At 34.3% G+C, this 144,179-nt stretch overlaps 1 pseudogene; it reads left to right on the top strand.

Moving 5' to 3' along the window:
• Window positions 1-62,074: 62,074 nt before the first annotated feature.
• On the top strand, window positions 62,075-133,923 carry LOC141540675 (TBC1 domain family member 1-like; annotated as a pseudogene).
• Window positions 133,924-144,179: the final 10,256 nt, after the last annotated feature.

Here is a 144,179-nt window from a genome sequence, read left to right as displayed (position 1 = left end):
AGGAATGGATGTTGGATTTTGTCAAATGCTTTTTCTGCATCTATTGAGATGATCATATGGTTCTTATTAATTTGATTATTAATATGGTCAATTATATTAATAGTTTTCCTAATATTAAACCAGCCCTGCATTCCTGGAATAAATCCTACTTGATCATAGTGTATTATCTTGGAGATGATTTTCTGAAGTCTTTTTGCTAATATCTTATTTAAGATTTTAGCATCAATATTCATTAAGGAGATTGGTCTATAATTTTCTTTCTCAGTTTTCGATCTACCAGGTTTAGGTATCAGTACCATGTCTGTGTCATAAAAGGAATTTGGTAGGACTCCTTCATCCCCTATTTTTTCAAATAATTTATATAACATTGGGGCTAATTGTTCTTTAAATGTTTGGTAGAATTCACATGTGAATCCATCTGGCCCTGGGGATTTTTTCCTGGGGAGTTGATTAATAGCTTGTTCTATTTCTTTTTCTGAAATGGGACTATTTAAGCAATTTATCTCCTCCTCTGTTAATCTAGGGAGCCTATATTTTTGGAGGAAGTCATCCATTTCACTTAAGTTATCAAATTTATTGGCATAAAGTTGGGCAAAGTAACTCCTTATTATTTCTCTAATTCCCTCTTCATTGGTGGAAAGATCCCCCTTTTCATTTGTAAGACTATCAATTTGATTTTCCTCTTTCTTTTTTTTGATCAAATTTACCAAAGGTTTATCTATTTTATTGGCTTTTTCATAAAACCAACTCTTGGTTTTATTTATTAATTCAATAGTTTTTTTACTTTCAATTTTATTGATTTCTCCTTTTAATTTTTGTATTTCGAGTTTAATTTTTGGTTGGGGGTTTATAATTTGGTCTTTTTCTAGCCTTTTAAGTTGTAAGCCCAATTCGTTAATCTTCTCTTTCTCAATTTTCTTCAAATAAGCCTCTAAAGATATAAAATTTCCCCTTATTACCGCTTTAGCTGCATCCCAAAGATTTTGTTATGATGTCTCATCATTGTCATTATCTTGGGTGAAATTGTTAATTGTTTCTATAATTTGCTCTTTCACCCAGTCATTCTTTAAGATGAGATTATTCAGTTTCCAATTACTTTTTGGTCTATTTACCCCTAACTTTTTACTGAATGTAGCTTTTATTGCATTATGATCTGAGAAGAAGGCATTTATTATTTCTGCCTTCCTACATTTAATTTTGAGATCTTTATGTCCTAGTATATGGTCAATTTTTGTATAGGATCCATGAACTGCTGAGAAGAAAGTATATTCCTTCCTATTGCCATTCAGTTTTCTCCAAAGGTCTATCATACCTAGGTTTTCTAATGTTCTATTTACTTTTTTAATTTCTTTCTTGTTTGTTTTGTGGTTTGATTTGTCTAAATCTGAGAGTGCAAGGTTGAGATCTCCCACTATTATAGTTTTACTGTCTATTTCTTCTTGCAGTTCTCTTAACTTTTCCTTTAGAAAGTTAGATGCTATACCACTTGGTGCATATATGTTTAGTATTGATATGGCTTCATTATTTATGCTACCTTTCAGCAGGATATAGTTTCCTTCCTTATCTTTTTTAACAAGATCTACTTCTGCTTTTGCTTGATCTGAGATAAGGATAGCTACCCCTGCTTTTTTGGCTTTACCTGAAGCATAATAGGCTCTGTTCCAACCTTTTACCTTTACTCTGTATGTATCTCCCTGCTTTAAGTGTGTTTCCTGTAGGCAACATATTGTAGGGTTCTGCTTTTTGATCCAATCTACTATCCGTCTCCGTTTGATGGGATCGTTCATCCCATTTACATTTACAGTTAAAATTACTAATTCTGTATTTCCTGCCATCGTATTATCCCCAGATTATGCTTTTTTCCCTTGACCCCCCTGATCCCCCTCCCCGATATTTAATTTACAGACCCCCCTTGTGACACGCAACCCTCCCTCTTTTTTTTTTTTTTTTTTTTTTTATTAGGATCCCTCCCCCCTCCCTCCAAGTCCCTTCACTTATTCCCCTTTTCCTTTTCCCTTTTCCTCTCCCCCCTTTTAATGAGGTGAGAGAAAATTCTCTGAAAAACAAATATGTTAATTATTTACTCTTTGAGCCTCTTCTGATGAGAGTAAGATTCACACAATGATTCTCCCCCTCACTAAGTTCCCTCAGATATGGTGTATTTTCTATGTCTCTTCCTGGGATGTAGTTTCCCTCTTTTTATCACTCCTTCCCCTTTTTCTGAACCGACCTCCTTCCCTTTACTACACCCCCCTTTTTTTCTTTTATATCAGTAAAATCAAATTATCCTTGAGTATTTTTTATATACCCACAACAGAGTTACAGTTCTCAAGGGTTCTGTGTACCTTTTTCTGTTTCTCTTCAGTCTTGTGGATGTAGATCAAATTTTTTGTTTAAGTCTGGTTTTTTTCTTAGAAACATATAGAATTCCTCTGTTTCATTGAATGACCATCTTCTTCCGTGGAAAAAGATGCTAAACTTAGCTGGGTAGTTCATTCTTGGTTGCAGTCCTTGATCTTTTGCCTTACGGAATATCAGGTTCCAGGCCCTTCTATCTTTTAATGTGGAGGCAGCCAGATCTTGGGTGACCCTTATTGTGGCACCTTGGTATTTAAATTGTTTTTTTCTAGCTGCTTGCAGGATTTTCTCCTTTGTGTGGTAATTCTGCAGCTTAGCCACAATATTCCGTGGTGTTCTTTTTTTAGGGTCTATTTCAGAAGGAGTTCGATGAATTCTTTCCACATCTACTTTCCCTTCTGTTTCTATTATCTCTGGACAGTTCTCTTTGATAATTTCCTGTAAAATAGAATCTAGGCTCTTTTTTTGGTCATAGTTTTCTGGAAGTCCAATAATCCGCAGATTATCTCTCCTAGATCTATTTTCCAGGTCTATAGATTTTCCCAGTAAGTATTTGACGTTGTTCTCCAGCTTCTCATTTTTTTTGTTTTGTTTGACTGATTCTTGGGTTCTCTGTGAATCATTCATTTCTATTTGTTCCATCCTGACTTTTAAGGAGTTATTTTCTTCTTTCACAGTTTTTAGTTCTTTTTGTAAATGCCCAATTTCGTTTTTAAATGAATTATTTTGCTCTATTGAATTTTTTTCCATTTCCCTAATTTTTTTTTTTGAGAATTATTTTCTTTTTCCAATTCAGAAATTCTATTTTCTTGAGACTTTTTTATCTTTTCCAATTCAGAAATCCTACTTTCCTGTGTTTTTTTAACCTTTTCTAATTCACTAATTTTGTTTCCCTGCATCTCCTGTGAATTCTTTATTTTTTCCAACTCCAATTTCAGGACGTTGTTATTCTCTATCATAACTTCCCTTTCCTTGCCCCATTTTTCTTCGATCTCCCTCAATTTCTTAAGAGCTTCTTCTAGGAGAGAGTTATGTGATGGGGGGCAGGAATCGTTCCCCTTTAGGTTGTTATCTTCTGAATCTTTGCTGTTAACTTCCTCGGGGTTGGGTACCCGCTCTTTCTCTGTATAGAAGGAATCTATAGTTTTTCTAGCTTTTTTGCTCATACTTAAAAAATGTTTTGGGGTCTGTCCCTGGGGTAGGAAATTATTTACTTCTTTACCAGCTTCCTCCCAGACCGGATGGATGCAGCGGCCCCTGCGCCCGCACTAAGAGAGAGCTCTGGGAGAGAGTTCCCCACCCCCTCCCTGGAAGTGCCTCAGAGGTGATTAGCACTGCTGTGCTTTGAGGGCGTAGAATAGTGAAGACAGCAAGAAGCTCAGCCTATGTGTCCGGGTGGGGAGTGGATGTCTGCAGCAGGTGACGTGAGAAGCCCCTGCGCTCAAACTGGAAGTGTCTGCCAGAAACCGCGGTCCCTAGTTCAAAGGTTCCGCTTCTCTGGGACTTCCTGGAGCTGAGTTCCACTCCCTCCAGCTAAGCTAGGCCGTGTGTGTTGCCTTGGGCCGTATCCACCCACTTGTCAGTCTCTTAACTATTCTCAGGAGGTAGCTGAGGCCACACCCCCTGGTGCCGAGTCTGCCGAGTCACCCCCAGGGTGGGTGGGGGGGGGAAATCTAATCTGAGTTTTAAAATATTTTGGCTTTCTCTTCTGAACTGCTAAATAATTAGCAGAGAAGAGCTAACAGCCTGTGCCAGATTCCTTTACCTCAGTGGCTTCTCTGATCCCAGAGCCCCTCCCAGCGCAATGGGCGCAGCGTGCTCCTACCCCACCGTCTGTGCTGGTCTTTCTTATTCCTCCCCTGAGAACTGACCTTTCCTGTTGAAACTCCAGATTCTCTTCAGCTGGTAAGTCGTGCTTCCAGTCCTTGTGGTATCTATCAGTCCTGAGCTAATTTTGAGACTTAATTTATCTAATTGGTTGTGAGGGAGTGAGGACGTTCACTGAGTAGTGTGTTTCTTCTCCGCCATCTTGGCTCCGCCCCCCCTAAGGCAGCTTTTAATCCACATAGTGTGGGGCTCAGTCTCAGGCAGTGGAATTCTAGCAATAGAGAAATTCCAACAGCAGCAGAACACCCAGAACAGAAGAACCTTCAAAGCAGGGACTGTGGTTTCTGGGCAGACACTTCTGGTTTTAGCACAGGGGATTTTTGTGTCAGCTGCTAATATCCACAGCCCCACAAGAGGCTTTGGCTGGGGATTGTGACACTTTCGCTGTTCAGTCGCTAGGTCACACAGCGGAGTTCCTCAATGGGCACTACTTGCAACTCAGCAGTGCTAACCATCTCTGAGGCAATTCTGGGGAAGAGGGAGGGGAACTCTTTCCCAGAGCTCTATATGTGCCCAGTCACAGGATTGCTGCATCCATCCAGTCTGGGAGGAAGCTGATGAAATTCTTACTCAAGAGAAGACCCACCACAGAATGTTAACAAGGACTAAGGAGCTGAAGAGAATGATTGACACTTTCTATACAGAGAAAGAATGGGTATCTAATCCCGAGGAGGCTAACAGCAGAGAGTCTCCACATAACACCCTAAAGGGGAATGATACTTGCCCCCATCACATGACTCTCTCCTAGAAGAGACTATTAAAAAGTTAAGAGAGTTTGAAAAAAATGGGGAAAGGAAAGAGAAGCTATAATAGAGAATAACAACATCCTGAAATTTGAGTTGGAAAAATTAAAGAATTCACAGAAGGTGCAGGGAAACAAAATTTGTGAATTAGAAAAGGTTAAAAATAAACAGGAAAGTAGGATTTCTGAAATGGAAAAGATAAAATATTCCCAAAAAAGTAGGATTTGTGATGTGGAACAAGAAAATAACTCAGTAAAAAAAATTGTGAAATGAAAAAAATTCAACAGAGCAAAATAATTCATTTGAAAACTCAATTGGACAGATACAATAAGAACTAAAAAATGTGAATGAAGAAAATGACTCATTAAAAATCAGGACTGAACAAATAAAAATTAATGATTCATTGAGAAACCAAGAATCAGTCAAACAAAACAAAACAAAACAAACAAAAAAAATGTAAAGCTGGAGAATAACATAAAATATTTACTGGGAAAATCTATAGACCTGGAAAATAGATCTAGGAGAGATAATCTGAGGATCATTGGACTTCCTGAAAATTGTGAAGGAAAAAAAAGCCTAGATTCTATTTTTCAGGAAATCATCAAAGAGAATTGTCCAGAGATAATAGAAACAAAAGTGAAAATGTGTTGAAAGAATTGATCCAACACCTTCTGAAAAAGACCCTAAAAAAAGACTTCCACGGAACATAGTGGCTAAGCTGCAGAACTACCAAACTAAGGAAAAAAAATTGAAAGCTGCTAGGAAAAACAATTCAAATATCAAGGTACCATAATAAGGGTCACACAAGATCTGGCTGCTTCCACATTAAAGGAGCAAAGAGCCTGGAACCTGATATTCTGAAAGGCAAAAGAATTAGGATTACAACCAAGAAAAAACAACCCAGTTAAGTTTAGCATGTTCTTCCAAGATGGTCATTTAATGAAACAGAGGAATTCCATTTGTTTCTAAGAAAAAAACCAGAATTAAACAAAACAAAAAATAAAAAATAAAAAAAAATTGATCTACATGCACAAGACTCAAGAGAAGCAGAAAAAGGTAAAAAAGAACTCTTGAGAACTGTATCTCTGTTGTGGATATATTGAAAGTCCACATGGATAATTTGATTTTACTGATATAACATAAAAATTGAAGTAGTCAAGGGAAGGGCATAGTATCAGAAAAAGGGAAAGGACAGACAAAAACAGGGAAACTACATTCCAGGAAGAGGCATAGAAAATCTACCACTGCTGAGGGAATGTAAAGAGGAGGAGAAACATTGTGTGAATCTACTCATCAGAGTAGGCTCAAAGAGTAAATAAATGACATATTTGTTTTTCAGAGAATTCTCTCTCACCTCATTATAAGGGGGGAGAGGAAAAGGGAAAAGGAAAAGAGGAATAAGGGAAGGGTGCAAGAAAGGGTAAGGGACTTAAAATGAGGGGGGAGTGTAGCGAGCTGTCGTCTCCAGAAGCTGCTGGATCGCTCTCTGGGAAGAGATCTGCTGTGTCTTCTACTCAAATCTCTCCGACAGATTCTTCTTCCTGTAACGAACCGTTGTCTCCAGGCAGTTGCTGTTAACTCTTGTCCTTAGAAGTGACTTCCCTTCCTGCAGAGAACCCCGTCAGGCCTGATGTAATGCAGAGACCCTCTTCTTGAATCCTGGCTCTGAATCTCCTCCAGCTCTTATCCTTCTCCAGGCCGATCTGCTCTCTGCGCCCAGTGCTGTCTCTTTTATCCTCCCAGAGAATGGGTGTGGGATAATGCAAGCAAGGGCTTTTGGGAAGAACCACCCCAGCCAATGAGCTTGCCCCCTCTATCAAGTCAACCTGAGTTCTCACCTTGTAATTGTCCAGAAAACCTGAATTCTCACCTTGTCACTATCCAGACAACCTCAGTTCTCACTTAGTAATCCTAACATCTCCCCCTTTAATTTGATTTAGAACATAGGACAGTCATGACCTTGAAACATAAATCCATCAATATGGGAAGTATTACAGATAATTACATAAATGACCTTGAAACATAAATCCATCAATATGGGAAGTATTACAGATAATTACATAAATTACATAAGCACATAGTAACATAGTAATGTAACACATGCTAGAAGTATATAACATAATCATAATCAAATAATCATAAATTGAAAATTTATAAATGTCCATAAATCCATTGTCCATTAGTCTCATCTTGTGTGAGGAAGTCCAATGATTCCTGCTAGTTTTTAAAGTTCTTTAACAGTCTTCTTATTATCCATGCTCTTTCAGTGTCAGATGTTTCTTAGATCTTCTCCTTTATTTTGAGGTCTTTCTCTTTTTCTGTCTCTCTCTGATGGACAAGGCGAATATGACTCGTTTGCACCCATCTGATTCCTTCTTCATCTGTTTTCTTCTGTCTGTTAAAATACTAGCAAACCCTCTCTCCCAGGCAGTTAACCTATCTAATTTTCTTCTATTTACCACTTTCTAAATCTCTTCTCATCATCTGACAATTACATTGGAGTTGTTTGCACTGGGCACAGCCCTGTTGGTTTAAAAGGCCTGTATTCTCCCCAAGTGTAATCCATTTTTTCAATCTGATTGCCTTTTGGCTCACTTATCAGGTAATCCCTTTCTACCATGTGATTACTTTTCTACTGGTTGATCAAATCAGAGTCCTGACCTTCTAAAGGCTCTTTAGGTGTAACATCAGCTGCCATCATGCCCCAAGTCTTTTTTGCCTGGGGCCCTGGATCTGGGCCCCTCATCCTATTTCCCTGAATTGGTTTACACTCTGATGCCCAATGGAGTCCTCTGTTGCATTTTGGACATGGGGTTTTAGGTCTCCTCTCACCCTGTCTTCTCACTGTATCTCCATACCTACACTGAGCTCTTAGATGTCCAGTTTTTCCACATTGAAAACATCGCCGAGTTTCTCTAGAAGTCCCTTGCCAGGAGGGACCCTGTCTTTCCACATTCATCATTGTCCGGGTGTAAAAAGCATTTGTTCCCACTGTAGCACAGCGTCTTATGATCTCCTCTAAAGGAGCATCTTTGTCTAATCCCCATATAATTCTTTTGCAAATCTCATTGGCATTTTCCTTAGCCAGATGTCTGGTCATTATTTCTGTAGCTGAATTTTCTCCAATAGTTCTTTTGACAGCAGTTTGCAAACATCCCACAAAATCTGCAAAAGGTTCATTGGGACCTTGCTGTATTTTAGTGAAAGCCTCTCCACAATCTTTCTGTCCAGGAAGGACACCCCAAGCTTTTATTGCAGCCTTAGCAATTTGCTCATATATTGTCATGGTATAATTAATCTGTTCCGAATTCTCTCCATACTGACCTTCACCAGCTAAGTGCTCAAAAGTGAATTGTGTGTTAACTCCTATTTCCAAATTGCATCTGACTTGAATTTTACATAATTCATGAAATTCCGCAAGCCATAATAAATTTTCTCCAGGTTCCAGACATGTCCTTGCTATGGATTTCCAATCATTCGGGGTTAGGACTTCATAAGACAAACCATCTAGTAACATTTTGACATAAGCTGATGTAGCCCCATAAAGGGTACAACCTTTTTTCAAATCCTTAATTTTATTCAAATCTAAAGGTGCATATCTTCTCCTTTTTTTACCTACAGAATCAATCTCTTCAATCACAGGATATGCATGTATAAAATCACTTATATCCTGTCCTTCTCTCTTAGCTTTAACCAATGCTTTTTCTAATCTTGTCATAGGCTTAGGCTTCTTCATAGGCAATTCTGTTTGTGTTTCTGCCTCTTCCCCTCTTTCTTCCTCCATCTCTGAAGGTGGGGTTGATGCGGGCCTGTCAATAATCTGTTCTCTAGGCAGGGTTGAAGCTTCTTCAAGAGAATCATACCATAATTCCTCATTTAAATCCTCTTGCTCTAGGGAAAGATCTTGATTTTTCCTTTTTTCCTCACACTTCCTCCTCTGTTCATTTTTAGAACTTTTCCTTTTCCTACAACTTGCTTGATAGTTTAAGGCTAATTGAACTATGTTGTAGATATAAAATACTTCTGCAGAAATTGAACGAGGCCCATTTTTTGCTTGAAATTCTTTCATTTCATATCCCACTAGCTTCCATTTATCTACATCTATCTTTTCTTCCTCTAAGAACCAAGGGGATGTGCATCTTAATGCAGCCAAGAGTTTGGCAATCTGTACCCAGGTTACAAGTAAACTCTGCTCCTCAATTATCTTGATTATACTCTCTATAGTACCACTCCTGAATGGGGGTGGAGCTGAGGTTGCTTCTGGGGCTGGGGTTGAGTCGGCTGAGGTCCAGGGATTGAATTTAGCTAACATCTGCCCCATTTCAGCTATAAGAGATTCCTGGTTTAGCCCTTAATAAGTTAAGTTCCTTATTTATCTATTAGCATGCTCACTTAATCTTTAACAAAGTTTCCTCGTTACTCACGGTTCTGGGTCAGAGAGACTGAGATCTGGATGGGAGGCTTTTCCACTGGAATCAGGACCGTGTCTGTCCCTGTTCGGGCGCCAGATTGCGAAGGTCTGGTCTAGCTCCTCTTGTCAGGATAAGCAAAAGTCCTTGCCCCACATTGGGCGCCAAATGTAGCGAGCTGTCGTCTCCAGAAGCTGCTGGATCGCTCTCTGGGAAGAGATCTGCTGTGTCTTCTACTCAAATCTCTCCGACAGATTCTTCTTCCTGTAACGAACCGTTGTCTCCAGGCAGTTGCTGTTAACTCTTGTCCTTAGAAGTGACTTCCCTTCCTGCAGAGAACCCCGTTAGGCCTGATGTAATGCAGAGACCCTCTTCTTGAATCCTGGCTCTGAATCTCCTCCAGCTCTTATCCTTCTCCAGGCCGATCTGCTCTCTGCGCCCAGTGCTGTCTCTTTTATCCTCCCAGAGAATGGGTGTGGGATAATGCAAGGGCTTCTGGGAAGAACCACCCCAGCCAATGAGCTTGCCCCCTCTATCAAGTCAACCTGAGTTCTCACCTTGTAATTGTCCAGAAAACCTGAATTCTCACCTTGTCACTATCCAGACAACCTCAGTTCTCACTTAGTAATCCTAACAGGGGAGGGATACTAAAAATGGAGACAGCAGACTGGATCAACAGTCAGAACCCTACAATATGTTGTTTACAGGAAACACACTTAAAGCAGGGAGATACATACAGAGTAAAGGTAAAAGGTTGGAGCAGAATCTATTATGCTTCAGGTAAAGTCAAAAAAGCAGAGGTAGCCATCCTTATCTCAGATCAAGCAAAAGCAGAAATTGATCTAATCAAAAGAGATAAGGAAGGAAACTATATCCTGCTAAAAGGTAGTATAGACAATGAAGCCATATCAATACTAAACATATATGCACCAAATGGTATAGCATCTAAATTCCTAAAGGAAAAGTTAAGAGAGTTAGAAGAAGATATAGACAGCAAAACTATAATAAAGGGAGATCTCAACCTTGCACTCTCAGAATTAGACAAATCAAACCACAAAACACATACGAAAGAAATTAAAGAGGTAAATATGACATTAGAAAAACTAGGTATGATAGATCTTTGGAGAAAACTGAATGTTGATAGAAAGGAATATACTTTTGTCTCAGCAGTTCATGGAACCTATAAAAAATTGACCATATATTGGGACATAGAGATCTCACAATTAAATGCAGGAAGGCAGACATAATAAATGCCTCCTTCTCAGATTACAATGCAATAAAAACTACATTTAATAAAAAGTTAGGGATAAATAGACCAAAAAGTAATTGGAAACTAAATAATCTCATCTTAAAGAATTACTGGGTGAAACAGCAAATTATAGAAACAATTAATTCACCAAAGATAATGACAACAATGAGACATCATACCAAAATCTGTGGGATGCAGCTAACGTGGTAATAAGGGGAAATTTTATATCTTTAGAGGCTTACTTGAATAAAATAGAGAAAGAGAAGATTAGTGAATTGGGCCTGCAACTTAAAAAGTTAAAAAAAAAGACCAAATTAAAAAACCCCAACCAAAAACGAAACTTGAAAATCTAAAATTAAAAGGAGAAATCAATAATATTGAAAGTTAAAAAAACAACTATAGAATTAATAAATAAAACTAAGACTTGGTTTTATGAAAAAATCAATAAAATAGATAAACCTATGGTAAATCTGATCAGAAAAAGGAAAGAGGAAAATCAATTTGTTAGTCTTAAAAATGAAATGGGGGATCTTTCCACCAATGAAGAGGAAATTAAAACAATAGTTAGGAGCTACTTTGCTCAACTTTATGCCAATAAATTTGATAACTTAAATGAAATGGAAGAATACCTTCAAAAATATAGCTTGCCCAGATTAACAGAGGAAGAAGTAAATAGTCTAAATAGTCCCATTTCAGAAAAAGAAATAGAACAGGCTATTAATCAACTCCCCAGGAAAAAAAATCCCCAGGACCAGAGGGATTTACATATGAATTCTACCAAATATTTAAAGAACAATTAGCCCCAATGTTATATAAACTATTTGAATAAATAGGGGATGAAGGAGTTATACCAGACTCCTTTTATGACACAGACATGGTACTGATACCAACCTGCCATGGTGGGGGGAGGAGGGGAAAAATTAGAACAAATGGTTTGGCAATTGTCAATGTTGTGAAATTATCCATGCATATATTTGCTAAATGAAAACTATTAAAAAAGGCATTTGTGCCCACTGTGGCACAGCGTCTTATGATCTGCTGTAAAGGAGCATCCTTTCATAGTCCTAGTATAATTCTTCTGCAAACCTCATTACCATTTTCTTTAGCAAGTTGCCTTATCATAATGTCTGTTACTGCATTTTCACCATTAGTTCATATGAAAACTGTCAGCAAACGTCCCACAAAATCAGCAAAGTGTTCATTTGGTCCTTGTACAATTTTTTGTGAAGGTCTTGCCTTTGTCATTTTTACTGGGGAGAGAAGTCCATGCTTTAATAGCAGCAGCAGCAATTTGCTCATATGCTGCTATGGAGTAATTAATCTGTACTGAAATATCTGCATAAGAACCTATGCCTGTTAGTTGGTAACAGGTTATTGGAGAATTAGCTTCACTGTGACTATTTTGTTGGGCTTGTATCCTACAGAACTCACTATATTCAGAAAGGCACAACAAGTTTTGTCCACATTCTAAGCATACCATTGCTATAGATTTCTAGTCCCTAGGGGTTAAGACTTCATAAGCCGAATTCTATAATAAAATCTTGACATAATCTGATGTAGCCCCATAAAGAGTGCAAGCCTTTTTCAGGTCTTTGAGGATATCTATATCAAAAGGAGTGTATCTTCTACTCTTTTGACCTGAAGAGTTAAACTGTTAAATCACAGGATATATTTGGAGCTTCAGATCATCTATATCCTTCCCTTCCTCTGTGGCTTTAAGTACTGCCTTTTACAATCTAGTCATAGGAGGGGGTGATTGCTGGGGGGGAGATGCTGGTAGTGTCACTGCCTCTCCCACTACTCTTCCTCCCTCCCGGAAGGTGGAATTGATGGGGGCATGTCAATAATTTGCTCCTTAGATGGGGTTGAAGCTTCCTCAAGAGATCCAGAATCACCATGCCCTTGAACCTCATTTAAGCCCCCATGCCCTCTGGCAATATGGTCATTAGACTATGCTTTGTCTTCCTTTTTCCTCACACTTCCTCATCTGGCTGTTTCTAAAATTTTTCATTTTTCTATAACTTGCAAGATTCTTTAAGGCCCATTGAATTATGTTGTATATATAGAATACTTCTTCAGAAATTGAATGAGGATCTCTATCATTTTAGTATTCACAGAGTTGTTCTCCCACAAGTTTCCAATTATCTGCATTTATTTCTTCTTCCTCTAAGAACCAAAGGTTCATGTGTCCTAATGTACTCAAGAGTCTAGCAATCTGTTCCCAGGTTATAATTAAACCTTGACCTCAATTAACTTAAGCATGCTTTCTATAGCACCACTTTGGAATGGGGGTGGGGCTGGGGCTGGGGCTGGAGCTAGGGCTGGGGATGGGAGGGAATATTTTCCTAACATTTGCCCCATTTAGCTAGAAAAGCTTACTAGTTTAGCTCTTAACAAAGTTAGTTCCCTGTTTGTCTATTGAAATATTCACCTACTTTCCTGGTCACCAGGTTACTTCTTCAGTGAAAGTAGGGTGCTTGGTCCACACATTGGGCACCAAATGTAGTGACATCTTAGAATCAACCTGAGTCAGGAGTCTTTATTCTTGGTCTTTTGGGGTGGTGATCAGGGGATTAGATATAGGAATCTCCACACCTCCTTTCTCTCTCTCTCCACTGCCAAAGAATGCATCTGCTTCTCCTACTCAATCCTCTGATCTCTCTCACCCTTCTCTGTCCACACCCATCGAGCGGGTCGAGCACACAATAGTTGACCAGGATTATCCTCCAAGCATATGTTAATAGAGTATTGTCCAATTGGTAATTAGCCTCAAGTGCTAGGTTGTCCAAGTGCATCTGCTCAGAGTTTCACCCCTTTACAGAGGATAAGGAGAACCATTTTGAATTTGTATAAGTCATTGAAAAAAGCATTTATTTGAGTGGTACTTGTGACATGGTTGTGTGACCTCTGATAGCAAGGGTCCCAATATCATGGATTAGAAGTATGCCTGAGAGAATGAGGGATGAATTCGGTAATACTTTCAGAAAAGTAGCTATTACTGATCTTGTAAATAGATTCATAAGAATCAAATTCTACAAGGGTTCTCTGTACCCATGATTTGGGGAAGCTTATTACATGGTCTGATATATTTGGATTCTCTAGTGACATGCATAAGACAAGAATATCATTGCCCCACCCCCAGTAAATTATTTTCATCATTCTCTCCTTTTTGTTTTCTACCTCATACTTAACTCCATTTTCAATAGTAAACTAAATTACCAGGAATAAAATCCTGCTAAATGAACTGGGTGAGGAAGGGGGATGGGAGGGTCTCTTGGTTTCATAAGGCTATCAGTAATATGTGCTGACTCTATTCTCCTTCCTCCTTCCTCCTTCCTCTTTCAACTTCTACTCTTTGGTTCTAGTTTGTTTTCTGGAGCCAAAGAGAATTAACTTAATCTCTATTCTACAGTAGATGGAAACCCATCAAATATGGAAAAACATAAATCATGTCTCTTATAAAACATTTCTTTTAGGGTTAGATATTTATTCCCATTTCCTTATGTATCTTCAACACTTAGCATAATATCTGGCACATAATAAATGCTAAGTAATTGTTTGTTGATTGACTGATCTTTTTCAATTTATATACATATGGCATGTTCTTAAATCCCTTCACACACACACATACCCTTATCTTTATTTCAGAATGGTGTCCAGTTTATCAGTCTTCTTCTTTAAATGCAATGCCTAAAACTAAGCACATTAATTGTGAGTAGTGGAGGTACTATTCTATTAAAAAACGTAGAGTGATTCATTTAAAGCAAAGCCAAAACTAGTGCAAAGTAAGGAAGATTTTGCTTCAAGATATCAAAAAGTAAATGCTGATAGCACTCATTGTCTATCAGCAAAGTAAAAACAACTGGACTTAGTCCTAGCTAGCAAGAATGGGCTCAAATAAGAAGCTAGCAGATGGTGTGAGCATCCTGCCTATCTTTCCACCTATTTCTTTAGCCATTCCCCTAGACTACAACTTTTATGAGTTTTCTGCCAAGTATAACCTATTCTTATCCTTATCCTTATTTTTATGACTGCTTCCTTAGAAGTGGTGATCTGGAGTCTTTTTCATCACCCTGAGCTCAAGAGGCATTTCCTGATATTTGTGCAGACACATGCAAACATATACCTATATCATCCTTGTTCCAGGAAATATATATATATATATATATATATATATATATATATATATATATATATATATATATATATATATATGTATGTATGGATGGATGTATAACATATGTATATATATATATATATATATATATATATATACATATATGAATATATATGTATATATATATATATAAAACCAAGTATAACCTTTTCTTATCCTTATCCCTACTCTTATGCTTGCTTCCTTAGAAGTGATGTCCTGTAGTCTTTTCCATCACCCTGAGCTCGAGGCATTTCCTGATACTTGTGCAGACACATGCAAATATATTGTTATGCTATGTCCTTGCTCCAGGAAATATGCGTGTATGTATGTATGTATGTATACACACAGAGACATATAGTTATAAATCTGAAAGGAGAGATGGCTGGTCAATAGTGCTAAAGAAAAATTCCCATGAATTATTTGTTAAACATAAGAAATCCCAGGTCCAAAATGAAAACCTGGAGTGAATCATAATCTGATCACAGTTTACACAGATTGTAATTTTTTTTTCTTATTGTCTGAAAACAAAAGCTTACAAGCTGTAACAATGTCTTTTCTTATTGATTCAAAGCCCAATTTCAAACAATTTTAAAGAAAGAAAGGATAAAAGGAAGGTACTTGAGCAGATGGAAAAAAAAATCCCAGGAAACAAGGAAAATGAGGACTTCCAAGTGTTACAGTTGATATCCTTTGATATACAATTCAGATGATTGATTCATGGTGATAAATAGTCCATGGTTCAAAGCTTAGGAGATGTCTTTAAAAACAGGATAGTCTAAGAGCCCTATAACCAAATTTAGAGGAGTTTCTGGAGATAAGGTTGTCTCTAAAAACTATAAACAGATTGCATCAATGATTTCAAATAGAAAGGACATAGAAAGGAAATAGCCAGGAAAATGTTTGAAGATAGAGAAATCTCTTGTAGGCTCATAAACCACTAAAGGGCTGAGGGTATGCTTCAAAGCTGGTATGACCTTCCAGCTGAATTTTACTGAAAAGGACTATTGAAATATCAAGCAGCCTTAGGCATCAGAAGCCCTTTTGACTAAGTGGTAGTGTTATTTCATTATGTGATTTCCTTGTGAGATAGACATATTTAACATATTCAATGAGAAATTTAATTTAAATAGAACATTTAATTAATTAGTATAAGCATTATAGACCACAGATTAACATATCTAGATTGCAGTACCCTTGGTATTTTTTGAGAGTTTGTAGTTCTTGGGCAGCTAGATGATGCAGTGGAAAAAGCACCAGGCCTAAAGTCGAGAGGACCTGAATTCCAATCTGGTCTCAGACAATCAAACATTTAACACTTCCTAGCTATGTGACATTCTTTGAGTATACATACTTGAGTTTATTTCAGGTATGGAGCATGGTGTAAGCAAAGTTATCATTGTGTGTGTTTGTGTGTGTGTGTGTGTTTGTGTGTGTGTGTGTGTGTGTGTGTATGAGTAAAAGGAAGGCAGATGATTTCAGGGAAGAAGGGGATTAGAAGCAGGGAGGCTATTATTAAAAAACAAAACAAAACTGTCTTTTCAAAGTGATCTAAACAAATTTATCTTAGTGGTTTCTAGATGCATCACAAAAATACTCTTTCTCTATTACATCTGCCATGTAAGTATTGAGGGTGATAGGAGAGTTTCCTCAAGTATGTATACTCAAATTAAATATATTTACCTAGAGATTACATTGTTGTTCTACCTTACTTGGAAATAGAAGGTTGAAATTGTTAATGATAAAAAATAAAGAAAATAGAGAACGTTATCAGAAACCTTTGCCCCTTTAATGGGAATAAGTAAAATTCATCACCAAAATTTTAACATAGATATAAGTATCTATAATTTAGGACTTACTCTCAAGTTTAAGAGTGTAAGAGAGTTAACAGAAGAGCTAGAAGATCAACTGGTTTATTTTGATTCCCCACAGCAAGTATATACTAGAGCCAGAACTTCAGTTCAGATGTTCCTGTCTTCCCTTTTCAATATATTGCATACTTTTAGTTAAGAATAGAGAAAACTGAGAAACATTTTAAAAGATTCCAATAGAATTCTTCCTTCTCCACTCATAACTCATACACACACACACACAAACACACACACACACACACAAACACACACAAACACACACAATGATAACTTTGCTTACACCATGCTCCATACCTGAAATAAACTTTTTTTTCACAATTTCCCTTAAGAGTATAGGAATAAATGGAATATTCATTAAAATAATCAGGAGCATATATTTAAGACTGTCAGTAAACATTATATGTAATGGGGATAAACTGGAACCTTTCCCAGTAAGATCAGGAGTGAACCAAGGTTGCCCAGTATCACCATTACTATTCAATATTATATTAGAAATGCTAGACTCAGCAATAAGAGTCTAGAAAGAGATTAAATGAATAAGAGTAGGTAATGAGGAAATCAAACTATCACTCTTTGCAGATGATATCATGGTATACTTAGAGAATCCCAGAGATTCTAATAAAAAAGTTATTAGAAATAATTTAAAACATTAGCAAAGTTGCTGGATACAAAATAAATAAACATGAATCCTCAGCATTTTTATACATCACCAACAAACATCAAGAGATACAAAGAGAAATTCCATTCAAAACAACTGTCGACAGTATAAAATATTTGGGAATTCATCTACCAAAGAAAAGTCAGGAATTATATGAGCAAAACTACAAAACACTTGCCACAAAAATAAAGTCAGATTTAAATAATTGGAAAGACATTAAGTGCTTTTGGATAGGCTGAGCAAATATATTAAAGATGACAATACTCCTTAAACTAATCTAGGGGCAGTTAAGTGGTGCAGTGGATAGAACACCAGTCCTGAATTCAGGAGTATCTGAGTTCAAATCTGATCTCAGACATTTAACACTTCCTAGCTGTGTGACCCTGGGCAAATCACCTAACCCCAGCCTCAAAAAAAAAAAAAAAAAAAAAAAAAAAAAAAGAAACAAACAAACAAACAAACAAAAAAACCTAATCTATTTATTTACTGCTACACCAATCAGACTCCTAAGAAACTATTTTAATGATGTAGAAAAAATAACAACAAAATTCACATGGAAGAAAAAAAGGAGGGAAATATCAAGGGAATTAATGAAAAAAAAATCAGATGAAGAATGAGATCATAAATTAATTAGAGGAACAGAGGATAGTTTACCTCTCATACTTGTGGAGGAAGAAGGAATTTTTGACCAAAGGAGAACTAGAGATCATTATTGATCACAAAATAGAAAATTTTGATTACATCAAATTAAAAAGCTTTTGTACAAACAAAGCTAATGGAAACAAGATTAGAAGGGAAGTAACAAATTGGGGAAATATTTTTTTACGCATAAAGTTCTTATAAATATCTCATTTTCTAAATATATAGAGAACTGACTCTAACTTATAAGAAATCAAGCCATTCTTCAATTGATAAATGGTCAAAGGATATGAACAGACAATTCTCAGATGAAGAAATTGAAACTATATCCACTCATATGAAAGAGTGTTCCAAATCCCAACTGATCAGAGAAATGCAAATTAAGACAACTCTGAGATACCACTACACACCTGTCAGATTGGCTAAGATGACAGGAACAAATAATGATGAATGTTACAGGGGATGTGGGAAAACTGGACATTAATGCATTATTGGTGGAGTTGTGAAAGAATCCAGCCATTCTGGAGAGCAATCTGGAATTATGCCCAAAAAGTTATCAAACTGTGCATACCCATTGATCCAGCAGGGCTACTGGGCTTATATCCCAAGGAAATACTAAAGAAGGGAAAGGGAGCTGTATGTGCCAAAATGTTTGTGGCAGCCCTTTTTGTAGTGGCTAGAAACTGGAAAATGAATGGATGCCCACTAATTGGAGAATGGTTGGGTAAATTATGGTATATGAATGTCATGGAATATTATTGCTCTGTAAGAAATGACCAACAGGATGAATACAGAGAGGCTTGGAGAGACTTACATGAACTGTTGCTGAGTGAAAGGAGCAGAACCAGGAGACCACTATACAATTCAACAATGATACTGTATGAAGATATATTCTGATTGAATATATAAGAAGATCTAATTCACTTCCAGTTGATCAGTTGATGGACAGAAACAGCTACACCAGAGAAGGAACACTGGCTATTGAGTGTAAACTGTGTGCACTATTGTTTTTCTTCCCAGGTTACTTACACCTTCTGAATCCAATTCTTACAGTGCAACAAGAAATTTGGTTTTACACACATATGTTGTATCTAGGTTATACTGTAACACATTTAATATGTATGGGATTGCCTGTCATCTAGGGGAAGGAGTAGAGGGAGGGAGAGGAAAATTTGGAAAAATGAATACAATGGATAATGTTGTAAAAAAAATACCCATTCAGATGTACTGTCAAAAATATAATTATAAAATTAATAAAAAAAAGGAATGCCAAACCTTGATCCTGAACAACTATTAATAATGGATAAATAATGATTTGAAGAAGTTAAAATTAAAAATGCTCCATGACTAAGTGCTACTGATCTTTTGAAAAATATCTTCTGAGAGTTTCATAGGTAAATGATGGAAAAAAGTTAACCAAATAAAATATGCTTATAGTAAGCAATGCATCACATAAATTCCAAACAGCCTCCTATATATTGGCTTACTCTTCTCTTTATGGTACGATTATGGCTTAGATGCAAATCAATTTCATTTTTATAAAAGCAGAGCAATTAAAAATGAGGATGATGAAGAAAATATTGACCTTTGTAACAAGATGATTTTCATCTTGTACTTATGATTCCTCAGTTTTATTCCCTCCTAAATGATGATATTATAAAGACACAAGAATAATTTATTATTTTTATTATATGACATTTAGCATTATATAGAAGGGGCAGCTAGGTGGTGTAGTGGATAGAGAACCAACCTTGAATTCAGGAGGACCTGAGTTCAAATCTGGTCTCAGACACTTAACACTTTCTAGCTTTGTGACCCTGGGCAAGTCACTTAACCCTAGCCTCAGGGTAAATATATATATATATATATATATATATATATATATATATATATATATATATATATATATATATATATATATATATATATATATATATATATATATATATATATAAAGATTTTTGTTGAAAGGATGCTCTGTGCCCTCCAAGAATTATAGAAGAATATGACAGCATTGATGATGGTTGATGATGAACTTCTTGCTAACCAAAGGCCCACAGTTTATTCTGATAATGCTGAGATTCCATGTACCAAGCAAACTCCGTATTCAGATTCATTAATAGCAATCAGACAGCCATTAGATGTTTCTGTTTTCTGCCTTGACTCTAATCTATTATGTCATTCATAATTTCCAGAATAAATCGGTGCCCTGTTGCATTATTTACAATGACAGAATGGGATAGTTGATACATTCATTCCAAAGTTTATTGGAAGAAAGGGAAATGGATATCCACATCCTAAAGGAAATCCAAAAGTATCTATGGCTTTTCTAAGTTGTTCATATATAATATTTAAAATGACATTCATACCATCTAGAAACTAATTAGTAGAATCTTGGGCTTGGGTTTAGAAAATCTGAATTCAGATTTGCCCTCAGATTTGCACACAATAGTAACTGTGTGATCCTGGGCAAGTAACTAAGTCTCTGTCTGCCTCAGTTGTTTTTGTCTGTAAAATTGAAATAATAAAAAATATCTAACATCAAAGGGTATTGTGAAGTTAAAATAAGATAATATTTGTTTGTTTGTTTTTCTTTTATAATTTTTATTGCTTAGAAGGTAAAATGCATATTAATTCCTTTATTGTTTTTTTATTTTTTTATTAATTTTATAATTATAACATTTTTGACAGTACATATGCATAGGTAATTTTTTACAACATTATCCCTTGTATTCCATTCTGTTCCGAATTTTTCCCCTCCTTCCCTCCACCCCCTCCCCTAGATGGCAGGAAATCCCATACATATTAAATTTGTTATAGTATATCCTAGGTACAATATATATGTGTAGAACTGAATTTTGTTGTTGTTGTTGTTGCAAAGGAAGAATTGGATTCAGAAGGTAAAAATAATCTAGGGAGAAGAATAAAAAAGGCTAACAGTTTACATTCATTTCCCAGTGTTCCTTTTCTGGGTGTAGCTGATTCTGTCCATGATTGATCAATTGGAATTGAATTAGCTCTTCTCTATGTTGAAGATATCCACTTGCATCAGAATACAATTTCATGCTCTGATAATTGTCTGTTCATATCCTTTGACCATTTATCAATTGGAGAATGGCTTGATTTCTTATGAATTAGAGTCAATTCTCTGTATATTTTGGAGATGAGGCCTTTATCAGAACCTTTAATTGTAAAAATGTTTTCCCAATTTACTTCCTTTCTAATCTTGTTTGCATTAGTTTTGTTTGTACAAAAGCTTTTTAATTTAATGTAATCAAAATTTTCTATTTTGTGATCAATAATGATCTCTAGTTATCCTTTGGTCACAAATTCCTTCTTCCTCCACAAGTCTGAGAGGTAAACTATCCTATGTTCCTCTAATTTATTTATGATCTCATTCTTTATGCCTAAATCATGGACCCATTTTGATCTTATCTTAGTATGTGGTGTTAAGTGTGGGTCCATGCCTAGTTTCTGCCATAATAATTTCCAGTTTTCCCAGCAGTTTTTGTCAAATAATGAATACTTATCCCAAAAGTTAGGATCTTTGGGTATGTCAAACAATAAATTGCTATTTTTATAAACTATCTTGCCCTGTGAACCTAACCTATTCCACTGATCAATGAGTCTATTTTTTAGCCAATACCAAATGGTTTTGGTGACTTCTGCTTTATAATGTAGTTCTAGATCAGGTACAGCTAGGCCACCTTCATTTGATTTTTTTTTTCATTACTTCCCTTGAAATTCTCGACCTTTTTTGTTCTTCCATATGAATTTTGTTCTTTAAATGTTTGGTAGAATTCACATGTAAATCCATCTGTTCCTGGGGACTTTTTCTTAGGGAGCTGGTTAATAGTTATTGTATTTCTTTTTCTAAAATGGGACTATTTAGACTATTTACTTCTTCCTCTGTTAATCTGGGCAAGGTATATTTTTGAAGCTATTCTATCATTTCATTTAAGTTATCAAATTTATTGGCATAATGTTGGACAAAGTAGCTCCTAACTATTGTTCTACTTTCCTCTTCATTAGTTGTGAGTTCTCCCTTTCCTTTTTCAAGATTAACAATTTGCTTTTCTACTTTCCTTTTTAAAATCAGATTTACTAAGGGTTTGTCTATTTTGTTGGTTTTTTCATAGAACCCACTTTTAGTTTTATTAATTAATTCAATAGTGTTTTTTTTTATTTCAATTTTATTAATCGCTCCTTTTATTTTTAGAATTTCAAGTTTCATTTTCTCTGGTGGTTTTTAATTTGTTTCTTTTCTAGCATTTTTAGTTGTAAGTCCAATTCATTGAACTTCTCTTTCTTTATTTTATGCTAGGAGGTCTCTAGATATATAAAACTTCCCCTTATTACTGCTTTGGCTATATCCCACACATTTTGGTATGATGTCTCATTATTGTCATTTTCTTAGGTGAAGTTATTAATTTTGTCTATGATTTGCTGTTTTACCCAATCATTCTCTAGTATAAGATTATTTAGTTTCCAATTATTTTTGGTCTATTTTCCCCTGGCTTTCTATTAAATGTAATTTTAATTGCATTGTGGTCTGAACAGGATGCATTTACTATTTCTGCCTTACTACATTTGATTTTGAGGTTTTTATGTCCTAGTATATGATCAATTTTTGTATAGGTTCCATGAACTGCTGAGAAGAAAGTGTACTCCTTTCTGTCTCCATTTAGCTTTCGCCAAAGATCTATCATATCAAACTTTTCTAGTATCCTATTAACCTCTTTGACTTCTTTCTTATTTATTTTGTGGTTTGATTTATCTGATTCTGAGAATGCAAGGTTGAGATCTTGCACTATTATAGTTTTGCTTTCTATTTCTTCTTGCAACTCTCTTTAATTTCTCTTTTTAAGAATTTAGATGTTGTACCACTTGGTGCATATATGTTTAATATTGATACTGCTTCAATATCTATGCTACATTTTAGCAGGATATAATGCCCTTCCTTATCTCTTTTAATTAGATCAATTTTTGTTTTTTTGCTTGATCTGAGATGAGGATGGCTACCCCTGCTTTTTTGGCTTCACCTGAAGCATAGTAGATTCTGCTCTACCCTTTTACTTTTAGCTTGAATGTATCACTCTGTTTCAGGTGTGTTTCCAGTAAACAACATATAGTAGGATTTTGACTTTTATTCCAGTCTGGTAACTGCTTCCTCTTTATTAGGGAGTTTACCCCATTCACATTGCTTGCTATAACCCCTGCTTATGCTTTTCTCCTTTCCTTCCCTCTTACCCCCCTACCCAGTATTGAACTTATGAAAGCCACTTGCTTTTCACAGCCCTCCCTTTTTAGTATCCCTCCCCAACTTAAAGTTCCTCCCCCTATTTTACCCCTTTTTCTCACAATTTCTGTATTCCCTTTCCCTTAGCTTGCTCCTTCCCTCTCACTTTTCAATGAAGTGGAAGAAGTTTCACCATATGTCTATTGATACGCACTATGTTCATCCCCCTCCTTTCTTTCTCTCAGATATAATAGGGTACCTTTGCCTCTTCATGAGATGTAGTACCACCACTTTACCCTTTTTTATGCCATAATTTCCTTTCCACCTCTAGTTTCTAGGACAAATTATACATATGTTCTTTACATGTCTTTATGGCAGAAATATAGTTCTCAAGATTTTTTTTTTATCTTTTTAGAAACCTCTTGAGTTCTGTAGTTGAAGATCAAATGTTTTTTGTAGATCTGCTTTTTTTTTTTTTTCATCAAGAATAGATGGAATTCATTTATTTCATTAAATGTCCATCTTTTTCCCTGGAAAACGATGCTCATTTTTTCTGGGTAAGTTATTGGTTGCATACCAAGTTCCTTAGCCTTTTGGAATATTATATTCCAGGCCCTTCATTACTTTAATGTGAATGCTGGTAGATCCTTGATTATCCTTATTGTGGCTCCTCAATATCTGAATTGCTTTTTTTCTAGCAGCTTCCAATATGTTTCCTTTGTCTAATGGTTCTTGAACTTGGCCACTATATTTCTTGGTGTTGTGATTTTAGGGTCCCATTCAGTAAGTGATTGATGAATTTTTTTCAATGTTTATTTTATCCTCTGTTTCTAAAACATCTGGGCAATTCTCTTTTATAATTTCCAGGAAAATAATGTGCAGGCTCTTTTTTTCCTCACATTTTTCTCAGGGAGTCCAATTATTCTAAAATTGTCTCTCATGGATCTGTTTTCCATGTCTGTTGTCTTTCCAATAAGGTACTTGACATTCTTTTCAATTGTTTTATTTTTCTGGTTTTGCTTGACTACTTCTTGGTTTCTCCTTGAGTCATTCATTTCTACTTGTTTGAGTCTAATTTTCAATGACGTATTTTCTTCACTCACTTTTTTATATATTTTTGTAATTGTCCAATTGAATTTTTAAGTGAGTTTTTTTTTCTTCTATGGATTTTTTTTTCCATTTCATCCATTTTATTTTTTAGAGAGCTGTTTTCTTTTTCCAGCTCACTAATCTGGTTTTCCTTGGAGTTGTTTACCTTTTCTAATTCACTAATTTCATTTCTCAATGATTTGATCTCTTTATCCACTCTGGATAACTTCTCCAGACACTCTTGCCAAGCTTCTCTTTCCTTTTTCCATTTCTCTTCTAGCTCTCTTGTGAGAGCCTTTTTGATTTCTTCTATGAGAGTCTTATGTATTGAGGAGCAAATTATATCCCCCTTAGGGGATTCCTCGGGAGACAGTCTGCTTTTAGTCTCCTCAGTGTTTGAAGTCTGCTCTCTCTCCATACAGAAGCTGTCAATGGTTAGAGGCCTTTTAAATTTTTTGTTCATTTTGTCAGTGTGGGAATTGCAGAAAACAAATTGACAAGAGAAACAAATGGCCTGTTTTTTTGGGAAGATAGGGCTGGATGGTGTTTCTAGGCTTCCTCTACAGACTAACATTGATGGCTGTGCTGCATCTGGGCTCTGATGCTCTAAGAACATGGTGAGTCACTCTGGGTAGGAGTTGGGGTGGCCAGTCCCGAGAGACGCTAGATTTTCTGAGTTTTATTCTTCACCTCTGGTGTTTACACACTCTCTGCTGCTCCTGGCTTGCTGCCAAGACAGAACATCCACACTGGGGTAAAAGTCTTTTTGAAGAAACAGAAGAGATTGCACCCTTCCTCCCTTTGGTCTGAGCTGTGTAAGCTGCCTGTCTCACTCTCGCTGCCTGCCCTCAGTCTGCGCCCTGTCTGTTCGTCCCCTCTCTCGAGCAAACACAGACCTTCTCTAGTGAATTTCAAGGATGTCTTCTGTTGGTGATTATTTGTGGCTTTCTTTTCCATTCAAGCATTAATTCCGAGGCTTGTTATGAAGTACGTCCTGAGAGAAAATGTGGAGCTCAAGCAACTGTCTGCCTCCATGCTGCCATCTTGGCCAGAAGTCAAAATGAGATAATATTTGAAAAGAATCTGTAAAGCACTATACAAATTCTAGCTATTAATCATTTTATTGTTAAGCATGATCAGCTTTTATTAAGATAATGATGGTATACCTCTTTAGAAGAACCCTCAGAAATTTTGACATGCACAGTTTTAGAAATGTATGGTATTTCATTGGTATCAGCCATATTTTGCATAAATCTAATAGAGTTCTTGCTTAATCTTCAACAATAAGCTTAGACTTTTCATGATAATGGCAAAATTTGATGTGGAGAAAGCTCCAACCCTAGCCTGTCTATGTATTTATTATCTATTTGATTATGATTTTTCCTGGATTATTATTTATTTAATCTGTAATTATTTAATCTGTAAAATGGGGATGTCTTGAATTAGCAAACTTGCAGAACTACTACAAAATATTTTGAAATTTTTATGTTCTATATTTTGCAGAATGTAGAACAAATAATATACCATTGCCCATTCTCAAGAAGATCCAGAGACTTACCATTTGTTTCTAGGAACAAGTAAATATTCTCTTGTTGTCAATTAGAATTCTTCACAACTTGGCTCCAACCTATCTTTACAGTCACAGAATACATTATTCTATTTTCAGCATTATTCAGCCACATTAGCTTACTTTCACAGCAGCCTTTTTCCTATCTCTGTGACTTTGAATTGGCTGGCCTCAAAACCTGGAATGTATTATCTTTTTTAATTCTTAGTTTTCTTCAAAGTTTAGCTCAAATGTAACCTAATAAAAGAAACTCATTGATTTTTTTTCAGTTGTTAGTATCCTCTCCCCCCAAAATACAATATTTACTAAATTATGTATCTACATATGCATATATGTATATATAGTACATCTATTCTATATATTTATCTAATAAATCAAATAATCATTCAGCAAGAGGCTGAAGTCACAGAAATTCACAGCATTTGTCAGTCTTTATCCTTTATCCTATATAGATCATGCTAAGTTCATTGTTCTGGGGTTTTCTTTCTCCTCCATAAGAGAATTAATTGGGGTTCCTGTGCTCTATACATTCTCAATTCAGATTCTGAGAAATAATATGATACTCATTTTGCTGCTGCTGCTGTGCCTTCCTTCTTATTTTTTTCCTCTTTTCCCTCACCATCTTCCTTGTTATCTGCATTCTTCTTCTATTCTTCCAAAATTTCCTTCTCTATTTTATATTCTCTTTCACCTTATGTACCTGTAGCTCCTCTTCCCCCAGTTTCTCTTTCAGTTTGAAATATAAAGAGATTGAGAGATAAAAATGTGTGTGTGTGTGTGTGTGTGTGTGTGTGTGTGTGTTCCTTCTAGCCCAATAGATAATGAAAAAGTATCATCATAGTAAAAATAAAACAGGCAGAGGCTATCTGGGGATTTTTTTCAAGAGAAGGAAGGAAAGAGATTTTCATTAAGAATCCTCTACCAAGAGGGTGTTATACTCATGTCAATAATGTCATTTTCCTAATGGAAAGTAAGGTCCTTCTATAGCATTCATCATTTAATTTTTTTTTATCTTTGTAATATTTTCATTTAACAAAGTGCTTGGACCCCCATAGGTGCTTCACTAATAAGTTATCGCATTTATTGATAATAGGTATTATTAAATTATCCCATGCAATTCTAAATATATAGTAAATGACAGTGAGAAGTAAAAGCAATATAGGAATAGAAATTTGTAAATCTGTCTATCAACAAGGTATGGGGGGAAATAATCATTCAATCAATGATTTTTTTTTCTATCTTAGAGACATCATATGTTCCACTTTTTTTTTTCTTCATTGAAATGGCCAGAAGTTCAATACTCTAAGCCTACATAGAAATATACTACTTATTTTAAATTATCTAAATTCCTACTATGTATGGGACAATGAGCAATCTATTTTAACACTTTAGGCTATGACTTTTTAAATTTCCTTGGGATTTCTGGTAAATATCTAACAATCAGCTCTGCAAGGGGGAAAATGTATGTATGACACATTTTTGTATTTAATCTGTATTTTCCCCATCATTTTCTTTTAAGTTTTGACAATCAACAAATCAATAAATCAAATCATAATTTATGGCTTTTTGCCAGTTTGTGAGTTGAAAATGAAAATTTAATAATCTTCCTTTTGGGAGCAGTTTTGAGTTGACTCCAGATTACCACTGCTGTGTTATGTCTAAAATAAAATTATTGAACTAAATAATCTTTAGATATTTACATCCCTCCAACTCCCAATCTACAATATGATTTGGCACTAGTTCCTACATTTCTGAATGAGTGATTCTCAGATTCAAACACTGAATATTATCTAAATGGAACTGAAAGACAGAAGAATTAGTTAAACAGTGAAATGGTGAATTCTGCAGTTACCTGGATCACTGATTATTTGATTGTTGTTATAGTTGTATTGTTTCATGACAGCACTATCTATTTTAATATGGCACTACAGTCTTTTAATAAACCAACATTTGAGCAAAACAAGTTAAATTTTGAGGTAATTATCTTATCAATGATTTAAAGCATGACCTTTCTAATAAGGTGAAGGTATTACCAAGTTGTTACATGAGATCATATCTCAAATTTGACTTCTTTTAAATTTTTTCTATAGTATTTTATTTTTCCAATTACATGTAAAGATAATTTCCAATGTTCATCTTTGTAAGATTTTGAGTTCCATTTTTTCTCCTTCCTTCTCTTACCTCCCCCCTTCCCAAGAACGCAAGCAATCTGGTAAATGTTATACATTTATAATCATTGTAAGCATGTTTGTCATGTGAAAAAAATCAGAAGAAAAGAAAAAATACAAAAAAGACAATTACAAAAAATGAATATAGAATGCTTTGATCCACATTCAATCTCCATTGTTCTCATTCTGGATATTAATTGTATTTTTCATGTTTTGGAAGTCTATTGGAAGTGTCTTGGATTACTGCATTGCTGGGAAGAGCTGTCTATCATTCTTAATTATCACATAGTTTTGTTGTTATTACATAGTGTTCTCCTAGATTTGCTCACTTCACTAGCCATTAGTTCATATAAGTCTTTCAAGCTTTTCTGAAATCAGTCTGCCCATAATTTATTATACAATAATAAAATTCTATTACATTCATATAACATAACTTATTCAGCTATTCCCCAACTAGTAGGCATCTATCCAGTTTATAATTCCTTGCCATTTCAAAAAGAGTTATTGCAAACATCTTTGCATATGTGCAGTCTTTTCCTTAGTTTAAAAACTTTTTGGGATACAGACCCAATAGTGATACTGCTGCATCAAAGGGTATGCACAGTTTTATAGGACTTTGGACATAGACAAACTTGATTTCCAATATGTAAATAATTTTTAATTAGTTCATTTCACTAAATATTTATAGATCACCTTCCATATATATTTTTTCATTGAAGTCCTACTATAAAGTCTCCCTTTGCCAAGGGAATGACAAAGTGCACCATTAAGTTCTAATAACCTTCAAGAAAGTCTGGCAATATTGTAACTGGCCTGTATGGATGTTGACTAAAGAACAACATAGGCAAATTATGAGAGATATTACTAGTACATTGGCTTTTCCAAACTGAATCTCAATTTCCTCACTTTACTACTTAACCTGACAAAATAATTAAGATGAAAGTTTTCTTTTCTTAGTATGTTCCCATGGTCTCCAGTATATAGATAAATATTTGTGGATTGATTAAAATGTTTTATAATCTATAAAGAATTTTTCCTGATTTCTATCTGAATTCTCATTTTTTTTTCTTTCTCTGTCCCTTTCCCTCTTCCTCTTCATGTGCCTATCTTTTCTGCCTTTTCTTCTTTGGGTGTGCATTGCATCTGTCTAGTAGATTTTAAAATCTTTAAGGGAAAGAATTCTTGTCTTTGTACTCTCAGGTCTAGTACATTACCTTGCATATAGTAGGTATGCAATTATATCAAACAACTGACCAAGACCTTCATGTAAAACATAATGCGATTATGACAAAGATTACTGTAGAAGTAGTTATTCTGAGAAAATATGATATGCTTTGAGGACTAAAATAAGTGATATAAGGAATGTATTAATCTGTCTTTAAAGATTGAACATGTTATGTGTTTATATTCATTATATTTCCTGAGAAAAACATGAATGGGTCACAAAAACGTGGACAGGATTAAAACAACTCAACCACAACAACAATAGACCAATCAGAATTACTAAAAACAAAATTCAGCACTAAATTGAAATGTAAAATAATTATTTAATGTCACATAACCTGCTTCATGTTCTGCTGCTTTACTCTCATGCTTTCATCAAAATATAATATTGCTATTACTGTTTATTTTTTTCTGTCAATTCATTCTTATGATTCTCACATATCTCTTGGCATAGAGGAAACAACCTGATCTACATTGTAAAATAATTGTCTTTTAACCTCTCTTTTTGGTGAGCCCCTAGACATGAAAATAACTTAAGCTTTAAGTGTCTAAAGATCAGGAACCAACAAAATAAGTTTTCTAGTCCCATAAGCACAAAGAAGAGCTAATTTCCATATGTTTCAGAGACAAAAAGGTAGACAGTAAGCCAAAAACTGCTCATTTTTAAAACAAATTTAAATTGTTTCAACTGATTTTGTGTTTATGGGACCAGAACAGAGAGGGCTTTTTTATTGGAAAAGGAGAGATTAAGTACTTCATTTAATCTTTAGATGCTCACTTGCATAAAATAAAGAAAGAGAAGATCAATGAATTGGGCTTGCAAATAAAAAAAAATCTAGAAAAAAGAAAAAAAATTAAAAACCCCAATCAAAAACCAAATTTGAAATTCTAAAAATAAAAGGAGAGAGAAATAAAATTGAAAGTAAAAAACCTATTGATTTAGAAAATAAAACTAAGAGTTGTTTTTTACGAAAAAAGCAACAAAATAGATAAAATCTTAGTTAATTTGATTATAAACAGGAAAGAGGAAAATAAAATTGCTAGTTTCAAAAATGAAAAGAGAGAATTTTACACCAAATGAAGAGGAAATTAGAGCCATAATTAGGAATTATTTTTGTTCAACTTTATGTCAATAAATTTGATAACCTAGGTGAAAGGGAGGAATATCTACAACAGTATAGATTGCCCAGATTATCAGAAGAGAAAATAAATCACTTAAATGGTCCCATTTTAGAAAAAGAAGTAGAACAAACTATTAACTACCTAAGAAAAAATATCCAGGGCTAGATAGATTTACATTAAAAGAACAATTAACTCCAATACTATAAAAAATTTAAAAATATATATTTTAAATAGGGAAAGGATTCCTATGAAATTCATTTTATGACACAGACATGGTACTGATATGTAAACCAACTAGGATGGAAACAGAGAAAAAAATATAGACCAATCTCCCTAATGAATATTGATGCAAAAATCTTAAATAAAATATTACCAAGGAGATTACAGAAAGTCATCCCCAGGATAATACACCATGACCAAGAAGGATTTATACCAGGAATGCAGGGCTGATTCAGTATTATGAAAAATTAGCATAATTGACTATATCAATAATCAAACTAACAAAAACTGTATTATAATGTCTGAGCTAGTTCGCTGGAGGGTCTCAGGATCAGTCAGAGTCAGAAACAATCAAAGTTCTTGGTCTTTAGAGGGAGAAGTGAAGAAGGCAGGCAAGCTGCCATGTGGCTTGCCAAAGATGTATCCTGGATTCTGGAGTCCAGAGTTTCTAGTCTCTCTCCTCTTCATCCTTCCACCAAGTGACCCCAAATTCTTTCCCTCAGCCCTCCAATCCTTACCTATGATTACCTCACCACCAAGCATTCAGCAAGCACCAATGGTGAGAACCATCATATCATCATTTCATCTAAATATATGTATAGAGAGCCATTTATCTCATATCAAATAGGTAATTAGCCTTAAGTGCTCTGCTGTCTGATTCAAGCACACCTTTTCAGAGTTTCAGCCCTTTACATCTCCCACTTTCCTTTGTTTTAGAACACAGGTGGTCACACCCTCCCTGATTTCTCAGAGAGGTGAGAACCCCAAAAAGGAGGTGATCAGATCCTCCCTGACTTCTCAAGAAAGGATGTGAAAACACCAAAAAGGAGGTGATCACCCCCCCAGACTTCTCAGGAAGGGAGGTGAAAGCACTAAAAAGGAGATGATCATACACTCCTTCACTTACCAGGAAGAGAGATGAAAAATACCAAAGGGAAATGGGGAGTCAAGCCAGATATTGCTAGCAGGCTTCTGGGCTGAAGGGTCTTACTAGAAACAGGTATACACAAATTCATCAGCATGGGAGGTATTACACAAACACATAGCAATAAAGCATAGGCTAGTAGTGATGACTCTCCCCACAGATGTTGCAGGATCAATGTGGTGTAACAAACATGAATTGGACATGCAAGTAGTGATATAACAAACAATACGAATCACCATGGTGTTGTAAAATATTTCCAGACATCCTAGAAGGAGGGTATGTAAATAACAATCACACATACGTATCCTTCTGCAGCTGAGACCAATCGATTGTCCATTACTTCAGATGTCAGGGAACCCAATGATTCCTGCAGAGTTTAAAGTCCATCAATAGTCTTATCATGTCTCAGGGAATGCAATGAATCCTAAGGATTTTCAAGTCCTACAACAATTTTATCATGTCTCAGGGATTCCAGTGATTCCTGAGGACTTTGATGTCCTGAATCAGTCTCAACAAATTTTGATGTCCATGAATCAATTGCCATAACTGCCATACTCTGTCAGTGGTGGACACAATCAGCGATAGAACCACCCAATGTTTTTTGGGTCTTCTCCTTCATTTCAAGGATCTTCTCCATCTCTCTCCAATGGGCAAGATGATTACAGCACATTGACACCCATTTGATTCCTTCTCCATCTATAGAGATATCTATAGCAAGCACTCCCCCCAAAGCAATTAACCTATCTTGTCCCTTCCATTCATCACTTTCTGGATCTCTCCACATCATCTGGCGATTATCTAAACATAGTGAGGCTGCTTGCACTGGACACTTCCCTTCTGGTGGGTTATTAAAATCTGTCTGCTGGATCCAGTACATCTCTGTCAAAAATCAAGAAGTTAATTGTATAAAGAGATAGCTTAGAAGTTCTCTAGGGTTACCTGTGGGTCCCCTTTTCTTTTGTTTTTGGAAGAATGGCTTGATTTCTCCTCTCTATGTCTCTGTTTCTCCTCTCTACTGTTGCAAAATCTGATACTGTGCACAAAAGTGTTCAAAATGTTTAGAAGTATATGCAGGTCCATTATCTGTTTTTATTGTTTGTGGCACACCCATAATTGCAAATGCTTGTATAAGGAATTCACTGACCACTAGAGCTGTCTCTTTTGCTGCTGGTATTGCAAAAGTAAATTCTGAAAAAGTGTGTACTACAACATGGATAAAAGACAGACAGCCAACAGATTTATAATGGGTCACATCCATTTCTCAAATTTCATTAAGTCTCAAACCATGAATGTTCTTCCCTGGAGGGAGCATAGGAGTGTGGAAAAGAAGATAAGCTATACAGGCTTTTACTATGCTCCTAGCTTCCTCTCTTGTGATTCCAAATTGTAAACGTAAAGCTCAAGCAGCCTGATGATTTTAAGAATGAGATTTTTGTGCTTCCTGAAATAAAGGACTACTGGTTAACATGGTTAGAAGGCTATCTGCCTTTGAATTACCATCAAAAATAGGATCTGGAAGGCCATTATGTAAGTGGACATGCAAGATAAAAATCTTACTTGTACTCTTTCTCACTTGCTCTTGAAGTTCCTTAAAGAGATGATATATATATATATATATATATATATATATATATATATATATATATATATATATATATATATATTAGAAGCTACAAATTTTATTTGGACTGTGGAACTTCTTTATACCATATCTATTGAATAGGCCAAATCAGATATTATATTTATATATCCTGGATAATAAGTAAGAGCTACAATGATTGCATGCAATTCATTCTGCTAAGTGGACTGAAAAGGAGTTCTGACTACTCTTTTTATAGTTAAGCCATGATAGTATACAGCACAAATGTTAAGTTTGGATGCATTTGTAAAGATAATTGGTCCTTTAAAAGAAATCTTAGAAACCTTTTCTTCAAGAATCCCTCACCAATTATGTAACAGTCTGGTTATCTTTAATGGAGACCTCTGTGTAAAATTTGGAGCCATGGCCAGTAAAATTTGTCACTCTGGGATGGTTTCACAGCATACATTAATTTGTGCATTAGTATAAAAGGTATGTATCTTATCAGGTCTTATCCCAGATAATTGTACTACTCCCTTAATGGACTTTAATAAAAGTCTAGCCAGAAGCACTGGGTAAGGAGTAAGGCTTTGTTCTATTTGTGCTGAGAGGTTCACCCACTCTATCTCCTTGATGAAGGACTGCTATTGGTGCCTTTTTTGTAGCAAAAACTGGTATTTCCAAGGGTTTTTGAGTGACCATCAGTGGTGGGCACAATCAGCAATGGAACCACCCAATGTTTTTTGGGTCTTCTCCTTCGTTTCATCCACATTGGATACAGCCAGTTCAACTTTTTTAAAGCCTCTTGAGCTTCTTTTGTAAGCTGGCATGGTGAGTTGAAAGCACTGTCTCCCCTTAAAATGTTACATAATGGTTGCAATTGATAGGTATTCAAGCCTAACACTGGACACATCCATTGGATATCTCCTATCAATTTCTGAAAGTCATTTAAGGTGTTGAGCTTCTATATTCTTAAGGAAAGTTTTTGTATTGTAAGCACCTTTGTGTATATTTCATATCCTAAATATCGAAAAGGAGCATATTTTGAATTTTTTCTGGAGCTATATGCAAATTGTAGTTCCTTAGTGTTTCTATGGTCTTTTGTAGACATGCTTCCAACATTTGTTCCTCAGGTGCTCATCCCAATATATCATTCATATAATGTGACAATATAACTTTTGAAAATGCTTTTCTTACTGAAGTAAAAGCAGCAGCAACATATATTTGGCACATAGTAGGGCTATTTTTCATTCCCTGTGGCAAAGCTGCCCATTCATATCTTTTATAAGGCTCAGCTAAGTTAATTCTAGGCACTTAAAAGGCAAATCTTTTCATATCCTCCTTATCCAGAGTAATAGAAAAGAAACAATCCTTAATGTCTCTAACCCAAAGAGACTGTTCTCTAAGTAATTGAATAGAAGAATGAATTCTATAGTTCCATAGAGTTTTCCATAGAGTTTCCATAGTTTCCATCTGTTCATTTACCTTTCTTAAATCAGTCAACATCCTCCATTTTCCAGATTTCCTTCTTACAACAAATACAGTGGAATTCCAAGAGAAGGTTATAAGTGTCCTTGGCCAAATTGCTCCTGTGCTATATCTAATAAGGCCTGAATTTTATCACTAGCTAAGGGCCACTGTTCTATCCACACTGGTGCATTAGTTTTCCATTGAAACAGGTGAGAATGTTGGCAGGGCTTCAACAGCAGCCCTGCCTAAAAAACTGAAATACTCATTTGTAATCCTAACTGTTGTAAGATGTCTCTTCCCCAGAGATTGATGGGGATTTTTTCAACTATAAAAGGAGTAGAAATCCTGTTACACCTTCAAATGTCCATCTCAAAAGGATAGCACTAACTTCAGCTGTTATTGATTCTCCTGCATGAGACATATAGGTGTCTGCCTTAATCTTTGGCCACTGCCAGCTAGCATCTCTAATGACTGTACAATCTACATCTGTGTCTATTAGCCCTTTTAATGCTATGCCATTTATGTAGATAGTGAGTATAGTGAGTCACTTATGACAGTTGCAGTCCAGAATGTTCCTGGATTCTCTTGCTTGGAGTCAGAATCTAGGCAACTATCACCAGATTGCCTATTAGGAGTCTGTATTAGTAAACCTGATGTTACTATTTTTCCTGATTGATAAGTCACACATTGTCTACCTGTATTAGTGACTGGAATATTATGTACATATTCCCCAGTTTCCCACATCCGTGTATGGATGGACTTTGTAAGCACTCTCAGGAAATGAAATGGTCAAGTCAACTGTGCCTGGAGGCAAGGGATCAATAGGTTGGAGAGGAACAGATTTCACCTCTCTAGAGGGTATCTTAGTAGTCCCAGCTGTATATAACTCTATTCTTCCCAATTGTAATCCCTTTCTCCCAACAGATTGCTTCTTGGCTGATTGATCATGTCTGAGTACTTAACTTCTAAAGACTCTCTGGGTGTAGCATCAGCTGCCTTCATGCATCTAGTGTTTTTTGCCTAGAGCCCTGGAGCTGAGCCCTGCTTCTTGTTTCCCTGAATCAATCTACATTCTGATGCCCAATGGGATCATCTGTTGCATTTTGGTCATAGGGTTTGGGGTCTTGTCCTCCCACCCTGTTTTCTCACTCTGTCTTTATGCCAAAATTAAGCTTTCAAATGCCCAACTTTACCTCATTGAAAACATAGGATGTGTCTCTCTGGAAGTCCCTTGCCAAATGGGACCCTGTCTTCCCATGTTCAGATATTGGGAAGTCTGCATCATAGCCTGGCTATAAAAGTTTTTATGTCCACTGTGGCACAGAGTCTTATGATACCTTCTAAAGGAGCATCCTTGTGTAGTCATAATATAATTTTTATACAAACCTCATTAGCATTTTCTTTAGCAAGTTGTTTTATCATAATTTCTGTTGCTGCATTTTCACCAATAGTTCATATGGCAGCTATCTGCAGATGTCCCACAAAAACAAAGGCTTCATTTGGACTTCACTCTATTTTTGTGAAGGTTTCCCCTCTATCTTACTTACCTGGGAGAGTGCCCCATGCTTTCATAGCAGCAGAAGCAATTTGCTCCTATGCTGCTGTGGTATAATTAATCCATGCTGAAGTGACTATATAAGGACCCATACCTGTTAGTTGGTCTCAGGTGATTGGAGTATTAACTCCAGTTTGATTATTTTGTTGGATTTGTATCCTACCAAGTCCACTATATTCAGAAAGTCATGACAAGTTTTGTCTAGGTTCTAACCATCTCCTTGCTATAGATTTCCAATCACTAGGACTTAAAATTTCATAAGCCAAATTCTGTAGTAATATCTTAACATATGATGATGTAGCCCCATAAAGAGTGCAAGCCTTTTTCAGGTCTTTGATAATTTCTAAATTAAAAGGAGTGTATCTTCTCCTTTCTTGACCAGAAGAGTTAAGCTGTACAATTACAGGTTAAATTTCTATTCTCAAATAAACTGTTTTCTGCCCTTTCTCTTTGACTTTAAGTAGTACCTTTTGCAATCAAGTAATAGGGGTGGTGGTTGCTGGGAGGGAAGTGCTGATGGTATCACTGCCACTCCCACTCCTCCTCCCTCCACCCAGGAAGGTAAAGTTGATGGGAGAGAGTCAAAAGCCTGCTTGGGTGTAGGCAGAGGTAAAGCTGAGCTGTGAGAGTGAAAATCATTACAACATCTAAATTCACTCAACTCACCATGCCTTTCAGTGATTTTTTTCATTACCCTCCCACTTCTCTTCCTCTTTCTCCTCATGCTTCCTTGTCTGGCTATTTTTCTTTTTTCTAGAATTTGTGGAATTTTTTTAAAAATGTTTTTTAATTAATTTTATAAGTATAATTTTTTGACATTACATATGCATGGGTAATTTTTATTCAGCATTTTTTCTTGTACTCACTTCTTTTCGGAATTTTCCCCTCCCTTCCTCTATCCCCCCCCTTTAGATGACAGTCAGTCCCATATATGTTACATGTGTTACAGTATATCCTAGATACAATATATGTGTGTAAAACTGAGTTTCTTGTTGCATGGTAAGAATTGGATTCAGAAGGGAAAAGTAACCTGGGTAGAAAGGAAATAGGGCAAACATTTTATACACAATTCCCAGTGTTTCTTCTCTGGGTATAGCTGATTCTGTCCATCATTGATCAACTGGAACTGAATTAGATCTTCTCTATGTAGAACATATCCACTTCAATCAGAATACATCTTCATACAGTATCAATGTTGAAGTGTATAATGATCTTCTGGTTCTGCTCATTTCATTCAGCATCAGTTCATGTAAGTCTCTCCAAGCCTCTCTGTATTCATCCTGCTGGTTATTTCTTACAGAGCAATAATATTCCATAACATTCATATATCATAATTTTCCCAACCATTCTCCAATTGATGGACATCTAATCATTTTAGAATTTCTAGCCAAAACAAATAGGGCTGCCACAAACATTTTGGCACATACAGGTCACTTCGCTTCTTTAGTATTTCTTTTGTACTGTCAAAAAACTTATAATTATGAAATTAATTTAAAAAATAAATAAATGTTTGGTAGAATTCAGGTATAAATCCATGTGGTCCTGGGAGGGAGTTGATTAATAGCTTCTTCTATTTTTTTTTTTTTCTGAAATGGAACTATTTAAGAAATTTACATCCTCCTCTTTTAATCAGGGAAGCCTATATTTTTGGAGGTAGTTATCCATTTCACTTAAGTTATCAAATTTATTGGCATAAAGTTGGGCAAAGTAACTCCTTATTATTGCTCTAATGTCCTCTTCATTGGTGGAAAGTTCCCCCTTTTCATTTTTAAGACTAACAATTTAATTTTCTTCTTTCCTTTTTCTGATCAGATTTATCAAAGGTTTAGCTATTCTATTTTATTTTTTCATAAAACCAATTCTTAGTTTTATTTATTAATTCAATAGTTTTTTTTTTTTTACTTTCAATATTATTAATTTCTTCTTTTAATTTTAGAATTTTAAGTTAAGTATTTGGCTGCAGGTTTTTAATTTGGTCTTTTTCTAGTTTTTAAAGTTGCAGGCCCAATTCATTGATCTTCTCTTTCTCTATTTTATTCAAGTAAATCTCTAAAGATATAAAATTTCCCCTTATTACAGCTTTAGCTGCATCCCATAAATTTTGTTATGATGTCTCATCATTGTCATTATGTTGGGTGAAATTATTAATTGTTTCTACAATTTGCTATTTCACCCAATCATTCTTTAAGAAGAGATTCTTTAGTTTCCAATTATTTTAGGTCTATTTCCCCCTAACTTCTTGTTGAATGTAGTTTTTATTGCATAGTGATCTGAGAAGAAATCATTTACTATTTCTGCCTTTCTACATTTAATTTTGAGATCTTTATGTCCTAATATGTGGTCAATTTTTGTAAAGGTTCCATGAACTGCTAAGAAGAAATTATACTCCTTTCTATCACCATTCAGTTTTCTCCAATGATCTATCATACCTAATTTTTATAATATTCTTTTTACCTCTTTAATTTCTTTCTTATTTGTTTTGTGGTCTGATTTATCTAATTCTGAGAGTGCAAGGTTGAGATCTCCCACTATTATAGTTTTGCTGTCTATTTCTTCTTGCCACTCTCTTAACTTGTCCTTTAGGAAGTTAGACGCCATACCACTTGGTGCATATATGTTTATTATCATACCTAGTTTTCCTAATGCAGAACTTCAATTCTTGAGATATTTATTTACTCAGTACTTTTCTCTCAATAGCCTTTATTTTCTTTAAAGCATATGACTGACAAGTACTTTCCTCTACTAGAGAAAAAGTGCTGTCCCACCATACATTATAAATGTGTCACATTATTGCAACAAGCAGAAGACATTGGCTCTGCCCAGGAAACCTCATAGTTAGGAAGGACCCCTTTAAAGTGCCCATTACATCCCCTCCACTGTTTCAGCCCAGCTAGGGAATATAAGAATAAGACCCTGATTTGAATTCCAGTAAAGGATTGCCACATGTGGCACACTAGGTTTAAAGGAAGAGGAAATGAATCCAATCAAAATGGAATCTATCTGGTCAACCAGAAGCTGATTCTAGGAATTACTAAGACCAATGAAAAATAAATTTTCCACTTTGGGGAGAGACTGAGACAATTTTGCACGGCAACATCAGTATTGATCATATTGCTTTTTAAATCATGTTGAGAGAGAAAAATTAGAGCAAAAGGTAAAATCGATGAGAGAGTTAAAAAACAAGAAAAAAGTGAACATAGTCTGCATTTATTTACTTTCAGTTTCCATAGTTCTTTTTCTAGATGCAGATAGTATTTTCAGCCCAAAGTCTATTGAGATTGCTTTTAATCACTGAACCAACAAAAAGAAGTGGATCATCAAATGATCTTGCTATTTTTGTGTACAATGTATTTCTGGTTCTGATTGTATCTCTCAGTATCAATTCATATAAATCTTTCAGGCATTTATTAAATTATTTTGTTCATGACTTTCCATAGAACAATAATATTCCATTATCTTAATAACTCAAAACTTGTTCAGCCATTTCTTAATTATGGGCATCTACTCATTTTCCAGTTCTTGGGTACCATAAAAAGAGCTGTTACAAACATTCTTCCACATGTGGGTCCTTTTCCTTCCTTTATGATTTCTTTGGGATAAATCATAATGGACACAATAATGGCACTGTTGGGTCAAAGGGTATGCAAAGTTTTATAACCCCTTTGGCGTAGTTCCAAATTGCTGTCCAGAATAGTTGTATCATTTCACAACTCCCCCACTGTATTAGTGCTCCAGTTTTTCCCACACCCCCTTAGACATTTGTAATTATTTTTCCTGTAATTTTAGCCAATCTGAGAGGTTTGAGATGATACCTAAGAGCTGTTTTAATTTGCATTTTTCTAATCAGTAGAGATTTGGAGCATTTTTTTTTTTTGTATTAAAGATGGCTTTAATTTTGTCATCTGAAAACTGTTCATGTCCTTTGACTATTAATTAGTTGGGAAATGATTCATATTCTTTTACATTTGACACAGTTTTTTTTAACATATTTTAGAAATGAGATTTTGTCAAAAACATTGGCTATAAAGATTTTTAACCCAGCTTTGTGCTTCTCTTATAATCTTGTTTCTGTTGGTTTTGTTTATGCAAAATCTTTTTAATTTGATGTAATTAAAATTGTCCTCATTGCTTTTCATAATATTGTATGGTTCTTCTTTGGTCATAAATTCTCCCCTTCTCTAAAGATCTCATAGGTCAATTATCCCTTGTTCTCCTAATTTGTTTGTGGTATCAACCTTTATCCCCAAATCATGTACCTTATTTTGGTATGGGGTTTAAGATGTACATCTATGCCCAATTTCTGATATATTATTTTGCAGTTTTCCCAGGCAATTTTTTTCAAATAGTAAGTTCTTATTCCAAAAGCTGGAATTTGGGAGTTTATCAAATACTAGATTACTATAAGCCTTGATTATTGTCATGTGTATTTAATCTATTCCACTGATCCATCACTTTATTTCTTAGTACCAAATGGTTTTGATGACTCCTGCTTTATAATATAATTTTAGTTTTGGTAGTACTAAGCCACCAACCTTTGTATTTGTTTTCATTAATTTCCATGCTATTCTTGACTTTTTGTTCTTTCAGATGAATTTTGTTATTTTTTCTTGTTTTATAAAATAATGTTTTGGCAATTTAATTGGTATGATACTGAACAAGTAGACCAATTCAAGCAAGATTGTCATTTTTATTATATTAGCTCAACTTACTCATGAGTAAATCAATTTTTTTGATTTTTTTAGATCTGACTTTTTGGTATGAGAAGTGTTTTATAATTGGATCATATAATTCTTGGGTTTGTCTTAGCAGGTAGATCCCTAAGTATTTTATTTTGTTTAAGTTGATTTTAAATGGAATTTCTCTTTGTTTTATTGATAGACTTTTTCAGTAATATGATTATTTGGGTAGGTTTATTTTATATCCTGAAAAATTGTTAAAGCTTTTTATTATTTTTAGCTTTTAATTATTTCCAATATATTTTTGGATAATTTTCTAGGATTCCCAAAGTATATTATTTTACCAGCTGCAAAGAGTGATAATTTGATTTCCTCATTCCTTATTGTAACTACTTTATTTATTTTTTTCTTTTCTTAATGCTAAAGCCAACAATTTTAGTATAATGTTGAGTAATAGTGTTGATAAGGGCATTCTTATTTTGCCCCTCATCTTATTGGGAATGTGTCCATCTTCTCTCCATTACAAAATTATAAATAATGCTCACTGTTAGTTTTTGATAAATATTGCTTATTGTTTTGTGGAAAGTTCCCTTTATCCTTATGCTCTCTAGTGTTTTCAATAGGAATAGTTGTTTTATTTTGTCAAAAAAAATTCTGCATATATTGGTTTTAGCATATTTTTTTTTGGTTTTGTTATTGATATGGTCAATAAGTTTTATTTATTTTGAAACAGCCCTGCATTCCTGACATAAATCCTGCTGGGTCATAGCATATTATACTACTGATAAATTGCTGTAATTTCTTTGATAATATTTTATTTAAATCTTTGGTAACAATATCCATTAAAGAGATTGGTCTTCAAATTTCTTTCACTGTTTTGACTTTTTCTGGTTTAGGTATTAGTAACATAATTGTATCATAGAAGAATTTGGTAGTACTCCTTCTTTACCTGTTTTCTAAATAGTTTACATTGTATTGGAAGTAATTTGTCTTTAAATGTTTTGTAGAATGTACTTGTGAATCCATCTGGCCCTGGACATTTTTTTCTAGGAAGTTCATTAATGGCTTATTCAATTTCTTTTCCTAAAATGGGATTATTTAAGTAATTTATTTCCTCTTCTGTTTATCTGAATAGTTTATTTTTTTTTGTAAATATTCATCCATTTTGGTTAGATTGTCAGACATGCTGTCATACAGTTGGGCAAAATAACTGCTAAATTTAGCTTTAATTTCTTTTTCATTAATGGTAAGTTCACATTTCTCATTTTTGGCATTGGTGATTTAGTTGTGTTTTTTTTCTTTATTTTAATAAAATAAATCAAATGTTTTATCTATTTTGTTGTGGTTTTTTCATAAAACTAATCTTTAATTTTATTTATTAGTTCAATAGTTTTTTATTTCAATTTCATTAATCTCTCTTTTGACTTTCAGAATTTATAATTTGGATTCAATTGTTTTTTTTTTTAACTTGTTCTTTTTTTTCTAACTTTTTTAGTTTTATGTCTAATTCATTGATATCCTCTTTTTCAATTTTATTGAGATAGTTATTTAGAGATAAAAATTTATACTTAGAACTGCTTTGGGTGCATCCCATAGTTTTTGATATGTTGCCTGATTGTCATTCCCTGGGATGAAATTATGGATTGTATTTGACAATTATTTTTTAGAATTAGATTATTTAATTACCAATTAGTTTTTAGTCTAATTTCCCCTGCCAATTTATTGAATATTATTATTATTGTTTTGTGATATTAAAAGGAAGCATTTACTATTTCTGCTTTTCTGCATTTGATTGTGAAGTTTTTGTGCTCTGATACATGGTCAATTTTTGTACAGATATCATATACTTCCAAGAAAAAAAAGTGGATTATTTGGATTATTTTTTATCTCTATTCAGTTTTCTACCAAGATCAATCATATATAGGTTTTTTTTTTTTTTTTTTTTTTTTTTTTTTTAGTATTCTATTAATTTCCCTACTTTCTTTCTTGTTTATTTTATCATTAGATTTGTCTGATTTGAGAGGGAAAGGTTGAGGTCTCCCACTATATAGATTTGGTATCTATTTTTTCCTTTAATTGGCTTAAAGTTTTCTCTAAGAATTTGGCTATTCTGCCAATTTTTTTATGGTATCCTTTATCAAGATGTACTTTTCTTCCTTAACTCTTTTAATTACCTTTTTTTTTTTTTTTTTTACTTTTGTTTTATCTGAGTTACCTCTTCTTTTTTACTTCAGCTGAAGCATAATATATTCTGCTGCAGCCTTTTAAAATTATTCTGTATGTATCTCTCTATGTCAAATGTGTTTCTTGTAAACAACATATTGTAAGATGTTTGCTTTCTTTTTTTTAATCCACTCTGCTATTCACTTACATTTTAATGGTAGAGTTCATCCCATTCACATTCACAGTTATCATTACCAAGTCTCTGTTTCTCTCCATCCTATTTTCTCCCCTGTATATGCTTTTGCTCTTTCCTTCCACTCTGTCCTTGGTAATACCTTTTTATCCACCCCACCCACTATCTTATCTCCTATCACTTCTTCCCCCTTCTTTTAGTAGTATTATTCTAATTTAATTATCTCATCCCTTCCCATCTTCTCTTACCTTTCCCCCTAATGTTCCTTCCCTCTCTTCTATCCTGCCCCCTCCCTTTTTGCTCCTTTATCTCTTCATATTTCTTTATGTGTAGATAAATTTCTGTATCCAAATGAATGATTAAATTATTCTCTTAGAGCCAAAACTGATGAGATCAAATTTCTGACAATATGCATCCCCCTATTTTCTTTCCCTCAATTGTAAAATATTTTTTGCACATCTCCATGTGATCTAATTGTCTCATTATGCCTCCCCATTCCTCTTTTTCCAGTACAGACCTTTTTTTTTCCAGCCTTTAATGTCTTTTTCTTTGATATCACACCAGAGTCTATTCACAACCCTGCTCTCTGTCCATGTAATGTCCCCCTTCAGTCTGCCCATTGATAGATATACTGTCAAGAAGTACAGATCATCTTTTCCCATCTAGGGATGTAAAAATTTAACCTTTAAAGAATATATAGTTTACCTATTTCTATTTCTATTCTTCTCTTGAGTACGTTGTTTCTAGATTAAATTATTTCTTTAGTTGTTGTTGTTGTTGTTGTTGTTGTTGTTGTTGTTTTCAGTAGAAATGATTAAATGTCTCTTATTTCATTGAAGATCCATCACCTCTCCTGAATAATGAAGCTGTATTTCCCTGGATAGTTAATTCTTCTTTGTAATCCTAGGACCTTTACTCCTGAAATATAGTATTCCATGCCTCTGATCTTTTATTGTAGAAGCTGCCTGGTCCTGGGTTATCTTGACTGTTGCCCTTTGAGATTTAAGTTGTTTTGTCTAGTACCTTGTGGTATTTTCTTCCTTGAGGTTGTAGTTCTGGACTTTTGCAACAATGTTCCTTGGGGTTTTTCTTGTGAGTTTTCTTTCCAAAGTTGATAAATGGATTCTTTCAATGAATATTTTCCTGTTTCTAAAACATTGGGGCAAGTTTTTTATAATGATTTTTTTTTTGAAGAATACTACTCAGGCTCTTTTTTTTGGTCAGGCCAATAATTTTTAAATTTTCTCTTCTGGATCTATTTTCCAGGTAAGCTATTTTCTCAAAGAGGTTTTGTTTTTGTTTTTGTTTTTGTTTTTGTTTTTGTTTGTTTGTTTGTTTTTTTGTTGTTGTATTTTTTTTATTCTTTTTTAATTTGTTTGATTCTTACTGTCTCAAACAATCATTAACTTCCATTTGTTGCATTCTAGTATTTCATGTGTGATTTTCTTCAGTTAGCTTTTGTACCTTTTTTTTTTTTTTTTTCATTTGGTAAATTTTACTTTTTAAGGAGTTATTTTTTTCAGTCAATTGTTTTTCCTTCCTTTTCTATGCTATTAACTCTCTCATGTACACCTCTCATTCTTTTCTTTTCTTTCTTTTTTTCTTTTTTTTTTTCTATTATTTGCCTTTTAAAGTCTTTCTTCTTGGAAGGCTCTTTGGGCTTGAGACCAATTTATATCACTCTTTGAGATTTCTTCTGTGGACATTCTGTCTTTGTCTGAATTTGTGCTTTACTCATTTCTGACACCATAGTAACTTTCTATGTTCAAGCTGCTTTTCTGTTTCTTATTCATTTTCCTTCTTTTTCTTTTATTATTTCCTCTTTTTTGTTTGTTTGTTTTTGCTTTTGTTTTTTACTTTTAAGTTGGAGCTCTGGTCCTGAGGTAAAGGTGGCACTATCCCAAGCTTGTTGTGCAGGTCTGAGCTTTGGTTTTGAGCCCAGGGGCCCTTTGTGTTTTTATTGGGTAGTTTTGCCTGCTCTTTGCAGAAAACAACATGGTTTTCCAGAGTTTGTCTTCTGAGCTGAGACTGGAGGCTGATCCACAGATTTGCTCCTCTACTGAGCCAGGACTTAGGGTCTTAGTTGCTGATTTGCTGTGATTAAGACCCTCTTCCTGGCTTTCCCAGAATCTATCTGAGCTAGGCTGAATGCTCTTGTCATCCCAGTGAAACTGACCTTCCTTGATGCTTTTCTAATCTATATTGAGGGGAAGAGTAGTTTCATTGCTTCAGATTGTTCAGAGGCTTGGTTTCCTGTAGTTTTTAAGGGAAACTTTGAGAGCTCTAATAGCTTCTTGGATTTACTCCACCATCTTAAGAAAACTTTGGATATTAAATACAAACATATCAAAATGAAGAAGAATGTGGAAGAAAATTAAAGATAAGAATGCTGTAGGGTTGAACCTTCGTGATTGGAAGGTGAAACTGGTCATTATTTTTTAGAGTAATATTTTATATTCCATGGCAAGTCTTGCTTTGAATTTCTACTAGAGAAATTAACAAATGAAGTTTTTTATATAACCCTTTTATTATACTTTTCTATAAAACCAGGGTCTAATTTATTACTATGGTGTGATAGGAAAATAATATTTGTAATGTAAAAAACCAGATGTGATTTTTTTTCTAAGACTGGAGGAATAATTATATGTAGAAATAAAGTTTTGGAATCTTCTTTCCCTTAACAAACTTCAGTTATGCAATTTCATGAAATTTTATGTCTCAAAAGAATAACTAAAAGATCATCTTGAATAAGCGCCAGGAAACAACCAAATTGTGGATATAATTAAATTTTTCCAGCTCATTTTAAAGGAATCCTTCCTATCAGTTATAGCTAGCCAAAAATTCAGGGGACTTTCTTGAGGGAAGCATAGGGTTAAAACCTCAATGGAAGAATCACTCAATTGAAGGTACTGGTACTTACTGAAGATAACATTCTCATTCCAACAAAAAACAAGAATGCATTCATAATGATGCCTGACAATAACATTCCAATCCTGAAAAGATCTCACTTCCCCATTCTTGATTCTTGCACATTCTGAGATCTATAGTCTGCAAGTGATGGGCCTTTTTTTTTTTTTTTTTTTTTTTTTTTTTTAATACTTTAGTCAACTCTCAACAAACAACTGGAGGAACCTGACCATATATGTTGCTGTCATCTCAGATCTAATGCTCTTCACTATTCTTCCAGTCTGTAACTGACTGAATAATCTGAGAATGCTCTTATCTGTTTCCCCTTTTAATTAGTAGCAGTAGATTCTAAGGGAAGAATAAGTAGAGTGTCAGAGGTGAAAAAAGAAAGAGAGAGAAAGGGGGAGAGAGAGAGAGAGAGAGAGAGAGAGAGAGAGAGAGAGAGAGAGAGAGAGAGAGAGAGAGAGAGAGAGAGAGAGAGAGAGAGAGAGAGAGAGAGAGAGAGAGAGAGAGAGAGAGAGAGAGAGAGAGAGAGAGAGAGAGAGAGAGAGAGAGAGAGAGAGAGAGAGAGAGAGAGAGAAAGAGAGAGAGATCATATAGGACCACCCTAATTTAATATTCTGGGGTTATTTAGTAGTTCCCAAATCAAATTCTAAGCTTTTGCTTTGAACCATGATTGTATATTTGAATACTATATATACATACCTATTTGATATCTTTTCTTTTCATTGTAGACTCAATAAAAAGCAATTATTCCTTTTTGGACTATTACCAAAAGATCTACTCCTTTGCACAGATTTGTAAAGGAGAATGTCCATTACAGATTTATTCTTTCCTTAAGATTTTCTCCCAAGAAGATGCTGAAAGAGCAGCTAATCTTAAAGTATGCAAGATTTGAGGATATAGTCTCCCTCCAGACTTCAGAGGCACCAATGACTAGCTCAGATCAAAATTTTGAAGGAGTTATACATGGTTTCATCCTTAGGACCAGAGAAGATCATGCCTGAATTCCAGGTTCCTAGACCTTTGTTAGCCTCCAAATTTCAAATGATGCTGACGTAACCTCTTAGTATGAAATATGGCAATTATAGAGAAGATAATTCTGTAGTTCAAGGGGAATCCTGGAATTCAAAATTTCTGGAGGAATAGAGAGAGCTCCTGATGTGTGTGTATCTATCTATCTATCTATCTATCTATCTATCTATCTATCTATCTATCTATGCAATTTAATGCCATTGAAAATAGTCTTTTAGAGGGACAAAAGGAGTTTCTGGACAGATGCTATCATGAGTGTGCCACACTAGCATTGTTAAGTGCAATAACTGTAGAATCTATCTAGTTCTTTAGCTCTACAAGAAGAGTTTCTAGATATCACTAATGTTAAGTAGGGAAAATAATCCCCTAAATCTAGAGAGAAAACAAGGAACTAAGACCACAAAAGGAATAACACGATATTTGAACTTAATTCTGCCCCCCCCTTGCTATGAGTTTCTTTTGTTGTTGTTGTTGTTGTTGTTGTTGTTGTTGTTGTTGTTGTTGTTTTAGTATAGATCCACTGAGGAGAGTGCTGGATATCTATTAACTCCAAATGAATTTTCTTTCAAGTAGAAATTAGGTATGTATAACAAGTCTAGATATGTAATGTTGTAAGTTGAGAATTAATGTTATTTCTCATGCATACAAATCTCGAAATGCTAGTCACATTGGATCTTGAAGTCACCGGGGTCTCATAAAAAAGTAAATTATAGCTCAGAATAAATACAGTTACTTAAAACTACACAGCCAAAATCTCTAAAACAATTCTCAAGAATGCCAATCTTGGAGCAGCTAAGTGGTGCAGTGAATAGAGCACCAGCACTAAAGTCAGGAGGACCTGAGTTCAAATCTGGTCTCAGACATTTAACACTTTCTAGCTGTGTGACTCTGGGCAAGTCACTTAACCCCAATTGCTACAGCAAAAAAAAAAAAATGCCAATTTTGAAGACTGAGGATCTACTTTAAAATCTGATTCTGTTACTTAATAAATGTGTGATATTGGCCAAGTCATTTAACCTCTCTGATTTTCAGTTTTCTTATATTTAAAATGAGTAGATTTCACTAGATGAACTCTAAGATATCTCCTAGCTCTAAAATCTATGATCTTATGAAATAATGAAAAAATAGCACAGCAATTAAAATTATTTATGATAGGAGAGTCATCATGGAATAGCTGAAAAACTCCTGATATGGAAGTTGTAATTCCACTTTTACCAATAATTATATCTATATCTACCTATAATCTTTGGCAGATACATTTCTGAGTTTCAGTTGTTTCACCTCTATCTTGATAGAGTTGAGTCAGATGATGGTATTTAAGGTGAGAAATAGGATAATAATAAATAACTACATTGTAAGTCTGCTCTATAAAATCAGAAAACATTGAACTCTTCTATTTTGGTTCTTCAAATAAGTAAAGGGAAACCATTTGTTTAATGGACTCTTCTGGAATTTAATTATAAATCATTTCATCTAGAAATATTCATTTAGAATAAATTTAGCATTTAGATTGGAAATTTCATTTGACCTCTTTATGAAAAGGATGTCTGGGAAACTTTAAAGAAAAAAAAAAACAGCAAGAGGTTCAAACTTCATTTTAATCTTTTACATGCACACATATATGTACACAAATATGCACAAACACACGGAGATACAATCATCCAAGAAAGATTTTCATTGTATTTAAAATTAAAACTGTTAAAGTGATGAACAAAGGAAAACTATTGGGCGTTACAGTGATCCCACTGACTCTGGTTAGAAGCAGGAGTCTTTTGGTGTTTTAAAATGTATTCTTTCTCTTTTTATGTAATTCTTTATAATCGTTTTGGGGGGGTTAGTGTTATAGTGTATATATGTATTTTTTTAAGATATAAGCTCAAGTTGGTGAAGGTTTTTATTAAAACAATAGTTTCATTGTCTTTTTAGTTGAAACAAATTTTTAGTTAGGAAGTGCCAAGGCCTGAAGCAAATTTCAAGTTAGTTAATGGAGAAGAATGTTGATTTTCTTAGGAATGAGTAATTACAAGGTGCAATCCTTAAATTTCTTTTGAAAGTGTCCATACTGACAGATGGCTTCATAGTCAAAGCAGAGAAGCTAGTCAACAATTATTGCAGTATGTATTTCTCCTTAGCTGCTTAATTCTAGAGTGCTTAGCATTTCCAATATTATGAACTGCTTTTCCTGGAAATCTTATCTTGAGGTCATTAGGGATTCTGGCAATAGAGAAGAATATCTCTTTAATGTAACAGTATAAACAAAGTAAAGGTTCATACTGCCTGGGTAATTTCTCAGACTTTTTTTGAAGAAAAGTTTATTCATTCCCTCTAGAACATAAAAATATGCCATGTGCATACTCAAGGTTTTAAAGTCCTTTAGCCTCCTCCTCAAGTATTGGCAAAAAGAAAAATAGAAACTGCCTATTTGTTACTATATCATCTGACTTCTTAGGATCCTCAGGGCAACTTGCAAAAGCATCTGTAGGGTCAGTGCCTAGAAGATATGCTTTGTCTCTTCAGTTTGTGTCTGTTTATGTGCTGTGCACTAATTTCTTTCATTTAAAGGATCTCCTGATTGCAGCACCCCTCCCCTCACTCCCTGTTTGGATTCAATCTTTCCTGTGATGACTTCTCAAATGCCTGGAGGATTGTGTGCTGACAAATTCCAGGAAAACCTTTTTGAAAGGATTAGTGGGAACCAATATTTCACCAAATTTATTTCTGCCTCCCAGCTTGATTTGACACAATTAGCATCTGCTAGCAAAGAGTTTTCTACATTTTAATGTCCCAGGTGACTTGAAGTGGTTTGGAGGTTATTTTATACTTCTGAGTTCTGTGAATAGACTTTTTTTTTACTTGAATAGTTGAAATGAGTTCAGATCCTCTGAGACCCTGTCATCTTTATGAAGATGGTGAACAATTTGAGTTCATGGCACTCTATTAAAGAACAGCTGGGTTTTTAAAAATCTTTTTCCAACCTGGCTCTCCTTCTGCTTGACTTGTCATCAATAGCCAGCAGCACCACCAGCAAGCCCAGCAGCCTAATTCAAAACAGCATATATCTGGAATATGACTGTATATGCAATTTCTAACAAAATTTCTTTTTGGAGCACTGTATTGAATTCTGTTCTCAATGCTTAAGAAACAGATGAAGACTTTCATAAAGAGCTATTATATGAAAAAAGATAAATCTTCAGGTATTTGTTGGAAGATATGTCACAAGCTCTGCAGTGGTCTGTTTTACCTTTAAGAAAACTAATTATAGTAGTAATAAAATGCATCAATATTTGGAAAAAATGGAAGCCTCAGGATTAGTAGTTGCTGAGAGTAACAAATATAACAATAATCACTAACATCTCTATATTAATAATTAAATAGATCTGTGCTTTTATCATTGTGATTATTCATTCCAACTATGAAGATTAGTATCTATCCATGCATGCTTATCTGCACAACTTTGGTCCACATTGTCTCATAAAACCTTTTCAGGAATGATATATATTTCTGGGCACTTTTTGTCTAGCTGCATGCATCTGAATACTAATGGAATGCAGGTTGTATATCAATTGACTTTGACTCATGCCTAATCCATTTTCCCCCTTCCCAGTTTTATATTTTTTTGATAATATCCTTTACCTAAGTGTTTTTTTTAAAGCATGGCATCCTGCTTCTGCCTACTTTTTCTTTCAATGAGAATTTAGTTGACCCTAAATTTAAATTTATAGGATGTCATGGATTTTTTATGATTCAAAAACATATTTTTTGATTTTTTAAAATTAATTTTATAATTATAACATTTTTTGACAGCACATATGCAGAGGTAATTTTTTTTACAACATTATCCCTTGTATTCCCTTCTGTTCCGAATTTTCCCCTCTTCCCTCCACCCTCTAACCTAGATGGAAGGCATTTCAATAAATATTAAAAAATGTTATAGTATATTCTAGGTACACGATATATTTGCAGAACAGACTTTTGTTGTTCTTGCAAAAGAAGAATTGCATTCAAAAGGTAAAAATAACCTGGGGAGAAAAATAAAAAATGCTCACAGTTTACACTCGTTTCTCAGTGTTCCTTCTCTGTAGCTGATTCTGTCTATCATTGATCAATTGGAACTGAATTAGATCTTCTCTATGTTGAAGAGATCCACTTCCATCAGAATATATCCTTATATAGTATTGTTGGTGAAGTGTATAACGATCTCCTGGTTCTGCTCATTTCACTTAGCATCAGTTCATGTAAGTCTCTTCAAGCCTCTCTGTATTCATCCTGCTGGCCATTTCTTACAGAGCAATGATATTCCATAACATTCATGTACCATAATTTACCCAGCCATTCTCCAGTTGATGAGCATCGATTCATTTTCCAGTTTCTAGCCACTACAAAAAAGGATGCCACAAACATTTTGGCACATGTAGATCCCTTTCCCTTCTTTAGTATTTCCTTGGGATATAAGCCCAGTAGCCCTGCTGGATCAAAGGGTATGCACAGTTTGATAACTTTTTGGGCATACTTCCAGATTGCTCTACAGAATGGTTGGATTCTTTCACAACTCCATGAACAATGCATTAGTGTCCCAGTTTTCCCACATCCCCTGTAACATTCATCATTATTTGTTCCTGCCATCTTAGCCAATCTGACAAGTGTGTAGTGGTATCTCAGAGTTGTCTTAATTTACATTTCTCTGATCAATAGTGATTTGGAACACCCATATGAGTGGAAATAATTTCAATTTCATCCTCTGAAAATTGTCTGTTCATATCCTTTTACCATGTATCAATTGGAGAATGGCTTGATTTCTTTTTTTTTTTTTTAATGTCATTGATTAGTTTAATCCTTTTATCTGATTTTTTTAATTAATGATTTTTATTATATATATATATATATATATATATATATATATATATATATATACATATTTTATAATATTATCCCTTGTATTCATTTTTCCAAATTATCCCCCCCTCCCTCTATTCCCTCCCCCCGATGACAGGCAATCCCATACATTTTACATGTGTTACAATATAACCTAGATACAATACATGTGTGTAAATACCATTTTCTTGTTGCACAATAAGCATTAGATTCCGAAGGTACATGTAACCTGGGCAGACAGATATTAGTGCTAACAATTTACATTCACTTCCCTGTGTTTCTTCTCTAGGTGTAGCTACCTCTGTCCATCATTGATCAACTGGAAGTGAGTTGGATCTTCTTTATGTTGAAGATTTCCACTTCACCAGAATACATCCTCATACAGTTTTGTTGTTGAAGTGTATAGTGATCTTCTGGTTCTGCTCACCTCACTCAGCATCAATTGATGTAAGACTCTCCAGGCCTCTCTGTATTCCTCCTGCTGGTCATTTCTTGCAGAGCAATAATATTCCATAACCTTCATATACCATAATTTACCCAACCATTCTCCAATTGATGGACATCCATTCATCTTCCAGTTTCTGGCCACTACGAAAAGAGTTGCCACAAACATTTTGGCACATACAGGTCCCTTTCCCCTCCTCAGTATTTCTTTGGGATATAAGACCAATACCAGCAATGCTGGGTCAAAGGGTATGCACAGTTTGATAGCTTTTTGGGCATAATTCCAGATAGCTCTCCAGAATGGCTGGATTCTTTCACAACTCCACCAGCAATGTATTAGTGTCCCAGTTTCCCCACATCCCCTCCAACATTCATCATTATTTGTTCCTGTCATCTTAGCCAATCTGACAGGTGTGTAGTGGTATCTCAGAGTTGTCTTAATTTGCATTTCTCTGATCAGTAGTGATTTGGAACACTCTTTCATGTGAGTGGATATAGTTTCAATTTCTTCATCTGAGAATTTTCTGTTCATATCCTTTGATCATTTATCAATTGGAGAATGGTTCGGTTTCTTATAAATTAGGGTCAGTTCTCTATATTGGAAATGAGACCTTTGTCAGAACCTTTGTTTTTAAAAATATTTTCCCAATTTGTTACTTCCCTTCTAATCTTGTTTGCATTAGTATTATTTGTACAGAAACTTTTTAGTTTGATGTAATCAAAATCTTCTATTTTGTGATCAATAATGATATCTAGTTCTCCTCTGGTCATCAATTCCTTCCTCCTCCACAAGTCTGAGAGGTAGACTATCCTCTGTTCCTCTAATCTATTTATTATCTCCCTCTTTATGCCTAAATCATGGACCCATTTTGATCTTATCTTGGTATATGGTGTTAAGTGTGGATCCATATCTAATTTCTGCCATATTAATTTTCAGTTTTCCCAAAAGTTTTTTCCAAATAATGAATTTTTATCCCTAATGTTGGTATCTTTGGGTTTGTCAAAGATTAGGTTGCTATATATGTACCCTTTTTTGTCCTTTGTATCTAATCTGTTCCACTGATCTACCGGTCTATTTCTTAGCCAATACCAAATGGTTTTGGTGACTGCTGCTATATAATATAGCTTTAGATCAGGTACACTTAGACCACCTTCCTCTGAGTTTTTTTTTTTTTTTCATTAGTTCCCTTGCAATTCTCGACCTTTTATTCTTCCATATGAATTTTGTTGTTATTTTTTCTAGGTCATTGAAATAGTTTCTTGGGAGTCTGATTGGTATAGCACTAAATAAATAGATTAGTTTGGAGAGTATTGTCATCTTTATTATATTCGCTCGGCCTATCCAAGAGCACTGAATGTGTTTCCAATTATTTAAATCTGACTTTATTTTTGTGGCAAGTGTTTTGTAATTTTTCTCATATAATTCCTGACTTTTCTTTGGTAGATGGATTCCCAAATACTTTATACTCTCAACATTTGTTTGGAATGGAATTTCTCTTTGTATCTCTTGCTGTTGCATTTTGTTAGTGATATAGAAAAATGCCGAGGATTTATGTGGATTTATTTTGTATCCTGCCACTTTGTTGAAATTTTGAATTATTTCTAGTAGCTTTTTAGCAGAGTCTTTGGGGTTCTCTAAGTATACCATCATGTCATCTGCAAAAAGTGATAGTTTGATTTCCTCATTTCCTACTCTAATTCCGTGAATCTCTTTCTCGGCTCTTATTGCCGAGGCTAGCGTTTCTAGTACTATATTGAATAGTAATGGTGATAGTGGGCAACCTTGTTTCACTCCTGATCTTACTGGGAAAGGTTGCAGTTTATTTCTATTGCATATTATGCTTACTGAAGGTCTTAAATATATGCTCCTGATTATTCTAAAGAATAGTCCATTTATTCCTATACTCTCAAGAGTTTTTAGTAGGAATGGATGTTGGATTTTGTCAAATGCTTTTTCTGCATCTATTGAGATGATCATATGGTTTTTATTAATTTGATTATTAGTATGGTCAATTACATTAATAGTTTTCGTAATATTAAACCAGTCCTGCATTCCTGGAATAAATCCTACTTGATCATAGTGTATTATCCTGGAGATGATTTTCTGAAGTCTTTTTGCTAATATCTTATTTAAGATTTTAGCATTAATATTCATTAAGGAAATTGGTCTAGAGTTTTCTTTCTCAGTTTTCGATCTACCTGGTTTAGGTATCAGTACCATGTTTGTGTCATAAAAGGAGTTTGGTAGGACTCCTTCATCCCCTATTTTTTCAAATAATTTATATAACATTGGTGCTAATTGTTCTTTAAATGTTTGGTAGAATTCACATGTGAATCTATCTGGTCCTGGGGATTTTTTCCTGGGGAGTTGATTAATAGCTTGTGCTATTTCTTTTTCTGAAATGGGACTATTTAAGCAATTTATCTCCTCCTCTGTTAATCTAGGGAGCCTATATTTTTGGAGGAAGTCATCCATTTCACTTAAGTTGTCAAATTTATTGGCATAAAGTTGGGCAAAGTAACTCCTTATTATTTCTCTAATTTTGTCTTCATTGGTGGAAAGATCTCTCTTTTCATTTGTAACACTATCACTTTGATTTTCCTCTTTCTTTTTTTTGATCAAATTTACCAAAGGTTTATCTATTTTATTGGCTTTTTCATAAAACCAACTCTTGGTTTTATTTATTAATTCAATAGTTTTTTTACTTTCAATATTATTTATTTCTCCTTTTAATTTTTGTATTTCAAGTTTAATTTTTGGTTGGGAGTTTATAATTTGGTCTTTTTCTAGCCTTTTAAGTTGTAAGCCCAATTTGTTAATATTCTCTTTCTCTATTTTCTTCAAATGAGCCTCTAAAGATATAAAATTTCCCCTTATTACTACTTTAGCTGCATCCCACAGATTTTGGTATGATGTCTCATCATTGTCATTATCTTGGGTGAAATTATTAATTGTTTCTATAATTTGCTCTTTCACCCAGTCATTCTTTAAGATGAGAATATTCAGTTTCAAATTAATTTTTGGTCTATTTACCCCTAACTTTTTACTGAATGTAGCTTTTATTGCATTGTGATCTGAGAAGAAGGCATTTATTATTTCTGCCTTCCTACATTTAATTTTGAGATCTTTATGTCCTAACATACGGTCTATTTTTGTATAGGATCCATGAACTGCTGAGAAGAAAGTATATTCCTTTCTATTGCCATTCAGTTTTCTCCAAAGGTCTATCATGCCTAGTTTTTCTAATGTTCTATTTACTTTTTTAATTTCTTTCTTGTTTGTTTTGTGGTTTGATTTGTCTAAATCTGAGAGTGCAAGGTTGAGATCTCCCACTCTTATAGTTTTACTGTCTATTTCTTCTTGCAATTCTCTTAACTTTTCCTTTAGAAATTTAGATGCTATACCACTTGGTGCATATATGTTAAGTATTGATATGGCTTCATTATTTATGCTACCTTTCAGCAGGATATAGTTTCCTTCCTTATCTTTTTTAACTAGATCTACTTCTGCTTTTGCTTCATCTGAGATAAGGATAGCTACCCCTGCTTTTTTGGGTTTACCTGAAGCATAATAGGCTCTGTTCCAACCTTTTACCTTTATGCTGTATGTATCTCCCTGCTTTAACTGTGTTTCCTGCAGACAACATATTGTAGGGTTCTGATTTTTGATCCAATCTGCTATCCGTCTTCGTTTGATGGGAGCGTTCATCCCATTCACATTTACAGTTAAAATTACTAATTCTGTATTTCCTACCATCATATTATCCCCAGATTATGCTTTTTCCCTTGACCCCCCTGATCCCCCTCCTTGATATTTAATTTACAGACCCCCCTTGTGACGCACAACCCTCCCTTTTTTTTAGTATCCCTCCCCCCTCCCTCCAAGTTCCTTCACTTATTCTCCTTTTCCTTTTCCCTTTTCTTCTCCCCCCTTTTAATGAGGTGAGAGAAAATTCTCTGAAAAACAAATATGTTAATTATTTACTCTTTGAGTCTCTCCTGATGAGAGTAAGATTCACACAATGATTCTTCCCCTCACTAAATTCCCTCAAATATGGTGTATTTTCAATGCCTCTTCCTGGGATGTAGTTTCCCTCTTTTTATCATAACTTCCCCTTTTTCTGAAACGATCTCCTTCCCTTTACTACACCCCCCTTTTTTTCTTTTATATCAGTAAAATCAAATTATCCTTGAGTACTTTTTATATACCCACAACAGAGTTACAGTTCTCAAGGGTTCTGTGTACCTTTTTCTGTTTCTCTTCAGTCTTGTGGATGTAGATCAAATTTTTTGTTTAAGTCTGGGACTTCCAGAACTGAGTTCCACTCCCTCCAGCTAAGCTAGGCAGTGTGTGTTGCCTTGGGCCGTATCCACCCACTTGTCAATCTCTTAACTATTCTCTGATGGGAGCTGAGGCCACACCCTCTGGTGCAGAGATCTGCTGAGTCACCCCCAGCGTCCTGGAAAATCTAATCTATCTGAATTTTTAAAGTATTTCAGCTTTCTCTTCTGAACTGCTATATTATAAGCAGAGAAGAGCTAACAGCCTGTGCCAGATTCCTTTATCTCAGTGGCTTCTCTGATCCCAGAGCCCTTCCCACCTCGATCTGCGCAGTATGCTAGCACCCAGCCATCTCTGCTGGCCTCTCTTCTTCCTCCCCTGGGAACTGACCTTTTCTGTTGAAACTCCAGATTCTCTTCAGCTGGTAAGTCGTGCTTCCAGTCCTTGTGGTATCTATCAGTCCAGTGCTATTTCTGAGGCTGATTTATCTAATTGGTTGTGAGGGAGTGAGGACGTTCACAGAGTCGTGTGTTTCTTCTCCGCCATCTTGGCTCTGCCCCCCAATGGCTTGATTTCTTGTAAATTAGAGTCAATTCCTATATATTTTGGAGATGAGACTTTTATCAGACCTTTAACTGTAAAAATGTTTTCCCAATTTGTTACTTCCCTTCTAATCTTGTTTGCATTAGTTTTGTTTTTACAAAAGCTTTTTAATTTGATGTAATCAAAATCTTCTATTTTGTGATCAATAATGATCTCTAATTCTCCTGTGGTCACAAATTCCTTCCTCCTCCACAAGTTTGAGAGGTAAACTATCCTATGTTCCTCTAATTTATTTATGATCTAATTCTTTATGCCTAAATCATGGACCCATTTTGATCTTATCTTAGTATGTGGTGTTAAGTGTGGGTCTATGCCTAGTTTCTGCCATAATAATTTCGAGTTTTCCCCACAGTTTTTGTCAAATAATGAATACTTATCACAAAAGTTGGGATTTGGGGGTTTGTCCAACAATAAATTGCTATTTTTATTCACTATCTTGCCCTGTGAACTTAACCTATTCCACTGATCAACGGGTCTATTTTTTAGCCAATACCAAATGGTTTTGGTGACTTCTGCTTTATAATATAGTTCTAGGTCAGGTACAGCTAGGCTATCTTCATTTGATTTTTTTTTTCATTACTTCCCTTGAAATTCTTGACCTTTTGTTCTTCCATATGAATTTTGTTGTTATTTTTTCTAGGTCATTAAAATAGTTTCTTGGGAGTCTGATTGGTATAGCTCTAAATAAATAGATTAGTTTAGGGGGTATTATCATCTTGATTATATTTGCTCGGCCTATCCAAGAGCATTTAATATTTTTTCCAATTATTTAAATCTGAGTTTATTTTTGTGGCAAGTGTTTTGTAATTTTGCTGATATAATTCCTGACTTTCATTTGGTAGATATATTCCCCAATACTTTATACTATCGACAGTTATTTTGAATGGAATTTCTCTTTGTATCTCTTGCTGTTGAATTTGGTTGGTAAGTATAAAAATGCTGAGGATTTATGTGGATTTATTTTGTACCCTTCAACTTTGTTAAACTTCTGAATTAATTCTAATAGCTTTTTAGCAGTCTTTGGAGTTCTCTAAGTATACCATCATATCATCTGCAAAGAGTGATAGTTTGATTTCCACATTACCTACTCTAATTCCTTGAATCTCTTTCTATGCTCTTATTGCTGAAGCTAACATTTCTAGTTCAATATGGAATAATAATGGTGATAGTGGGCAACTTTGTTTCACTCCTGATCTTACTGGGAAAAGTTCCAGTTTATCGCCATTACATATGATGTTTAGTGACAGTTTTAAATATATGATCCTTATTATTTTAAGGAATACTCCATTTATTCCTATACTCTCAAGTGCTTTTAGTAGGAATGGATGTTGGATTTTATCAAATGCTTTTTCTGCATCTATTGAGATGATCATATGATTTTTGTTAATTTGGTTATTGATATGGTCAATTATGCTAATAGTTTTCCTAATATTGAACCAGCCCCGCATTCCTGGTATAAATCCTACTTGGTCATAGTGTATTATCCTGGGGATGATTTTCCATAGTCTTTTTGCTAATATTTCATTTAAGATTTTAGCATGAATATTCATTACAGAGATTAGTCTATAATTTTCTTTCTCTGTTTTCAGCCTTCCTGGTTTAGGAATCAGTACCATGTCTGTGTCATGAAAGGAATTTGGTAGGACTCCTAAATCCCTATTTTTTCAAATGGTTTATATAGCATTGGAGTTAGTTGTTCTTTAAATGTTTGGTTAAATTCACATGTAAATCCATCTGATACTTGGGATTTTTTTTTTAGGGAGTTGGTTAATATCTTGTTCTATTTCTTTTTTCTGAAATGGGACTATTTAGACTATTTGCTTCTTCTTCTGTTAATCTGGACAAGCTATATTTTTGAAGGTATTCTTCCATTTCATTTAAGTTATCGAATTTATTGACATAAAGTTGGGCAAAGTATCTACTAACTATTGTTCTAATTTCCTCTTCATTAGTGGCAAGTTCTCCCTTTTCATTTTTAAGACTAACAATTTGCTTTTACTCTTTCCTTTTTAAAATCAGATTTACTAAGGGTTTCTCTATTTTGTTGGCTTTTTCATAGAACCATCTCTTAGTTTTATTAATTAATTCAATAGTTTTTTTTTTTTTACTTTCAATTTTATTAATGTCACCTTTTATTTTTAGAATTTCAAGTTCTGTGTTTGTCTGGAGGTTTTTAATTTGTTCCTTTTCTAGCAATTTTAGTTGTAAGCCTAATTTTTTGACCCTCTCTTTCTCTATTTTATGCAAGTAGGCCTTTAGAGATATAAAACTTCACCTTATTACTTCTTTGGCTGTATCCAATACATTTTGGTATGATGTCTCATTATTTTCATTTTCTTGGGTGAAGTTATTAATTATGTCTATGATTTGCTGTTTTACCCAATCATTCTATAGTATAAGATTATTTAGTTTCCAATTATTTTTTGGTCTATTTTCCCCTGGCTTTCTATTAAATGTAATTTTAATTGCATTGTGGTCTGAACAGGATGCATTTACTATTTCTGCCTTACCACATTTGATTTTGAGGTTTTTATGTCCTAGTATATGATCAATTTTTGTATAGGTTCCATGAACTGCTGAGAAGAAAGTGTACTCCTTTCTGTCTCCATTTAGCTTTCGCCAAAGATCTATCATATCAAACTTTTCTAGTATCCTATTTACCTCTTTGACTTCTTTCTTATTTATTTGGTGGTTTGATTTATCTGATTCTGAGAGTGCAAGGTTGAGATCTCCCACTATTATTGTTTTGCTGTCTATTTCCTCTTGCAGCTCTCTTAATTTCTCTTTTAAGAATGTAGATGCTGCACTACTTGGTGCATATGTGTTTAATATTGATACTGCTTCATTTTCTATGCTAACCTTTAGTAAGATATAATGCCCTTCCTTATCTCTTTTAATTAGATCAATTTTTGTTTTTGCTCGATCTGAGATGAGGATGGCTACCCCTGCTTTTTTGTCTTCACCTGAAGCATAGTAGATTCTGCTCCACCCTTTTACTTTTATTCTGAATGTATCATCCTGTTTCATATATGTTTCCTGTAAACAACATATAGTAGGATTCTGGCTTTTAATCCAGCCTGCTAACTGCTTCCTCTTTATGGGGAAGTTTACCCCATTCACATTTATGGTTAGAATGAATAATTCTATATTGCTTGCCATCCTGTTAATGGCTGCTTATGCTTTTCTCCTTTCCTTCCCTCTTACCACCCTACCCAGTATTAAACTTGTGAGCACCACTTGCTTTTCACAGCCCTCCCTTTTTAGGATTCCTCTTCCACCTTTCCATTTCTCCCCCTATTTTACCCCCTTTCCTCACAATTTCTGTATTCTTTTCTCCTTTGCTTGCTCCTTCCCTCCCACTTTTCAATGAAGTGGAAGAAGTTTCTTCATAAATCGAATATATCTATTGATACTCACTATGTTCATCCCCCTCCTTTCTTTATCTCAGATATAATAGGTTACCTTTGCCTCTTCATGAGATGTAATACCACCACTTTACCCTTTTTTATGATATAATTTCCTTTCCACCTCTAGTTTCTAGGACAAATTATACATGTGTTCTTTACATATCTTCATCGCAGAAATATAGTTCTCAAAATTTATTTTTATCTTTTTAGAAATCTCTTGAGTTCTGTATTTGAAGCTCAAACATTTTGTGTAGATCTGGTTTTTTCATCAATAATTAATGGAATTCATTAATTTTGTTAAATGTCCATCTTTTTCCCTGGAAAAGGATGCTCATTTTTGCTGGGTAAATTATTCTTGGCTGCATATTAAGTTCTTTAGCCTTTTGGAATATCATATTCCAGGCCCTTCATTCATTTAATGTGGACATTGCTAGATCCTGGATTATCCTTATTGTAGCTCCTCCATATCTGAATTGCTTTTTTCTAGCAGTTTCCAATATTTTTTCCTTATCTGATGGTTCTTGAACTTGGCCACTATATTTCTTGGAATTTTGATTTTAGGGTCCCTTTCAGTAGGTGATCTGTGAATTTTTTCAATGTCTATTTTACCCTCTGTTTCCAAAACGTCTGGGTTGTTCTGTTTGATAATTTCCTGGAAAATAATATGCAGGATCTTTTTTTTTTCCCTCATATTTTTCAGGGAGTCCAGTTATTCTCAAATTGTCTCTCCTTGATCTGTTTTCCAAGTCTGTTGTCTTCCCAATAAGGTACTTGACATTCTTTTCAATTGTTTTGTTTTTCTGGTTTTGCTTGACTACTTCTTGGTTTCTCCTTGAGTCAATCATTTCTATCATTCATTTTTACTTGTTATATTCTAATTTTCAATGATGTATTTTCTTAACTCACTTTTTAATATCTTTTTTAATTGTCCAATTGAGTTTTTGAGTGAATTTTTTTCTCCTATGGAATTTCATCAATTTTATTTTTTTGAGAGCTGTTTTCTTTTTCCAACTCACTAATTTTATTTCTCAATGATTTGATCTCTTTATCCACTTTGGATGACTTCTCCAAACTCTCTTGCCAAGCTTCCCTTTCCTTTTCCCATTTCTCTTCTAGCTCTCTTGTGAGAGCCTTTTTGATTTCCTCTATCAGAGTCTTGTGTATTGAGGAGCAGATCATATCCCCCTTAGGTGATTCCTCTGGAGACAGTCTTCTTTTAGTCTCCTTAGGGTTTGAAGTCTGCTCTCTATCCATACAGAAGCTGTCAATGGTTAGAGCCCTTTTAAATTTTTTGTTCATTTTGTCAGAGTGGAATCAAAGAAAACAAATTGACAAGAGAAACAATTGGTCTGTTTCTGGTGGGAGATGGGGCTGGATGGTGTTACTGGACTTACTCTACAGACTGCTGGATACAGCAGTGAGGCACTAACAGGACAAAGATTGCTGCACTGCATCGGTGCTCTGAGGCTCTAAGAAAGGTCTGAGTCACTCTGAGTGGGGGTGAGGGTGGCCAGGTCCCAAGAGACTCTAGCTTTCCGGTGTTTTATTCTTTACCTCTGGTGTTTACACCTTCTCTGCTGATCCTGGCTTGCTGCCAAGATGGAATATCCACACTTGTGTAAAGTGGTGCTGCAGAAATGGCAGAGATCCCACCCCTCCCCCTCTGGTCTGAGCAGAGTGAGCTGCCTGCCTCTCTCTTGCTGCTTGCCCTTAGCCTGTGCCTAGTCTGTTCTTCCCCTCCTCCAAGCAAAAACAGACCTTTTCTGGCGAATTTCAAAGATATCTTCTGTTGGTAATTATTTGTGTGTATTTTTCCGGTCAAGCATTAATTCCGAGGCTTGTCATGAAGTAAATTCTGAGAGAAAAGGCGGAGCTCAAGCATCTGTGTGCCTCCTCTCTGCCATCTTGGCCAGAAGTTGATTCAAAAGCATATTGTTGGAAGTTATAGTATACAATTTCTATTTACAGTATGATACCAGATAGCATCATGTCATTTGGGGAGCAATACTAGAATAGTGTGCGTTTTTTCTCCAGTCCTTTTTACATATAAGGATCTGAGATAAAAAGGATTAAGTGACTTACTTAGGGTCACAGATCTAATAATAATTATTCTCAGGAATCCTCTTTTAGGTCTTTTCAGGGACAATATCATTTGCACCTTTGAGCTTCAAATCTTCTTTAATGGCTGAGATAGTTTTGTGCTTTTATGACTTCCATCTTTAAGACAGAAGATGGGACAAACCAACCCCATTTTAACACATTGAATAAAAAGAATCTGGGAAAACATGAAAGGAGATGCTAAGTCTCTATCGTGTTCCAGTCTTCAAATTGTTACTATAAAGACTGCAAGGATTTCCCCTTTGATAAGCTCAAAGAAAATCCATTTTGTTTGAGCTGAGTTATCCCACTACCAGTAGGAGAATTTCGTTACTTTTTATCATCTACTTATAATTTCCTCTGTTTTCCTTCTCTAATTCATGACTTGCATAAATGGCTTTCTTTGCTATTTTCTATGTCTTTTCCTTATGGAAATGGTATTTGATAAGAATAGGTAAAGCCTGGAATATAGACTTTGGGGTCCTCCTTTCCCTTCAAAATGACATCTGACTAGATGAAACTCAATAATATCCCCTATATTAATGATATTTAAGGGATCAGACAATAATAATTCCAGTCTGGTATTTCTTCTCCATCTTAGGAGAGAAGAGTTACTGCATAATCTTTTCCTTTTCACAAGGAAAAGAAAAAGACTCATGTGGAGAAGAGTGAAGGAGAAGAGGTTACATATGCCTACTATACCTCCTTTTGAGCAACACATAGTACTTCCCTTTACATCATATGTACATTTCTACACAGCCCTTTCCTTAAACTTAAATTCTGCATTTTTTAAAAAAAATCTGGATTGTGCCTATACTTCGCCATGTGATTCTCCATATTATATTCTTAAAATTTTTGTGAAATATTTTAAGTGGTTATAATTTTGATGGTGTGGGAACTACAACTTCCTGATCCAAGACTATAATTTATTTAATTGTCAATAAAGATTCAGTATATCAGTTGCTCATGGATAGGCCAAGCTAATACAATAAAAATGATAATTTTACCAATCTTGGCATAGTTGTTCAGTTACACACCAATCAAACTGTTAAAAATTATTTTATCGACCTAGAAAAATAATAAATTGCATCTGGAAGAAAAATAGTTAAGAATATCAAGAGAATTAATTTTAAAAAATACAAAGGATGGTGGCATAATATTTCTAGACTTTAAACTATATTATAAACAGCAGTCTTCAAAACCATTTGTTATTGGCAAAGACATAGAATAGTTTATCAATGGAATAAATTGGATACACATGACACATTAATCAATGACCTCAGTAATCTAGTATTTGATAAACCTCCAAACTCTAGTGTCTTGGATAAGAACTCATTGTTTCACAGAAATTGCTGGGGAAACAGGAAAATAATATGTCAGAAACTCAGCATAGACCTTTCACAACTCATGTGAAAATAAGTTCATAATTTGGGTATAAAGGGTGATATAAGCAAATTAGAAAAATAAGGATAATTTGCATATCAAATCTCTGGAGAATGGAGGAATTAATGTCTTAGGGCCCGCTAAGGCTCCTTGATTACAGAAAAGTGAGGCCTATTCTGACCAGCAGAAACTCAAGGCCTAATAATGCGGAGATCCTGAATAATGATGAGACAGGGAGCAGACATAGTACAAAACTCCATTTATTCCAGTTTGTACCAGCAGTCTTAAAGCCTTAGTTATATCATCATAGCAAGAGCTCTCTAAGCCAATCATAATAAACTACCAGGGACTGTCATGCCCATCTCACACCCATCTCAGACATGCCACATAGTCAACAGGGGTGAGGCTCCTACCTCCCAGCACCATCTCCTTCAACCCTTACAGCAAGGCCCTCAATTTATCTGAATCATGTTCCATGAGGTTGTCCAAAAATACTTGAGGGTTGGCAACCCCCTACATTTATGACTAAAGAAGAATTAGAGAACATTATGAAATTCAAAATGGACAACTTTTATTTCATTAAATTAAAAATGGTTTGCACACACAAAACTGACAGAAACAAGATTAAATGGGAAGTATAATGCTGGGGAAAATATTTACAACCTATGTTTCTGATAAAGATCTTTCTAAACTATATAATGAACCATGTCAAATTTATCAGAATACAAATCATTCTCCAATTGATAAATGGTCAAATGATATGAACATATAATTTTCAGATGATGGAATTAAGTCACATAAAAATGCCTAAATCTCTATTAATTAGAAAAATTAAAATTCAAACAATTCTGTGATACTACCTTACACTTCTTAGTTAGACTAAGATGACAGGAAAAAAGTAAGGATAAATGTTGTCAGGAATGTGGAAAAATTTCAACCATTCTGGAGGGCAATTTAGAGTTATGCCAAAGGGACTTTAAAACTGTTTATATCCTTTGATCCAGCAGTGCCACTACTAGATCTGTAACCCCCCAAAAAAACATAAAGGAGGGAAAAAGACCCACGTGTGCAAAAAACATTTGTAGTAGCTCTTTTTGTGGTGGTAAAGAATTGGAAAATGAATAGATGTCCATCAATTAGGGAATGACTGATTAAATTGTGGTATATGAAGGTAATGTAATATTATTGTTATATAAAAATGATGAACAAGCTGAATTTTGAAAAGTCTGGATTTACAGATGCTGAGCAAAACAAGCAGAACCAGGAATACATTAATGGTACACAATGTGCAAAAGTGTGTGATGATCAACTATGAAAGACTTCTCAGTGCTTCAGTGATTCAAATTAATCCAAATAAACTTTGGATGGAAAAATGCCATCTGCATCTGGAAAAAGAATTATGGAGATTGTATGTAAATCAATCCATGCTATATTCACTTCTTGTTTCTCTTTTTTGTCTCTCCTGTGTTTTTTACCTTTTATTCTGTTTTTTTTTTTCCTCTCCCAACATGATTCATAAAAAATGTGTATTTTAAGAAGTTAGTATAAATATATTAGTGGAAAAAGCAAACCAATTATTAAAGAAAAAAATAAAGACTCACTGTAAATTATTTAACAAGATATTAATTAATGTCTAGTATAGATGTCCAGAAGTACTTGGGAAGAGAGGTAGGGGAGAAAGAGAAAAGTAAATGAGTTAACTGAAGGATTTTTAAAGTAGTCAACTCATGGGATAATAAGTACCTGTACAAGGTAATTGACAGTGAAAATGAAGTAAAAGTAAGAAACATCATACAAATAGGACTAATTGTATAAGAGAAAACAAAGAAGTATTTGTTATCCCTCTGAGTATAAGAATAGAAAACAGGCTCCACATGGATAGAATTATAATCTTTATGGATATTTCTTATTTTCATATAACTCTTCCTAATGTCTTCCAAGAGTTCTTGAATCTCATAGTCAAATATTTATTGATTTCAAATAAATTTTCTTATGGACCTCAACCTAAGGGGGGCAATAATCATGTTGTTTTCCTTCCAAACTGGCCACTTTCATAAATTTGCCTTATTTGTATAAAGGATCTCATACTTTTGCCCCCTTTGTATGAATCTTGCGTGATATTCAGTCAATTGGTAAATCTACTTCTAATTCTTTCTCTCTGCCTCCTCTATCTACAAAAAAGAAAACCATAACAAATAAATAAAAAACACCACTTTCCTTCAGACTTTGTTCAAACACATAGCTGCCACATGGATTTATGTCCTCATAATTTCTCTTTTCACTTATTTTTGATCTCCTAGTTAGTCACTCAGCTTCAAGTCTCTATCTTCAATCTTTCCTCCCTATAGCTGCCAAAAAGAATTTTTATAAAATGTCAGCCTACTTTACTCCATTATTAAGTAAACTCTAGTGGCTCCCAATTACCTCTAGAATCAAACATAAACATTTATATTTGGCATTTAAAGGTCCTTAAATTTGACCTCAACCTATATTTTTAGCCTTATTGCTATATCCATGATTTCCCTCCTCATAATCTGTTTTCTAAGTAAGCTTACTTTCTTGCTTTCCTTCACACATAGAACTCCATCCTATGACTTTGAAATGTTTGCTTTGTTTTAGATTTTTGGTTTGGTTTTGTTTTTCTCATGTCAGGAATATACTCCCTCTTCACCCATTAGATTCTGTAATGTCTTTCAAATCCCATGTCCCTTCCACATGAAGTCATTCATTATGTGCTAAATTGGTCTTCAGTTCAGAGGGAAAATGATGATTTATTCCCCAAAATAAACTGTTCTTTAAAAAAGAAAAAAAGATCACATACATTATTTCATATATTCTCTGATTCTAAAAAAGAATACTCAAAAAAGGCTTTGAAATTATTTTGAAAGTGTATTTGTTTATATAGGTATTCTCTTTTGGTAAAATATAGCTTTTTGAGGGCATGAAATATTTCATTTTTTTGTATCTCTAGCACAAAATTGGCTTAGAGTTAGTACTTTAGTAAGTGCTTATTTATTGGCTGATTGGTTGGTTAGTTGAAAAAGGAGTCCTCTTTTGTGAAGGATGCTTATCATTGAGAAGCAGGGAAATAGTAATCCAGAGATATGGAGAGAAATTGGAAAGTAAATACTTGAAGAGGAGGGTAGGCATCCTTATGTTTGTACACTATATTTGAAAACAAGATGAAAAAGTAGTCCACATTTATAAATATATCAGGCTAAGAGAAAGGAAGAACTTCAATTAAAAATAATAAAATTAATAAATAAACCTAAAAATACTGGCAGTTCTTAGTTGTTGTGGCAGTTCAATGTCATCTAAAATTTCAGTGTTGCCATGAGAGTTGATGTGACATACCAACCAACCTTTGTATATCTTCTTCCCCTTTCTTTCAGCTAAGATCTTCTTTGTAGGTCTTGTCTGAAAAAAGGAAGCTAGATTTGGGACCTTACCAGTTATTAAATCTCAATGTATCTCATAACGTTATCTGAAGGTGGAAGGCTGTGTTTAGTACATTTAATTCTCACTAACAAAACATCAGGCAATTGCTTTTTGTTTGCTTGATTTTTATATTTTTATATTCAAATCCAAACTTTATAGACAAAAAAAATGCTTAAGAATTTAAACAGTCAAAGAACTGCAAGAATGTTCATAAATACCATGTCATCCCTCAAGCTAGTTAAGCATTTGATTTAATAATTATATCTAAATCTTATATTCTGATAATGGAGATAGAGAAGGAACCCTCTTTCTCTCATAAACCCCATTGCTTCTTCCACTCTCTTCCCTTGGCCCCCAGAGTCCCATGTTATACTCTCAGCTAGGAATGTTGACATGCTTGCATATTTAATTTCTAAATGCTGCTAAGTGTAAGTGGCTGACTTTGGAGTCTTATTATTTTTATAAGTTTTTAGCATCTCTTCCACATCCTTCTCAGTAGCAGCATATGGTTTTGCTTGGTCTATTCAGTAAATACTTGTAATTAGTCCTCTGAGCTTTGGTGATGAGAGGCATGTGTGTGTGTGTTTGTGTGTGTGTTTCAGAAGATAAATTGTGCAATCTGCAAGGAAAACAAAGATGAGTTTTTTGTTAAGGTCTCTTCCTCACAACATAATAGAGACAGATGCTGCGACTCATGCCTATATACTATACTCACTTTCTGGACATGGATTATCTGTATCAAATTATTTGATAGATATTTACCTGTTTTTCATTACTGATTAGTATGCCATCTACATCCACCATCCCCAAATCCTTAATATATGATGTAACTATTTTCTATAAAAGATTATAGGAATCTGATAATGCATACAAAACTGTATAACTATAAGCCAGAACCAGAAGCTGACTTCATTTAAATATTGAACCAAGACTAATCTAAACATTTTGATATTTTTTCATTAAATTTTAGTGTAGTTTTTTTTTTTTCCTTGGGCTCTGAGAGTATAGATTTTAAAGGTCCATTTTAACTTTCGTAATTGTTTCAGTTTTCATAAAAATGGCACAATACCAAGTGAATCTTTACTTTACAGGGTAATGATAAGTGAACAGTTCTTAAGAATGGGGTGATTACTATTGCTTAACAATTACAAATATTATTTCATATGTTCTTTAATTCCAAACTCTAGTCAACTATGAAGTATAATTACATTTCTTTTTTGAGAGATAGAGAAGAGATAGAGAGAAAAGAGGAAAAAAATAATAGAGAGACAAAGAGAAAATAGAAAAGGGAGGGGAGAGATAAAGAGAGAGAGAGAGACAAAAAGAGAGAGACAGACAGAGAGAGACAGAGAGATAGACAGAGAGAGAGAGAGAGAGAGAGAGAGAGAGAGAGAGAGAGAGAGAGAGAGAGAGAGAGAGAGAGAGAGTCTGGTTATGCCATAATATCAACATTATTCTGTTGCCAGAGGACACAGCAATGTTATATCACTGTTTTTGATGCAGTATAAGTGAATAAAGTAAACAGAGACTTTGATTTAGATCTGGAAGGAACCCAAAAGGCTATATACTCCAATCTCTCATTTCATAAAAATAAAATTAAGCCCCAGAGATGGCATTTAACTTGCCCTAGAACACACACAAATTAAAAATCTGAAGCAGAATTCAAACCCAGGGACTCTGATTCTTGAAATAATTTTTCTACTAGACTACAATTCCTTAAAATAATCAATAGCAAAACATTATTAATTAGGTTCTGTAATTTTGCAAATCAAGAGCATGGAAGGGAATCAAAGATTCCTTCTCCTTTCTGCGAGGCAAAAGGCCAAGTTGAACAATTCATAAATATGTTCAGGAACAACATAATGTTGGGTGATCCATGTCACCTGCTGTACTTAGTAAAAATGTCTTTGATTTCCGACAGAGAATTTCAATTATTGCTTGAAACCACCCCTGAAAGATAAAATATCTTATATTTGATCAGTTTCCTAGCACAGCCCCTTCCTCCATTACATTAATGATAAGGAACAACTTCAACCACAAAGCATAGACTCTTATTGACAACTAGATGAGAAGCTTTGAATTGAGGATTTGGTACAGCTAAGTAAACAGGTCATTGGATTATCTAGAATCTTTATACTCTTAAAAAACATCTACAACAAAATCACAAAACAGTGAATATTTGCAGATATAAAAGAGTTAAACTACCTCCAGCTTGGAATAGTGATTAGAGTATGAGTATTGAAGTAAGGAAAATCTGCATTAAAGTCTTCCTTTATATAATTATTAGCTTACACACACACACACACACACACACACACACACACACACACACACACATGTAGTTGTGTATGGGATGCTAGTATATATGTATTTGATAGCTTCTATCCCTTTTAAACATGAATCTATAATTCTATTTTCTTACATCTTGGTGCCTTCTAGCTATTTATTTATTTATTTACACTATTATTTTAATTTTTTAAAAATGTTGATTTACTTTGTTAAGTATATTATACATAAATTATATATATATATATATATATATATATATAGCAAATATTATATATAAAATTAACATTCTTTTTTTTAAATTTGAGTTTCCACTTCTCTCCCTTGATCTTACCCCTCAACCCACCTCTTGAGAGATTAAGTAATATGAGAATATAACTTACATTTCAGGAGAAGTTACATAGCATCCCTATCCCATGTTAAAATAAATCAATTTTTCCTTGTTGCTATTCCTACGTCCTCCTATGATAATAATTATTTGTAATAATAACATAATAATAATTTATCATAACTAGCATTTATATAGCTTTAACTTTTGCAAATTGCTTTACAAATACCTCACTTTATTTTTCCAAAAATCCTGTATTTATGCTATTTCTATTACAACTAATTTCATGAGTAAGGAAAAAAGAAAACAGTGGAGAAAAATCATCTATCAGAAGGAAGAGGGAGGAATGAAGAGATATTGATAGAAAAATTAGAATCTGTATATGCTATACTCACTAGTTACAGTCACATCAGAAATAGGAGTACAGAATAGAATAGTGGGATACTTTGCTCCTCCTCTGGTCAATTTCAGTACAACTTTGAAGTGGCAAAAGGGAACTTGATAAGGTTGGATAAGATAAAGTTCAATTCATTCCTCAGCTTAAAGTCCATTACCCAAAAAAGATAACTCAGTCAAAAAAAAATCAACTATTTATTTATTTGGCTGGCTGGCTATTTATTTATTTAAAGCTTTTTATTTTCAAAACATATGCATAGTTAGTCTTCATCATTCGCCCTTGCAAAACGTTGTGCTCCAAATGTTTTTTCTCCTTTCTTTTCCCCAATCACCTCCCCTAGACTGCCAGTAATCCAATAAATATTAAACATGTGCAATTTGTCTTTACATATTTCCACAATTATCATGTTGCACAAGAAAAATCAGGTCAATTTTCTTTCTTTGCTTTTGTCCTACCTGGTTTAGGTATCAATACCATGTCTATATCATAAAAGGAATTTGGTAGAAATCCTTCATATCCTACTTTTTCAAATAGTTTATATCGCATTGGAGTTAATTGTTCTTTAAATGTGTGATAAAATTCACATATAAATCCATCTGGTCCTGGGGATTTTTTCTTAGGGAGCTGATTAATAGCTTCTTTTATTTCTTTTTCTAAAATGGGACTGTTTAAGCAATTTATTTTTCCTCTGTTAATTTGGGCAATGTATATTTTTGAAGGTAGTCATCCATTTCAGTCTATATTTTTGGAGGTTGTCATCCATTTCACTTAGGTTATCAAATTTGTTGGCATAAATTTGGGCAAAGTAACTCCTTATTATTGCTCTAATTTCCTTTTCATTAGTGGAAAGTTCTCCCTTTTCATTTTTCAGAATAACAATTTGATATTCCTCTGTCCTTTTTCTAATCAAATTTACCAAGGGTTTATCTATTTTGTTGGTTAAAAAAAAAACAAAACTCTTAATTTTATTTATTAATTCAATAGTTTTTTTTAACTTTAAATTTTATTAATCTCTCCTTTTATTTTTAGAATTTCAACTGTGTTTTTTAAATTTTCTCTTTTTTCTAGCTTTTTTGGATGCAAGCTTAATTCATTGGTCTTCTCTTTCTATTTTATGCAAGTAAGCTTCTACAGATATAAGCATTTCCCTTATTAGCACTTTTGCTGCTTCCTGCACATTTTGGTATGTTATCTTATTATTGTCATTCTCTTGGGTGAAATTATTAATTGTGTCTATGATTTGCTGTTTCACCCATTCATTCTTTAGGATGAGATTATTAAGTTTCCAATTACTTTTTGGTCTATTTTCCCCTGGCATTTTATTGAATGCAATTTTTGTTGCATCGTGATATGAAAAGGATGCCTTTACTCTTTCTGCCTTTCCACATTTGAATTTAAAGTCTTTATATCCTAATACATGATCAATTTTTGCATAGCTTTCATGAACTGCTGAGAAGAAAGTATATCCCTTTCTGTCTCCTATTAATTTTCTCCAAAGGTCTATCATACCTAACTTCTCTAGTGTTCTATTTACCTCTTTAACTTTTTTCTTATTTATTCTGTGGTTTGATTTATCTAGTTTTGAGAGTGCAAGGTTGAGATCTCCCATTATTATAATTTTGCTATCTATTTCTTCTTACAACTCTCTTAACTCCTCCTTTAAGAATTTAAATGCTATACCACTTGGTTCATATATGTTTAGTATAGATATTTCTTGATTATTTAAGATATAATTTCCTTCATTTTCTCTATTAATTAGATCAAAATTTGCTTTTGCTTGATCTGAGATCAGGATAGCTACCCCTGCTTTTTTGACTTCACCTGAAGCATAGTAGATTCTGCTCCAGCCTTTTACCTTTACTATATTTGTATAAGCCTGCTTTAAATGTTGTTCCTGTAATCAATATATTGTAGAATTCTGGCTTTTAATCCAGTCTGCTATCCACCTCTGCTTTATGGGAGAGTTTACCCCATTCACATTTATGGTTAAAACTACTACTTCTGCAGTTCCTGTCATCTTATTATCCCCAGATAATGCATTTTTCTTTCCTTTCCCCTTTACTCTACCTCCCCAGTATTAAACTTATGGGCACCCCTTGCCTTACACAGCCCTCCCTCTTTAGAATCCCTCCCTCCCCCTTAAAGTCCCTCTTCCTTTCTTAAATCTTTCCCCTGTTATTTCTGTTATTCCCTTCTATTTAGCATACTCCTTCCCTTTTTGCTTTTCCCTTCCCACTCTCCAATGAGGTGGGAGAAGTTTTTCTGTAAACCAAATATGTCTAATAATTTCTCTTTGAGCCAAATCTAATGATAGTAAGATTCATACAATGTTCATCCTTGTCCCTTCTTTCCCTCAGATATAATAGGTTTCCTTTGCCTCTTCATGAGATGTAGTTTCCTTTTTTTATCTCCACTTTTCCCTTTTTTCTGGTACAATCTCCTTTTCACCTCTAGTTCCTTATTTATATTATTACAGTAAAATACTTTTTATGTATACCCAGAACAGAAATACAGTTCTCAAGAGTTATTTTTATCGTTTTATGCTTCACTTGAGTCCTATATTTGGATGTCATTTTTTTTTGTTTAGCTCTGGTTTTTTCATCAGAAATAAATAGAATTCACCTGAATAATTGAATGCTCATCTTCTTCCCTGGAAGAAAATGCTCAGTTTAGCTGGGTTATTTATTCTTGGCTGCATTCCAAGTTCCTTTGCTTCTTGGGATATCAGATTCCAGGCCTTTCCATCTTTAAATGTGGATGCTGTTAGATCCTGTGTGATCTTTATTGTGACTCCTTGGTATTTAAATTATTTCTTTCTGCCTGCTTGTAGTATTTTTTCGTTGGTCCAATAATTCTGGAATTTAGTCACAGTATTCTTTGGAGTTTTAATTTTGGGGTCTCTTTAAGCAGTTATTTGATGAATTCTTTCAATGGCTATTTTACCTTCTGATTCTGTGACATATAGGCAGTTCTCTTTGATGATTTCCTGAAAATGAGTGTCTAGACTCTTTTTTTCATCATGCTGTTCAAGGACTCCAATAATCCTTACTTTATCTCTCCTAGATCTAGTTTCCAGGTCTGTTGTTTTCCTAAGTAAATATATAATATTTTTCTATTTTTTTTTCATTTTGTTTTTGGTTTTGCTTAACTGATTCTTGATGTCTCCTTGAGTCATTTATTTCCATTTTTTCAAATCTGATGTTTAATGAATGATTTTCTTCATTTACTTTTTTATTTCTTTTTGTATTTTTCAATTGAAATTTTAAATGAGTTGTTTTCTTCTATGGAATTTTTTTTCCATTTCACCAATTTTTTTAAGGAGCTATTTTCTTTTTCCAATTCACAAATTCTATTTTCCTGGGAGTTATTGACCTCTTTCAATTCACAAATTCTGTTTTTCAGGGAGTTGCTTTCTTATTCCACTATATCTTTTAATGAGTTATATATGCCTTATATAGACCCCTTTGCAAGGTTTTCCTTTCCTTTCCCCATTCTTCTAGCTTTCTTTTAAGAACTTTTAAAATTTCTTCTATGAGAGCCTATGTGTTTATGTTGGAAATTTTATAACTTCTCTGCTAATCTACAGGTTGCAACCAGAGCAGAGTGGCCAACACTATGGTAGAATCCTCCTCACAGACTTTCCACCTATGGAGACCACACCCCACCCCCAGTCTGCTCAAAGTTTGCCATCCTCCATGCTCTACTTACCTGCCTGCCAGTGCCTGCACGTGGCCTGGCCTCCTCTTGTGCCCATGTGTGCAATCAAAACAGAACTTTTTTGGCAATCTTTGAGATTATCTTTTTTTAGTAATGTGTTATACTCCCAATGGGTTCTGACAGTGCAGCACTAATTCAGAGGTTGAATTTAGTAAATAGTTTGAGGGTAGTAGAGGAGCTCAGAAAGAAGCATGTGTGCTCTCTGCTATCTTGGTTCTGCCCCTTCAAGAAAAATCAGATCAAAAAGAAAATAAAATGAGAAGGAAAACACAATACAAGCAAACAACAACAAAAAAGTGAAAATATTATGTTGTGCTCCACACTCAATTCCCACAGCCTTCTTTCTGGGTGTAGATAGCTTTCTCCATCACAAGACCATTGAAACTGGCCTGAATCACCTCACAGTTGAAAATAGCTATGTTTAGGGAAGATGAATGGATGTCAATCAATTGGAGAATGGTTGGGTAAATTATGGTATATGAAGGTTATGGAATATTATTGCTCTGTAAGAAATGACCAGCAGGAGGAATACAGAGAGGCTTGGAGAGACTTACATCAACTGATGCCGAGTGAAATGAGCAGAACCAGAAGATCACTTTACACTTCAACAACAATACTGTATGAGGATGTATTCTGATGGAAGTGGAAATCTTCAACATAAAGAAGATCCAACTCACTTCCAGTTGATCAATAAAGGACAGAGGTAGCTACACCCAGAGAAGGAACACTGGGAAGTGAATGTAAATTGTTAGCACTACTGTCTGTCTGCCCAGGTTACTTGTACCTTCAGAATCTAATGCTTATTGTGCAACAAGAAAATGGTATTTACACACATGCATTGTATCTAGGTTATATTGTAACACATGTAAAATGTACTGGATTGCCTGTCATTGAGGGGGGGAGTAGACGGACGGGGGGATAATTTGGAAAAATGAATACAAGGGATAATATTATAAAAAATTAAAAAAAGAAAATATCTATGTTTATCAAAATAGTTCAAAGTATAATCTTGTTGCTGTGTACAATGTCGTCTTGGCTCTAATCACTTCACTTTGCATCATGTAAGGTTCACCAGCCTTCTCTGAAATCATCCTCCTGATTGTTTATTATAGAACACTAATATGGAAGAACATTCATATACCATAATTTATTCAACCATTCTGTAGCTGATGGGCATCCACTCAGTTTCCATTTCCTTGCTAGTACAGCATGTGCTGCTATAAACATTTTGGCACATATGGGTCCTTTTCCCTTTTTATGATCTCTTTGGGATACAAGCCAAGTAAAAGGACTGCTGCATCAAAGAATAATTCACAATTTGAGAGCCCTTTGGGCATAGTTCCATATTACTCTTCAGAATAGCTGGATCAGTTCACAATAGTTCCATCAATAACATACTAGTATCCCAATTTTTCCACATCCCCTCAAACATTCATCTTTGTCTTTTCCTGTCATCTTATCCAATTTGAAGTGTGTTGTAGTATCTTAGAGATGTCTTAATCTATATTTCTCTGACCAACAGTGTAAATCAACACTTATTAAGTGCTTATTCTGTGGCAGGCACTGTGTTAAGTGCTGGGAATGCAAAAGAGGCAATATAGAAACAGCAATATTTTTTGAAAAACACCTGTAGAAAACCAGCTTATTATGGGTATTGTAAATACTCAAATAAACTGCAAAGGAGTTTGGAGAAAGAATTAATAAATAGAAGTATCAAGAGTATAGTTCTCATATGTTTATAAATCTGTATCAAAAGATAGCCTTCTTAGTGTGGGGTGTGAAGCAGGAAGGAAAACAATTTAAGACTTAAAATGTAAGAAAACATGTTATTGTTTTTTAAGACAGTTCCTTTCCTCAATGAACTCATAATCTAATGGGAAAGACAAATTCAAACAAATATATATAAAACAAGCTATATAAAGATGAATAGGAAATAGTTAAACGATAAGGTAAAAGAAGAAGAATTGAAGAAAGTTTCATGTAAAAGGTAAAATGGGACTTAAAGGAAGTCAGAGAGGTCAGTAGTTGGCATAAAGGGCCTAGAACTTTCTGGATATGAGGGACAACCAGAATATCCCATGCTGAGATGTTGAGTGTCTTTTTTCAAGGCACACCCAGGAGGCCATTATCACTGGATCAGATGGTTGTGGCAAATAAAGTGCAAGATGATGGGAAAAGCAGGATGAGACTTTCAGCAATGAATTTTTAAAAACATATTTTGACCTGGTAAGAAAAAAAAATGTTTGCAATTACAAAGTAAAATCATCTTTTTTTTTTTTTTCTTTTTTTTTTTCTGGTGGGAATAAAGAATTGAATTCTCCCATCACAGAATTCTTAAGCATGTCTTGTTGTAGTTGGAGGTGATGGTGGTGGAATAGTTTCAAAGATAACAGTAGAATGTTGTCAAGAGTATTCTTGCTCAGATAGAAATTCGACTAGATGATCTTTTTTTCCTTGCGTCCTTTAAAATGTATGAAATAGATGACCATTGAAGTGAAAAGGCCTTACAATAGGTTCCCATTCTGTTTATTTCTTACTGCTTGACCTTGGATGAGTCACTTACCTCCTTCAAGCCTCAGTTTCATCATCTATAAAATGGGGATGATAATATATAATGGTATATATGAATTGTGGAGTTGTTTGCATAGATACGTTATTTTTATCTTTGACAAGTCCCCACTCCAATGGAAGCATTGTCTTAACAGACCATCAAGGAACCTTTTCAATTTTTCCATTTGTTGCTATGTCCATGAATAGAACTGCTCATAGTGTTAAATTACATGATGTCTTCTGTGACCATCTGCTCTGCAACACCTTCTATATGTGTTGTAGACCTTCCCAACAGGACCACCAACATATTTAGACTGTGAAGTATGTTAGTTTTCTGAATTCACTAAAGTATCAACTTTGCTTTCTTTTATTGTACAAGACTTAGATAATAACATATTCCTCATTTCTCATATGTGTAAAAGATAAAAAAGTAATAATAACAAGCAGTGAAAAGGCATTATGGAGATTATAATCAACAATGTATGATTGGGAAGTAGAAGCTATCTTACAAGAAGTAGATAACAATGGATAAAGTCATAGCTCATATGACTATACTAAAAATAAATTTTTAAAAATCCTTCTTATATCAGGGAGGTATCATTAACTTCATGCAGAATGGAAACAAAAGAATGACTACAGTCTGACTGAAATAGATTTCTATCACAATGACATTTTGTTTTGTGAATATGCTGTCCTTTTTATGAATATGAACTTAAATTGGTCAGGAAGACTTCAGGTCATATCCTGCCCCAGACTCCTTATTTCTTTCTGCATACATAATATATCACTTAATCTAAGTGAGTATACTTATCTCTAAATTGGGGGAAATAATATTAATATCATCTCTTCACAAGGCTGTTGTAAGACTCAAATGATAAATTGTGTGCAAATTTTAACAAACTTAAAAGCACTATGTCAGGGGCAGCTAGGTGATACAGTGGATAGAGCACCAGCCCTGAATTCAGGAGGACCCAAGTTCAAATCTGGTCTCAGACACTTAACATTTCCTAGCTGTGTGACCCTGGGCAAGTCACTTTACCCCAGCCTCAGGGAAAAAAAAGGCACTATGTCAGCTATTAATTGTAGTGTCAACAGCACACCTACTTTTCCAGTTGTGATAATGGTTTGTGCTGAGCAATTGACATTCTATGCCAGAAGTCAGTGACCAATAGCCCAATTTCCCAGGTGTTTGAAGGTATAATATTTAGCTGTGGAAATTTTGCACATCTAAAGTTAATTGCTGTTTGTAAAGTTTACCACTGCTGTGACCTCAATAGCCTCCCTCTCAAAAAAGGATAAACTTTTAGGGAAGTTTAAATCCTTTGAGTTACTTTGCCAAAGCATAACTACAGTGACTACAAGAAGATACTTTCCCTTGATGTGAAGTTCCAATGTGAATTAACTGCCAATTTCTCCAGGAAGTTATCCAAACAATAATTATCACCAATTCCTGAACCTTGATCTGTATATCCACTCCTGATCTCCAATACCTGTTCCCACTAGGCCCCGATAAAAACCCTATAAAAACCAGCATTTTGGCAGTTTAGAAAACTTAATTTCACCAGGGATTCCAGTGAACCTGATGTTCTATTCTATTTGCTTGTCCTTTCTTATATTTTTTTTTCTCAAAATAAAGTTGATTTGTTGTGATGTTACATTTTGGAATTCATCTCAAAAATTTTAAGAACAGCACTGATAGAGACTTTAATTCACTGAATACACTGACCCATTAGTAAAAAAAAATAATAATAATAAGTGAGAGGAAATCACTGTTCAGTATTTTGGTTTTTAGAGTTATGGCAAAAATAGATAAACAAAGAACATTAAAGGTTGAAAAACTATGACCTGGGTTCTAATATCAAGACATTTGTTGCCATAAAATGTGAAAATTTCATCAAAACCAGTATAAAGTTTACACAAACTTTTATTAGAAATTAAATACAAGTGAGTCATTTAATTAACACATGTTCCTCCAATATTTCATATTGCCAAGCATTGCATTTATTTACTGTGATGAACACAAAGAAAGGCAAAACCAGCCCCTGTCCTCAAAAACTTCACATGCTAATGGGGGAGAAAACTTGGAAATAAATGGTAAACAGAAAATGAAAGCTTAGTGAAAATATTTTTCCCCATTCAAGTACTCAGAGTAACCTAAATCTAGCCATAGTAATCCAAATATCCAATCTACCCCCTGAAGTTTCCATTTATACCCAGAAAGAGGACTGTGGGAAGTGAGTGTGTATAGCAACATAGCATTTTCACTTTGTTGTTGTTGTTGTTATTGTTGTTTGTTTGCATTTTGTTTTCTTTCGCATTTTTTTTCCCTTTTTGATCTGATTTTTCTTGTGTAGCATGATAATTGTATAAATGGTATACATATGTTGGATTTAATGTATATTTGTTAACATGTTTGACATATATTAGATTGCTTGCCATCTAGTGAAGAGGGTGGGAAAAGGAGGGGAAAATTTGGAATAGAAGATTTTGCAGGGGTCCACGATGAAAAATTATCCATGCATATGTTTTGAGAATAAAAAGCTTTAATAAAAAATTCTATAAAATAATTACAAAAAGCAAAGAACAGAAAAATAGGGGGTTTCAATCCTGATTTTATACTAAAACAAAAAAACCAAGTCATTCAAATAAAAAGAAACAAGGAAGGAAACTATATCTTGCTAAAAAAAAAAAAATACAATAGATTGTGAAGTAATATCAGTACCAAACATACACCAAGTGGCATAGCATCCAGATTTTTAGAGGAAAAAGATAAGTGATGCATAGGATAAAAATAGACAGCAAAACTTTATGTAAAAAGAAACAAATTATAAAACTAAACTATAGGACTTTAGCACCATCCTCTCAGAACTAAGTAAATCTAACCACAAAATAAAAAATAAAGAAATGAAAGCAGTGAATAGAATTTTAGAAAAGGGGGATAGAAATATATTGTTTTTCCTCAGCAGTACATGGTACCTACACAAGAAGTGACCATGTATTAGTGCAAAGAAACCACTTATTCAAATGCAGAAGGCAGAAATATTAAATGAATTCTTTTCAGATCATGATGCAAAAAATTTTGAGTAATAAAGACCATAGAAAGATAGAACTAAAATTAATTGGAAACTAAATAATCTAATTTTAAAGAATGAGGGGGTCAAACAACAAATCACAGAAATAATAATTACATCAAAAAAAGTAACAATAATGAGACAACATAACACTAATGTGATCCAACAAAAGCAGCATAGAGGAAATTTTGTGTAAATGCTTACACAAATAGAAAAAGAGATCAATAAATGGGTGTTAAAAAATCTCAAAAAAGGACAAGTGAAAAAACTGAGTTAGAAACCCTAAAAATCAAGAGAAATAAATGAAATTGAAAACAGAGAAGGACAATTATAGAGCAAATTTTCTCATGTATATTGATGCATTTTCTCCAATTACATATGAAAATAGTTTTCAACATTCATTTTTATAAAATTTTGAATTCCAAAGTTTTTCTTCCTCCCATCCACATAGCCTTCCAACTCACATAATGGAAAGAAATCTAAAGTAGGTTATGTATGTATAATCATATTAAACAAATTTCTTCATTAGCCATGTTGTGAAGAATCAGAACAAAAAAGGAAAAAGTGTGAGAAAGAAAGAAACAAAAAAAGTGATGACAGGTTACTTTGATATGCGTTCATACTCCATTTTTACATTAGGTATAGATAGCATTTTCCAATTTGTGTATCTTGAAATTGCTGAGAAGAGCTAAGAGCTAAGTTTATCATAGCTGATCTTCACATAATCTTGATATTACTGTGTACAATTTTCTCCTTGTTCTGCTCACATCATACAGCACAAATTCATGAAAGTCTTTCCAGATTTTTTTTAAATCTACCTGTTCATAATTTTTTTAAAAAGTAGATGGTATTTTTTATCCAAAGTGTATTAGGGTTAAAATGGATCACTGAAGCACTGAGAAGATCTAAATATTTTATAATGGATCATCACATAATCTTGCTGTTACAGTATACAAAGTATTCTTGGTTCTGCTTGTTTCACTCAGCATCAGTTCATGTAAACATTTCTAGGCCATTCTATGAAAAGCTTGTTCATCATTTTTAATAGAACAATAATATCACATTACCTTCATATACCACAACTTATCCATTCATTCTCTAATTGATGGGCGTCTATTCATTTTCCAATTCTTTGATACCAAAAAAAAAAAAAAAAAAAAAAAAAGAGTTGTTACACATAATTTTTGTGCACATTGGTCCTTTCCCTCTTCTGTGATCTCTTTGGGATACAGGCCCAGTAGAGATAGTGCTGGATGAAAGGGTATGCAGTTTGATAGCCCTTTGGACAGCCTTCCAAACTGCTCACCAGAATGGCTGGATCACTTCATAACTCACCAACAATGCATTAGTGTCCCAGTTTTCCCACATCCCTTCCAATATTTATCATCTTTTTTTTGTCATAATCCAATCTGAGGTATGTGAGGTGGAACCTCATTGTTGTTTTAGTTATTTAGAGCATTTTTTCATTTGACTATAGATGTATTTAATTTCATCATCTGAAATTTGTCTATTCATATTCTTTGACCACTTATCAAATGGGGAATGACTTGTTTTATAAATTTGACAGTTTTTTCTTATATTTTAAAAATGAGGCCTTTATAAGAAATATTGGCTGTAAATTTTTGCTGCTTTTTTATTTCCCTTTTAATCTTGTTTGTGTGGGGTGTGTATGTGTGTGTGTGTGTGTGTGTGTGTGTGTGTGTGTGTGCAAAACGCTTTTAATTTAATAAAATCAAAGTTGCCCATTTTGTGTTTCATAATATTCTCTAGTCCTTCTTTGAGACTTTCTGCAAAAATCTGATAGTTAAATTATCCCTCACTTTCCTAATTTGCTTATGATTATCACACTTTATTCTAAAATTATGTTCCATTTTGACCTTATTTTTATATGGGGTATGAGACATAGGCTTCTGCCAAGTTTTTTTTTTTTTTTTTAATAGTTTTTATTTACCAGATATATGCATGGACAACTTCAAAACATTGACAATTGCCAAACCTTTTGTTCCAATTTTTCTCCTCCTTTCTTCCCTCCCCCAGATGGCAGGTTGACCAATACATGTTAACTATGTTAAAATAAAAATTAAATACAATACATATATACATGTCCAAACAGTTGTTTTGCTGTACAAAAAGAATCGAACTTTGAAATAGTGTACAATTAGCCTGTGAAAGAAATCCAAAATGCAGGCAGACAAAATCAGAGGGATTGGGAATTCTATGTAGTGGTTCATAATCATTTCCCAGAGTTCTTTCATTGGGTGTAGCTCATTACTGCTTTATTGGAACTGATTTGGTTCATCTCATTGTTGAAAATGGCCACATCCATCAGAATTGATCATCATATAGTATTGTTGTTGAAGTACGCTACGATTTCCTGGTCCTGCTCATTTCACTCAGCATCAGTTCATGTAAGTCTCTCCAGGCCTTTCTGAAATCATCCTGTTGGTCATTTCTTATAGAACAATAATATTCTATAATATTCATATACCACAATTTATTCAGCCAATCTCCAATTGGTGGGCATCATACGTAGTTTCCAGTTTCTGGCCACCACAAAGAAGGCTGCCACAAACATTCTTGCACATACAGGTCCCTTTCCCTTCTTTAAGATCTCTTTGGGAAACAAACCCAATAGCAGCAACACTGTTAGGTCAAAAAGTATGCACAGTTTGATAACTTTTTGAGCATAGTTCCAAATCGCTCTCCAGAATGGCTAGATGTATTCACAATTCCACCAACAATGTATTAGTGTCCCTGTTTTCCCACATCCCCTCCAACATTCTGCATTATCTTTCCGTGCCATTCTAGCCAATCTGACAGGTATGTAGTGGTATCTCAGAGTTGTCTTAATTTGCATTTCTCTAATTAATAATGACTTGGAGCATCTTTTCATATAACCAGAAATAATTTTAATTTCTTCATCCAAGAATTGTCTGTTCATATCCTTTAACCATTATCAAGTGGAGATTGTCTGCCAAGTTTTTTAATATGTTATTTGTCAGTATTCCCAATAATTTTTGTGAAATAGTTTTTATCCCAGAAGCTAGAATTAGAAAGTTTATCAAATAAATAAAGTATATTGATATAGATATAGATTATTTTGCCATATGTGCCTAAACTATTTCACTGATCTACCAATTTATTTCTTAGACAGTAATAAATGGTTTTGAGGACTGCTGCTTTATAATATAGTTTTAGTTCTGGTACTGGTAAGCCACCATCATTGGTATTTTTCTTTCATTGATTCCCTTGATATTCTTGCCCTTTTGTTCATCCAGATGAATTTTGGAATTATTTTTTCTAGCTCTATAAAATAAGTTCTTGGCAGTTTGATTGGTATGGCACTGAACAAGTAGACCAATTTAGGTAGAATTGTCATTTTTATTATATATTAGCTCAGCCTACCTATGAACAACTCATACTTTTCCACCTTTTTAGATATGACTTTATTTGTGTGAGAAGTGGTTTGTAAATGTGTTCATATAATTCCTGGGTTTCTCTTGGTAGGGAGACTCCCACATATTTTATTTTGTCTATAGTTATTTTAAATGGAATTTCTCTTTCCATCTCATGCTTCTTGGTTTTATTAATAATTTATAAAAATGTGAATAATTTGTGTGGATTTATTTTATATCCTGCAAATTTGATAAAAGTGTGAAATGTTTATGGTAGATTTTTGGACGATTTTTTAGCATTCTCTGAATATATTATCATATTATCCACAAAGAGTGATAGTTTTATTGCCAAATTACTCATTCTAATACTCATTATTTTTTTTTTATTTTCTTATTATTAAAGCCAAAATTTCTAGTGCAATGTTGAATAATAGTGGTGATAATGGGCATCCTTTTTTCATCCCTGATCTTCTTGAAAATGCATCCAGTCTCATTCCATTACAAATACTGTTTGCTGTTAATTTTAGATAGATGCTATTTATAATTTTAAAGAAAACTCCCATTATCCCTAGTCTCTCTATTTTTTAAAAAATAGGAATGGGTGCTGTATTTTGGCAAAAGCTTTTTATGCATCTATTAAGATTATCATATGACTTCTATTAGTTTTGTTGTTGATGTGGTTGATTATGATAATAATTTTCCTGATTTTGAACCAGCCCTGCATTCGTAGTATAAATCTCACTTGGTCATATTATATTATTGTTATGGGGCAGAACTTGAAAAAAGGTACTAAATAGAATTGAGGAGACAATAGTTAAATCTAGTTTAGCATTGATTTAATCCTACAACAAATAATGGTTTCCTAGTGATATAATGATTGATTTATACTCATTGTACAGCATATAAGGAAGAAGCTCTCAGGACCAGAAAAGGCAAGCCCACAAAAAGCTCTTGGAGGCTGAGACATATTTATTCCATTGTCCATCTTTGTGGTAACTGGAGGCTGAAGCACAAACCTTTGAATTCAAAGAGATTCAGAGGGCAGAGAACAAGGCAGGAATTCAAGGTCATGGAACCAAAAAGAGAGATAGGACTCTAAGAAAGCTAACAGGTCCCCAGAAAGGAGATAAGACTTTGAAAGAGACAATAAAGGATTTGTAATTTAACACCTGACTGTACTTGTGGTGATTACTGAACTGAAATGAAGGCTGCCTCCAGAGACCCCAAGAAAACCTCAACAGAGAATATTACATTTTATTTTATTTTTTTATTTTACAATTATAACTTTTTTTTTTTGACAGTACATATGCATGGGTAATTTTTTACAACATTATCTCTTGCACTCACTTCTGTTCCTAATTTTCCCCTCCTTCCCTCCAATCCCTCCCCTAGATGGCAGGCAGTCCCATACATGTTAAATATGCTATACTATGTTGTAGATACAATATATGTGTGCAAAACCAAATTTCTTGTTGCAAAGGAAGAATTGGAGTCAGAAAGTAAATATAACCTGGGACGAAAAACAAAAATGCAAACAGTTTACACTCATTTCCCAGTGTTCCTTTTCTGGGTATAGCTGATTCTGTCCATCATTGACCAATTGGAACTGAATTAGATCTTCTCTTTGTTGAAGATATCCACTTCCATCAGAATATATCCTTATATAGTATTGTTGTTGAAGTGTATAATGATCTCCTGGTTCTGCTCATTTCACTTAGCATCAGTTCATGTAAGTCTCTTCAAGCTTCTCTGTATCCATCCTGCTAGTCACTTCTTACAGAGCAATACTATTTCATAGCCTTCATATACCATAATTTACCCAGCCATTCTCCAGTTGATGGGCATCCATTCATTTTCCAATTTCTAGCCACTATAAAAAGGGCTGCCACGAACATTTTGGCACAGACAGGTCCCTTTTCCTTTTTCAGTATTTCCTTGGTATATAAGCCCAGTAGTAGCACTGCTGGATCAAAGGGTATGCACATTTTGATAACTTTTTGGGCATAATTTCAGATTGCTCTCCAGAGCAATGGTTGGATTCTTTCACAACTCCACCAACAATGCATCAGTGTCCCAGTTTTCCCACATCCCCTCCAACATTCATCAATTTTTTTTTCCTGTCATCTTAGTCAATCTGACAGGTGGGTAGTTGTTAGGATTACTAGGTGAGAACTCAGGGTGTCTGGACAGTGACGAGGTGAGAATTCAGGTTGTCTGGACAATTACAAGGTGAGAACTCAGGTTGACTTGATAGAAGGAGCAAGCTCATTGGCTGAAGTGGTTCTTCCCAGAAACCCTTGCATTATCCCACGCCCATTCTCTGGGAGGATAAAAGAGACAACAGTGGGCCTGGAAAGTCAGTCTGCCCGGAGAAGGATAAGAGCTGGAGGAGATTCAAGGAGAAGACTCTGCACTACATCTGGCTTGACACAGCTCTCTGCAGGAAGGGAAGTCGGCTCTCTGCAGGAAGGGAAGTCACTTCTCTGGACAAGAGTTAACAGCAACTGCCTGGAGACAACGGTTCACGACAGGAAGAAGAATCTGTCTGAGAGATTTGAGTAGACACAGCAGATCTCTTCCCAGAGAGTGATCCAGCAGCTTCTGGAAACAATAGCACGCTACATTTGGCGCCCAACGTGGGGCAAGGACTTTTGCTTATTCTGACAAGAGGAGCTAGACTGGACCTTTGCAATTTGGCGCCCAAACAGGGACTTCCTTGGAATTCCCCAGTATTTGTGGTGAAAAAGAAATCTGGAAAATGGAGGATGTTAACTGATCTAAGAAGAGTAAATGAACAGATGTAAACTATGGGAACTCTTCAGCCTGGACTTCCATCTCCTACTCTATTGCCAAGAGAATAGCCTCTATGGGTTATAGATATTAAGGATTGTTTCTATTCTATCCCTCTAGATAAGGAGAATATGAAAAGATTTGCTTTTTCAGTGCCTAGTGTTAATTTGGCCGAGCCTTATAAAAGATATGAATGGACAGTTTTGCCACAGGGAATGAAAAACAGCCCTACTATGTGCCAAATGTATGTTGCTGCTGCTCTTGCTTCAGTAAGAAAAGCCTTTCCAAAAGTAATATTGTTACATTATATGGATGATATTTTGGGATGTGCACCTGAGGAACAAATGTTAGAAGCATGTCTACAAAAGACCATGGAAACATTAAAGTACTATAAACTGCATATAGCTACAAAAAAAATTCAAAGACATGCTCCTTTTCAATATTTAGGATATGAAGTATATCCTAAGACACTCAGTGTACAAAAGCTTTCTTTAAGAACAGAGAAGTTGAACACCTTAAATGACTTTCAAAAATTAATAGGAGATATCCAATGGATGCGTCCAGTGTTAGGCTTAACTACCAATCAACTACAACCTCTATATGACATTTTAAGGGGAGACAGTGCTTTAAATTCACCACGCCAGCTTACAAAAGAAGCACAAAAGGCTTTGAGAGAAGTTGAACTGGCTTTATCCAATGTGGTTGAAAGAGTCACTCAAAAACCCTTGGAAATATCAGTTTTTGCTGCAAAAGAGGCACCCACAGCAGTCCTTCATCAAGAAGACAGAGTGATTGAGTGGGTGAACCTCCCAGCACAACCAGAACAAAGCCTTACACCTTACCCAGTACTTGTGGCTAGGATTTTATTAAAGGCTATTAAGAGAGTAACACAATTATCTGGAAAAAGTCCTGAAAAAATATACACATTCTATAATAAGGCACAAATTAATGTATGCTGTGAGACCATCCCAGAATGGCAAATTTTATTGGCCACCGCTCCAAATTTTGCACATGGATCTCCATTAAAGATTACCCGGCTACTACATAATTGGCGATGGATCTTTGAAGAAAAGGTTTCTAAGGTTCCTCTTAAAGGACCAACAGTCTTTACAGACGCCTCCAAAGAAAATATTTGTGCCATATACTCTCATGATTTAACCATAAAGAGAGTAATCAGGACTCCTTTTCAATCCACTCAACAGAATGAATTATTTGCTATCATGCTAGCTCTTACTTATTACCCAGGAGACATAAATATAATTACTGATTCAGCTTATTCTGTAGGTGTAGTACAAAGAATTGCCACAGCCCAAATAAAATTTGCAGCCTCCAATATTTATCAGCTCTTTAAGGAACTTCAAGAGCAAGTGAGAAAACATCCAGGCAAGATTTATATCTTGCATGTCCACTCATATAGTGGACTTCCAGGTCCCATTTTTGATGGAAATTCAAAGGCAGATAGCCTTCTAACCATGTTAGCCAGTAGTCCTTTATTTCAGGAAGCACAAGAATCTCATTCTAAATATCATCAGGCTGCTCGAGCTTTACGTTTACAATTTGGAATCACAAGAGAGGAAGCTAGGAGCATAGTAAAAAGCTGTACAGTTTGTCTTCCTTTCCACGCTCCTACACTCCCTCCAGGGAAGAATCCTTGTGGTTTGAGACCCAATGAAATCTGGCAAATGGATGTGACCCATTATAAATCTTTTGGTCGTCTATCTTTTATCCATGTCGTGGTAGACACCTTTTCAGGATTCACATTTGCAATGCCAGCAGCAAAAGAGAGAGCCCGAGTGGTCACTGAATTCCTTATACAAGTATTTGCAATTATGGGTGTGCCACAAGCAATAAAAACAGACAATGGACCTGCATATACGTCCAAACATTTTACACACTTTTGTGCACAGTATAAGATTTTACATACCACGGGCATACCCTTTAATCCTCAAGGGGAGGCAATAGTAGAGAGAAGAAACAGAGATATTAAGACACTCCTCCAAAAACATAAGAAAGTGGGAGCCACAGGTAGCCCTAGGGAACTTCTAAATTTAGTTCTCTATACCATTAATTTTCTAATTTTTGACAAAGATGCACTGGCTCCGGCAGACAGGTTTTATAACCCACCAGAAGGGCAGTGTCCAGTGCGACCATCTCCACTGCCCTTAGATAATCGCCAGGTGATGTGGAGAGATCCAGAAAGTGGTGAATGGAAGGGACCAGATAGGTTAACTGCCTGGGGGAGAGGGTTTGCTTGTATTTCTTCAGCAGGGGAAGGAATCAGATGGGTGCCAACGAGTCATATTCGCCTTGTCCATCAGAGAGAGACAGAAAAAGAGAAAGACCTCAAAATAAAGGAGAAGATCTAAGAAACATCTTACACTGAAAGAGCATAGATAATAAAAAGACTGTTAAAGAACTTTAAAACCAGCAGGAATCATTGGAATTCCTCACACAAGATGAGACTAATGGACAATGGACTTATGGACATTTATAAATTTTCAATTTATGATTATTTGATTATGTTATATACTTCTAGCATGTGTTATGTTACTATGTTACTATGTGCTTATGTAATTTATGTAATTATCTGTAATACTTCCCATATTGATGGATTTATGTTTCAAGGTCATGACTGTCCTATGTTCTAAATCAAAAGAAAGGGGGAGATGTTAGGATTACTAGGTGAGAACTCAGGGTGTCTGGACAGTGACAAGGTGAGAATTCAGGTTGTCTGGACAATTACAAGGTGAGAATTCAGGTTGACTTGATAGAAGGAGCAAGCTCATTGGCTGAAGTGGTTCTTCCCAGAAGCCCTTGCATAATCCCACACCCATTCTCTGGGAGGATAAAAGAGACAACAGTGGGCCTGGAAAGTCAGTCTGCCTGGAGAAGGATAAGAGCTGGAGGAGATTCAAGGAGAAGACTCTGCACTACATCTGGCTTGACGCAGCTCTCTGCAGGAAGGGAAGTCGGCTCTCAGCAGGAAGGGAAGTCACTTCTCTGGACAAGAGTTAACAGCAACTGCCTGGAGACAACGGTTCACTACAGGAAGAAGAATCTGTCTGAGAGATTTGAGTAGACACAGCAGATCTCTTCCCAGAGAGCGATCCAGCAGCTTCTGGAAACAATAGCATGCTACAGGTAGTGGTATCACAGAGTTGTCTTAATTTTCATTTCTCTGATCAATAATGATTTGGAGCACTCTTTTATAAGAATGGAAATAGTTTCAATTTCATCATCTGAAAATTGTCTGCTCATATCCTTTGGCCATTTATCAATTGGAGAATGGATTGATTTCTTATAAATCAGAGTCAGTTCTCTATATATACTGGAAATGAGAACTTTATCAAACCTTTAACTGTAAAAATGTTTTCCCAGTTTGTTATTTCCTTTCTAATTTGTTTGTATAAAAGCTTGTTAATTTAATGTAATCAAAATTTTATATTTTATGATCAATAACAATATCTAGTTCTCCTTTGGTCACAAATTCCTTCCTCCTCCACAAGTCTGAGAGGTAAACTATCCTATGTTTTTCTAATTTATTTATGATTTCATGAAAACTTTATATTTTAGGGAGAACATTGCATTTTGGCATCTGAATATGGGGCTGACAATATCCTGATTTCAGTGGAAAAGCCTCCAATCCTGATTTCAGTGGAAAAGTCTCCCTGTCCCAGAAATTAGGGTGAGTACAAGAAGGAAACTTTGTAGAGGGCTAAAGTAGTATTCCAGTTAAAATTGGGCAAATGTTTAGAAAAGGCATTTCCCCACCGAACGGAAAATGTTTCAAAAGCTTGCTCAGACTGGTAAAAAATTAAGGTTTAATTGTAAGTTGGGAGCAGATCATTGAACATTTAGCAACAGTACAGTACACATCTCTTTGGTTCTCTAAGGAAAAGAATTAAATCCAGAGTAGCAATTAGTAGGAGAGTAACTATGTGAATACTACAATGATAATGGACCTGACTCAATTTCCAAAGAAACACTTTATACATATAATTTAATACAACTGGTTTTAGCAAATTATATAAGTTATAGAATAAGGAAAAACAAGAAAGTGCAGGAGGGGGAGGAAACTGATAAACTAGGTGAAAAGAATCAAGAATCACATAAGAATGGAGTTATGTACAATTCTAGTGTGGTGCTTCACAGTAGGAGAAATTAGAGCATTCCCCAACCCCTGACCTACCTCCCACAATTAACACTTCATGGATGGAGGGAGAAAGAGGAGGGGAAGGGGCAGTGACACAATCAGCACCATCTATGAAGCAGTCTATGACAAGGTGTGTAATGATATCTCAGAATTGTCTTAATTTGCATTTCTCTGATCAATAGTGATTTGGAACACTCTTTCATATGAGTGGAAATAGTTTTAATTTCATCATCTGAAAATTGTCTGTTCATATCCTTTGACCATGTATCAATTGGAGAATGGCTTGATTTCTTATAAATTAAAGTCAATTCTCTGTATATTTTGGAGATGAGGCCTTTAACAGAAACTTTAACTGTAAAAATGTTTTCCCAATTTGTTACTTCCCTTCTAATCTTGTTTGCATTAGTTTTGTTTGTGCAGAAACTTTTTAATTTGGTGTCATCAAAATGTTCTATTTTGTGATCAATAATGGTCTCTACTTCTCCCTTGGACACAAACTCCTTCCTCCTCCACAAGTCTGAGAGGTAAACCATCCCATGTTCCTCCAATTTATTTATGATTTCGTTCTTTATGCCTAACTCTTGGACCCATTTTGATCTTATCTTAGTATGAGGTGGGTCCATGCCTAGTTTCTGCCATACTAATTTCCAGTTTTCCCAGCAGATTTTGTCAAATAATAAATTCTTATCCCAAAATTTGGGATCTTTGGGTTTGTCAAACACTAGATTGCTATTTTAATTCACTATCTTGCCATGTGAACCTAACCTGTGCCACTGATCAACTAGTCTATTTCTTAGCCAATACCAAATGGTTTTGGTGACTGTTGCTTTATAATACAGTTCTAGATCAGGTAAAGCTAGACCACCTTCATTAATTTTTTTTTACTTCCCTTGAAATTCTTGACCTTTTGTTCTTCCATATGAATTCTGTTATTATTTTTTCTAGGACATTAAAATAGTTTCTTGGGAGTCTGATTGGTATAGCACTAAATAAATAGATTAGTTTAGAGAGTATTATCATCTTAATTATATTTGCCTGGCCTATCCAAGAGCACTGATTGTCTTTCCAATTATTTAAATCTGACTTTATTTTTGTGGCAAGTGTTTTGTAATTTTGCTCATATAATTCCTGACTCTCCTTTGGTAGATATATTCCCAAATATTTTATACTATGTACTGTTATTTTGAATGGAATTTCTCTTTGTATCTCTTACTATTGGATTGTGTTGGTAATGTATAAAAATGCTGAGGATTTATGTGGATTTATTTTGTATCCTGCAACTTTGCCAAAATTCTGAATTATTTCTAATAGCTTTTTAGCAGAGTCTTTGGGGTTCTCTAAGTATACCATGATGTCATCTACAAAAACTGATAATTTGATTTCCTCATTTCCTACTCTAATTCCTTGAATCTCTTAATTCCTTGAATCTCTTTTTCGGCTCTTATTGCCGAGGCTAGCGTTTCTAGTACTATATTGAATAGTAATGGTGATAGTGGGCAACCTTGTTTCACTCCTGATCTTAAAGGGAAAGGTTCTAGTTTATCCCCATTACATATGATGTTTACTGAAGGTTTTAAATATATGCTTGTTATTATTTAAAGAATAGACTATTTATTCCTATACTCCCAAGCGTTTTCAGTAGGAATGGATGTTGGATTTTATCAAATGCTTTTTTTGCCTCTATTGAGATGATCATATGGTTTTTATTAATTTGATTATTAATATGGTCAATTATACTAATAGTTTTCCTAATATTAAACCAGCCCTGCATTCCTGGTATAAATCCTACTTGATCATAGTGTATCATCCTGGGGATGATTTTCTGAATTCTTTTTGCTAATATCTTATTTAAGATTTTAGCATCAATATTCATTAAGGAAATTGGTCTATAGTTTTCTTTCTCACTTTTCGATCAACCTGGTTTAGGTATCAGTACCATGTCTGTGTCATAAAAGGAATTTAGTAGGACTCCTTCAATCCCTATTTTTTCAAATAGTTTACATAGCATTGGAGTTAGTTGTTCTTTAAATGTTTGGTAGAATTCACATGTAAATCCATCTGGTCCTGGGGACTTTTTCTTAGGAAGTTGGTTAATAGCTTGTTCTATTTCTTTTTCTGAGATGGGACTATTTAGACTACTTACTTCTTCTCTGTTAATCTGGGCAAGCGATATTTTTGAAGGTATTCTTCCATTTCATTTAAGTTATCAAATTGATTGGCATAAAGTTGAGCAAAGTAACTCCTAACTATTGTTCTAATTTCCTCTTCATTAGTAGTGAGTTTGCACTTTTCATTTTCAAGACTAACAGTTTGCTTTTTCTCTTTCCTTTTTTTAATCAGGTTTACTAAGGTTTTGTCTATTTTGTTGGTTTTTTCATAAAACCAACTCTTAGTTTTATTAATTAATTCAATAGTTTTTATTTTTTTTACTTTCAGTTTTATTAATCTCACCTTTTATTTTTTAAATTTCAAGTTTTGTGTTTGTCTGGGGGGTTTTAATTTGTTCCTTTTCTAGCAATTTTAGTTGTAAGCCCAATTTGTTGGCCCTCTCTTTCTCTATTTTATGCAAGTAGGCCTGTAGAGATATAAAACTTCCCCTTATTACTGCTTTGGCTGTACCCCACACATTTTGGTATGATGTCTCATTTTTGTCATTTTCTTGGGTGAAGTTATTAATTATGTCTATGATTTGCTGTTTTACCCAATCATTCTTTAGTATAAGATTATTTAGTTTCCAATTATTTTTGGTCTATTTTCCCCTGGCTTTTTATTAAATGTAATTTTGATTGCATTTTGGTCTGAAAAGGATGCATTTACTATTTCTGCCTTACTGCATTTGATTTTGAGGTTTTTATGCCCTAGTATATGATCAATTTTTGTATAGGTTCCATGAACTGCTGAGAAGAAAGTATACTGCTCTCTGTCTCCATTTAGCTTTTTTCCAAAGATCTATCATATCAAACTTTTCTAGTATTCTATTTACCTCTTTGACTTCTTTCTTATTTATTTTGTGGTTTGATTTATCTACTTCTGAGAGTGCAAGGTTGAGATCTCCCACTATTATAGTTTTGCTATCTATTTCTTCTTGCAGGTCTCTTGATTTCTCTTTTAAGAATTTAGATGCTGCACCACTTGGTGCATAGATGTTTAATATTGATACTGCTTCATTATTGATGCTACCCTTTAGCAGTATATAATGCCCTTCCTTATCCCTTTAAATAGATCAATTTTTGTTTTTGCTTGATCTGAAATGAGGATGGCTACTCCTATTTTTTTTTGGTTTTGCCTGAAGCATAGTAGATTCTGCTCCACCCTTTTACTTTTAGTTTGAATGTCTCACCCTGTTTCAGGTGTGTTTCCTGTAATCAACATATAGTAGGATTCTGACTTTTAATCCAGTTTGCTAACTGCTTTCTCTTTATGAGGCAGTTTGCCCCATTCACATTTATGGTTAGAATGATTAATTCTATATAGCTTGCCATACTAATAACCCCTGCTTATGCTTTTCCCCTTTCCTTCCCTCTTACCTCCCTACCCAGTATTAAACTTGTGAACACCACTTGCTTTTCACAGCCCTCCCTTTTTAGGATCCCTCCCTCACCTTAAAGTTCCTCCCCTTATTTTACCCCTTTTCCTCACAATATCTGTATTCCCTTCCCCTTAGCTTACTCCTTCCCTTTCACTTTTCAATAAAGTAGAAGTTTCACCATAAATAAAATATGTCTATTGATACACACTATGTTCATCCCCCTCCTTTCTTTCTCTCAGATATAATAGGTTACCTTTGCCGCTTCATGAGATGTAGTACCACCACTTTACACTTTTTTATGATATAATTTCCTTTCCACTTCTATTTTCTAGGACAAATTGTAGATATGTTCTTTACATATTTTTTGGCAGAAGTATAGTTCTCAAGATTTCTTTTTTCCTTTTTAGAAATCTCTTGAGTTCTGTATTTGAAGATCAAACATTTTATGTAGGTCTGCTTTTTTCATCAAGAATAGATAGAATTCATTTATTTCATTAAATGTCCATCTTCTTCCCTGGAAAACGGTGCTCATTCTTGCTGGGTAAGTTATTCTTGGCTCCATAACAAGTTCCTTAGCCTTTTGGAATATTATATTCCAGGCCCTTGGTTCTTTTAATGTAGACGCTGCTAGGTCCTGGGTTATCCTTATTTTGGCTCCTCCATATCTGCATTGATTTTTTCTAGCAGCTTCCAATATTTTTTCCTTTGTCTGATGGTTCTTGAACTTGGCCACTATATTTCTTGGTGTTTTAATCTTAGTTGTCCCTTTCAGTAGGTGATCTGTGAATTTTTTCAATGTTTATTTTACCCTCTGTTTCCAAAATGTCTGGGCAGTTCTCTTTAATAATTTCCTCGTAAATAGTGTCCAAGCTCTTTTTTTCCTCACATTTTTCAGGGAGTCTGATTATTCTCAAATTGTCTCTCCTAGATCTGTTTTCCAGGTCTGTTGTCTTTCTAATAATATATAGATTGCCCAGATTAACAAAAGAGGAAATAAATTGCTTAAATAGTCCCATTTTAGAAAAAATATTAGTTTTATTAATTCAGTAGTTTTAATTTTTACTTTTAATTTTATTAATCTCTCCTTTTATTTTTAGAATTTCAAGTTTGGTATTGATTGGGGGGTTTTGATTTGTTCTTTTTCTAGCTTTTTTAGTTGCAAAGCCAATTAATTGATCTTCTCTTTCTGTACTTTATGCAATTAAGTATTTACAGATATACAATTTCCCCTTATTACTATTTTGGCTGCGTCCCACACATTTTCGTATGTTGTCTCATTATTGTCATTCTCTTGGATGAAATTATTAATTGTGTCTATGATTTGCTGTTTCACCCATTTATTCTTTAGGATAAGATTATTTAACATCCGATTTCTTTTTTGGTTTATTTTCCCCTGGCCTTCTATTCTATGTAATTTTTATTGCATCATGATTTGAAAAAAAAATGAATTTACTATTTCTGCCGTTCTGCATTTGATTTTGAGGTTTTTATGTCCTAATACATAGTCAATTTTTGTATTTTCACATAGTTTCCATGAACTGCCAAGAAGAAAGTGTATTGCTTTCTGTCTCCATTCAATTTTCTCCAAAGATCTATTATACCTAACTTTTCTAGATGTCTATTTCCCTCCTTAACTTCTTTCTTATTTATTTTGTGGCTCGATTTATCTAGTTCTAAATGATATAAGAATGTTATGGAACATTATTGTTCTGTAAGAAATACCAACAGGATGATTCAGAGAGTCCTGGAGTAATATACATGAACTGATACTAAGTGAAATGAGCAGAACCAGGAGATCATTATATACAGAAACAAAAATATTATACAAATTCTGATCACTTCTGATGTACATGACTTTCTTCAACAATGAGATGATTCAATCAGTTCCAATTGTTCAGTGATGAAGAGAGCTATCTATACCCAGAAAGAGTACTGTGGGAACTGAGATTCACAATATATCATTTTCTCTTCTTTTGTTGTTGTTTACTTACATTTTATTTTGCATCCTTTTTTTTTCTCATAAGGCACAATACTTGTATAAATATGTATACATATATTGGATTGAATATATATTTCTACCATATTTAACATAAATTGGACTACATGACATCTAGGAAAGGTATGGGGAAGGGGAGGTATTTGAACACAGGATTGTGCAAGTGCTAATGTTGGATAATTGTTCATGCATATGTTTTGAAAAATAAAAATGCTTTAATATTTAAAAAAAAAGAGCTCCTCCTCTAAAGACTAATGTGAAATGGCTCCTTGCCCATAGTGAAGTTTTAAAATAACTCAAAAAATGAATTTAAAAACCAAACAAGAGACATAGAGGGCAAAACTTAAAAAAAAATTAAAAAGCATTCAAGGAAAATAAGATTATTAAAAACAAAACAAATAAGCAAACAAACAAAAAAAACCCACTATGCTAGAAAAGAGCCATTGCGGGGAAAAAAAAAAAAAAATCTTTTCTCTTTTTTTCTTCAACTCCCTTCCCTAAATCCATGTAAATCAATATATATGAAACATGTAAAATTCTTCTATATATATTTCCACAATTATCATGCTGTACAGGAAAAATCATATCCAAAGTTAAGGAAAAAAAGAAAGAAAACAAAATGTAAGCAAACAATGAAAAAAAGTGAAAAGTTGCGTTCCACACAGTCTCCACAGTGGTCTCTCTGGTTGGAGATGTTTCTCTACATCACAAAAGCATTGGAACTGTCCTGAGAATCATTTTGCTGTTGAAAAGAATACAGGGGAGGGGGGAGTACCAAGATGGCGAAGAAGGCACACCCAAAATTTTTTTTTAATTAATAGTTTTATTTACCTGATATATGCATGGGTAATTTTACTACATTGACAATTGTCAAAACTTTTGTTCTAATTTTTCCTCTCCTCCCCGCTCCCAGATGGCAGGTTGACCAATACATGTTAAATATGTTAAAGTGTAAATTAAATACAATATATGTATACATGTCCAAACAGTTGTTTTGCTGTACAAAAAGAATCGGACTTTGTAATCATGTACAATTAGCCTGTGAAGGAAATCCAAAATGTAGGCAGGCAAAAATAGAGGGATTGGGAATTCTATGTAGTGGATCACAGTCATCTCCCAGAGTTTTTTCACTGGGTGTAGCTGGTTCAGTTCATTATTGCTCTATTGGACCTGATTTGGTTCATCTCATTGCTGAAAATGGCCACATCCATCAGAATTGATCATCATATAGTATTATTGTTGAAGTATATAACGATCTCCTGGTCCTACTCATTTCACTCAGCATCAGTTCATGTAAGTCTCTCCAGTCCTTTCTGAAATAATACTGTTGATAATTTCTTACAGAACAATAATATTCCATAATATTCATATACCATAATTTATTCAGCCAATCTCCATCTGATGGGAATCCACTTAGTTTCCAGTTTCTGGCCACCACAAAGATAGCTGCCAAATTCATTCTTGCACATACAGGTCCCTTTCCCTTCTTTAAGATTTCTTTGGGATATAAGCCCAGTAGTAACACTGCTGGGTCAAAGGGTATGCACAGTTTGATAATTTTTTGAGAATAGTTCCAAATTGCTCTCCAGAATGGCTGGATCTATTCATAATTCCACCAATATTATACCAGTGCCCTGTCTTCCCACATACCCTCCAACATTCTGCATTATCTCTCCCTGTCATTCTAGCCAATCTGACAGGGGCACACCCAACTTTCTGAGCCTCTCTCATACCCTCATGACCAATTATTGAATTCAGCTTCAAAACATGTGCTTGACTGGGAAAATTCATGAAGATTAGAAGTACAACAACTCACCAGCCAAAGATAATCTAGAAGACCACCAGAACACATTTTTCCTGAGGGGCTGGAGCAGATCAGCTAAGGCAGGGATAAATTGAGCAGACATAGCAAGGTGGCCTCTGTGGTTAAAAAATCTACAGACAACTCTGCCATAGGCTAACTGCTCTGCTCTGCTTGTAAAACAGCAGAGAAGCAAAGAAATTAAAGCCAAAAATAAAGGGTACTCTAAAAAAAACCCAGAACCTGAAAAGATCTGGTTACACCCACCCAAAACCAGAAGTGACTCAGCACAGACTACAGCAGAGCTGTGCAGCTGCATTATACAGTTCAAGCCGGGGCAGACACAATTCTGCACGGCAGGGAGGCAGAGCCGGGGCAGCCTCTAATCTGCACAGTGGAGGGGCTCAGCCTCAGGGAACAGAACTTCCAGAGTGGAACTGTGCTTCCCTGGACAGAGATACTTCTGGTCCCTCTGGGGCTATTTGCTGGTCAGCTGCTAATACCCACAACCCATTGGTGGGCTTTGGCTTAGGGCAGTGACACTTTCACTGCTCAGTCTCTAGCCCCAGTGCAGTTGCTAATCCACACAGCAGGATTCTTCACTGGGCACTTCTGCAGTTCGGCCTGTGCTAATTAGGTCTTAACCACTTCCAGGGGAACTTATTAACAGAGGACTCCCATTGCTTGCCCATTTGCAGGACAGCCACTACCCATAATCTATCCTTGTTCTGCAGAGGAGGCTAGTAACCTCCTTGCCATGAAGGCAGATCCTACAAACTTTAAAAAAATGATTTAAAAAATCAAAAGGGCAATCGATAGCCTCCACAGGCTAATTGTACATGATTTCAAAGCCCGATTCTTTTTGTACAGCAAAACAACTGTTTGGACATGTATACATATATTGTATTTAATTTACACTTTAACATATTTAACATGTATTGGTCAACCTGCCATCTGCGAGTGGGGATATACAGAGAGAGCAGGTTTTCAACCCCAAGGAGACTAATAGCAAACAGTCTCCAGACAACACCCTAAAAGGAAATTTTACCTGGCCCCCATCACATAAAGCTCTCTCAGAAGAATATATTAACAATTTTAAAAGAGAGCTAGAAGAAAAATGGGGAAAGAAAAGAGAAGCTATGCAAGAGAGTAACAACTTTCTGAAATATGAATTGGAAAAAGTAAAGAATTCCCAGTAAATGCAGAGAAACAAAATTTGTGAATTGGAAAAGGTAAAGAAATCCCAGGAAAGTAGGATTTTTGAACTGAAAAAAAAAAATAATAATAATAAATAAATAAATAAATTAGTGAAATGTAAAAAAAAAATCCATAGAGTAAAACAACTCATTTAAAAACTCAATTGGACATATACTAAAAGAAGTTAAAAAAAAAAAGCTAATGAAGAAAATAATTCATTAAAAATCAGAACTGAATAAATAGAAACAAATGATTCATTTAGACATCAAGAATCAGTCAAGCAAAACCAAAAAAAAAAAATATATATATATGAAAAAAAGAAGAAAAAATGTTATCTTCATGGAAAAACAGCACACCTGAAAAATAGATCTAGGAGAGATAATCTGAGTATTATTGGACTTCCCAAAAATTATAATGAAAAAAAGAGCCTATATACTATTTTACAGGAAATCATCAAAGAGAACTGACCAGATGTAATAGAACCAGATGGTAAAATAGGTGTTGAAAGAATTCATCAAACACCTTCTGAAAAAGACCCTAAAATAAAAATGCCAAGGAATATTGTGGCTGCATTACAGAACTATCAGACTAAAGAAAAAATATTACAAGTAGCAGGAAAAAAAAACAACTCAAATATTGAGGAGCCACAATAAGGGTCACTCATGATCTGACTGCCTCCACATTAAAAGGTTGAAGGGCCTGGAATCTGATATTCTGAAGAACTTGGAATACAGCAAAGAATAAACTACTCAGCTAAGCTGAGCATTTTCTTCCATGGAAGAAGATGGACATTCAGTGAAACAGATGAATTTCATTTTTTTCTAAGGAAAAAAAAAAAAAACAAAGCAGATCTAAACCAAAAGTTTGATCTCAAACTATAGCACTCAAGAGAAGCAAAAAAAGGTAAAAGGAACTCTTGAGAACTGTATTTCTGTTGTGAATATACATAAAGCCACATGTATAATCTGATTTTACTAATATAACATAAAAAATCAGTAGAAAGGGAAATGGAATATTGTCAGAAAATAAGAAAAGGGGAGAGAAAAAGAAGGAAACTACATCCCATGAAGAGGCAAAGGAAAGCTATCATATTAGGGTATGAGGGAACTTAGGAGGAGAAACATTGTGTGAATCTTACTCTCATCAGAGTTGGCTCAAAGAAGAAATAATTGACATATTTGTTTTAACAGAGAATCTTTCCTCACCTCATTAAAAAGCAAGAAAAGAAAGGGGAAATGAAAAGAGTAATAAGGGAAGGGTACAAGAAAGGGGAAAGTATTCAAAGGGAGGAGGGAAGGATCCTAAAGAAGGAGAGCTGCATGATGTGACTGGAAACCACTAGTTTAATACTGGGAAAGAGGGTAAGGTGGGGCAAGAAAAAGAATAGCATAATATGGGGATAATAAGATTGCAGGAAATACAGAATTAGTAATTTTAACCCTAAATGTGAATGGGATGAACTCTCCCATAAAGCAGAGGCAGATAGCAGACTAGATCAAAAATCAGAACCCTATAGTATGTTGTATACAGGAAACATATTTAAAGCAGGGAGATACATACAGAGTAAAAGTAAAAGGCTGGAGCAGAATTTATTATGCTTCAGGTGAAGTAAAAAAAGCAGGGGGTAACCATCCTTATCTCAGATCAACAAAACAAAAATTTATCTAATTAAAAGAGATAAGGAAGGAAACTACATCCTGCTAAAAGGTAGCATAGACAATGAAGCAATATCAATACAAAACATATATGCACCAGGTGATATAGCATCTAACTTCCTAAAGGAGAAGTTAAGAGAGAGGCAAGAAAAAATAGTAAAATTATACTAGTGGGGGAATCTCAAATTTGCTCTCTCAGAACTAGATAAATTGAAACAAAAAATAAATAAGAAAGACATTAAAGAGGTTAACAAAATGTTAGAAAAAATTAGATGTGATAGATCTTTGGAGAAAATTGAATAAAGACTGAAAGAAGTTTGCTTTTTTCTTAGCAAATCATGAAACTTACACAAAAATTGACCAGGTGTTAGGACATAAAAACCTCAAAATCAAACACAGAAAGCCCAAAGTAGTAAATGCATTATTTACAGATTATGATGCAATAAATATTATATGCTATATAAGGCAGGAGAAAATATACCAAATGCTAATTGGAAATTAAATAATCTAATCCTAATGAATGGATGAAACAGCAAATCATAGACACAATAAATATTTTCATGTAAGAGAATTACAATAATGAGACAACATACCAAAATTTGTGGGTTACAGCCAATGTGGTTATAAGGGAAAATTTTTATATCTATAGATGCTTACTTCCATAAAATAAAGAAAGAGAAGATTAATGAATTTGTCTTACAACTAAAAAAGCTAGAAAAAGAACAAATTAAAAACCCTCAAATAAATACCAAATTTGAAATGCTGAAAATAAGAGATTAATAAAATTGAAAATAAGAAAACTATTGAAATGACAAATAAAACTCAGTTTCATTAAAAAAAAAAACACAATAGATAAAACATTAGTTAATTTGATTAGAAAAAAAAAGAAGAAAATAAAATTGTTAATCTCAAAAATGAAAAGAGTAAACTTTCCATTAATGAAGATTAGGGCAATAACTAAGAGTTGTTTTGCACAACTATATGCTATTAGAAAAATTAGGTCTGATAGATCTGTGGAGAAAACTGAATTGTGGCCGAAAGAAGTATACTTTTTTCTCAGTAGTTCATGGAACCTATACAAAACTTGAACATGTGTTAGGACATAAAGACAGAAATAGTAAATGCTTTCTTTTTGGATCACAACCCAATAAAAATTGCATTCAGCAAAAAGTTACAAGTAAATAGACCAAAAATTAATTGGAAACTAAATAATTTCATCTTAAAGAATGATTGGGTGAAACAGCAAATTATAGGCATAATTCATAATTTCACTCAAGAAAATGACAATGATGACACATTATACCAAATTTTGTGGGATCCAGCTAAAGCAGCAATAAGGGGAAATTTTATATCTTTAGAGACTTACTTGAATAAAATAGAGAAAGAGAAGATCAATGAATTGGGCTTGTAACTTAAAAAGCTATAAAAAGGCCAAATTAAAACCCCCTAATCAAATACTAAACTTGAAATTCTAAAATTAAAAGTAGAAAGTAATAATATCGAAAGTAAAAAAAAAAAAACTATTGAATTAATAAATAAAACTAAGAGTTGGTTTTATTAAAAAAAAAAAAAAAAAAAAAAAAAAAAAAACAATTAAGTAGATAAACCTTTAGTAAATCTGATTTAAAAAAAGAAAAGAGGAAAATCAAACTGTTAGTCTTAAAAATGAAAAAGGAGGACTTTCCACCAATGAAGAGGAAATTAGAGCAATAATAAGGGGTTATTTTACACAACTTTATGCCAATAAATTTGATAATCTATACCTCAAAAATATAGGCTGCCCAGATTAAAAAAGGAGGAAGTAAATTGCTTAAATAGTCCCATTGAAGAAAAATAAATAGAACAAGGTATTAATCAACTCCCAAAGAAAAAATCCCCAGGACCAGATGAGTTTACATGTGAATTCTTTCAAACATTTAAAGAAAAATTAGCCCCAATGCTATATAAACTATTTGAAAAAATAAGAAATGAAGGAGTCATACCAAATTCCTTTTATGACACAGATATGGCACTGATACCTAAACCAGTTAGGTTGAAAACAGAGAAAGAAAATTATAGAACAATCTCCCTAATGAATATTGATACTAAAATCTTAAATAAGATATTAGCATAAAGACTACAGAAAATCATCCATAGGATAATACGCCATGATCAAGTAGGAGTTATACAATGAATGCAGGAGTGGTTCAATATTAGGAAAATTATTAATATAATTGACCATATTAATAACCAATTTAACAAAAACCATATGATCATCTCCGTAGATTCAGAAAAAGCATTTGATCAAATCCAACATCCATTCTTATTCAAAACACTTGAGAGTATAGGAATTAATGGACTTTTCCTTAAAATAAAGAGTAGCATCTATTTAAAACCATCAGGAAGCATTACATGTAATGGGGATAAACTGTAACCATTTTCATAAAGATCAGGAGTGAAACAAGGTTGCCCACTATGAGCATTATTATACAATGTTGTATTAGAAATGCTAATTTTGGCAGTGTGTTGAGAAAGAGATTAAAGGAATTAGAGTAGGTAATGAGGAAATCAAATTATCACTCTTTGCTGATGATTGATATAATGGTATACTTAGAGAACCCCAGAGATAAAAAGCTATTAGAAATACTCCACACCTTTAGCAAAGTTGCAGGAAACAAAATAAACCTACATAACTCATCAGCAATTTTATATATCAGTAACAAGATCCAACATTTAGACATATAAAGAGAAATTCCATTTAAAGTAACAACTGATAGTATAGAATATATAGGAATCTCTCTGCCAAGGGAAAATCAGGAACAATATGAGCAAAATTACAAAACACTTTCCACACAAATAAAGTCAGATCTAACTAATTTGAAAAAATATTAAATACTCTTGGATAGGGCGAGAAAATATAATAAGGATGATAATACTACCTAAACCAATCTATTTAGGGATATACCAAACTTCCTAAAACTATTTTAATGACCTAGAAAAAATTACTACAAAGTCCATATGGAAAAGCAAAAGGTGAAGAATTTCAAAGGAATTTTTTTTTACGTATTTTTATTCATTTTATAATTATAGCTTTTTTTTTACTTGATAATTTTTATTATATACATATATTTTTTATAATATTATCCCTTGTATTCATTTTTCCAAATTATCCCCCCTCCCTCTATTCCCTCCCCCTAATGACAGGCAATCCCATACATTTTACATGTGTTACAATATAGTCTAGATACAATACATGTGTGTGAATATGATTTTCTTGTTGCACAATAAACATTAGATTCCGAAGGTACATGCAACCTGGGGAGACAGATATTAGTGCTAACAATTTACATTCACTTCCCAGTGTTTCTTCTCTGGGTGTAGCTACCTCTGTCCATCATTGATCAACTGGAAGTGAGTTGGATCTTCTTTATGTTGAAGATTTCCACTTCCATCAGAATACATCCTCATACAGTATTGTTGTTGAAGTGTATAGGGAACTTCTGGTTCTGCCCATTTCACTCAGCATCAGTTGATGTAAGTCTCTCCAGGCCTCTCTGTATTCCTCCTGCTGGTCATTTCTTACAGAGCAATAATATTTCATAACCTTCATATGCCACAATTTACCCAACCATTCTCCAACTGATGGACATCCATTCATCTTCCAGTTTCTAGCTACAACAAAAAGAGCTGCCACAAACATTTTGGCACATATATGTCTCTTTCCGCTCTTTAGTATTTCTTTGGGATATAAGCCCAGTAGTAGCGCTTCTGGGTCAAAGGGTATGCACAGTTTGATAACTTTTTGGGCATAATTCCAGATTGCTCTCCAGAATGGCTGGATTCTTTCGCAACTCCACCAGCAATGTATTAGTGTCCCAGTTTCCCCACATCCCCTCCAACATTCATCATTATTTGTTCCTGTCATCTTAGCCAATCTGACAGGTGTGTAGTGGTATCTCAGAGTTGTCTTAATTTGCATTTCTCTGACCAATAGTGATTTGGAACACTCTTTCATGTGAATGGATATAGTTTCAATTTCTTCCTCTGAGAATTGTCTGTTCATATCCTTTGACCATTTATCAATTGGAGAATGGTTCGGTTTCTTATAAATTAGGGTCAGTTCTCTATATATTTTGGAAATGAGACCTTTGTCAGAACCTTTGTTTTTAAAAATATTTTCCCAATTTGTTACTTCCCTTCTAATCTTGTTTGCATTAGTATTATTTGTACAGAAAATTTTAGTTTGATGTAATCAAAATCTTCTATTTTGTGATCAATAATGATCTCTAGTTCTCCTCTGGTCATAAATTCCTTCCTCCTCCACAAGTCTGAGAGGTAGATTATCCTCTGTTCCTCTAATCTATTTATTATCTCCCTCTTTATGCCTAAATCATGGACCCATTTTGATCTTATCTGGGTATATGGTGTTAAGTGTGGATCCATATCTAATTTCTGCCATACTAATTTCCAGTTTTCCCAACAGTTTTTTCCGAATAATGAATTTTTATCCCTAATGTTGGTATCTTTGGGTTTGTCAAAGATTAGGTTGCTATAGATGTACCCTTTTTTGTCCTTTGTATCTAATCTGTTCCACTGATCTACTGGTCTATTTCTTAGCCAATACCAAATGGTTTTGTTGACTGCTGCTATATAATATAGCTTTAGATCAGGTACACTTAGACCACCTTCCTCTGAGTTTTTTTTCATTAGTTCCCTTGCAATTCTCGACCTTTTATTCTTCCATATGAATTTTGTTGTTATTTTTTCTAGGTCATTGAAATAGTTTCTTGGGAGTCTGATTGGTATAGCAATAAATAAATAGATTACTTTGGGGAGTATTGTCATCTTTATTATATTCGCTCGGCCTATCCAAGAGCACTGAATGTCTTTCCAATTATTTAAATCTGATTTTATTTTTGTGGCAAGTGTTTCGTAATTTTTCTCATATAATTCCTGACTTTTCTTTGGTAGATGGATTCCCAAATATTTTATACTATCAACATTTGTTTGGAATGGAATTTCTCTTTGTATCTCTTGCTGTTGCATTTTGTTAGTGATATATAAAAATGCCGAGGATTTATTTTGTATCCTGCCACTTTGCTGAAATTGTGAATTATTTCTAGTAGCTTTTTAGCAGAGTCTTTGGGGTTCTCTAAGTATACCATCATGTCATCTGCAAAAAGTGATAGTTTAATTTCCTCATTTCCTACTCTAATTCCGTGAATCTCTTTCTCGGCTCTTATTGCCGAGGCTAGCGTTTCTAGTACTATATTGAATAGTAATGGTGATAGTGGGCAACCTTGTTTCACTCCTGATCTTACTGGGAAAGGTTGCAGTTTATTTCTATTGCATATTATGCTTACTGAAGGTCTTAAATATATGCTCCTGATTATTCTAAGGAATAGTCCATTTATTCCTATACTCTCAAGAGTTTTTAGTAGGAATGGATGTTGGATTTTGTCAAATGCTTTTTCTGCATCTATTGAGATGATCATATGGTTCTTATTAATTTGATTATTAATATGGTCAATTATATTAATAGTTTTCCTAATATTAAACCAGCCCTGCATTCCTGGAATAAATCCTACTTGATCATAGTGTATCATCCTGGAGATGATTTTCTGAAGTCCTTTTGCTAATATCTTATTTAAGATTTTAGCATCCATATTCATTAAGGAGATTGGTCTATAATTTTCTTTCTCAGTTTTCGATCTACCTGGTTTAGGTATCAGTACCATGTCTGTGTCATAAAAGGAGTTTGGTAGGACTCCTTCATCCCCTATTTTTTCAAATAATTTATATAACATTGGTGCTAACTGTTCTTTAAATGTTTGGTAGAATTCACATGTGAATCCATCTGGCCCTGGGGATTTTTTCCTGGGGAGTTGATTAATAGCTTGTTCTATTTCTTTTTCTGAAATGGGACTATTTAAGCAATTTATCTCCTCCTCTGTTAATCTAGGGAGCCTATATTTTTGAAGGAAGTCATCCATTTCACTTAAGTTATCAAATTTATTGGCATAAAGTTGGGCAAAGTAACTCCTTATTATTTCTCTAATTTCCTCTTCATTGGTGGAAAGATCCCCCTTTTCATTTGTAAGACTATCAATTTGATTTTCCTCTTTCTTTTTTTTGATCAAATTTACCAAAGGTTTATCTATTTTATTGGCTTTTTCATAAAACCAACTCTTGGTTTTATTTATTCATTCAATAGTTTTTTTTTTTTTTTTTACTTTCAATATTATTGATTTCTCCTTTTAATTTTTGTATTTCAAGTTTAATTTTTGGTTGGGGGTTTATAATTTGGTCTTTTTCTAGCCTTTTAAGTTGTAAGCCCAATTCGTTAATCTTCTCTTTCTCTATTTTCTTCAAATAAGCCTCTAAAGATATAAAATTTCCCCTTATTACTGCTTTAGCTGCATCCCAAAGATTTTGGTATGATGTCTCATCATTGTCATTATCTTGGATGAAATTGTTAATTGTTCCTATAATTTGCTCTTTCACCCAGCCATTCTTTAAGATGAGATTATTCAGTTTCCAATTACTTTTTGGTCTATTTACCCCTAACTTTTTACTGAATGTAGCTTTTATTGCATTGTGATCTGAGAAGAAGGCATTTATTATTTCTGCCTTCCTACATTTAATTTTGAGATCTTTATGTCCTAATATATGGTCTATTTTTGTATAGGATCCATGAACTGCTGAGAAGAAAGTATATTCCTTTCTATTGCCATTCAGTTTTCTCCAAATGTCTATCATACCTAGTTTTTCTAATGTTCTATTTACTTTTTTAATTTCTTTCTTGTTTGTTTTGTGGTTTGATTTGTCTAAATCTGAGAGTGCAAGGTTGAGATCTCCTACTCTTATAGTTTTACTGTCTATTTCTTCTTGCAATTCTCTTAACTTTTCCTTTAGAAAGTTAGGTGCTATACCACTTGGTGCATATATGTTTAGTATTGATATGGCTTCATTATTTATGCTACCTTTCAGCAGGATATAGTTTCCTTCCTTATCTTTTTTAAGGAGATCTACTTCTGCTTTTGCTTGATCTGAGATAAGGATAGCTACCCCTGATTTTTTGGCTTTACCTGAAGCATAATAGGCTCTGTTCCAACCTTTTACCTTTACTCTGTATGTATCTCCCTGCTTTAAGTGTGTTTCCTGTAGACAACATATTGTAGGGTTCTGATTTTTGATCCAGTCTGCTATCCGTCTCCGTTTGATGGGATCGTTCATCCCATTTACATTTACAGTTAAATTACTAATTCTGTATTTCCTGCCATCATATTATCCCCAGATTATGCTTTTTTCCCTTGACCCCCCTGATCCCCCTCCCCGATATTTAATTTACAGACCCCCCTTGTGATGCGCAACCCTCCCTCTTTTTTTCTTTTAGTATCCTTCCCCCCTCCCTCCAAGTCCCTTCACCTATTCTCCTTTTCCTTTTCCCTTTTCCTCTCCCCCCTTTTAATGAGGTGAGAGAAAATTCTCTGAAAAACAAATATGTTAATTATTTACTCTTTGAGCCTCTCCTGATGAGAGTAAGATTCACACAATGATTCTCCCCCTCACTAAGTTCCCTCAGATATGGTGTATTTTCTATGCCTCTTCCTGGGATGTAGTTTCCCTCTTTTTATCGGTCCTTCCCCCTCTTTCTGAACCAACCTCCTTCCCTTTACTACACCCCCCTTTTTTCTTTTCTATCAGTAAAATCAAATTATCCTTGAGTACTTTTTATATACCCACAACAGAGTTACAGTTCTCAAGGGTTCTGTGTACCTTTTTCTGTTTCTCTTCAGTCTTGTGGATGTAGATCAAATTTTTTGTTTAAGTCTGGTTTTTTTCTTAGAAACATATAGAATTCCTCTGTTTCATTGAATTACCATCTTCTTCCATGGAAAAAGATGCTAAACTTAGCTGGGTAGTTCATTCTTGGTTGCAGTCCTTGATCTTTTGCCTTATGGAATATCAGGTTCCAGGCCCTTCTATCTTTTAATGTGGAGGCAGCCAGATCTTGGGTGACCCTTATTGTGGCACCTTGGTATTTAAATTGTTTTTTTCTAGCTGCTTGCAGGATTTTCTCCTTTGTGTGGTGATTCTGCAGCTTAGCCACAATATTCCGTGGTGTTCTTTTTTTAGGGTCTATTTCAGAAGGAGTTCGATGAATTCTTTCCACATCTACTTTCCCTTCTGTTTCTATTATTTCTGGACAGTTCTCTTAATTTCCTGTAAAATAGAATCTAGGCTCTTTTTTTGGTCATAGTTTTCTGGAAGTCCAATGATCCGCAGATTATCTCTCCTAGATCTATTTTCCAGGTCTATAGATTTTCCCAGTAAGTATTTGACGTTGTTCTCCAGCTTCTCATTTTTTTTTTTTTTTTGTTTTGTTTGACTGATTCTTGGGTTCTCTGTGAATCATTCATTTCTATTTGTTCCATCCTGATTTTTTAGGAGTTATTTTCTTCTTTCACAGTTTTTAGTTCTTTATGTAAATGCCCAATTTCGTTTTTAAATGAATTATTTTGCTCTATTGAATTTTTTTCCATTTCCCTAATTTTTTTTTTGAGAATTATTTTCTTTTTCCAATTCAGAAATTCTATTTTCTTGAGACTTTTTTATCTTTTCCAATTCACAAATCCTACTTTCCTGTGTTTTTTTAACCTTTTCTAATTCATAAATTTTGTTTCCCTGCATCTCCTGTGAATTCTTTATTTTTTTCCAACTCCAATTTCAGGACGTTGTTATTCTCTATCATAGCTTCCCTTTCCTTTCCCCATTTTTCTTCAATCTCCCTCAATTTTTTAAGAGTTTCTTCTAGGAGAGAGTTATGTGATGGGGGGCAGGAATCGTTCCCCTTTAGGTTGTTATCTGCTGTCTCTCTGCTGTTAACTTCCTCGGGGTTGGATACCCGCTCTTTCTCTGTATAGAAGGAATCTATAGTTTTTCTGGCTTTTTTGCTCATATTTAAAAAATCTTTTGGGGTCTGTCCCTGGGGTAGGAATTTATTTATTTACTTTTTTACCAGCTTCCTCCCAGACTGGATGGATGCTGCGGCTCCTTCGCCTGAGCTTAGTGAGATCTCTGGGAGAGAGTTCCCCACCCCATCCCTGGAAGTGCTTCAGAGGTGATTAGCACTGCTGTGCTCGAGGGCATTGAATAGTAAAGACAGCCCAAAGCCCAGCCTATGTTTCCGGGTGGGGCGTGGATGTCTGCAGCAGTTGATGTGAAAAGCCCCTGTGCTCAAACTGGAAGTGTCTGCCAGAAACTGTGATCCCTAGTTCAAAGGTTCCGCTTCTCTGGGACTTCCTGGAGCTGAGTTCCACTCCCTCCAGCTAAGCTAGGCAGTGTGTGTTGCCTTGGGCTGTATCCACCCACTTGTCAATCTCTTAACTATTCTCAGGTGGGAGCTGAGGCCACACCCCCTGGTGCCGAGATCTGCTGAGTCACATCCAGGATCCGGGGAAAATCTAATCTGAGTTTTTAAAGTATTTTAGCTTTCTCTTCTGAACTGCTAAATAATTAGCAGAGAAGAGCTAACAGCCTGTGCCAGATTCCTTTATCTCAGTGGCTTCTCTGATCCCAGAGCCCTTCCCAGCGCAATCGGCAGAGTATGCTAGCACCCAGCTGTCTGTGCTGGCCTCTCTTCTTCCTCCCCTGGGGACTGACCTTTTCTGTTGAAACTCCAGATTCTCTTCAGCTGGTAAGTCATGCTTCCAGTCCTTGTGGTATCTATCAGTCCTGGGCTTATTTTGAGGCTTAATTTATCTAATTGGTTGTGAGGGAGTGAGGACGTTCACAGAGTCGTGTGTTTCTTCTCCGCCATCTTGGCTCCGCCCCTCATTATAGCTTTTTTTTTGACAGTGCATATGCATGAGTAATTTTTTTACAACATTATCCCTTGCACTCACTTCAATTCCAAATTTTCCCTCCTTCCTTCCACCTTTTCCCCTAGATGTCAGGCAGTCCTTACATGTGTTATAGTATATCCTAGATGCCATATATGTGTGCAAAACCAAATTTCTTGTTACACAGGAAGAATTGGATTCAGAAGGTAAAAATAACCTGAAAGAAAAACAAAAATGCAAAGAGTTTAAACTCATTTCCCAGTTTTCCTTCTCTGGGTGTAGCTGATTCTGTCCATCAATTGGAACTGAATTAGTTCTTCTCTTTGTTGAAGATATACACTTCCATCAGAATACATCCTCATATAGTATTATTGTTGAAGTGTATAATGATCTCCTTTTTCTGCTCATTTCACTCAGCATCAGTTCATGTAAGTCTCTCCAATCCTCTGTGTATTCATCCTGCTGGTCATTTCTAAGAGAACAATAATATTCCATAACATTCATATACCATAATTTATGCAGCCATTCTCCAGTTGATGGGCATCCATTCATTTTCCAATTTCTAGCCACTAGAAAAAGGACTGCCATAAACATTTTGGCACATACAGGTCCCTTTCCCTTCTTTAGTATTTCTTTGGGATATAAGCCCAATAGGAGCACTGCTGGATCAACTTTTTAGGCATGATTCCAGATTGCTCTTCAGAATGGTTGGATTCTTTCATAACTTCACCAATAATGCATCAATGTCTCAGTTTTCCCACAGCCCCACCAACATTCATCATTATTTGTACCTGTCATCTTAGCCAATTTGACAGGTGTGTAGTGGTACCACAGAGTTGTCTTAATTTGCATTTCTCTGATCAATAGTTTTTTGGAACACTCTTACATATAAGTGGAAGTAGTTTTAATTTCATCATCTGAAAATTGTTTGTTCATATCCTTTGACCATTTATCAATTGGAGAATGTCTTGATTTCTTATAAATTAGAGTCAGTTTTCTATATATTTTGGAAATGAGGCCTTTATCAGAATCTTTTACTGTAAAAACATTTTCCCAGTTTGTTACTTCATTTCTAATCTTGTTGCATCAGTTTTGTTTGTACAAAAGATTTTTTGATTTGATGTAATCAAAATTTTCTATTTTGTGATCAATAATGATTTCTAGTTCTCCTGGGTCATAAATTCCTTCTTCCTCCACAAGTCTGAGAGTAAACTATCCTATGTTACTCTAATTTATTTATTATCTCGTTCTTTATGCATAATTGTGGACCCATTTTTTTCTTATCTTGGTGTGTGTTGTTATGTGGATCTATGGCTAATTTCTGCCATACTAATTTCCAATTTTCCAGGCAGTTTTTGTCAAATAATGAATTCTTATCCCAAAAGTTGGGATCTTTTGGTTTGTCAAGCATGAGATTACTACAGTTGGACACTATATTGTCCTGTGAACCTAAACTATTCCACTGATCAACTAGTCTTTTGCTTAGCCAATACTAAATGGTTTTGGTGACTGCTGCTTAATATCGTTTTAGATTAGGTACAGCTAGGCCACCTTCATTTGATTTTTTTAAAAAATTAATTCCTTTGGAATTCTCGACCTTTTGTTCTTCCATATGAATTTTTTTTATTTTTTTCTAGGTCATTAAAATAGGTTCTTGGGAGTCTGATTGGTATAGCACTAAATAAATAGATTAGGGAGTATTGCCATCTTGATTATATTCGCTCAACCTATCCAAGAGAACTTAATGTCTTTCCAATTATTTAAAACTGACTTTATTTTTTGTGGCAGATTTTGTTCATATAATTCTTGGCTTTCCTTTGATATATACATTCCCGAATATTTTATATTATCAACAATTATTTTGAATGGAATTTCTCTTTGTATCTCTTGCTGTTGGATTTTGTTGGTGATGTATAAAACTGCTGAGGATTTATGTGGATTTATTTTGTATCCTGCAACTTTGCTAAAATTGTGGATTATTTCTAATAGCTTTTTATTAGAATCTCTGTGGTTCTCTAAGTATACCACCATATCATCTGCAAAGGGTGATAGTTTGGTTTCCTCATTACCCACTCTAATTCCTTTAATCCCGTTCTCAACTCTTATTGCTGAGGCTAGCATTTATAATACAATATTGAATACTAATGGTGATAGTGAGCAGCCTTGTTTCACTCTTGATATTACTGGAAAAGGTTCCAGTTTATCAGTATTACATATTACACTTACTAATGGTTTTAAATATATGCCCCTAACTATTTTAAGGCATAGTCTATTTATTCCTATACTCTCAAGTGTTTTTAGTAGAAATGGATGTTAGATTTTATCAAATTCTTTTTCTGCATCTATTGAGATGATCATATGATTCTTGTTAATTTGGTTATTAATATTGCCAATTATCCTAAAAGTTTTTCTTATATTAAACCAGCCCTGCATTCCTAGTATAAATCCTACTTGATTATAGCGTATTATCCTGGGGATGATTTTCTATAGTCTTTTTGCTAATATCTTATTTAAGATTTTATCATCTATATTCATTAAGGAGATTTTTCTAGTTTTCTTTCTCTGTTTTCAACCTACCTGGTTTAGGTATCAATACCATGTCTGTGTCATAAAAAGAATTTGGTAGGACACCTTCATTCCCTATTTTTTATAATAATTTATATAACATTGGGACTAATTGTTCTTTAAATGTTTGTTAGAATTCCATGCAAATCCATTTGGCCCTGGGGATTTTTCCTTAGGGAGTTGATTAATAGCTTGTTCTATTTTTTTTTCCTCTGAAAGGGGGCTATTTAAACAATTTACTTCCTCCTCTGTTAATCTGGGAAGCCTGTATTTTTGGAGGTAGTCATCCATTTCACTTAGATTATCAAATTTATTGGCATAATGTTGGGCAAAATAACTCATTAATATTGCTCTGATTTCCTCTTCATTGTTGGAATGTTCTCCCTTTTAATTTTTAAGACTAACAATTTGATTTTCCCCTTTCCTTTTTCTATCAGATTTACAAAAGGTTTATCTATTTTATTGTTTTTTTTTATTTTCATACAACCAACTCTTAGTTTTATTCATTAATTATTTTCTTTTTTACTTTCAATATTATTAATTTCTCATTTTAATTTCAGAATTTAAAGTTTTGTATTCCATTGGGGGGGTTTAATTTTTTTTCCAAATTTTTAAATTGCAAGCCCAATATATTGATTTTCTCTTTCTCTATTTTATTCAAGTAAGTCTCTAAAAATATAAAATTTCCTCTTATTACTGCTTTAGCTGCATCCCACAAAATTTGGTATAATGTCTCATTGTTGACATTATCTTGAGTGAAATTATTGTTTCTATGATTTGCTGTTTCACCCAATCATTCTTTAACATGAGATTATTTAGTTTCCAATTACATTTTTGTCTATTTACCCCTAACTTTTTGTTGAATGTAGTTTTTATTGCCTCATGATCTCACTGTTTGACAAAAGTTGATGGGAAAATTGGAAATTGATATGGCAGAAACTAGGCATTGGCCCACACATAACACTATACAACAAGATAAAGTCAAAATGGCTTCTTGATTTAGGCATAAAGAATGAGATTATAAATAAATTAGAACAACATAGGATAGTTTACCTCTCAGACCTGTGGAAGATCAAGGAATTTATGACCAAAAAAGAAATAGACAAGATTAGAAGGCAAGCAATAAACTGGCAAAACATTTTTACAGTCAAAGGTTCTGATAAAGGCCCCATTTCGAAAATATATAGAGAATTGACTCTAATTTATAAGAAATCAAGCCATTCTCCAATTGATAAGTGGTCAAAGGATATGAACAGATAATTTTCACATAAACAAATTGAAACTATTTCTAGCCATATGAAAAGATGCTCCAAATCATTACTAATCAGAAAAATGCAAATTAAGACAACTCTGAGATACCACTACACACCTGTCAGATTAGCTAGAACTACAGGTAAAGATAATGCAGAATTTTTGAGGGGATGTGGGAAAATTGGGACACTGATAGATTTTTGGTGGAATTGTGAATACATCCAGGTATTCTGGAGAGAAATTTGGAAGTATTATCAAAATGCTATCAAATTGTGCATACCCTTTGATCTAGCAGTGTTATTATTGGGCTTATATCCCAAAGAGATTTTAAAGAAGAGAAAGGGACTTTTCCCGTTGTGCAAGAATGTCTGTGGCAGCACTCTTTGTATTGGCCAGAAACTGGAAACTGAGTAATGATGTCCATCAATTAGAAAATAGCTGAGTAAATTGTGGTATATGCATATTATGGAATATTATTGTTCTGTAAGAAATGACCAGCAGGATGATTTCAGAAAGGCCTGGCGAGATTTCCATGAACTCAAGCTGAGTGAAATGAGCAGGACCAGGAGCATTATATACTTCAACAACAATACTATATGATGATCAATTCTGATGGATGTGGCCCTCTTTAACAATGAGATGAACTAAATTAGTTCCAATAGAGCAATGAATGATTTGAACCAGCTACTCACAGCAAAAGAACTCTGGGAGATGACTATGAACCACTACATAGAATTCCCAATTCCTCTAGTTTTTGTCCACCTGCTTTTTTTCATTTCTTTCACAGGCTAATTGTACACTATATCAAAGTCCGATTCTTTTTGTACAGCAAAATAACTGTATGGACATATATACAAATATTGTACTTAATTTATACTTTAACATATTTAACATGTATTGATCAACCTGCCATGTGGGGAGGCGGTGAGTGAATGGAGGGGAAAAGTTGGAATAAAATGTTTGCAACTATCAATGCTGAAAATTTACCCATGAAAAGTCTTGTAAATAAAAAGCTATTAAAAAAAGGAAAAAAAAATATTATGATCAGTTATGATGAATTGATCTTTCCAATAACAAGATGATTGAGGCCAGTACCAATGATCTTGTGACAAAGAGAGCCATCTAAACTTAGAGGAACTGAATGTGGATCACAATATAACATTCTCACTCTTTTTGTTGATGTTTACTTTTATTTTGTTTTCTTCCTCATTTAATTTCTTTTATTTGATTTTTTTATGAACTAAGAGAATTGTATTAATAGATTTTAACATAGATTTTGACATGTATGAGATATTGTATTGCTTGCCATCTGGAGTAGGGGATGGGGAAAGCATGAGAAAATCTGAAACACAAGGCTATGTAAGGGCCAATGTGGTCAAACTATCCATGCCTATGTTTTGAAAATAAAAAGCTTTGTGTTTTTTAATATATCCATTTGCATCCCATAATGTTCTTTGCTTCTTCTTTAGCCACAAATTCCTTTCTCCATAGAATTGAGAGGTAGACTACATTTTGTTCTTCCAATCTTCTAATATTATCAATTTTTATGTCTAAATCATGAACTTGTTTCAACTTTTTCTTGGTTTAATATATTAATTGTGGGTGAGTGCCTAATGTCTGCCAGACTAAGTTCCAATTTTCCCCACAATTTTTTGTGAAATAATGAGTTCTTATACCAAAAACTGGAGTCTCTGGGTTTATCAAATCTATATTATTATAGTCATTGACAATTTTGTCTTGTGAACTTAAACTATTCCCATGATCAACTCCTCTATTTCTTAGCCAATACCAAATGATTTTGATTGCTGCTGGTTTATAATATAGTTTTACTATATTTATAGTATATTTCTATATTTATAGTATATTGCTATATTTTTACTCTGTAGTAGACCACCTTCATTTGCAATATGTTTGTTTATTCCTTTGAATTTCTTGACCTTTTTTTCTTCCAGATTAACTTTGATATTATTTTTCTAACTTTGTGAAATAATTTCTTGGGAATTTGATTGGCATGTCATTGGATAAGTAGATTAATTTAGGTAGAATTGTTATTTTTATTACCTTATCTTGGCCTACCCATGAGCTAATTGATTAGAAATTTGTGTGGAATTTTGTAATTGTGTTCATATTGCTCCTGACTTTGCCTTGGCAAATATTTGATATTATCTACATTTATTTTAAATGGAATTTTCTTTGTATTTCTTTTTGCTGGAATTTGCTGGTAGTCAAAAAATGTTGATGATGTATGTGGATTTATTTTGCATCCTGCAACATTGCTAACGTTGTGAATTTTTTCCAGTAATTTTAGTTGATTTTCTAGGATTCTCTAAGTATACCATCATATCATATACAAAGAGTTATAATCTGTTTCTCTTTATATACTCTAAAAGCTAACATTTATAATGCAAGATATAATAGCAAAGAGGTCTTATTGCAAATGTTTCTAGATTATCCCTATTGCATATAATGCTTGCTTATAGTTTTAAATAGATGCTAAAATAGATAATTTTAAGGAAAACTCCACTTATTCCTATATGCTCTAGTGCTTTTAACAGAAATTGGTGTTACATTTTATTAAATGCCTTTTCTGCATCTATGAAAAAATTGTATGATTTTAGTTAATCTGATTATTGATGTGCTCAATTATTCTAATAGTTTTCCTAATATTGAGCCAGCTCTGCATTCCTGGTATAAATCCTACTTGGTCCCATTGTATTATCTTTAGGATACTTTGTTATAATCTGTAGGTGTGGCCAGGTCCTGAGAGACACTAGGTTTTCTCAATTAGGGTCTTTACCCCCTGTGTTTGTAGCTTCTCTTCTGATCTACTGGCTTGCTGCCAGTGCAAAGTAGCCACACTGCGGTAAAGTTCTCCCCTCAGAAATGGCTGAGATCACACTCCATACCCCTCAGGTCTGCTCAGTGTGAGTTGCCTACCACTCTCACTGTCTGCTGCTCTGCTGCTGCTTGCCTTCAGTCTACGAGCAAAACTAGACCTTTTCTGGTGAATTTTGAGGATATCTTCTGTGTGGTTATTATTTGTGTTGTATTATTTTTTCAGTCAAGCACTAATTCTGAGGCCTTGTCATGAAATACAATATTCTGAAAGCAAAGATGGAGCTTCAATAGATGTGTGTGTCCTCTCTGCCATCTTGGCCAGAAGTCCATATTAATACATTGTTGGTAGAGATATGAACTAATCCAACCATTCTGGAGAGCAATATGGAACTATGACCAAAGGAATATCAAACTGTGCATATGCTTCAATGCAACAATTCCTCTATCTCAAATAGATCATAAAAAAGGGAAAAGAACCCACATGTGCAAAAATGTTTGTAGCGGCCACTTTTGTAGTGGCAAGTAAAGGGAAACTCAGTGGATGCCCATCAGTTGGAAAATGGCTGAATAAATTATAATACATAAAAGTTATGAAATATTATTGTTCTATAAGAATTGAGCAACATGTTTATTTTAGTAAGCCCTGGCAAGATTTATATGATAAATATGGAAATGTGTATAGAAGAATTGTCCACATTTAATATATATTGGGCTATTTTCATTCTATAGGATGAAGGAGAGGGAAGAGAGAGAAAATAAATTGGAACACAAGGTTTTGCAATGGTGAATATTGTAAACTATCTTTGCATATATTTTGAAAATAAAAATATATTATTTAATGAAAATGTGAATCCTATCAAACATTTAAAGAACAATTAATTCTGATATCTTTGGAAAAATAGAGAAAGAAGGAATCCTACCAAATTCTTTTTATGACGCAGATATGGTGCTGATACCTAAACCAAGTAGGATTTATATTTTGAAAATAAAAAGCTTTAATTAAAAAATAAAAGAAAAAAAATTAATGTATGTTTTAAAAAACTAAAAAAAAAACAAACAAACCAACAAAATAAACCGGGCAAACTTATCACCACTGAAGAGGAAATTAAAGCAATTATTAGAAGCTAGTTTGCCCAGTTGTTTGCCAATAAGTCTGATAATCTAAGTGAAATGGATGAATAACTATAAAAATATAGATCGCCCTGATTAACAGAGAAGGAATAAATTACATAAATAGTCCTATTTTAGATAAAGAATTTGAGCAAGCTATTAATAAACTCTCTAAGAAAAAATCTCCAGAGCCAGATGGACTTACAAACGGATTCTACATTGAAATATTTAAAGAATAATTAATTCCAATGCTATAGGAACTATTTGAAAAAAGAGAGGAGGAAGGATTTCTATTAAATGTTTTTTATGACACAGAGATTTAATGCTGATATCTAAACCAGGAAGAACTAATACTATGAAAGAAAATCATAGGCCAATTTCCATAAGGAATATTGATACAAAAATCTTAAATAAAATATTAGCAATGAGATTACCATAACTAATCAAGAAAATAAGATACTATAACCAAGTACAATTTATACTTGAATGCAAGGCTGGAAAACTATGAGAAAATTTAATATACATCCAAACTAACAGGAATATGTTTATATTATTAGATGGAGAAAACTATTTTGACAAAACAACATAATTTTGACAAAATTAAAACATTAGAGAGCATAGGAAGTAATTGAGTATTCCTTCATATGATAAGTAGCATCTATCTAAAACCAACAACAATCATGACATGTAATGTAAATAAAATAGAAGAATTCCCAATATGAGTAATCATAAATAAGTTTGCTCATCAACACTATTCAATATTGCACTAGAAATGTTAACTTTAGCAATAAGAAAAGAAAAAGAGATTGAAGGAATTATAAGAAATAATAAAGGGAAAGTTATCATTCTTTGTGGATGCTATGTATACTTAGAAAATACTAGAAAATCACTTAAAAACTATTAGAAACAATAACTTTCATAAAGTTGCAGAATATAAAATTAAACCAATATAAATCATTGGCATTTCTATATTTTACCAACAAGGTCCAGCATCAAGTAATAGAAAGAGAAATATCATTTAAAATAACCATAATGTAAAATATTTAGATATCTACCTGCCAACATAAACCCAAGAACTATATGAATACAATTACAAAATACTTTTAACCCAAATAAATTTAGTTCTAAACAATTTGAAGTATATTAAGTACTCTTGAGTTGGCTGAGCTAAAATTAATTAAAACTCTCCTTAACTGCAGCCACATCTGTAAAAAATATCACAGCTCTTTTTGTAGTGGCAAGGAACTGGGAATAGAGTGTATGTTCCTCAGTTTGGAAATGGCTTTAAGAAATAATGATATATGAATATAATGCAATATTATTGTTGCATAAGAAATGAACAGAATGATTTTAGAAAGTTTGGGAAAGACTTAGATGAACTGATGCTGTGTAAAATGACTAGAACCATGGAATATTGTACATAGAAACAACAAGGTTTTGTGATGATCAACTGTGTAGAATATAGCTTTTTTCAATAAGAGTTGATTCAAAACATTTCAATTAAGGTAGTGGAGTCATCCATATCCAAAGAAGGAATTATGAAGATTGAATTTAGATAAAAGCATCGCATTTCTACAAATTTTTTTGTTGTTATTGTTTGCTTTTTTTCTTTCTCATTTTTTCTCCATTTATTTAATTTTCTCTGTAGCATAATATATATGAAAATATATTTAGAGGAATTGTCCATTTTAAACTTATATTGGATTGCTTACTGTCTAGGGGAGACAGAAGGGGGACAGAGGTAAAAAAAAAATTTGGAGCATGAAGTTTTGTAGAGGTGAATGTTGCAATAATCTTTGTAATTTGAAAAATAAAAATTTATTATATTCATTTTATTATTATTAATGTTATTATTATTAAAAACTTGAGAGAGGGGGGCGGAGCCAAGATGGCGGAGAAGAAACACAGGACTCTGTAAAGGTCCTCACTCCCTCACAACCAATTAGATAAATCAGCCTCAGAATAAGCACAGGACTGATAGATAACACAAGGACTGGAAGCATGACTTACCAGCTGAAGAGAATCTGGAGTTTCAACAGAAAAGGTCAGTCCCCAGGGGAGGAAGAAGAGAGGCCAGCACAGACGGCTGGGTGCTAGCATAATCTGCCGATCACGCTGGGAAGGGCTCTGGGATCAGAGAAGCCACTGAGATAAAGGAATCTGGCACAGACTATTAGCTCTTCTCTGCTAATTATTTAGCAGTTCAGAAGAGAAAGCTAAAATACCTTAAAAACTCAGATTTCCCCCAATCCTGGAGGTGACTCAGCAGATCTCGGCACCAGGGGGTGTGGCCTCAGCTACCACCTGAGAATAGTTAAGAGATTGACAAGTGGGTGGATACGGCCCAAGGCAACACACACTGCCTAGTTTAGCTGGAGGGAGTGGAACTCAGCTCCAGGAAGTCCCAGAGAAGCGGAACCTTTGAACTAGGGATCGCGGTTTCTGGCAGACACTTCCAGTTTGAGCGCAGGGGCTTTTCACGTCACCTGCTGCAGACATCCACACCCCACCGGGAAGCATAGGCTAGGCTTTGTGCTGCCTTTACTGTTCAGCGCCCTCGGGGCACAGCAGTGCTAATCACCTCTGAGGCACTTCCAGGGAGGGGGTGGGGAACTCTCTCCCAGAGCTCTATCTTAGCTCAGGTGCATCCATCCGGTCTGGGAGGAAGCTGGTAAAGAAGTAAATAAATAATTTCCTACCCCAGGGACAGGCCCCAAAAGATTTTTTAATCATGACCAAAAAAGCCAAAAAAACCATAGATTCCTACTACACAGAGAAAGAGCAGGTATCCAACCCTGAGGAAGTTAACAGCAGAGAGTCAGCAGATAACAACCTAAAGGGGAACGATTCCTGCCCCCCATCACATAATTCTCTCCTAGAAGAGACTCTTAAAAAATTGAGGGAGTTTGAAGAAAAATAGGGAAAGGAAAGGGAAGCTATGATAGAGAATAACAACGTCCTGAAATTGGAGTTGGAAAAAATAAAGAATTCACAGGAGATGCAGGGAAACAAAATTTATGAATTAGAAAAGGTTAAAAAAACACAGGAAAGTAGGATTTCTGAATTGGAAAAGATAAAAAAGTCTCAAGAAAATAGAATTTCTGAATTGGAAAAAGAAAATAATTCTCAAAAAAAAATTAGGGAAATGGAAAAAAATTCAATAGAGCAAAATAATTCATTTACAAACGAAATTGGGCATTTACAAAAAGAACTAAAAACTATGAAAGAAGAAAATAACTCCTTAAAAGTCAGGATGGAACAAATAGAAATGAATGACTCACAGAGAACCCAAGAATCAGTCAAACAAAACAAAAAAAAATGAGAAGCTGGAGAACAACGTCAAATACTTACTGGGAAAATCTATAGACCTGGAAAATAGATCTAGGAGAGATAATCTGCGGATCATTGGACTTCCAGAAAACTATGACCAAAAAAAAAGCCTAGATTCTATTTTACAGGAAATTATCAAAGAGAACTGTCCAGAGATAATAGAAACAGAAGGGAAAGTAGATGTGGAAAGAATTCATCGAACTCCTTCTGAAATAGACCCTAAAAAAAGAACACCACGGAATATTGTGGCTAAGCTGCAGAATCACCACACAAAGGAGAAAATCCTGCAAGCAGCTAGAAAAAAACAATTTAAATACCAAGGTGCCACAATAAGGGTCACCCAAGATCTGGCTGCCTCCACATTAAAAGATAGAAGGGCCTGGAACCTGATATTCCATAAGGCAAAAGATCAAGGACTGCAACCAAGAATGAACTACCCAGCTAAGTTTAGCATCTTTTTCCATGGAAGAAGATGGTCATTCAATGAAACAGAGGAATTCTATATGTTTCTAAGAAAAAAACCAGACTTAAACAAAAAATTTGATCTACATCCACAAGACTGAAGAGAAACAGAAAAAGGTACACAGAACCCTTGAGAACTGTAACTCTGTTGTGGGTATATAAAAAGTACTCAAGGATAATTTGATTTTACTGATATAAAAGAAAAAAAGGGGGGGTGTAGTAAAGGGAAGGAGGTCGGTTCAGAAAAAGGGGAAGGAACGATAAAAAGAGGGAAACTATATCCCAGGAAGAGGCATAGAAAATACACCATATCTGAGGGAACTTAGTGAGGGGGAGAATCATTGTGTGAATCTTACTCTCATCAGGAGAGGCTCAAAGAGTAAATAATTAACATATTTGTTTTTCAGAGAATTTTCTCTCACCTCATTAAAAGGGGGGAGAGGAAAAGGGAAAAGGAAAAGGAGAATAAGTGAAGGGACTTGGAGGGAGGGGGGAGGGATACTAAAAAAAAAAAGAGGGAAGGTTGCACGTCACAAGGGGGGTCTGTAAATTAAATATCGGGGAGGGGGATCAGGGGGGTCAAGGGAAAAAAGCATAATCTGGGGATAATATGATGGCAGGAAATACAGAATTAGTAATTTTAACTGTAAATGTAAATGGGATGAACGATCCCATCAAACGGAGACGGATAGCAGACTGGATCAAAAAGCAGAACCCTACAATATGTTGTCTACAGGAAACACACTTAAAGCAGGGAGATATGTACAGAGTAAAGGTAAAAGGTTGGAACAGAGCCTATTATGCTTCAGGTAAAGCCAAAAAATCAGGGGTAGCTATCCTTATCTCAGATCAAGCAAAAGCAGAAGTAGATCTCCTTAAAAAAGATAAGGAAGGAAACTATATCCTGCTGAAAGGTAGCATAAATAATGAAGCCATATCAATACTAAACATATATGCACCAAGTGGTATAGCATCTAACTTTCTAAAGGAAAAGTTAAGAGAATTGCAAGAAGAAATAGACAGTAAAACTATAAGAGTAGGAGATCTCAACCTTGCACTCTCAGATTTAGACAAATCAAACCACAAAACAAACAAGAAAGAAATTAAAAAAGTAAATAGAACATTAGAAAAACTAGGTATGATAGACATTTGGAGAAAACTGAATGGCAATAGAAAGGAATATACTTTCTTCTCAGCAGTTCATGGATCCTATACAAAAATAGACCATATATTAGGACATAAAGATCTCAAAATTAAATGTAGGAAGGCAGAAATAATAAATGCCTTCTTCTCAGATCACAATGCAATAAAAGCTACATTCAGTAAAAAGTTAGGGGTAAATAGACCAAAAAGTAATTGGAAACTGAATAATCTCATCTTAAAGAATGGCTGGGTGAAAGAGCAAATTATAGAAACAATTAACAATTTCATCCAAGATAATGACAATGATGAGACATCATACCAAAATCTTTGGGATGCAGCTAAAGCAGTAATAAGGGGAAATTTTATATCTTTAGAGGCTTATTTGAAGAAAATAGAGAAAGAGAAGATTAACGAATTGGGCTTACAACTTAAAAGGCTAGAAAAAGACCAAATTATAAACCCCCAACCAAAAATTAAACTTGAAATACAAAAATTAAAAGGAGAAATCAATAATATTGAAAGTAAAAAATCTATTGAATTAATAAATAAAACCAAGAGTTGGTTTTATGAAAAAGCCAGTAAAATAGATAAACCTTTGGTAAATTTGATCAAAAAAAAGAAAGAGGAAAATCAAATTGATAGTCTTACAAATGAAAAGGGGGATCTTTCCACCAATGAAGAGGAAATTAGAGAAATAATAAGGAGTTACTTTGCCCAACTTTATGCCAATAAATTTGATAACTTAAGTGAAATGGATGACTTCCTTCAAAAATATAGGCTCCCTAGATTAACAGAGGAGGAGATAAATTGCTTAAATAGTCCCATTTCAGAAAAAGAAATAGAACAAGCTATTAATCAACTCCCCAGGAAAAAATCCCCAGGGCCAGATGGATTCACATGTGAATTCTACCAAACATTTAAAGAACAGTTAGCACCAATGTTATATAAATTATTTGAAAAAATAGGGGATGAAGGAGTCCTACCAAACTCCTTTTATGACACAGACATGGTACTGATACCTAAACCAGGTAGATCGAAAACTGAGAAAGAAAATTATAGACCAATCTCCTTAATGAATATGGATGCTAAAATCTTAAATAAGATATTAGCAAAAGGACTTCAGAAAATCATCTCCAGGATGATACACTATGATCAAGTAGGATTTATTCCAGGAATGCAGGGCTGGTTTAATATTAGGAAAACTATTAATATAATTGACCATATTAATAATCAAATTAATAAGAACCATATGATCATCTCAATAGATGCAGAAAAAGCATTTGACAAAATCCAACATCCATTCCTACTAAAAACTCTTGAGAGTATAGGAATAAATGGACTATTCCTTAGAATAATCAGGAGCATATATTTAAGACCTTCAGTAAGCATAATATGCAATAGAAATAAACTGCAACCTTTCCCAGTAAGATCAGGAGTGAAACAAGGTTGCCCACTATCACCATTACTATTCAATATAGTACTAGAAACGCTAGCCTCGGCAATAAGAGCCGAGAAAGAGATTCACGGAATTAGAGTAGGAAATGAGGAAATTAAACTATCACTTTTTGCAGATGACATGATGGTATACTTAGAGAACCCCAAAGACTCTGCTAAAAAGCTACTAGAAATAATTCACAATTTCAGCAAAGTGGCAGGATACAAAATAAATCCTCGGCATTTTTATATATCACTAACAAAATGCAACAGCAAGAGATACAAAGAGAAATTCCATTCCAAACAAATGTTGAGAGTATAAAGTATTTGGGAATCCATCTACCAAAGAAAAGTCAGGAATTATATGAGAAAAATTACGAAACACTTGCCACAAAAATAAAATCAGATTTAAATAATTGGAAAGACATTCAGTGCTCTTGGATAGGCCGAGCGAATATAATAAAGATGACAATACTCCCCAAAGTAATCTATTTATTTATTGCTATACCAATCAGACTCCCAAGAAACTATTTCAATGACCTAGAAAAAATAACAACAAAATTCATATGGAAGAATAAAAGGTCGAGAATTGCAAGGGAACTAATGAAAAAAAACTCAGAGGAAGGTGGTCTAAGTGTACCTGATCTAAAGCTATATTATATAGCAGCAGTCAACAAAACCATTTGGTATTGGCTAAGAAATAGACCAGTAGATCAGTGGAACAGATTAGATACAAAGGACAAAAAAGGGTACATCTATAGCAACCTAATCTTTGACAAACCCAAAGATACCAACATTAGGGATAAAAATTCATTATTCGGAAAAAACTGTTGGGAAAACTGGAAATTAGTATGGCAGAAATTAGATATGGATCCACACTTAACACCATATACCCAGATAAGATCAAAATGGGTCCATGATTTAGGCATAAAGAGGGAGATAATAAATAGATTAGAGGAACAGAGGATAATCTACCTCTCAGACTTGTGGAGGAGGAAGGAATTTATGACCAGAGGAGAACTAGAGATCATTATTGATCACAAAATAGAAGATTTTGATTACATCAAACTAAAATTTTCTGTACAAATAATACTAATGCAAACAAGATTAGAAGGGAAGTAACAAATTGGGAAAATATTTTTAAAAACAAAGGTTCTGACAAAGGTCTCATTTCCAAAATATATAGAGAACTGACCCTAATTTATAAGAAACCGAACCATTCTCCAATTGATAAATGGTCAAAGGATATGAACAGACAATTCTCAGAGGAAGAAATTGAAACTATATCCATTCACATGAAAGAGTGTTCCAAATCACTATTGGTCAGAGAAATGCAAATTAAGACAACTCTGAGATACCACTACACACCTGTCAGATTGGCTAAGATGACAGGAACAAATAATGATGAATGTTGGAGGGGATGTGGGGAAACTGGGACACTAATACATTGCTGGTGGAGTTGCGAAAGAATCCAGCCATTCTGGAGAGCAATCTGGAATTATGCCCAAAAAGTTATCAAACTGTGCATACCCTTTGACCCAGAAGCGCTACTACTGGGCTTATATCCCAAAGAAATACTAAAGAGCGGAAAGAGACATATATGTGCCAAAATGTTTGTGGCAGCTCTTTTTGAAGTAGCTAGAAACTGGAAGATGAATGGATGTCCATCAGTTGGAGAATGGTTGGGTAAATTATGGTATATGAAGGTTATGGAATATTATTGCTCTGTAAGAAATGACCAGCAGGAGGAATACAGAGAGGCCTGGAGAGACTTAAATCAACTGATGCTGAGTGAAATGAGCAGAACCAGAAGATCACTGTACACTTCAACAACAATACTATATGAGGATGTATTCTGATGGAAGTGGAAATCTTCAACATAAAGAAAAACCAACTCACTTCCAGTTGATCAATGATGGACAGAGGTAGCTACACCCAGAGAAGAAACACTGGGAAGTGAATGTAAATTGTTAGCACTAATATCTGTCTGCCCAGGTTACATGTACCTTCGGAATCTAAAGTTTATTGTGCAACAAGAAAATCATATTCACACACATGTATTGTATCTATACTATATTGTAACACATGTAAAATGTATGGGATTGCCTATCATCGGGGGGAGGGAATAGAGGGAGGGGGGAATAATTTGGAAAAATGAATACAAGGGATAATATTATAAAATATATATATATAATAAAAAATTTAAAAAAAAAAAAAAAAGGACCATGACATCAGGAAAAGTGAGTCCATGATATGCAAATAAACTGGATTTAAATAAGGAAAAAAAAAAAAAAAAAAAAAAAAGAATGACGAGGACTGGCAGAGCTTGATGCCACAGAGAGGGCCTAAAAAGCAGGGAGTGGGGGTTGGAGAACGCTGGAGAAGTTGAAGAGGACCTTGTAAAGGAGCATCTGGTCAGCCAGATTTGGCCATAGAGTGACTGAGGGTAAGGACCGAGAATTAGGTATCAAGTTTAGTGATTAATGTATCATTAGTGACTTTTTAGAAAGAGGTTTCCTTTAAACAGTGGGAGCAGAAGCACAATTTGCTGTAGACTAAGTTGTGAGTAAAAAGAGGAGTATAGTGAAGAAGTGGACTTAGGTAACTGAGGTAAATATGAAAAGTGAGTATAGATTTTGAGAAGACAAAGGAAAGAAGACAGCTTGATTGAGGTCCATAGAAAGAACATTGGACTCATTTATTGGGCTCAAATGATCCCCTTTCTGTCCTCACCTTTTATGAAATGTTTAAAATTTGAAGTTAGGTTATTGAATTTTCCTTTCAAGTTTTGAGTTAAATGTGTAGATTAATGTCTTCATATTCTCATACTGTCTTATTTGGGGTTTTATTTTTCAATCCCATTGGAGACTCTGAAGGCAAACATTTGGTTTCCTGTTAGCCCACAAATTGGGCAAGAGTTGTTCAATTATGGTCTTAGTTGACTTAGGCAAAATTGCAGTTAAAAGTATATTCTCTTAGTGGCCACAGAGCATATTGACTGTTAATTCTTTGTCATATATGTCCAGAGGTTACTACATAGCAATATCCGTTTCCAAAACCCCTCAGTGGTTAAACTAAATGTGTCAGCCAGATGCACCCGTGAAAAAGATCAGTCAATATATTGCCATATCTTTGTGCATTTATCCATGTATGATTGTGTTTACTTTGAAGCCCACTTTATCAGTCTTATATGCGGAAGTGAAAAAAGGAAAGACCTGAGGACAGGAAATTGGACTGTGGCTGTGATTGGGGAGTAGAAAGAGATCAGTGACGAATTGGAAGGTAAGACACCAGATCTTGGAACAAGGGTGTCCCTCAGAGGCCCTGTGGTGCAGTTTTTACTGAGCAAGAGGAGGAGTCCTAGAGGAAGTGAAATGATGTGCCCACAGTCACACACCCAGTGCATGAGAGACCCTGAAAAGCTATTGGGAAGGAAAGTCAAAGGGATCATCAGAACCAAATCTTCTGATTTTTTTCTATTTAAAATTTTTATGAATAAAATTTAAAATATAAGGCTGTTTGCTTTTGCATTATGTGCATCTTCTCTTTCCCCACCCCTTACTCTTTTAATACAGCATTTAATATGGCACTTTGTTGGAAGACGAGCAAGGAAGAAAAGAACTAGAATGTAACAGATTAAAGTGAAGAGTTCTAGATTATTTTTCCTTGTTTTTTTTTTTGTTTGTTTGTTTTTTGTTTTAAGATGAAGTAGAAACCATTTTATACTTTTTTCTGAAGAATGGGTAAATTGGAAACAACTTTTCAGTTTAAAACAGTCCCTAAGTGGTTATTAGAATGACTCTGTCAACAAATGCCAAACGAATAGATAAGTGAAGGAGTGCTTTTCTGTCTTCATTTAACTCTGTAGAGAGAGTCCTTATTGCAGATCATCAGATCAGAAGACCACAGACTCCTCCACCTAGAGAGAAGGGGCTTTCGAGGTGAACTAGTGTAAGTGCATCCTTGTCGCAAACCACAGGGGGTTTGCCTCTGGTCACTGGGAACTCGTCTCCTGGCTTTACACGCAGGGCATTTTTTCATCAGGCTACATTGCTGGTTGTCAACAAATTGTTATTTCAAGATGGGATAAACGTCCTTCATACAACATCTCTCTATTTTGAATCGATTCCATTTTTTCCAAAAACTTTCTGAATGATTGAAGGGAAATGTTTTAAAATTCCTTGACAATATGCTATGCTAGTAAATTATTTGAATTTTTAAAGGTATAATGGCATTTTCTACAACTGGATAAGTATTACTTTTAACCTGCTAATAAAACTAATTTTTCATAAAAAAAAAGAAAATTTTAATTTTGATTTAAAATTCCAAACATTTTGATAAAATAAAACTTAAGTAATGAAAAAAGAGTGGAAAGAAGAAGCCAGGAAAGTGATTTTAAAGAAAAACTCTTGAGAACAGCTGAAATAATAGTTTAGGTGTGGTACATTCAACCCTGCATGAGTAAACCATGGAAACCTGAAGGCCAGATAATTAACATGATTAATAGTTAAAGAGGTGACAAGGGGAAGAATGTGTTGGAAATATTAAGATTTTCTTTCCTCCTTTAATTTCTTATCCTGTCCTTTTAAATATTAATTCACAGAGAGATTATTTCATAATCAGAGAATAGCTAGCTAAGGTCAGTTATTAATTAACAAAAAATAGTATTGACTATTCTCTATGTAGAGTTGAACACTATTTCATTGTATCTGAGACCCTTCTTCTTTTTAGTGTTTAAAGACTTTTTCCTTCTTCTTCAGTGACATGAAAATTGTAGCTATGTTGCCTTGAAGAAAGGAACTAAGGAGACAAAAGCTTAATTATACTGTTTTATTTCCCTTGCAGCTGTGTCCCATTAACTACTGAGCAGTGTGAAATTTCTTTGCAATCTTTGACCCTCCTACCAATACAATCCTGTGCAAACTTATAATTAAAATCAATTATAGCTCATGGAGCGGTAAAAAGGAGACTTGCCACCCATCATCAGTAACCCCCATCTCCATTACAGAGCTATTTTAATTTATTTTACAATTCTATAATAACTCTTCAACTTTTGCCTCTCATAGGTCTAAGGTTTGCTACAAAGATCAGTATATCCTTTAGTCTCTCATATTCTGAAATGCTGCTGATTGATCCTATTCCCTAAACAATAATATATTACTCAGGATTTGTGTTAGAATTGCCCTTTCATTCCCCAATTAATAAATGATCAAAGGATATGAACAATTTTCAGATGAAAAAATTAAAGTCATTTCTATTCATATTTTAAAAATGCACTAAATAGAGAAATGCAAATTAAGATAACACTGAGGGAACACTTCACACCTCTCGGATTGGTTAAAAAGACAGGAAAAGATAATGCTTAACTTTGGAGGAAATGTGAAAACCTGGGGCACTAATGCATTGTTCATAGACTTGTGATATGATCCAACCATTTTGGAGAGCAATTTGGACTATGCCCAAAGGCCTATAAAATTATGTCTATCCTTTGATCTAGATGTATTTCCACTGGACCTGTGTCCTAAAGAGATCATAAAAGTGGAAAAAGGATCCACTTTTGCTAAAATGTTTGTAGCAACCCTTTTTGAAGTGGCAAAGAGTTCGAAACTAAGATTTCCCTCAGTTGTGGAATGGCAGAACAAGTTATGGTATATGGATGTAATAGAAAATTATTGTTACATAACAAATGATGAGCAGGTTGATTTTAGAAAGGCCTGAAAAGACTTACGTGAACTGAAGTGTTAAGGGAAGTGAGCAGAATCAAGAGAACAGTATAGATAATAACAAGATAATGACAAATGTGATAGACTTGATTTTTGCATCATTGAGGTAATTCAAGGCAATTTCAATAAACTCATGATGAAAAGTGCTATCCATATCCAGAAAGAGAACTACAGATTGAAAAGCATGGTATATAAGTTAAATACGTGCAATTCTTCTAAACTTATTTCCACATTTTAAATATTGTGTAAAAAAATCAGATCAAAAGGGAAAAAAAGGAAAAAACGAAAGCAAACAAAAACAATGTGAAAATATCATACTTTTCAGTCTAGAGATTAGGGAAGGAGAATAAGAGGGAGAAAAATTCAGAACACAAGACTTGCAAAAGTGAATTTTGAAAACTATCTTTGCATGTATTTGGAAAAATAAAATACTATTTAAAATTATTTTACCCTCAACAATCAGTATAATAATTTGTTGTAATAGCAATCTTTGGTTTGGCACCTGGAAGACCTGTATTCAGGTTCCATCTCAGAATTTACCAGTATTACAATCATTTATTAGCTTTACAATTGCTCATTCTCTCCTTTGCTACTATAAAAGAGAAAGAAGTTCCCCTCATTTTGCACAACTAGCATTTCTACTCCTTCTCTTAATGTCATCATTTTCTGTTTTCTAGAATCTGTCGCTGTTCATCACACCTTTTCTTCCTTGCATCTTTTATATATCTCCCTTGCTTAGTATTCCTTTTTAGTTATAAACATGATCAAGTTCCTCTAGACACTGATTCTCATATCCACTTTGCAATCTCTCCTTTCACTTCTATTGTTCCATTCTTTTAAAAAATCTACAAAATATGATTGCTTTCTCACAACATTTAAACTTTTTTTTTCAAACCTTTACAATCTGACTTCTGTTCATATTGCTCAATATTAATTTCTCTCTGCAAGATTGCCAATGACACCATAATGCCAAACTCAATGACTTTTTATAGGTTCTTAATCTAGTCTACATTTCTGGAGCAAATGAAATATCCTTTTCTTCTGAATAACATTTTTCTTGACTTTTTATGAAACTTTTTAGCCTTTTCTTCATTTGTGCCATTATTCAATTTCTGTATTTTTCTCTCCCTTTCCCTTATCCCCCCCTCCACTAATCATTTTACTACCATCTCCCAATTTATAGCTCTTAAGTCTGACTGGTGACTTCTGGACATGGATCATCATTTATTGAGGTCCTCTATCTAGCTTGACCTACTAATTGAACTTCCCTATCTTTTCACCAACCTACTTCTATGCAAATTTCTTCATGTTGATTTCCTTGAAATTCTTTGTTAAATTAATCTTTGAAATTAATCTTTGTTACATGTTAAATTTTCTATTAAGCTTGGGTTTGGCTGAAAGAAAGTTCTGAAAAACTGTAAGTATGTTGAATGTCCTTTTTTCATTCAATATTATGGATAATTTTGCTGGATATGATAGTTTTGGCCACAGGTCTACTTGTTTGATTGCTCTTACATATTATTTCAGGACATGAATTTTTTTTGGCTGGTGCTAAGTCCTATACAATAGCTCAAACATATTTGAAATTTTGTTTTGTTTTGTTTTATTTGTTTCTTGCAAGTTTTTTTTTTCCTTTGATCTAGGGATTTTAAAATTTGTCAATAATATTCCTATGTTGTTTTTTTTTTCCCCACAAAAGACCTCTTTGAGATGGTGATAAATGGATTTTTCTATTTCTACTTTTCCTTTCACTAACTATATCTTGCATTATTATGTCAAGGTACTTTTTTTTTTAGTTACAGCTTTCATGTAGTTCAGTTTTTCTTATGTTTTCTCTTTTTGATATGATCTCCAGATCTGTTGTTTTTCTTATAAGGTATTTCACATTCTCTTCTATTGTTTTCATTATTTATATTATATATGTTTTGCTATTTCTTGATTTCATAGCTTCACTAGCTTCCCCTTATCCAATTTTTAAATAATAATAGTTTTTATTTACCAGATATTTGCATGGGTAATTTTACAACATTGACAATTGCCAAAACTTTTTTTCCCCAATTTTCCCCTCCCCCCCAGATGGCAGGTGGACCATACATGTTAATTATGTTAAGAGTATAAATTAAATACATGTATACATGTATACATGACCAAACAGTTGTTTTGCTGAACAAAAAGAATTGGATTTTGAAATAGTGTACATTTAGAGACCCCTGACTGTGCCAATGCTTCCATCTTGGGTCGCTTCAGGCCACTCTGAATGAGCCAAGATTCTCCCTCAAACAAATTAACAGCCGGACTCTACTGGAGTTAGATTATTCAGAACTGGGAGATCTTCCTCCTCGTTCCCCATTGGAGCCAGTTTGTGAAGAGCCCTTTGGTCCTGTCATAGAGGAGAAGAAACTAATGTCCCAAAAACTCTGAGAGCTGTGGAGGCAGGCCATTTTACAGCAGATTCTGCTACTTAGAATGGAGAAGGAAAACCAGAAGTTGCAAGCTTCTGAAAATGATTTACAAAATAAACGCTTGAAGCTTGATTATGAGGAAATCATTCCCTGCCTTAAAGATGTAACTTCAGTATGGGAAAAAATGTTAAGTACACCAGGAAGGTCAAAGATTAAGTTTGACATGGAAAAAATGCATTCTGCTGTTGGGCAAGGAGTGCCTTGTCATCACAGAGGTGAAATATGGAAGTTCTTGGCCTAGTACTTGAAACACCAGTATCCAAGCAGTAAACAGCAGCCAAAGGATATTCCATATAAAGAACTCTTAAAGCAGCTCACTTCCCACTAGCATGCAATTCTCATTGACCTAGGTCAGAGGTTTCCAACACATCCATACTTTGCAGCACAGCTGGAAGCCAGGCAGCTGTCACTCTATAATATTTTGAAGGCCTATTTGCTGCTAGACAAGGAGGTCGGCTATTGCCAGGGTCTGAGCTTTGTAGCAGGTGTTCTGCTTCTTCATATGAGTGAAGAGGATGCATTTAAAATGTTGAAGTTTTTAATGTTTGACATGGGGCTCCGGAAAGAGTATCGAGTAGACATGATTATTTTACAGTTCCAGATGTACCAGCTCTCCAGACTTCTCCATGATTACCATAGAGATCTCTACAATCACCTGGAGGAGCATGAAATCTTCCCCAGCCTCTATGCCGCCCCCTGGTTTCTTACCACGTTTGCGTCCCAGTTCCTGTTGGGATTTGTATATGCTCTTTCTTCAGGGATCAGAGGTCATATTTAAAGTTGCTTTAAGTCTTCTAGGAAACCATAAACCCTTGATTCTGCAGCATGAAAACTTAGAAAATATAGTAGAATTTATTAAAAATACACTACCGAACCTGGGCTTGGTGCAAATGGAAAAGACCATAAATTAAGTGTTTGAGATGGACATCTCCAGGCAGTTACAAGTCTATGAAGTAGATTACAACGTGCCTCAAGATGAACTGATCCATTCCTCTCCACTCAGCGACAACCAAAGAATGGACAAATTGGAAAAGACCAACATCAGCTTGTGAAAACAGAACCTCGACCATTTGGAAGAACTGCAGGTGGCAAACGGGAGGATCCACAGCCTGGAAGCTACCATTGAGATTCTCCTGGCCAGAGAGGATGAATTGAAGCAGACGGCCTTGGCTTTGGAAAAGAAAAGGGCGGCCCTTCTGCAGACGGTGGAGAAGCTGCAGAAAAAGGCGGCCGAGCTGGGCAATGGTGATCCCGGACTCCTCAAGCCGGAGCTCCCACGAGACAACTAACAGCTGGCTGCCCTTAGAGATTGGATGAACTCCCCCCAAAGGAAGGGACAAGGGAAGGCCACCCCGGCATTGTCCCAGGGAGGACTCAGGCACCGTCTGCAGGACTGACCAGGCCAAAGCAGAGGGAGGCAGATGGAGGAGCGGGATGTGACTAAGGAGAAAGTGCTTCTCAGGGAGGAAACTCTTGCTTTTGTTATCATGGGAAGTCTTCTGACCTAAAAAAAAATGCAATTAAAAAGTTGGGCGGAGGGAGAGATCTTCAATTTTTTTTTTTCTTCTTAGTCCCTAAATCTATCCCCCTCCATGCTGGTTACTATACTATATTTAGATAGCCCTTTGATATGAATAAATGCACTTTTATGTTAAAAAAAAATGTACATTTAGCCTATGAAGGAAATCAGAAATGTGGGCAGACAAAATTAGAGGGATCCAATTTTAATTTTCAAAGAATTCTTTTCTTTTTTTTTTTTTTTTTTTAAGACTTTGTATCTCCTTTTCTAATTGGTTAACATTTATTTTTATAAGCTTATTTTCCTTGGATGGTTTTTATTTTGTGTTTTACTTTTTTCTTAATCTCACTCATGTGATTTTTAATGTGTTTTCTTAGTTCTTCTATAAATTTTCTCTGGGAAGGGAGCTATTTAATGTTACTCTTTGGGGTAGAAGATTTTTTTTTAACTTCATTGTCTCCCCCTGAAGTTTAACCCTAATCTTCCCTGTTCCATAGTAATTTTCTATGGTTGGATTCTTTCTTTTTTACCTGCTTGTCATATTTTTTTAATGAAAAAATAAATTTTTATAAACTTTAAGATGAATAAATGAATTCTAAAATAAATAATTTAAATATAAAATTTTAAAGTAAAATGATTACCAATGTAAACATCACTAATCCTGTGGTTGGAGGATAATGTCTCTAGCTTCACTTCAACTCTCACCTCTAACCTGGAACCCCAAAACAAAATTGCCACACTCCTGCAAGTTTGTACAGCCAGAAAAGTTCTTGACCCTCTGCTTCTGCAATAACCAAATTCACTGGTTTCTTTTCACCCAAGGCTGATTCCTTCAGCATAGGTGGGCTTGGCATTCGTAATCAGTAAAGGATTCCTCAGTCTTCCTAGACTCAGACTGCTATTTCCACAGTCTCTCCAGAAGTAAAATTTCCTGTAGTTTGGGCTGAGGCTGCAGCCACACTCAGGGTTCCCCATTTGCTATTTCTGTGAAGTTATAGAGAAGATATTTGCACCTCACATTGGTTAAACCCCATCCTAGGATCTTTATTCCATTATTCTCAGTTGTCCCAGGAGGACTCTTGTTCTACTTCAAGACTTCTTTGCTTTTCATCAATCATTTTTTCACTCTGATGTAAAATTTGTTCTGTTTGTGAAAGAAATCTGGAGAACTTAAAATTTTTTGACCTGCTCCATCATCTTTCAAGAATCCTCCTGATATGATATGCTATTAAAGTTAGCAGGAGCTGCAAATCTTTTATATATGTAATACAACCTTTTGAAAATTTGGTAATGCCTTTGGACCCTTTTAGAATCATACTTTTGAATGCATAAAAATACATATGATTTCAAAGGGAAATAATTATATTGAAATGCAATTATCTTAATAGGAAAAACAACTGATTTCATAAATACCAAGTTAGGAACCTGTGATTCAACCTTTTCTTTTTTTCTTTCTGTACTTTCACCCTTAGTAATCATATTCTGTCTCCCAAAGTTAACTACAGTGTGCTTCTATGCAAATAAGTTTTTCTTTTTTAAATACAAATCTCTAATTCTGATCTGATTAATAATTTTTCAACTTTTACTGAGACATATTTATTTAAATATGTCATTGGGCTCTCCAGAAAACTCAGCTTATTTATCATTATTTTCAAAAATGCATTGATTTTTCTTACTTCTCTCATTCACCCAGATTTTTAATCTTTGTTCTTGATATCTGCTTCATGTTTAACATCTAAACAGAAACCACTGTTAGCTCTAGATACTCTTCATTACCATTAGAATCTGGAGCTTGGCCCTATAATATCTCAGTTCTCCATCTCCTTGCTTTTAAAAGGACATCCTTATAACCACAATTCTATTTTTACTAGACTAATGTAATAGCTTTTTTCCCCTTTATTTTGGTAATAGCCTCTTGATAGATTTTCTTGACTAATTCTCATCCCCTTCTATTGCATTCTACCCCTTGTTGCAGGTTTTATCTTCCCAGCTCTGCTCATGTCATTACACTGTTAACTTTCTGCTTCCCATACTCACTAAATCAAACCCCAACTTCCTGGCCAGACATTCCAAGACCCTTCTATTCCACCCATTTGGCTCAAATCTAAGCATTTAAATTTGCATCATAATGATCTCCCTTATTTGCTTTATAACACATCAAAATAGAAATGATACACTGAAATCTTGAAGTTTCCAATTCTATGTCTTTGTTCAAGATATTTCTTGTTCATATAATGTCCTCCCTGCTCTTATCTTGATATGTTAAAAATCTACTGTTTTTTTTTTTCTTCATGGCCCATTTCAAGTGATAGATCTTTTATTAAGCTTTCTTTGATTAACCCAGGCGAAGCTATTATCATACGTTTTTTCTCACATCTGCTTTTCACTTATTGCATTTGAGTACATACTCTTTGCTATAAGAATCAAAACCATTCCAGTGTCTCCTACAGAGTGTAGACTAAATAAATGTATTTGATACATTTCATAAGAACAAAGATCACCCCAAGAATACGTTGGATAGGAATATTCTTAGGAAACATTAACCCAACACTCTCTCTAGCTCTGAATTTTTCTGTTTGGTAATTTAATCCAAGTGCCTAAGAAAAGAAATAGCTCTGTTGCCCTTTCCTCCCTAAGTTTTTATACAAACTTGTTTTCCCTACTCTAGTTTAGGAGAACTGGATGCATTAATTCCCTATTTCTGAAATACTGAAGAATTAAAAGTACTTGGTAAGTGAGTTTTTATATCCCACTTTGTTCAGAGAAAGAAATGAGCTTTATTTTAAAGGTCACTTTTCAGAAATACATTTTAAAAGCCAGAGGATTGTATAGTATTTCAATGTATCTTCTCATCTACTCTGTTTCTGTATAGAAAGAGGTCTTGTCTAGATTTTCTTTTTTTGGTCCTGTCTTTTTATTTTTCTCTCTAACCTTTTTTTTTTCCTTCTTCTTTGACAGCACTTCTGTGAAAAGTTTATCTTTCATTAGCTTTTAGTCTGCTAGTCATCGTGCACTGTCAGAGCCCTTTGGGACATGTTGAACTTTTATTCCAGTGTTGTGTCTCTCTCTCTTGAAGGCTTATCATCATCATTTCTTTGAAAGGCTGTCCCTAGTTTACTATCTGAAGGTTAATCTGTGACAGAGCCTTTTAATCATATCAACAGAGAACTCAGTATTACTATTCTCTCATTTTTGTAGTTTTAATTAGTTTGGCAAGAAATGTAGCAAACTTTAGTCATTAATTTGTGATAGCTGATGGTGTTTAATTCTTGTCAATGCTTTAATAATATGTAAGCATGTTCTCATAATTAAATGAGACTGCTAACAGAATCGTCATTAATAAAACAAAACCTAGCTTTATTATAGGTACAGATAAATTTATTACAAAAATGTATATTCTTACATCTCTTACTGAATTTCTCTGGTATCTTAAGACATAAGCTGAAAAGCAAACAGTAATGTATTATTTATTTTCTCCTTTAAATATTTTACCATGTAGACAAAGAACCAAGTGGACAATTCCAGTGAGATCACAGTTTTTCAATGATGCTGTATATTTAACTTGAATTCTAAATAACTAGCAACAGGAAAGTATTTGGCTTTTGGTCAATTCTTTGAGTTTTATATGACATTTATATGACCTGAGAGCAGAGTAAGGCTATGACACTGATTAGTATGAAAAGTAAAAAAGTCGGGCAGAAGGGTAAGATAGTTGTTTTCTTTCTTAACCCCAAGTCATTGCCAGTGAAACTTTTTTTTTTCAAATTTTTGCCAGCTTAATTTTCATGGAATACTGAACAACCTAAATTCCAGTCACTTAATGGTCATATGTTTTTTCTGAAATTTTCTTTTAAAGTTCCACATAAATACTAATTATGCAGTTGGAGAACTGGGGGTGAGGAGAAAATGTGTGTCCTCTTAATTCTTTCCCTGTTATTCTAGAATATAGTTATGGGAATTTAATCTATCACTATAACATATTGAATGGCATTTTCCCCATTAGACTGGAGTGAAGTGCCAGTAAAGCTTTCATCTAGAGGTACATGGGCCTTGAATGAAGAATAGAACAAACAGTGTCCTTTGAGACTGGAGATTCTTTTCTTTGTAATGTCATTCACTAGAGAAAAGGTCAGTTTTATAACACTGGAAAAGAAAATACTGAGTTCTTAGAGATAAAAGTATCCTCAGTTTGAGGCATATTCTTTGAGCTTTCCCCTAAAAAATATTTTATGTGAATGGATGTTTCATAATTAGTATTCATATTCTAGTCCATTTTTGATGATACAACTAAATATCCAAAAAATCTAAATTACCCAGAGAAAGACTTTTGTAGATTTGAAATTTACATTTCTCATTTGATTTTTTTCCCTTGAGCCTGGAACTAAAGTTAATACTGCATTTTTTATTTTTTCTAATCATTGTACATTAGAGAAATTGTGTTGATGCAATGAGGTGATTCAGGCCAATTCCAATAGACTTGTGAAGGAGAGAGATATGTATATCCAGAAAGAGGACTATGAAAGTAGATCACAATATTTTCATCTTTTTTGTTGTTTGCTTGTTTTTTGTTTTCTTTGTCATTTTCATTATTGTTTGTTCTGATTTTTCTTGTGCAGCATGATAATTGTAGGAAAATGTACAGAAGAATTATATACATTTGCTGTCTAAAGGGAGGGAGTGGGGGAAGGTACAGAGAAATAAATTTGGAACATAAATTTTGAAGGGATGAATTGAAAACTGTCTATGCATCTTAAAGAAGGGAAAGGGATCTGTATGTGCAACCCTTTTTATAGTGGCCAGAAACTGGAAACTGAATGGATGCCAATCACCTGGAGAATGGCTAAATAAGCTGTAATATATGAATGTTATGGAATATTATTGTTCTGTAAGAAATGACCAGCAGGATGATTTCAGAAAGGCCTGGAGAGACTTACATGAACTGATGCTGAGTGAAGTGAGCAGGACCCAGGAAATCATTATATAGTTCAATAACAATAATATATGATGATCAATTCTGATAGACATGGCTCTCTTCAACAATTAGATGAACCAAACCAGTTCCATTTGTTCAATAATGAAGAGAACTAACTACACCTAGAGAAAGAAGTATTGCAAATGAGTGTGAACCACACATAGCATTTCTATTCCCTCATTTTTTGTCCTCTTGAATTTTTGATTTCCTTTTCAGGTTATTTTTACCTTATTTCTAAGTTTGATTTTTCTTGTGCAGCAAAATAACTGTATGGATATGTATACATATATTGTGTTTAACATATACTTTAAAATATTTAACATGTATTGGTCCCTCCCAGTGGTGGGTGGAAGGAGGGGAAAAGTTGGAACAGAAGGTTTTGCAAGGGTCAATGGTGAAAAATTACCTATGCATATTTCTTGTAAATAAGAAGCTACAATAATAATTTTAAAAAAGAATGGAGTTGAAAAAAAGAAAACTGTCTATACAAAAAAAAAATATATATATATATATATATATATATATATATATATATATATATATATATATATATATATACATATATATTGAAAATAAAAAGCTAAAAAAAGAAAATATGTTGATCTCTGCAAATGAACATTTGCCAGGATAGAAAGTATGCTTGAAGAAAATAAATTCACAGTAAAACATATTAAATATGTAAGCTAATCTCTGTATTTAAAAGAATCTTTATTTTTGGTATATTGAATATTCTCTATGCCTCTTCATATTCTTGACTGTTAAGATATTCTCTGGTAATTATAAACTGCCATTTTGATTTCAGTCTTCTGGCATATTAATTACTTATTCATTTTTCCCAGGGACCTAGAAGAAACAGAGGCTGGTAATATTCCAAAGAATAAAATTAGAACAATTTATTTACTTCATAATTCTTTGCAATAGTTCTCATATTAAAATAATTCATCTGAAATTTTATTTGTCTTTATGTCTTTGAGTATTGTAGTTAAGAAGACAAGATATAGTCACAGACTGCTATATTAGATAGCCCTATACTATGGGTCTTCCATTACAAGTAAATATGGATACTGAAACCCTGATACAACATTTTAAACAATTTCCAAAGTGTATTTGTTTTTCCACCTATATATTCAAATGAACAAACAAAAAAACAACACCACCATAATAATCTAAACAAATCAAAACATATCAACATTGATCAATTTTCCCCACTATTTTGGGTATGGCCCATGTTTCACCGCAGATTTATCTTCTATTTTCTTTTTTTTTTTAATTTTATTTATAATTTTTGATAGTATATATGCATGAGTAATGTTTTTTTAAATAACATTATCCCTTGTATACATTTTTCCAAATTATTCCCTCCCTCCCTTTACTCCCTCCCCTTGATGACAGGCAATCCCATATATTTTACATGTGTTACAATATGATCTAGATACAATATATGTGTGTAAATACCATTTTCTTGTTGCACATTAAGTATTAGATTCTGAAGGCAAAAGTAACCTGGGTAGATAGACAGTAGTGTTAACAATTTACATTCACTTCCCAGTGTTACTTCTCTGGGTGTAGTTGTTTCTGTCCATCACTGATCGACTGGAAGTGAGTTGGATCTTCTTTATGTTGAAGATAACCACTTCCATCAGAATACATCCTCATACAACATTGAAGTGTACAGCGATCTTCTGGTTCTATTCATTTCACTCAGCATCAGTTGATGTAAGTCTCTCCAAGCCTCTCTGTATTCCTCCTGCTGGTCATTTCTTACAGAGCAATAATATTCCATAACATTCATATACCATAATTTAAGCAACCATTCTCCAATTGATGGACATCCATTCATCTTCCAGTTTGTGGCCACTACGAAAAGAGCTGCCACAAACATTTTGGCACATACAGGTCCCTTTCCCCTCCTCAGTATTTCTTTGGGATATAAGCCCAATAGCAGCAATGCTGGATCAAAGGGTATGCACAGTTTGATAACTTTTGGGCATAGTTCCAAATTGCTCTCCAGAATGGCTAGATTCTTTCACAACTCCACCAACAATGTATTAGTGTCCTAGTTTTCCCACATCCCCTCCAACATTCATCATTATTTGTTCCTGTCATCTTAGCCAATCTGACAGGTGTGTAGTGGTATCTCAGAGTTGTCTTAATTTGCATTTCTCTGATCAGTAGTGATTTGGAACACTCTTTCATATGAGTGGATATAATTTCAATTTCATCATCTGAGAATTGTCTGTTCATATCCTTTGACCATTTATCAATTGGAGAATGGTTTGATTTCTTATAAGAAATTATAACCCTTATAAATTAGGGTCAGTTCTCTATATATTTTGGGACTTTTATCAGAACCTTTCACTGTAAAAAATATTTTCGCAATTTGTTACTTCCTTTCTAATCTTGCTTGCATTAGTATTGTTTGTACAGAAAATTTTAATTTGATGTAATCAAAATCTTCTATTTTGTGATCAATAATGATCTCTAGTTCTCCTCTGGTCATAAATTCCTATCTCCTCCACAGGTCTGAGAGGTACACTATTATCTATTCCTCTAATCTATTTATGATCTCATTCTTTATGCCTAAATCATGGACCCATTTTGATCTTATCTTGGTATATGGTATTAAGCGTGCATCCATATCTAATTTCTACCATACTAATTTCCAGGTTTCCCAACAGTTTTTTTCCAAATAATGAATTTTTATCCCTAATATTGGGTTTGTCATAGACTAGATTGCTATAGATGTACCCTTTTTTGTCCTTTGTATCTAATCTGTTCCACTAATCGACTGCTCTATTTCATAGCCAATACCAAATGTTTTTGGTGACTGTTGCTATATAATATAGCTTTAGATCAGGTACACCTAGAACACCTTCATCTGACTTTTTTTTATTAGTTCCCTTGCAATTCTCGACTTTTTATTCTTCCATATGAATTTTGTTGTTATTTTTTCTAGGTCATTAAAATAGTTTCTTGGGAGTCTGATTGGTATAGCACTAAATAAATAGATTAGTTTGGAGAGTATTGTCATCTTTATTATATTCGCTCGGCCTATCCAAGAGCACTGAATTTCTTTCCAATTATTTAAATCTGACTTTATTTTTGTGGCAAGTGTTTCATAATTTTTCTCATATAATTCCTGACTATTCTTTGGTAGATGGATTCCCATATATTTTATACTCTCAACATGTGTTTGGGAATGGAATTTCTCTTTGTATCTCTTGCTGTTGCATTTTGTTAGTGATATATAAAAATGCTGAGGATTTATGTGGATTTATTTTGTATCCTGCAACTTTGCTAAAATTCTGAATTATTTCTAATATATATTTTAGCAGAGTCTTTGGGGTTCTCTAAGTATACCATCATGTCATCTGCAAAGAGTGATAGTTTGATTTCCTCATTTCCTACTCTAATTCCTTGAATCTCTTTCTCAGCTCTTATAGTCGAGGCTAGCGTTTCTAGTATTATAATGAATAGTAATGGTGGTAGTGGGCAAACTTGTTTCAGTCCTGATCTCACTGGGAAAGGTTCCAGTTTATTTCTATTGCATATTATGCTTACTGACGGTCGTAAATATATGCTCCTGATTATTCTAAGGAATAGTGCATTTATTCATATACTCTCAAGCGTTTTTAGAAGGAATGGATGTTGGATTTTATCAAATGCTTTTTCTGCATCTATTGAGATGATCATATGGTTTTTATTAATTTGATTATTAATATGGTCAATTATACTATGAGTTTTCCTAATATTAAACCAGCCCTGCATTCCTGGTATAAATCCTACTTGATCATAGTATATTATCCAGGGGATGATTTTCTGAAGTCTTTTTGCTAATATCTTATTTAAGATTTTAGCATCAATATTCATTAAGGAAATTGGTCTATCATTTTCTTTCTCAGTTTTCGATTTGCCTGGTTTAGGTATCAGTACCATGTCTGTGTCGTAAAAGGAGTTTGGTAGGACTCCTTCATCCCCTATTTTTTCAAATAGTTTTTATAACATTGGGACTAATTGTTCTTTAAATGTTTGGTAGAATTCACATGGTAAATCCATCTGGTCCTGGGGATTTTTTCCTGGGGAGTTGATTAATAACTTGTGCTATTTCTTTTACTGAAATGGGAATATTTAACAGTTTACCTCCTCCTCTGTTAATCTAGGAAGCCTATATTTTTGTAGGAAGTCATCCATTTCACTTAAGTTACCAAATTTATTGGCATAAAGTTGGGCAAAGTAACTCATTATTTCTCTAATTTTCTCTTCATTGGTGGAAAGATCCCCCTTTTCATTTGTAAGACTAACAATTTGACTTTCCTCTATCCTTTTTCTGATCAGATTTACCAAAGGTTTATCTATTTTCTTGGCTTTTTCATAAAACCAACTCTTGGTTTTATTTATTAATTCAGTAGTTTTTTGTTGTTGTTGTTGTTGTTGTTGTTTTTTTGTTTTTTTTTTTGTTTTTTTTTACTTTCACTATTATTGATTTCTCCTTTTAATTTTTGTATTTCAAGTTTGATTTTTGGTTGGGGGTTTTTAATTTGGTCTTTTTCTAGCTTTTTAAGTTGCAGGCCCAATTTGTTAATCTTCTCTTTCTCTATTTTGTTCAAATAAGCCTCTAAAGATATAAAATTTCCCCTTATTACCGCTCTAGCTGCATCCCACAGATTTTGGTATGATGTCTCATCATTGTCATTATCTTGTGTGAAATTATAAATTGTTTCTATAATTTGCTGTTTCACCCAGTCATGTTTTTAAGATGAGATTATTCAGTTTCCAATTACTTTTTGGTCTATTTACCCCTAACTTCTTACTAAATGTAGCTTTTATTGCATTGTGATCTGAGAAGAAGGCATTTATTATTTTTGCCTTCCTGCATTTAATTTTGAAATCTTTATGTCTTAATATATAGTCAATTTTTGTATAGGATCCATGAACTGCTGAGAAGAAAGTATATTCCTTTCTATAGCCATTCAATTTTCTCCACAGATCTATCATACCTAATTTTTCTAATGTTCTATTTACTTTTTTAATTTCTTTCTTATTTGTTTTGTGGT

Source organism: Sminthopsis crassicaudata, chromosome 4 (assembly GCF_048593235.1).
Source record: "Sminthopsis crassicaudata isolate SCR6 chromosome 4, ASM4859323v1, whole genome shotgun sequence".
Lineage (NCBI taxonomy): Eukaryota > Metazoa > Chordata > Mammalia > Dasyuromorphia > Dasyuridae > Sminthopsis > Sminthopsis crassicaudata.
The sequence above is the reverse complement of the archived record's forward strand: the minus strand, read 5'-3'. Positions and strand labels throughout refer to the sequence as shown.